Below are 144,179 nucleotides of genomic sequence, written 5' to 3'. Positions count from 1 at the left end.
TTATTACTCAAAAAGCGGTTGACAGCCTAATCTTTTGCTATGCGCTTTAAGCTATATAAAAACCATTTTGAAATGTAAGGCCTACAAACTGAAACGTAACTTTATCTTATTTCTGTACTATTCATTAGAGTTATATACATTCCCATCAATAGATACTGAATGTCGAAATATTCTGGTTACCCAAATCAGTTCTTTTTTTCCTCTCTTCTTTTTCTTAATTTTAATTAGTCCGGAAAGTAAAGCTATAGAGAATTTCACTTCTTCATTAGAAATCTGATTTGGAATTTTGTTTACCGAGATAAAAGTTTGAATTCTTTATCCCTTTTCTCAACAGAAAGATTGAAAAACGTAACATCGAAATTTTGAAAACATTTATACACTAATAGAAGGGAAAATACAGAATATAATGTTTCAGCAAGCATGTAAATATCTCTATCACTTAAGTTTCAGCTATGTTTGTTATAGTATATTCACGCATATAAGGCGCACTTTTAAAAGAAAATGCAAGATGGAAATTTATAGGTGCACGCTGTACGCCAGCTATAAAAATGTTATGTTTAGAAATATGGAAAAAGTGAGCATATGAAAATTACATTTCTGCGTGTAATTAAATGCTTTTTATTTAAGAGAAATAACATAGTTTATGTACTTAAAAATTTTCGTTATCGGATTCAGTTTCATTTTCAACTTCACCTCTGATCCATACTTGCAGAGATAGATCCAAGTTCCTCATATACGTCTCAAGCTATAACTTCAAGCACATCATCGAATTCTGTTTAATTTTTGCCGTTATTTTTACTCTGATCGACAGATAAATAATCATCTTTCGTTGCATCTAGACCGTCAGATATACCACATAAATTAAACGGGTTTAATTTTATTCCGTGGATTTTATTATCTACTGACACACTATTTATGGACTGGCATGACGTATTTGGTCTCCATTTGTAATTGTTTTTTTCACCTTCACTTTTGTTCGAGTATTAAGCTAACGTTTAAAATATTCTATCGATGATTTATTGACATATATGTCTAATATCTGAACTAATGGCAATAATCCGCCTGGATAAACTGTCATATCTGTATAACACTCTTTCAACAACATATTTGTATTATCTGTTAGATGGAGGCTGAACATGTCCCAAAGTATTAGACTTTCTTGATTATCTGAGACAAAAGGAAGCTTTTGCCAAATATTTCTTATCCACAGTTTCACAACATTTTTCCCCTCCGATCATTTCTCATGAATACGGATGAAAACACTTTCGGGAAACTGCACTTCAGCAAAGTCTTTCTATTAAAGATATCGATGAGCTTTTAATTTCGTACGGACGGCTAATCAGGAGATCAGTACGGTGAGGTGAGATTTCTCGTTGGCCTATTGATTTTATGTTAACCGTTATTTTTTTTCATATAATTGTTTCTTTCTCTCCTACTATATCAAAACTACAGGAATGACATCCATATTTGCAACACGTGATAGTAAATAAATTTTTACATATTTTTAAAAACTCATCAAAATTTTATCTCTATATTTTCGAAGCCTTTGAAAAAATTTCTCCCTTTTTCTCGGAGAACTGAATTATTCCGTGAAGTAAATCGAATACACAAACTCAGTTTGCTTTAGAGTTTTCACTTCCATTTGCACTTATTTTTTCTATTTTTAAGGCAAAGAAACGTACGCTGTTTCTTGTCACAATCTATTCTAGTGAAGATGGGGATTTTCTACAATGCAGTTTCCAACACTTTCGCCGAAGGTAAGCTATTTCATTACTTCTTTATGCAATGCACATTTATTCTTTGGCGCAAAAATCATTGTAAATTTTCATGCTTCTTCCACTCGTGTACGAAGCATTCACGAAAACCAAACTGCATGATTTCCATTTTCTTTCGCAAACTGAATGACTTGGCATTTGAAACTTGCATCGTGTTTGTTTCGTTCGGCGAAAGCCATAACTACTGCTGAAGAAAGCACTGGATGAACTGCACTTCACTAAAATCAAATGTGATATCGTTAAATCTTTGATGTTCACATAAGAACCCCGGCTTCAATTGACTACAGAAAGAAGAAACATATGACTCCTAATTCCGCAAATTCACTTTGGTCGAAAGTGCACTCTTATCCAAATTATGTTCCTTATTTCTCGAAGTCCTAGAATAACATTCTCTTCCACATCCAGAATGAATACAAATCACCTCTTACCTTGCAGAAATATTTTCCCCGATAATCATTTCTCCTGCGCACCACCTTATCGCTTGCCAAACTGCAATGTTTCCGCAATTGACATATTTGCTCGTGTTTCCTAAGGTATGAAATAATCAAGAAGAGCTGTTGCGGGATATGATATTTTTGGTATTTTCAAAGCACCATGTGTATTTTATTGCTTTTTTTATTTACTAAAGACCTGATGCATTGTAATTAAGCGATATAAGAACTTGATTTATATGCGATCACGTTTTCTTATACAAAATGTTCCAAAAATGTGCTTATGCGTTGTAATTTCATTTATTCAAAACTCAGCCTAGTTATACTTATAAAATTTTCAATAGCAAACGAATGTTTTAAGAAAACAGTTTAAACGTTTTGGGTCAAGATACTTTTCAAAAAAAGTCTAATCCAAGAATTATTTATATGAGAAATTTTTATGCAAAAACAAATGGCGCACATTTTTACGTTTGAAATTTACTGGCATATTCCATGCCAAATTTAGTAAGAGATTTCAGGTTTTTACCAGCTAAAGGAAATCAAGGATTTCTAGAATAATTTACAAAGTCAAGGAAGAGTTCTGTATATTGTTAATTGGTATTTTCATTTCAAAATAGAAAGTTAAGCATTAAATTTTGAGAGAAGTCTTTTTATTTTTTTTGGCACGCTGCATAATGAGTTCATTTCAAAAAAGCTGAAAATAAAAGTATCAGTTTCCTACATTTTAAATCATAATAAATAATTTACTAATTTGAAATTTAACCAGAAACAAGATTTTACTCCCACAAAATCCATCTTATCCATTTACGCCATTTTGAGCACTTTTCTCCTGAATATGCATTTCGTCAAATAGTACACTCTCTGTCCACAAAATATTCACACGCTCTTTATTTGTGCAACCGTGGATATACTTCAATTAATAAACTGTTTTAAATGACGCAAAGTTTTCTCTTTTCGAATATTAAACGGTTAATATTGCACAAAGTGCGAAATCTGACTAATTATTCTTTCCTCCAATACCTAGACTTCTGTTTCGGAAACTTTCGATTTGGTTATAAGAAATAAATCACAAAACAATTGACTGATGTCCATCGAAATCAGACGGAGATACTTATGTTCAAAATTATTTCATAACGAGTGCAAACTTTTTCCTCATAAAATTATGTGTCGGAGAAACATATGAAGAGCTAGACTTCGTAATTTTTACAAAACAAATGACTTTAAATTCAAAAGTACCAAAGCGCAAACATTTACGTTTTTCAAAACACTTTTGTACTTGGAAGTCAATGCCTACCACAAACGACCAAGATCCGGTCTGAACTTTTGCAGACAGTGCACAGTCATCCGTTTCGAGTACCTTTCATTTTGGTTATTTGCGTATGCCATATAACCTTCTCAAATATTCTCATGCTTGTGACTCAGAATTGAATTATCATTTTAACTGATATTTTTACGTGATGTGTAACAATAATTTTGTTTATTTTCCAGGATGAAGATTCAGGCCCCCTTTGCGCATACCGACTATAATTTGAATAGCCAGTTTACAATAACAAGCTTAATAGTAACCGACCGTCGTAGGGAGACGCCCGAGGCTTAAAGGAACGCTGTGCAATGTGCGAATATCTATCAAAGTTGCAACTTGTGTAAATACAATTTTGACTTTAAAATTCTTTTATTTTCCCTTTCTCGTGTCAAAAATGTTTTACTCCTCAATATTTAACTTTAATAACGTGAAACTTTAATTTAAATTTTTCTTTTCGCTATTTTTACTTTAAAAAGATTTTAAGTTCTTTCATTTTACAAAAGTAATACTGATTTTAAAAACTATAAATATTTCCTTTTGGTTTTTTATTTTAAAAAATTGCTTTTAAATGCTCACTTTATTTATTTTACAGAAATATTATATACTCTTATAAACTAAACATATTTCTTTTTGGTATTTCCATAAATGCCATTTTTTAAAAATATTTTACTCCTTTTTATTAAGGGGTGTTGGAAACCCTATAGCAACAATGTTAAATTGGCCATTTTTGGATTATCTTTTCTGAAAATCTGCTGTTCTTACAGGCTTGAAGGTTTTTACGTAATTAAAGTACATCTATCACCTCGCGCTCTTTCAAGCACGAGGCAGGTTCGTCTATGCACTCGCCATAGTAGGAAAATAATCTCTATCTTTGAAATTTTATCCTCTAATTTATTACACATAACGGTACACAATATACAATAAAACAAATATCACTAGTATAGTATGCATTTAATTATATACATAATATAAGGCATGCAAAACATGTTTTAAGTAATCTCAACTATATACATAATATAAGCCGCGCAAAACATGTTTTAAGTAATCTCTTTCCACACGGCATGGCTGCCGGTGCAATCGCTGAAGTACCAAGTCTCGTATTCACGCCACCAGCCTTCCTCGATCGGTTTTTCCGAGGAATCTCGAATTCTTTTAATACGGTGTCTTTAATCATAATATTGTTATTTCAATCCATTTCATCGAGAGTCGCGATCAAACTTTTAACTTTTGTTTTTAAACTCTGCAAAATAATTTTCCCTTCTTCAGAAATTTTATAGAGATTAAGAATCACTTCAGCATGATGTAAAAAGAACAGCCATTTCTCAGCTTTCGATGGTGGGTCAAACATAACTCCTTTCATTATTTTCGAATGTTTCAATAATCGTTTCCCTTGCTCTAAGAATCTCTAAGAATCTCCTATATCTTGATAAAAATAAGAACCTTAATTTCTCATTTCCATATAAAATATATTTTCTCGGTGTCTACTGGCTTTAGCACCTGACATTCGAATCATGTTATTAACAGACATAAAAACAATTTTAATTTTCTAAGTTAATATGTTTAATATATAAATTAAGAAGGACTTACCTTTGATCCCGATAGTGAATATATCGAACGAAGAGCACAACTTGACGCTGTTAACTTTAATCATGAGCACACTGCTCGTTAACGAAAAATTAAAAGTTAAAGAAAATTGGCTTGAATTCAGGTTACGCATGGGGAAAATCATAAAAACACCAAGCAGCTTACAGGACGCTGAGTTATTTTCCGTATTTCATGAGTGTGTGTGTGTATTTTATTAAGGCAAAGCACACTAGAGCTATCTGCCTAAGGGGAGGGATGCCTTCGTGGAGGACTTTCTAGGGGAAACTGGTTCGTATACACGTTACACATGGGGAAAACCACGAAAACACCCATGCAGCCAGCCCGTTCGCGGGATTCGAACCTCGGACCGAACTACCAGTGTTCAGCGACTTTACCGCTCGGCCGCTGGTGGGCCCTCCGTATTTCATGAAAACTCATTTGAATAATAAGGAACGCACATTGCACAGCAATGGTTTGGAATTGTTATGTATTATTTTTGTTGTGTACAATTATTACGTAATATTTTACAGTGAATAGGGAATTTATACTCTTCTTATTTATTAATTAATGATTTGAATTATTCATTCACTTAATGAGAGATAAGCCATCAAATGAGAAATGATGAGTAAATTTTTGAATAATACTTTGTAGGGGTAGTCTGGCCAACTATTTTAAAATATAATGTTTGGAATATTAAATAAATTTCTTATTGTTTTAATTATTGTATGTTTTATTTATGGTTTACTGTAGGTCACCCATGTGATCCTAACGGAAAGCATGGTTATTCCTTGTCTCGAACCTGGGTAATCTTGTTGCGGTAGTAGGAAAATCAGTTTTGAGTGTTTTGTGACTATACGTTCGGCTTACTTAATTTATCTGAATTGGTGATTAGACTTCTTTTGTATGAGATTTATCTTTCCCTGGTGTTTTGTAGAGTTCAGTGCTGCATTTTAAATGCATAGGGTTTATGGCTATCTCTACATTTGTATTAAAACTTATGTGTTTTCAGGTTGGAGATCTGAAGTAGTTTTATTTTAGTGAAGGATAGCAGATTGACGAAATTGTTGCGGAAACGCATTTTGACATTTTGGTTTGATAAATAATCTTTGATTCTACCAAAATACCAGGGAGGATGTTTTCTTTTCATCCTTTGACTTAAAGAGTTTGATATGTTAAACCTTATTTTTCTGTGTTGTTGATTTAAGTTAATTTTGTTTAACTTAAGATAGTTTTGATTCACTCCTACTTAATAAGTTAGGATAAGATTTTATTTTATTTTGAGATTGTTTGTTTTGTTTTTTTATATCGCGGCACCAGAGAGAGAGGTAGTTACGTAGACCAAAGTTAAGTAGTTTTATAGTTTTAAAGTAATATTAATTTAATTTTTTACGTAACAGTAACTACAGATTCGATCTTTGCCAACTGTAGAACACAAAAAGCTTTCTGTTAACTAGTTGCTTTTTGATACAAGGGCTTTCCAGCGCATGCGCGTATCAACAAACAGAACTGCTTGAGTTTTTTTTCATTTCATGTATTAATTATTAGGTTTTAAGGGATTTAAGGGATTAATTATTAAGTTTTAAGGGATTAAACAAAGTTATTAAGTTTTACGTAATAAATACTATAAAACATTAAAGCCCTTATATTCATCTAGAAACACCCTGTATAATCTATGAGTATTTTCCGTTATATGACAAAGCAAGCAAAATTATTTTCTCTTTAAAAATATATCATCAGCGCTACTTTATGGCAGTTGTTAAATTAAACACATTGTTCTTATATTCCTTACAATAATTTTCCTTTTTCAAGAAAAGTATTTTCAGTAAATTGTACTATTTACAATCTACCTTTTTTTTTTTTTTTTTTTTTTTTTACTCAAATAACCAACTTCAGATACATATTTCGTAAGTTCAGAAAGCCCCTTCGTCATCAAGCGGTAAGATCATTGAGCACCGCTAAATCCTACCGACTGCATAGGAGGCTTAGAGGTTTTCACAAGTGCATCCAGTCTGTTTCCCTCAAAAAAATCTTTTACGAAGACTTCCTTTACTTAGACAAATATCCCCTTTGTGCTTTACCATAATCAAAATCTTAATAGTAGAAACCTTTTATCATAACCGATAATATATGTATACGGCTACCGAAAACAGTTTGCCGCACGTAACCTTATAATGGAAAAAAAAGATTTCAATCGGGTTTTAGCTTAAACAGCATTTTTTTAACGTTTTAGCACATCACGCTTTCACAAATCGGATGAATTTATTCGCACACATGGCCCTAAACGCGCCATTTTATTTCGTCATAAAAATCTTCTTTCATCGTAGATCCATTCGTGAACTATCACCGAATTTCATTTTATAACTTTCAGTAACTTTTTACAACCATATTTATTTATTATTTTCACTATTTAGTGATTTCCTTTTTCACAATCTTATCCTATCGACTGCGCCGATTTGCACCTCGCGCCGTTTCAACTCCGAGGCGGGTTCGGTCATTTCTCATGCACTCGCCATAATAGGAAAATAATCTCCATCAGCTTTGAAATTTTATCCACTAATTTATTAAACAATACACAATAAAAAAAAATACCACTACTATACATTTAGCTTAAGTTATCTCTTAGCACACGGCATGACTGCCGGTCCAACCGCAAAAGTCACAAGTCTCGCATTCTTCCCACCAACTTGCCTCCACTCTGTTTTCCGGCGTAACTACGTCCCTTCCTTTAACCGTCTTTCGCCCCTCGCGGATAAAATGTTCTGGAAACGTCTTTCGCTAAGGGAAGGAACATCACAATACCTAGCTGAATATCCTGAAACGAGCTTTTTTATCATTTTAAATTTTAGAGTATTTTACAGTATATTCTGTTACGCATAGTAAAATTTAGCACTGATTATAATCAAAAGCTCATTTCGGCAAATATTTGGAAGCGTAGTAAATAAGATATAAAAATTTCAGATACCTGTGAGCAGTAGTTCTTGAGAACAGGTACTACATCGAGTATAAAAAATCACGTTCGGGGGAAAAACGCGATTTTATGTAAAAATTCTCAATTATCAAACTATTCAATGACAAATTAAAGCTAGACTTTGTACAGTCCTAATTTTTATAGAGATTAAAGAACGGTGTTTTAAGAAAGCTAAAATTGTAGAGAATTTGAAAATGCAAATATCAGAAATCCTCATTTTATGAAATGTTTTGGCTTTCAACACCCCTTCAACTATTCTATTCTTTAAAGTTCTTTCTCTTTTTTTCTATTCTGGTAAAACTTGATATATAAATTTAATTCTTTGTCTTTTAATTTTTAATTTTATATCTCTGGTCACATTTCTCTTTAACGATTAACATTTTGCATTTGGCTTATTTTTATTATATTAAAATTATGCGAAATGAACAAACAGTAAATAATGAGATGCTCATTTAAAAACAAATACAGATTTAATGATAAAAGGGAAATTTTTAATGTCATTACAAACAAGATTTCAAGGGGTTCAAGAGGCCGTTGCATAAAAAAAAAGAAAACAATTCGTCGTTTCCGGAAGAAATGAAACTTTAAAAAATATTTTCGTTGTCACAAAAACCAAACTTTTTGAAACATTACGTTATTCAAACTCTTACGTCACTTCCGAGTGTCACGTTATCTAAGATGGCATAGGTTTCGGCTACGTCCCCAAGCCTCTGGCATCTCCTGAGGGTGGTTGGTTACTACACCTGTACCAACGATAGTGAACTTCCGGTGATATCCTTCTGTCTGTACCTGAATGAAACTGGCTCTATTTAACCGCACACTAGCGAAACACTAAAAAGTCATGATTTAAACGACGATGATTTAAATAATTTAACTGGAATTTTGAGGACGACAATTTAGATTAACTGGTGATGATTTTTTCTTTAGGTGATCGTGAGTATATGGTTTAGTGATGAAGAGTATGAATAATTGAATAGGATGATAATAAAACTTTAGGTGATCGGGCTTTGTATCTAGGTGAAGTTCTTTTATTCTGACGACGACTTCAATGATGATGATGAAGATGATACATAGGATGGTTTAGAATGACTGATGTGATTTGGGTGATGGTGGTTTATCTTATTCTGACGATGATCATGGTGACGCGATATACATGATGGTTAAAATGACGATGTGTATTAAGTGATAATAAATATTTAGATGAATTTGATGGTGACATAGTTTTGACTGATGACGATTTTATACATGATGTGAGAGTGATTTATATAATAATTTAGAGGAGTTAGACAATGAAGACGATGATTAAATGAGGATGAAGAAGATGATGATTTGGTTGATATTGCTTTCTATTTAGATGATCTGGAAGATTATGATTTATCTATCTCGACGATGATAATGGTGATGATGACATATACGACGGTTTAAACTGAAGGTATGATTTCGATGATGATGATTATTTAAATGATGGTTTTGAATTATCTGGTGATAATTTTATAATTTCTTTCTTGGTTATTCAGATAACAATTTTGATGGTGATTTAGAAGGTTGAGGTGATGAAGACGATGATCAAATGAGAATCATATTGTTGATGGTGGTGATTTAGATGATACTGCTTTTTATTTAGTTGATTTGAGCTATGATGATTTATCTTAATTTGGCGATATTTTCAATGACGATGATGATAATAATATATATATATATGATGGTTTAACATGAAGATGTGTTTTGGGTAGTTATGCTTAGTTAGATGTCTTAGATTAGCAGATGAAGTTGATTGGATTTAGATGGAAATTTATATAGATGATGATTTCAATGAGTTAGATATGGATTTAGATGAAGGTATATTCATTTGATAATGATTATTTAAACAATAAGAGGGTCGTCCGAAAAATTACTTTGCCGTAAACCATAAAAAACAAAGTCTTATTACCTGGAAAAACCTATTGCAAAAGATACAGCTATATTTCTGCTACTTCTCAGCATAAGAAACATCGGAACTATACCAATTGTCATAGCGTCGGTTACCTGTTTCCATTAGAGTGTCATAGAAGTCTGTCGCCTGGGAAGAAAGGCAGCCCGTCACATTTGTCTGCAACATTTCACCTTTAGGAAAGTGTGCCCAGACAAGAACGTCTTCAGGTGCAATAACACGTGGAAGTACTTAACAGCAAGATCGGAGCCATAGAATGGATGGTCAGACATCTTCCAGCGAAACGTCTGCAACATATATTTTGTGGAATTCCCCGTATGCGTCCGATGTTGTCGTAGGACACCACAACACCAGCACTGAGCATCCCAAACCATTTGTTCTGAATGGCTCTTCAGATGTTCTCTAGTAAAGCGCAATAAAGATCAGCTTTCACCGGAGCACCATTCGCCAATACGTCAATGAGCAGAATGCCTTTACTATCCCAGAATACCGTGGACTTCAATTTCCGTGCATAGACTGAGGATCGTCCGGCGCGTGGATCCCTGTGACGCAAATCAATCGTGAGTTGCTGGTTTCTGTGGTGAAATGAGCTACCCACATCTCATCACCTGTAACGATTCTGTTAAATTGCGTTCAATAAACTGATTTATGTATCTGCTGCCTCTAGTTCTTTGTGTTTAAGTTTTGAGTATTCGAAATGGAACTCAAATGCAATCAATCATATATATAGATTACATATCAATTCATATATTTGAATTAAATACATATTTACTTACCGGCCCGGAACTTTCTTAACACGTTGAGCGCAGAGCCGGTCTCTGGGTACCGACAGTGAACTTTCCGTGTGGCTGGCGTCGTGGAATTTTCGTTTGCTTGGCGTCGTTCCACGGAACCGACAGTATAAGTTAAAAAATAAATATAGTCTCAATGAAATGTGATCAAATTTAGCTTTAATTAAATGTATTGAAACATTCTAAAGAAAAATACGGCTTAGCTTTAAGGCTTAGCTCGCTGCCGGCTGAACGGAAAGGACAGCAAATTCGGCGCCGAACTCAACGTGCTAATTAGAAAGCTACCGCTCGGCCTTAAAAACGCACAGCAGTTTGATTTAAATAACCCTTGATAACACTATTCTATAACGTTCTTTGTATGTTAAAGTACATATAGCACAAGAGTGTGCAAGGAAACTGATAATTAACAAATTTATTTAATATTTTTCATATAATAAGGATTATTTCAAACTGTATACATAATTCTAAAAATCCATGACATTATCGAATTGAGACCTGTTTCGATGTCAGATATATCTCGTAATGAAATCTGAAATTTTTTTTAATTTAACAACTAATTTTTCGAGGTATTTGACAGTCCAATCTGTATAAGTTTCATTTATTTGTTTAAATGTTTGTAAAGTGTTATCACAGATTTTCATAAAAAAAGGGTGTGAGAGATAAATGATAAAATTGATAGATAGAAATGAAGGGAATATTATGCATTTGTTCAGAAACATAAACGTAGTATTTGTGAGATTTCTCGCACAGCCAAGTTATAATTGTTTTGTTAAATTCTTTTTTTTTCATATTTAATTCTTTTAAATTAATTTCTCAAAGTTTGTCATAATTTATATGACTCAACTAGGTACGAAAAATTGATTCGGAATGTAAAAGAAATATATGTATTCTGTAACATTATTTTTTGTAAAGTTTAATTTTTTTTTAATTAACAAGGTCTGTAATCAATGTTTGCACTTATTTAATGCACGGAGTTTCAAGCAATTTCACTCATCATCATACAAGCTGCAATAAACACAAAAACACAACTCTGAAAATGAAATATCCTAACAAGGATTGTAAAGCCAAAGGCATATAATTAGTATCCTCTGTATGCTCAGATCATTCAAAATGATTTCTCTCACAGCTTATAGATTTTCAGATGAGTTACTCACGTTCGTTTTTAATGGTAATCAAAATAATGTAAAACTGCAATTAAAAAGATTAAAATTTCGACAAATTGACTAAATGAAAAATATATTCGCAGGTCGCTTAAAATTCCTTCAACGGTACGTAGTTCCAAATTGCAAGATGGGTATTCCACACACGGATAATCGAGAATATAGTATAACATTCTACAGCAAAATAATGCAAATTCCGTGCTTTTTTCATATAATGCATTCATGCTGTCAGATTTATTATGTCTAATCTTATAATATTATTGTAAAATTACTGCAGGTAGAAATCATTCCTTGAAAATGAAGGCCCCTTGCCACCTTCTTGATGCCTAATTTCAAATGGATAATTCAGACGTGGCCAAAGGAGAAATATTAAAATTTTAAAAAATTCGTGTTTACGGTTTTTTTAATACTTAGATTTACCACTGTTAACTAATATTATGATATAATAATATATTAATAATTAGTCAAATGAAATTTATGTGGCTTCGTGTCAACCACTTGGTATTTTTAACGCTGTGTTTGAGCAAAAACAGAATTGTAGTTATTGTACATTGTTTTTATCAGCACTTACGAGCTGAAGTTTCGTCTTATTAAACTATCCATATTGGTGTTTTTCATGCTCCTAAATTGTTTTTTTATATAAATAATGGAAATTACAATTGGGATGATCAGTTCCATAAAACTCTCAGTATTCTGCAATCCTAACCACATGACCAATGGTGCCCCAAACATACAAGAAACAAACAGGTATTTACAAGTAGGAATGATTTCCGAAACGTTTGCTTGAACAAAACTCAAAACAAAATAAAACAAAAGGGTCGAATCAAAATGTTAATGTTTCATAAAAATGTGCAGGATAATGTTAGATGTAAAGCCTGTTTTCGTTTCCCTGGCTGACGTACTAGGAAGTTTCATAAATGAAAGTTTTCTGTTTTGGTGGGATAGTGGCTGTGACCTATACATCGAGCATTCATTGCTGGACAGTACGTGTATAATTACAGATAGATAGAGATAAGTAATTAATAGAGATTTTGACATATATAAACTCATCATTCAGATCTTCGAAAGTGTTCAAATAGTAAAAACACGATACCGTATGCTCTTACCACTTCACTTATGATGTATACTATGCCCATATGAGGTACTTCTCCCTGTTAGAGTTAACTAAATCTTAGCTATTGAAATATAGCATTTTCAAATTATTTCCATTTGAATTTAACATGAATAATTTTACTCTGATCTCTCTCTTTCTTTTCTGTTTGTTTCTTACTTCTAGCCATCTGTATCCAGTTCTATATATTCTACTTGTGCCTCTGATATTTAATGTAACGGCATTTTGCTTTAGAGTAAATAGTTTTAAAATAATTAAAAATTATATTCCTATTTTCAAGATACTTTTATTAATATTTTAAGGTAAACATTTTGATATTCGTCAAATGGAACTCGAACCTAAAATTTAATTTTTATTAAATCTTTAATCTATTTCCAGCACTATGCACAAAAATGCCCTTTCTTGTTAAAATAACGAAACTGATTTCAGATTTACTATTAATGAATCAAATTGCAAATTGCTTAGATGACATTTTTCAGCTCTCAGAATACATTCCATTTAACTATGCAGTAACTCGAATGATTGTTTGCAGTTAACAATATGTAAAAAGCTGTTTGGGCCACGTCGAGAAACAGGTGGTTTACATCTGGAGGAAACGAGTTTGACAATGTCTATATACTATATATAAACTAATTATTGGAAACTTCCACGTAGTGCCCTTATGAAATAATTCACTGTATAATAGAAAAGTACGAGAAACAGACGCATATTTTTTCGAATGAAGAAAGTCGAAAAATTATGTGCTCACTAAAGTCAAAAATCGCAGGCGAACACAAGGTCTTATATGTTGTTCCTTATAAGTTATGTGAATTTCCTTATAAGGCCTATTAAATTATACACACTTTTTGCTGCTGATCATTTGAATTTATTTCTTCGAATTGCTCTTTCAAACTTGAATACCCGATTCCTAAAAGAAAGTTGCTGACTTTGAAATTACGTATACTGCACAATTTTGGTCGTGCGTTTATGAATTTTTTCTAATTTTATTTTTTATTAGCGGAAGTACCCGATGTCAATTAAGTTATATTGAAAGCAATGTATCTAACAACAGAGAGAACGATACCGTTGTAATCCTTCTCTAACGATGTAAAAAATACGAAGACTGAAAAGTCTGGTGCGATATGCAACCCCACATAAAAATTTTCGATAGAAAAATATAATTCTCTCTCATTGTATCAGAAGCAATGCCACTCAGCTTTTAGTGATTTTCGTCTTTCTAATCAAATGGTCATAACAGCTCAAGTTCCATCCAATATTTCACCTATATTCAACTTTAGTCGATTTAATGTCGCAAAACATTTATCATAATTGATCAGAAATCAATAACGCAAACAAACAAACAAACACACAAACAGACATTCTTCTTTATATATATATAGGTTATGTAAAATTTACAAATTTTTTTATTAACAAAATGTACGATTTGCAAGCGAGCAGTAGCAACACTTTTCGAAATAAAGCAATTCTATCTCCAACGCCCGAGACTGTTACCACTAGGAAAAATGAGTGCGAAAATTAGAACTTTCAGAATTTTTAATTAGTATATTGGCTCATGAAAGTGGTAAAGATGAGAATAGTCTAAATGGCTTCCCTCGAATTTTCGCAATCGGGAATAACGTATTTAATGTTTGGGAAAGCTATTTTTATTTAATCTTTTACCTATTTTCGTACTTTAACAAACTCTAGGATTTGAAAGAGAGCAATGGTAACAACTTTCGAAATAAAGCAGATTTTCGTCTCCAGCTTGCGAGACTGTTGCCACTCGGAAAATGAGGAAGAAAATTATGGTTTTTCCGAGTTTTTAATTTATAGGTCTGATTTTAGCTACTTTTGTTTTGGAGAAAAGTCACGTCGACCTATTCCGGGACCGATAAAAGAATTGTAGAAATTTTGGTGGTAATAGCTATAGTAGTGACCGAGGTATGAGAGGACAAACACACAAACTTTCTTCTTTATATACTATATAGATAACAAGTATGAAACTTTCCCAAATGTAAGTATACGAACCGCGAGACTGTATTAAAATTTGGATTTACTTATTTGTCAAAAAAGAATTTTTTTTAAATTTTGACATCGCCAAAACATGAATATTTTCGTGATTTAAAAACATTTCGATAACTGGAAGTATATTACTACAAGCAACGATTGCAAAAATAAAGGTCGTGTAGGGACTTTTAAGCCGGATAAAGGATGTTGGTGTACATATACGTGAGCATATACATATACGGTTGGTACAGCTAACCTGCAATATAAAAGAGAGAAGCACGCCTACTCTTTAGAAAATTTCAATATTATTCGGCTAATCGTTTTTGAGTTATACATACACACATATATTATATCTACATACATACAGAGAACACGAAAAAATCCCTTTTGAATTATAAAATATACTATGAAAAGGAAGAAGTCTTTATTCTGTCCGTATGAGATGTCGCACAAAAATCATCCAAATGGATTCAGATATGGACAAAATGGATATTTCCACTGAAATGTAATACTTGAAAATTTTCGTAATTATAATACTTCCTTTATATTGTAAAAGGCAGTAATAAAAATTTACCTGAATGGGAAATCTTAAAAAGATGAGAATTAGTACCAGAATTCCACAGCTATACTTTTAAGAAGTGGTCGTAAAAAAAGTGGTTCGCTGAGAACTTCGTTCTAAAAGTTCAAGCAATAACTAAAAAATTTTCGAATAAATTGTGTCTGATAACTGTATGTTCCGTCATTCAAAAGTAGTGGACTGTAAATTCACTTGATGTTCCCTCAGTGTAGAACCCAAGAAACCTCAGAGTCATAATGTTGAGCGAAACTACTTTATTGGCTTTCAAACATTAAGTTGGCTGAGGAACGGCGAAGAACACTTTGAAATTTCCGACTTCAGTAGCGGCTCACGAAGTAAACTCAGGAGAACCTCTGCTTAGTTGAAACTCACAGCAACTTAAAAGCTCTAAACCCGAGCTTTACGATCCTAATAAATTTGTGTCTGCGCCTCTCCTCGGTACAAAGAGAGAAATACAATTTGCGTAACATAGAACTAAAACATTTAATCCTTTGCGGCGCACTGTACGTTAAAGTCGGAATTTCAGCAAGAAACGTTGTATTCAGTCTATTTAGTCCTAAAGGAGTATACAAGTAAAATGTTGTAAAAATTGCACTTACCGTTTTAATTCTGTGGGTGTTCCATGAGGTGGAACACTGCGCCGCCAGAGCTTTTAAAAGTGCGACTAAGCGAGCATTGCAGTGAAGCACGAAAATGAGTAGAAGCGTTTGCATAAGAATGAAAAAACTCTGTATTACGGCTGTATACATGGTTTCCTGGATATACACAATATTCTTGAATATATACGGATAAATGAGATACATATCTATATACACAAGTCCTATATACAAAAATGTTTATAAATTTTCCTATTTCTTAGCTTCGTGAAATTGTTCAAAGCAAGTCACACCTTTTTGATGGAAGCACAAACCAACTAAGATTAAAATAATTAACTACGATTAATATTAACAAAAAAGAAAAATAAGCTTATAATATATAGATACATGAAAAATATCTACACAATTATTGAAAATAAACGGGAATGAGACTAAAAAGACAGCAAAATATTCGCGTAGGTCAAAGTAAAGATGAGTCAAGCTACTAATGAAATTCCCGCCTAAAAACCACCCACAAAAATTTCGAGATGCCAATATTAATGCTTTCATAACACAAAAACCACCTCGCCCCTCAATGCTCCTTTGTTTGAATTCATTCCCCCCCCCCAAAAAAATCAACGGAAACAGAAAAAGAAAACAACGGATGTTCTCTCCTAAGAGCACAGATGTTCTGATTAGTAACAGCATGAGATTGCTAAAGGCGCAGTGTTCCCGCTAATGGAACACCTGGTTTTATTCAATGATTCTGCGTATGATTTTTGTATGAAAGATTAAAAAATAATTTGGAGTACAGCCAGCAAATTTATGCCTATTTTTTCTGCAAATAAAATTTTTATATCATTAAAAAAATAGAGAAAATTACTTGAAAAAAAATGGATTTTAATAACACATAATAAATTAAAATTATGTGTCTCCTTGTGATATGCTGCTATCTACGGTTTAAAAAGAAAAGTTCAAAGTATATTATAAAAGCATTTTTATCTATTTTCGAAGCGATTCAATTTGGGTGTTCCATGTAGTGGAACACTGAGACACAAAAGTTTAACCATATTTTAAAATCATTTATAAAAATATATAAATGCGAAGTTAAATATAAAATATTCGTTTCAAAGCGATCGTTGACGATTCCATATCTCTTTAGTCTTCCGTTGATGTGGTCATCTTAGAGAGACATTGTGAAATACCTATATTTACTTATTTTCTCAGAAACATCGGTCATCTTAGGATGGTAATCGACAAGAGGATTTATTGTACCTATATTTTCTTTTTGTAAAATTCTGCGTTTACATTTTTTAGATCTAAATTTAAATTTGATCTTTCTCAAAAAAAAGTATGAAAATGAATACATTTCTGTTAATAATCTATTCCGTTAATAACTCTATCTGGCTGCAATTGTCCAGAGGTAAAGTCGTTGAACGCTGGTAGCTAGGCCCTAGCACAAGAACACGCTGCTTGAGAATTTTGTGGTTTTTCTAATGTGTAATGTGCGTACGAAACTTTTCCTGAGAAAGTCCTCCCCAAACGTTTCCCTCCCCTTAGGAAAAGAGCCCTAACGTGCTCTTCCAATAATCCAATAAATATAAATACGGCACTGAAATATTACGTAGTTCATCCTGACTTGTGTCATCACAACTAACGAATCGCAACATCCAAAGGATACTTAGTATATAAAAGGATTACTTTGTAGAAGCTGAAGGAAAAAGAACAAAATAAGTCTTAATTTTATTAAAAGAACATAATATTAGAAATTTCAGACATGCATAAACCTTTTAAATATATTTAATCTAAAGTAAATGCTCCTTTTCCCTTTTTTAATTTTTTAAAAATATATTGTTCATGAAGAACTGCCAAAACGACTTTATGAAAGGACTTAATTAAATAATAACGTTTAATAGTTAAGTAAATAAATTTAAAATTCTCTAAAAATAAAAAATAAAAAACTGCGTAGTACTCCCATACGTATAATTAATTTTCTACTTCCTTTCAACTTTTCAATGCAAGAGTTCCTTCTTGGATTTTTAGCAAAAAATTATTAATGAAAGGAAATATATGAAATATAGAGGTAAAAATATTCCTCATTCTTACTCGCACCTAGAATTCATTACTCGAATACGCACCAGCACCTTTTAAAAGTAGAAAAGATATATCTGCAGAATAATCGTCATGCGATTATTTTATTTACTCTATTTTATAGGAATATATTTTCCACGACGATATTTTTAAACTGCAAAGTTTTGGAACCGCTTTCTTTTCTTCGTAGATGTTTTGTACCACGATTGTTTTCTTCGACGATGTTTTAGACTTACGATATGTTTTCCTGCCTTCTTTTCTCCCACATGTTTTCTACAACGAAGTTTCCGTCTTACGTTGTTTTCTCCGCTACGTTTTCGTCCGCGATGTCTTCGTCGGACCTCCTAGAATTCACTCGCAAGCAAGCGAAGTAATCGTTCCATTTAGACTCTTGTCCTTCGACAAAATAATACCTGGCCCATTATGGATTTATGCAAATGTACAGAGACGTATAAGATTATGGGGTTCATTTAAAAGTTTCTTTTCAGTCCACTTTCATATTAGTTTGATTACCATTAAAAACGAACATGAGAAAGGTGTCAAAAATTTGCGTCTTAAAATTAGGAATTTTTGAATAAGATTACAATCAATTTTTTTTTCTTAGGGTTGGCACTTGCCTATGTCGGCATCGTCCTACCCTAAGGTCAGATTTGTAGTCTCTTTATCATGGAGGCTCCTAGTATGTGGGCCATCATTGCCTCCTATGAAGGGACAGACAATTTTACATCCATGCCTTCTCCGGGATTCGAACCCGAGCCCTTCGTTGTCGCACTCAGTTTTCCATAACCACCATAACGCTAAAAAAGGCTTGCAGCTACAGATTTGATTCTATTAATGACTTATCATTATAGTCGTTAGAATATTTTATTCTCACAATTAAATATTGTTTTTTTTTTTTTTTTTAGCTTGTACTACAATGATTCAAATTTTAGTGTTTTTCCAGCATCAAAGCGGTGCGCACATTGATTACCGACATGTTGTTTAAAAAAATAAAATTTACGAAAAAAAAATGCAGATCAATTTTTGAACAGTGGGAATCAAATTTTCGTAACTATTTCAGTAGTGTCAGTTAGGTCAGACTTGTAGAGATTAATATTAAAATATTAAAACTGAGACTCGGTCTTTCAGAAAGCCTCACAAGTACTTTCTCTCTTTCCATAACAATGTATGTTATTGTCGTTATCATTGATCAATACCAGTATTGATCACCGATAATTTTTAAGAAAATCTGTGATAACTCTTTACCGACTTTTAAACAAAGGAATGAAGCTTATACAGGGTGAGCTATCAAGTACTTCAGAAACTGTGTTCTTAAGCGTTTAAAAATATTTCATATCTTTTAATGAAATACATCTGACACTGAAGCATGTCTCCATTCGATGATGCCACCGATGCTTGAAATTATATTCACAGTTTCAGCATGTTTATAATAAAAATTGTAACCAATGTGCTACTCACTAGTTTTCTCATATACACCTGCGCTTTATGTACTTTAAAATTACAAATGGTTACAACTGTGTTTCTGGTCACCTTGTTTATTTAATCAAACCACTTTGTCAAACTACTTTACTGACAGAGTGGTGGCTTTATAATAATATATACTTCTCACACTTCTGCTGCTTTGTTTTGTGTTTAAAATGTTTCTTCAGTTTTATTTGGACCGTAAACGCTTTCAAGAAAGTAATTCAGAAATCTGATTTAGAATGTGCGTGTTGATGACTGACTGATTCAGATGCTTGAATATTTTCTGATTAGATCTTATTTGCGTCTGCAAGAAGTACCAATAATTAGGTAATAAATATATGCAGACTTTTCGTCAGAACTCGTTGGTATGCAAGGAAATAAAATGCTTGCACAAATGAATAAAATTCTCCTCATATTACCATTTCGACGTTTCATATACAGATAATTTGACTAAAACCTGATAATAATTTATATTTTCTCTCTCATCGTAATGTTTCTTTATACTTTTATAAACGTTCTTTCAAATAAATGTTTCCGCAAAATTATTACAATAGGTTCAGACCTATTGTAATAATAGGCCTTCAGACCGGCACGATCCGAAACAGTTTTGCCCCCTCTTTGACATTTTCCTAATGAGAAAAGTCGTTAGTTCCCCTCCATGGATGAAGTAAAATTTACATGTTTGTCGGACGCTTACGTCCCATAGTAGAGGAGTTGCTAGATTTGCAATTTTTTCGATGATTATTTTGCTTTCATTTAAATGAAGTTCTAAATAAATAGTGCATAAATAAATATGCAGTACTGGATGCATATCCAGTGCACACTTTAGTTAGAACAAAATGTTTGCAATGTTTATGTTTCATTCATTATTTCTAACCAATCTCGTAAATAATTTGTGAATTTTTTAACTTTGTTTTCACTCTTCATTTATATTCGCGTATTTTCGTATTAGAAATTAGAAAGCGAGAACAAAATTTAACAAAATATAGTAAATACAGACTAGATCTGTAAGTCTGCAGGCCGGAATGCGATTTTTAATAACCCATTTTCATTAATAAAATAATGGTAATGACTAATTTAATGAAATAATAATAATAATATTTATTACCATTAGATGATTAGAATGAGATTCAATACAATTAGATTTTGAGATGAACTTACAGCAATAATAAAGCTTCCCATAACAATAACAGAGATTTAAATCTGCTTTTTTCGATAATTTTGTTATTATAATATAAAAATCAAAATCCGAGATACATTGGTTGCGTTTAATAATTAATTTTAACAAATATTACATTGGACTATCAGGCAAAGAAGGTATATCTTTAACGAGAATTTTTCTTTGTAAAATTGGCTTTTGTTTATGTTAGCCGAGAAAAAAATTCGTGACTTATACATACAATCATCAAAAGAATTTTGAGAACAGTTTTAAATGTTCATAAAGAATTGTCTATTTCATTTTCAACTTATATTCTATTTGCACATAATATATTTTCTAATTTATTTTAGAAAGAGTAATCTTTCACGTTTTCAAAAGAATAAGGAAATATTGGGTGTTGACACCATGTAGCAAATTTGTTTTTTTTATATTTCTTCCAGTAATGAAAACGATTACCCTGCAATATTTTCAAAGCAAAATTAAGAAAACCGTTTACGCCAAATTTTGCATAAAGTATCTTCTCGTGTATATTTTTATTTATAGTATGGAATTTTCTCTGAAAATATCTTTCTCTGAAATTTATTTATTTAATCTAATTTCTCTGAAAAAAAAATGAAATAGTGGAGAAAAGTGCAATACAGTTTATTTATTCACAAATAATCCCCCTCATATGCGTAATTTATGTACTGTCGATTGAGAAATATAGGTTAGTAAATTAAACCGGTTATTTCAATACTTTTCCTTTATCAATATTTTTACGAGCTCTTCAGTAGAGCGGCAAAGGTGGCTGAACACTTGTAGCTCGCTTGGATTTGAATCCCGGATAAATAGTTGGATTCATGGTTTTTGTGTAACGTAAATGCAAGGCAGCTTCTCTTAGAAAGTCCTCCGCGAAGACATAACTCCCCTTATACAGGTAATCGTTTGGTGCTTTTAATGTAATTCAGTAAGCGAACAAATTAATCCAATCAATACCGAAGAACGGGTTGATTACATGTGGAGTTTTCCACAAGGAATGTAAATGCGAGCAATTTTCTCTTAAAAAGGTTTACACGAAAGCATCCATTCCCTTAAGCAGATAGCGTTCGCGTGCTTTTCCGTAATCCAATCCTAATTTTCATACATTTAATAGTAAGTTGACATACACCTTATTACAGACAAAATAACAACTTTTTTTAAGATATTTTTTATCAACTTGTCTGAATTCTCTCTATCTCTTGAGGAGTATAAGAATTTCAGCAAATAAAACTGGCCGAAATTTTATAAAATGTAACTGATGTCTTGATTCAGTTTAGAAGTAACGTGAGCTTTACTGATATTTAAATATCCTTTGGCAGATCTCATCCTAAAAGAGGGTTTAAAGATAAATTGATTTTATTTAATTTACAATCAATGAAAATTATTGAAAGCAATCACTGAATGAATGAAAATCAGAAAAACTATTATGCATACAATTGTCTCTTATTTATCTCCTGATAAATCAGACAAAATTGCCTGCATAATAGAAGCACTTTGAAAGAGTTGACAGTTCTTAAGGGTTTTATGCACTCCACAAAACAATGTCAAAATAAAATTTTATTATTCATAAGTATCAGAAGGAAGTAAACGAGTAAACGATAAAAACGGTTTTACCTATTTTCTAGAAGGGCATTAAATCTAAAATATTAATCTATTCTTATTTGTTATGATTAAAAAAACATTAAATATGGTAAGCTTAAAGAGCGGGCAAAATCGCTGACGTTTTAATCATAGCAAAAGTCAGTACTAAAAAAAATAGCATTAAAATTATGAGACAGATTGAGAAAGCGATGGCCTCTATTTAATTTTCAAGTATATTGGCGCGAGACGAAACCTGCGGTTTTTGCCAAAATGTAGCCAAACTGATAAGAAGAGGGAAATAACGCGTAGCCAGCGGCTACTCTGAGCAGCCACAATGGACCACCCAAAGATCTACAGATAGGCGATTCTCTAAAATGGGGAGGGCATGGATGGTACGACAGTTGTACCAATGCCGGCGTCTGAGAAAGTCATTCTCCTTGTACAACTGCTGTACCAGCCGGCTTCGAGAGGTTAATCGCATTTACGTTTACTTGGCTGGAGAACTCAGTAAAGGACTTCTTACCGCAATGCCCACAGATGGATAATCTTCGGTTTCTGGCAGGTACTATCTTAGCTGGTAAAAGGCAGCAGACCAACAATAAAGTGCTATTCACATTCAATGTTCCCATGTTTAGCTATTGTCTATTTTGCCTTTCTGCTCACTTTTCGAATATTTGATTTTGAGTGAAACGATCGTTAAGATAGTAGGTGCTTTGAAATTTATAATCATTCATCCTTTGGTATTTAATTAGGAAAATTCTCATCGGAAGACTCAGTGTGAAAGTAATTCAGCTAACAGGGAAGTACTGCTATATGCGGTAGAATTACATTTGCAGAAAGGTATGAAACCGGCCCTTTAAAAGAGCTTCAACGTTTTCATATGAACGTGTATTTCTGTTGAAATTCAACTAGTTGCAAAAGCACAAATCTTCATAATTTATTTTGAGATAGTGGAAAAACAGTGCTGATGTGTTATCAAGCTAAATGTACACTGCTCAAAAAAAAAAAAAAAAAAAAAAAAAAAAAAAAAAAAAAGGGGACTGTGCTATATCTCCCGTTCTACTGGGCCGATTAACAAAGTTCATACTGCGTTTTTGATGTCTCGAAAGCGCGACTTAGGAATATATTAGATTTATACATAGCACTATACTAACATAGGCATTTTGACACAAAATCGGACTTTTTCTGAAATAACATATCAATATTTTTCCATATTTCTATTCTACGACTCAAATTATCTCAGAATACCAAGTTTTGTAAAAATCGTACAAGTAGTTTTTAAAATATTAGCTCTCAAAATTTTAGCTCCTCAATGTTAATTGAATTTGGTAAATATTTTTTAATATCTCTTTTTTTATTAAACTTTTATTATATTTCTTTCACATTTCGAAATTTAGGTTCATTCCAAATAAAATTTACCCATTATTTGTGGTTTTTTTTAAATTTCTATTTTTAAAGAATTTTTATAAATTTTTCGAAATTTTTTTTAATTATAACCTATAAAATTTTTACCATCACCTTAAAGTAGGTGTGTTTTTAAGCATATCTGCAAAAAATTAGACTTTTTTATTAAAAATTTTCTAAGTTATACCGAATCCCTTCTTGTTGCCACACCGTAAAATGCAAGTTCTTATCCTATTATCTATATTTCACGTCACGATCTATATTTCACGTCACGATTTTAAGTCACGATCTTTACAAGTCATGATCTTTACAAGTCATGATCTTTACAAGTCACGATCTTTACAAGTCTCCCCCCACAAGAAGCACATTCGTCACCGTAGAGACAATGCTGCTCAGAGTTCATTGAGAGAGAAGGAGTTAACTGCTAACCTTGACAAAGCATCAGCATTCCCATGTGAACTTCCTTTGCGGTATGTCACAGTCTGCCCATTTTAGAGAATCGCCTATCTGTAGATCACTGGGTGGTCCATTGTCGCTGCTCCAGAGTAGCCGCTGGCTACGCATTATTTCCCTCTTCTTATCAGTTTGGCTACATTTTGGCAAAAACCGCAGGTTTCGTCTCGCGCCAGTATACTTAAAAGGCAAATAGAAGCCATCTCTTTCTCAATCTGTCTCATAATTTTAATGCTAATTTTTTTAGTACTGACTTTTGCTGTGATTAAAATGTCAGCGATTTTGAACGCTCTTTAAGCTTACCATATTTAAGGTTTTTTACTCTCTCTCTTTCTTAGTTTTCTCGAATACAGAACAGTTAATAATGATTTATCTACCTGTATATAGTTATTATTTATATAAATTAAATATTACAATTAGTAATATTGAGAATTTATTTATAATTTTCAAGTGAATGCCAGTTTTAGGAGGATTAAAATTTGTTTCACCTATTGAATTTTGTGAGCTAGAAAAACGTTACTTTCTAATTAATGAGAACCTGTTATTTGGAGGATTAAATTTTGTTACACCTACTTAATTTAGAGAAAAAATGTGAACTTTTAATTGTTAAAAGCTGTATTTTTGTGTAACAGATGCGATATTTTCATAGTAAAAATATGTGGTAGGAGATACTGATCAGTTACCCAAGTATTTACTTATAATACACTGGTGTGCAAAAATTAAGGACGAGACGGTTTTTTCAATATAACTTTGTACAAAAGCTTTCCAAATCAACACATTTAATACCGTAAGATCCCCAATACGTAAGGACATGAGTAATGTAAGCAACACTTACTAAAAGAGAAATCAGAGGGATAAAAAGAAGCTTTATTGAAAAGGTAGCATGGAGCGCAATGCGACTGAAGGCCGAAACATCCCTGTAATGGGTGTCCAGCAAGAAACATCTGGTCCTTAATAGGGGATATGATCTTCCCTGACTACTAGGCAGGTTTCACAGCGTCTGCCCATGCTGAGAATGAGGGTGTCAATGAGTTGTTGAGGTATTGCTGCCTATTCGTCTTGCAGCGCCAATCGAAGCTCCAGAATCGTTACTGGTGGTAAGGTACGAGCTGCCAAGCGTCTGCCTAGAAAGTCCCATACATGCTCGATGGGATTGAGATCCGGAGATCGTACCGGCCAATCCCTACGTTCAATATCCTCACTCCCTAAGAGCTGTTCGGCAGCTACTGTGCGATGACATGGTGCATTGTCGTCCATGAAAAGGAACTGCGGACCCATAGCGCCTCTAAAAAGACGCACATATGGAAAAAGAATCTCGTTACAATAACGGGTCCCGTTGACTGAACCTGCGTCGAAGATGTGAAGGTCTGCACGACTACCAAGCATGATGCCTCCCCAAACGAGAACACCGCCACCTCCGTACCTGTCCCTTTCAATGATGTTCGAGGGATGATTGCGGCTTCCCTGCTCTCTCCAGATGAGTATGCGATGAGAATCGCTACTCAGACTGAATATGCTCTCATCCGTAAAGAGTACTCGTTCCCATTCATTGTCTCTCCAATTCCGGTGAGGCCCACCAGCGGCCGAGCGGTATCGTCGCTGAACACTGGTAGTTCGGTCCGAGGTTCGAATCCCGCGAACGGGCTGGCTGCATGGGTGTTTTCGAGGTTTTTCCCATGTGTAACGTGTATACGAGCCAGTTTCCCTTAAAAAGTCCTCCACGAAGGCATCCCTCCCTTAAGGTAGATAGCCCTCGAGTGCTTTGCCGCAATCTAATAAACCAAACCAATTCCGGTGTTCCCGGCACCACAGAGAACGCCTTCTCCGATGGGCAGGCGTTAGAGGTACACACCGTACAGGGCGTCGTGCAAACAGACCACCACCGTGCAGTCTTCTGGCCACGGTAAATCGCGATATCGGTCGTCCAGTCGCCTGCGTCGTGTGTCTAGCAATTTCTCCCGCTGTCTACCGCCTGTTTCTTCTGGCCTGTAAGGCAATATACCGGTCATCTGCGGGTGTGGTTCCTCGTGGACGACCACTACTAAACCCCCGGATAGCTGTTCCTGTAGTTTGAAATTGTGTCCAAAGTCTTGAAACGATGCTGTGAGCAATTCCGAACTCTGCAGCCACACTTGTCAAACTGCGGCCTTCCTCCAACTTCCCAATGATTCGACCTCGGGTAAATGCATCCAGATGTCGTCTAACAGATTGATTATTCGCCATTTCTCGCTGAGGCAGCAACTCGGTGTGATTTTAACTGCTATAGGTTGTGCAATCTCTTATACGAATGTTTATAGAATGTCGAAATGATATATGAATATTATGAATTAGATTTTGAATGTGAATTATTTAATATTTGATTTTTTTTTTGTTAATTTTGTCCTGCACCATGAATCAAAGTTATTAAAAACAAAAATTATCAGATATAACAACTAGTAGGTGACGAGTTTTCTTCATAATGAATGTAGTTTCAGTTTCTAAATTAATTTTAGCCCTTAAATATGCAAATATTTCAGAGAAGCGCACCAAAGATCCAAATTTTTTTTGCGGTTAAATTTTGTTCTTTACATCAACATACTAGTTCAAAAAAGATTATTTAATAAGGTTAGCAATTTCCAAAATCTCTCGCCAGATGGCGTCATAATATGAAAAGATATTCAAAGCATTTGTAATAATAAAAACGAGAGATGAAGAATGTAACCATGGCAACAGGCGATATTAATTACTCGTGCACTTTTTTAAACAGACGAGTAGAATAAAGTATTTTGATGTTGGTTGTAAATTTCTGTATTGATAAATAACGTAAAAACAAAACGATACACATAGCGGATGCAAGAAAAAATCCTGACTCCCAATCAGTAAAAAGAAAAACAATAAATGCAATAATTTATATATTTTCTACTTAGACATATAAAGATATACACATAAAAACGTAATGGATTACAGACACTGTTATTGAATTATAGCAAGTTAAGTAAAATTTTAGAGGTAAATACAATGCAAACCAATATTATTATAAATTATCATTTTGAATATTCAAATTTCACAAATCTTTTACAGTATTATGTATGCCGAAAGACGGTACTGCAGACACGCGCATATTGCACTCTGTGCAAACAAGCTCGTGTCTCACGATGTATCCTCTTCCCTCTTTCATCAGATTTATGATGGCATGAAATACACTCTCTCGCTGGAGTAAATTTTTTTTCCGTTGGTGAAATGTGGGAAAAGTTTCGATATGTTGGCCGGAGCAAACTGTCACAAGGACGTCCTAGTAACTGAACATTTGGTTTACTTTGTTCAATAGTTAGTTCCACATTTCCTTTTATGTAGTTCCTATTATTAACGCTCGTCCTGCTGAATTATACATAAAGAAGGAATTCCACCAGGTTTAGGAGATGGAAAAATATCGTTTGGTAACGCTTTTTACCCATCGTTTGGTAACATTTTTGTGCAACTGAGTTATCTGTAACAAGTTGATCGACTTTACAACACATCTCATAATGTTGCTTGCAGCTCATATATTTACACATCTCATAATGTTGCTTGCAGCTTATATATCAGAAAACAGCTCATAATATTTATTCAGTTTATTGTATAAATTTGAGATATAAATTGTTGTACCTACTTGTATTGGCCGAAATGGAAGCCTTGAGGGTGTAGGAAGAACTTTTCTAAACATAACGGCTTTAATTTTCTGTAGCAAGAAATATCACTATCATCATTACTTTACGTATATTCTTCTGTAGAAATATCAGTATCCAATTCCGAAGAAGCTAAACTACATTCCTTACCGACGTCTGAATCTGACTTTGCAAAAAAGAAAACTTTTTGTTATCATCAAATTAACTGTAAAACAACTGAAACTAAATTTTTAAAATCGAAAATATCATTCCCAACATGTTTCGGTGCTCATGGACCTCATAAGTTCCTTATAAGTTTTCCTATAAGGTCCATGTCTGTTTAGCGGAGCAAATGAATAAGCTCACGTCTTCTCCCGAGAGAAATGAGTGAAGACATAGAGCAAATAGCGTCATCTATTATGCAAATAAGTGATTTAAATCTTAAATGAATATTCTAAAAGTGAATACTAATTCGGGCTTAACGAAATAGAAACATTAAATTTTCTATTGATTTCTTTTTCTATCTAACTCGATTAGGCATCACAAATCCTGAACATAGTAGTTGCTAGAATTGTACTCCGAACCAAGGACCAAGGTGTTGGCTTACGGAGTACATTTGCCTTATTAAGCGAAACCCTGTTCGTACCTCTTCCAAGCTGCTTATGATAATGTAAAACTAAGGAAATTTATTCTCTAAAAATCTCTTCAGATTTTCTTGCATCACTTTGAACTCGAGTAATATAGTACTATAGTAATCTCTTCAGAAGTTTAGACAATAAATAGCCATAAACGCAAATAAAGAAAATTAGCCGGTTAGTAGTTATCATGTCAAAGAGACTTTCTCTCGGTGTCCTTTTTATTCTTCAGTAGTGACAGACGAAGTGCATGGAGTAAAGATGAAATAAACAAATTAACAGCATTAAAATGAATAATTGAACACAGGTAAATGACTGCTCACGAAAGTTTTCCTGGAAGACTTTGTCCCCTTTCGAGAAGACTGTATAATGTTGCCTGCGTAGCACCAGCTTCGAAACATTCCACCACGGGCTACATTACGTGTGCACTTCTAACACAGAAGTTATGGTGGAAATATAAATTTAAAATTTGTTATTAATATTAAATTTTAAATTAAGCAAAACACATATTTTGCCTCAAATCTTGAGTGTTGTTCTTGAAGAAAAATATCCCTTATCCTTACTACCCTCGAAATTCACTGCGCGTTATTCACAGTTTTTTTCCTCCTCCAAAATGCTGTTTTGTCTACACGTTTTTAACAAAGGCGCGGCTAAAACGCCCTGGATTACTGATTAATATCGGATTGTGTTTGCATTTTAGTTCGTTACAGATGGGTGATATTGATGATAAATGTATAGACTGATCGATTCTAATTATTCAAGATTACTTCAGAAAACGGAAAAGTATGATTCTTTACAACAACACTGAAATTGTGCGTAATCAAGTCCGAGGATGTCCTCAGAGGTCTTGCATGAGTGCAGATCGCTGGAATATCAGCTTCAACAACATCATTGCCTATCCATGGCCAGATTACTCAAAAAGTGTAGCTTTTGCAGATGATGTAGCTTTTATTACAAGTGGCCATACAAGAGACATTTACAGAATAATTACAACGAAACATTCCAGTTATTTAACCAACTTTGCAAAATTCAAAAGCTACAAAGTTCACATAGTAAGTCCCAAGTCTTAGTGATCCATAAACCAGGAGAAAATATAACTAAAGCTTTAGCTCTAAAAATTGACAATCAAAAGATCAAATCTGTGAATACAATCAAGTACCTCGGTTTAACAATCGAAAAGAAATTGTCCTGGATTCCTCATCTACAAAATATTAAACTTCGTACAACATCAATAGCTAACTGCCTACGACTTATGCATGGATATAACTGGGGCTTAAATCCCCATGTAACACGTATTCTTCTAAAAACAGTCATCTCAAAAATGGTAAATTACGGAGCAGGAATTTGGGCACAACCAATGACAGTGAGAAAGATCAAATGTTTAAATTCAATTCAAAGGCCTTTTACTCTTTGCATTACTCGGGCGTATCGCACAACTTCAAATATAGCACTTGATACTTTAGCTGGTACTCTTCCATTATCAATCAGTGCAGAAATGGAAAGCACCTATATGAAAGTCCTTCAACTTAACCAAGCTGCAGAATTCAACAACCAAACCTTTTGGCCATCCAACTATGAAAAGAAAATGAACCCCAATCTTATCCATCCAGCGCTTCGCTTCCTCACGTCTGAAGAAAATTCACGTTCATCTCCAATTGCTTATACTGATGGATAAAAAATTGAAGGAAAAGTTGGTTCCACAGTCATTTTTCAAATTACCCCCTCAAATATCGTCAAATGAAAAGGTCATCTCTATAACAATAATGTGTTTTCCAAGCGGAATTGTCAGCTATAAAAGCAGCGACTGAAATAGCCATTCTCAGAATTCTCAACGGATTCAGCATAAAATCTGACTCCCAAGCAGCTATTCTAGCTATTAAAAATCCCTTACCTTCCTCTCCATTAATATCCGACATTAACTCTCTTCTTGGCGAAATTCCAAACTACAAAATTCAAATTTCATGGACATAGTGGCCATTTTGGTAATGATCAGGCAGATGAACTAGCCAAAGAAGCAGCTATTAATCAAGATGGTTCCGAAATCATCATTCCGTGGCCTCGCTCAAATTTCAAGTACCAATTAAAACAACTTGCTTCAAAATCTTGGCAAGATTTGTGGAACAATGCTCCACAGGGAAGACGCACATATAACTTAATCCCCAATGTAAGCTTCGCATCTCTGAACTCGAATCCTTCACTAAATTACTTTATAACAGGACATGAACCCTTCCCCACATATTTCTACGCAAGAAATTTGGCACATTCTGATATCTGTATATGTGGGGAACAGGGAACTCCTGATCATTACACTTTCTCATGCCCCATAACTGAGGATATTCACATAAAATCCCCAAGAACTGACCTCCTGGCATTCCAAAGGTTTTTAATCAAAAATAAACATCAATATTCAAAGTTTCAGAAAATTATGCAACAACTCTCTTCCTAAGGCATAGATCTCTGTCAAGTGTAAGTCCACATACAGTTTAAACTTAGTGAACTTTTACATGCTATGATAATGGACAAAATGGCTCCGCTCGTGAACTTTACAAACTGCAATAAACAAATATATCTGAAATAACCCATGGACACCCACCTCTTTAGCATTATTATAACAATTCATTTTAACATTCTGTTGCCAGTACTAATTATAATTATCTCATTATGTTTATTTGTTTGTTAATTATGTTTATCTCCTATTTTTGTTGCACCAAATCTGATGTTCAATTTATCTTGTGACTCTCAAATTGTATTCCGACTATTTTGTAATCTACTTATTCCCTACACCATTATTTTTAATAAATACTGGATGCGGGGCGTACTGTGGAATTGCACGATGTACCATAATAGGCAAACTCTAGACCTTTTGAAAAGCTTCAGTCTATGCAAATTCTTATAAAACTTGCAATTACCCACCACCCTTTTTTTAAAAAAGTTAGAATAGGAAGGCCTTACAAGTTGACTTATGGTACATCGCTGGTGTCCCCCATACTTTTACCTTTACCTTTACCTTACCTTTTTCATTTTCGTGTAAAAAATGAAAACGACAGGCTGCATATTTCTTCCCATTTTTACAGTTACGTTTGTCAAACGTGTTGATATCTAAATAATTATATGCGTTTAATTGGGGTTGCTTTATCTAGCTATTCAGAATGCATACTTTTTAATCCATTTGGGATCGCCAAAGAGCCCGTCTCTCAAGTTAAAGGCCAGCCTTAAATGCCGAGCGCAATTGTAAAGTACGTCATCGGGAATGGGCCTTGATATTTCCTTTCCGCTTCGCTTAAGTCTCATTTATATATGCTTTGGTCCATAAATTTGGACGTCCTTGTTTTGATCCTTCGTTATTGACGCTGTTTTGGAGTGCAAACCAATGCACCTCCTATTGGACCATGTTCATATCAGGGTGATATGGCTTTATTTTAAATTCTAGCTGCCCATAATTCTAATATAATCTTTAAAATACGTTGGAATAAAGAATAATCTAACAAATAAAAGAACGATTTTATCAGAAAAAAATCTCCAAATTCAAATTAGGGAAAAGAAATTCCAAATTCTCTCCGAAGCAATTTGAAATGTCAGGAGAATTTCTAAGTTTTCGCAAATTGAAATATTTTAGCGGCTACCAAATGAATTAACGAATTTCAGATATACTTGTACTTATTTGTTAATTCCCGTTACACATGGTGCCTAATGATTCATGTTTTAATATATTTATAAGTTATATTAGCTAATTTTAGGGGATAATATATTTCACAGTCTTTCTACTCCAGTCTGAGCCATAATGTGATAAAACATTATTTAACTTTGAATCACATAAATTAAACTCTACTTACCTTAACTCTGATCAATCTTTACTTTAGTTTTGGATAACAAAAATTGTGTTGAATACTTAAACGAACTGCATAATTTTATACATACTTAGACATATGACTACGTCCATTTTGTGCGACCCATTGCTTTTTCAAAGAATTCGAGTCTAAGCAGAACATTTAGAACATTAGAAGACGTATCTGTCCGTTTGCTGACGAATAAAAGGCTAAGCATTCTTTTAGCAAATTAAAGATGTAAATCTTTTGATGTAGATAAATATTTCTTCGAAGCATATCGTTACTGTTGGAAGTTCTTGAGCTTTTTGAATAACAATAAACATTCTTTTATATCCAGTTGAAACCTTGCATTGAAACATTAAAACTAATTTTAAATTTCGGAAGCGGGATAAAAGAATTTCACATTTAGAAAGTTTGCGACAACTATTTATATGTTTCAATTACATTTGCATTTATATTTTTATGTCTGTTTGTTTCACACGACATTTACATTTTGATGTAAGCAATTCTTTGTTGACACCACAATTTTTGCTCAGATCAGAAAGTTTTAAATATTTAAACGACATGCGGCACTTAAACTACATGCATTGAAACTACACGCGGCAAAAGTTAGAATTTAACTTGGTAATGGGGTGTTCCACGCTACCTCAGTAAAAGGTATTTAATGTTAAATCCATTTGAGAGCCAAAAAAAATAGTTGCCCTGTTAACTGGTAAGCTACGCAAGAGTAGTGTAAACTTATAATATGTTAAACTTTCAGTTAAGCTTGGTGTTTATAATACTTCAAACTTAATTGTAAGCGAAAAAACCTCATCATTTGTGTTGTATTTTCGGTTATAAACCACAGGAATGGCTTAATCATTTTTATTAGGATTTTCATCAAACTTACTTTGCCATCGCAGTAAGTAGTTGTTAAATTGACTAATATTTCAAAAGGTTAGGATAATTTTCAATTTTAAGCCGTTATGTTGTGTTTTCACAGTTTTTTTTTTTTTTTTCCATTGTAAAAAAGGTTTACCCAACTCAAGTGAACATTGCTTGTAATTAGACTCCCTTACATTATCTGCTATCTGAAGTTAAAAATAGAATATCAATTCCGAGCTGATGATACAACATATTAGACTGAACTTTTCTTAAAAATTAGCATTTCATAGGATGTAAAAACTCGAAGCCTAAAAGCTAATGATGCTCTTAATCTAGAGGCCGTTGGTATAATTTTCACCAGCAGCGAATACATTTTCCATTCAGTTAATTCGCATTATTATGGCATTAATTATTATCACAATGACTTGTAGAAATATTAAGATTTAAATGGTTTTACGTCCTCTTTCACATTAGTTTGATTACCATTAAAAATGAACATGAGTAACTCCTCTGCAAAATATGCACCTTATTCAAAGATTACAAATCATGGATAAGATTGCAATTAGAGGTATAAATCTTATTTAAACATATGAAGCCACCTGTTTGATTATTGTATGACCTAGCGTTTCGTTAGCTTGTATAATGATCATTCAAGTTACAGTGTTTTTCTAGTATTAAATCGGTGCGCACATTGATTACAGACATGCAGTTTAAAAAAATGAAATTTAAAGAAAAAAAGCGTTGTAAGAAAATGCCGATCAATTTTTTTTCACAGTGTGACTCAATTTTTCATTCCTATTTGAGTCACCTAAATAATGTCTGAATTGTAGAGATTAATATTAAAATATGAAATCTAAATATCTCTGTTTCTATAAAATGTATTATATTGTCGTTCATTACTTTTGGTCAATATCAGCATTTATCTCTGATAGCATATTAAGAAAATCTGTGAAAAACCCTTTACTAGCTTTTAAACAAATGAATGCAGCTTATACAAGTTGGGCTCTCAAATGCTTCGTAAATTGTGTTCTTAAAATTAATAAATATATTCATAATTTCTTTATGAAATGCCCCTGATACGGAAACAGGTTTCCATTTGATGATGTCATAGCTATTAAAAATGTATTTACAGTTTGATATTAGAATTATTATGATAAAAATACAACCAATTCGTTACTCACTAGTTTTCTCAAATAGCCTTGCGCTTTACGTAATCTAAATTTACAGCTGTGTGCGACACATCTCTGACACCACTCGTTCCTCTTTAAAGAAACAGCTTTGCCTATTTGAGGCAGAGCGGTGGCTTTCGAATAAAATATCTTATATCTATTGCATTATTTTGTGCTCAAAATTGTTTCTTCGGTTGTTACTCCACGCAAGTACTTTCAGGAAATTAGTCTAGATATCTATTTTAGAAAGTGTGCGACAATGGTTCTGCCCTTGGTATAAATTCAAGAGAATTTTAAAGATAGTCTAAAAGTTCTTTTCTAAAGATGCATTCTCACTATTAAGCGTAAATTGACATACTTCAAGCAAAACAAAATTAAGAAATTAGCAGTTTCAATATTTTAAAATATTAAAAAAAACGCATTTAGGCTTTAGGGAAAGGGGCAGCAATTATCATAATAGGATACTCGCCTTAATACAAGCATTCAGTAGCTATATTATAGAGACTATCTGTTTGACGCTTTAATCCAGAGGAGTCTAGCCTCCTGGTCCACACCGGAAGAAGAGATATTTTGGACTACACAAGTAATTCCTAATATCAGTAACTACTTATAACCTCTCAAATAAGCAAATCACATACTATTAGCATACGTTTACTTAAAAGTTCTCAGATTTTTTTCTAGTTTGACTGCTGAAAGAAATTTTTTAAATTCCCCTATAAGCAGTAAATTTAGAGTTGACTGCATTATTTGGAATTTGCACAATATGTACTGTATAAGTAATCACATAAATAGAAAATTTAAGTGAATCAGTGATTTACATCACTTATCTGGCAAGGCAGCGCTGCCTTACTCTAAGGAAGCATGATGACAAAAGTAGCTTAAAAATATATTAAAATAATTAAAATTCTTTACTCATTTATGATTCTTTTAATGTAATGATAGGAAAATAGAATAATTTTTGACATTTTATTTTACAATGTATAAATAAAATTTAATTGACAATTTGTTTGTCCTTGCAAGAAATAAAGTTTATGTAATTTTCCCTTTAAATTTGTGAATAACTAGTTTGATTGAAGTGTTTGCATTTCTTAGGGAGTTCTCAAGAGGTTCGTTCCGTTCTCTGGTTCTGATTCCCCTCTTAGTATGCTTTACTATTGAAAATATTTTTTATAAAATGTACTAGCTTCCAAATAATGATGACGATAAATAACATATGACTATGAGGCATATTTAGTTCTCGTTAGGCATGATTTATAAAATTCCAGTCAAAAGACATCATCAGGTTTCTCTGATCTGAAAGTCACATAGCAATTCTGTGTATTCTGTTGAAAATTTGTTGGCAATATCTATATCGACTGTAAATAGAGTCGCAAATGTGCATAACATATTTTTTTCCGAAAGTATTGAAATGTATTTTCATATTTTTGTGTCAAACCAAAAAGAAATTCTGCCTATTTCTTCCCATTTTTAAGGCTATGTGCTCCCACACGGTTGAAATGCAAATAAATATGTGCATTTATTTATTTGGGCTTCCTTTAATCTTCCCATTCAGCACGCGATTTATTTCATTCCAAATCAGAGCTCCAAACAGAACTTTGTGCGTGTTGAAGGCCAATCCTGAATCTCGATCGCAAACGTAAAATATATCAACGGGGGCGGGTTCTTGTTACATCTCTGACGCTTCTTCGTTCGCTTCTTGGGTCGCACTGATGCTTGCTTTGGGCCGCGCGCTTTGGTAAAAGACGACTTATTGTTATTTACCATCAATGAAGACTTTTTAGTACTTTTATTCACTCCATGTTAACACTGGAAATTTTTGAAAGAAAAAAAAAATAATTCAGAATATGGTCGCAACCCACAGTTTCAATACCACTGTTTTAAATCATTTGCAATTTCAAATTCGACAAAAGTGAACAGATTAATAAAGTAGATTCATAATGTAGTTATTTTATCCGCATTATGATGTAAAATATAAATTAAAATTTCAGATTTACTTTTAATAAAAGTAAAAATCTGTGCGATATAGGAACTTTAGTCTCGGGTAATAAACTTAGAAATTAAATTAGGATACGAAGATCGCATTCGTATTATCAAATAAATACGATTCTTATGTTTGGCAGTTTTGAATGAAAATTTGCGAAGCTATGAATGAAAATTCATTTTTGCTTTAATGATTTTTTTAAAAAAGTCATTTATGTACATTCATAATCATCTATTCTTAGAATATTTTAATTGCACCATTGGGTTTACTTTTAAAGCAGATTAAAAAAAAAAAGATTAAAACCCATTGTAAAGCTGAACATGTTACGTCAAAGGATTTTAAAGTGTCGGTTGAATTTAAAAAGTTCAGAATTGAAAGCCTCCACTTTCTACCATTCTAAACGAATAAAACACTAATCATTTAAGCAAATATTCTAGAATAAGAGGCCGTCGAAGCAATCTTACGTGACTCGCGGATGCATTTTCCGTTCAGTTAATTAGCATGATTAGAACATTAATTTTTATGACAAGAATGTGGAAAAATTTTAAGATTTTGATGGTTTTTAGCCCAGTTTCACATTATTTTGATTACTAATAAAAACGAACATGATTAAGGCCTCTAAAAATTTGCAAACTCTGATCCAAATCAAAGGCTTGAAGATACAGATTTGATTATTGATATAAATCGGCATTACAATCGTTGTCAGAATAGTTTGTTTTCTTAATCATGTTTTACTTTAAATGCAGCTTGTATATTGATGATTGAAGTCTCAGGAAACTTCGAACATTAAATCAATGCTCATATTGATTACAGCCGTGCTGATTAAGGAAAAAAATCTTGCAACAAAACGCAGATTAATTTTTTTCACAGTCAGAATCAATTGTCCGAACTTAGTTGAATCACGTACATAATGTCAGATTTGTAGAGATTAATATAAAAGTATCAAAATTTAGACTCGTTTGTGCATTAAATATCACCTTGTTTTTTATTTATAAAGAAATGCATGATATTCTCCTTCATTGCTTTCGATCAGTATATTTTATTTATCTGTGATAACTTTTTGAGGAAATCTGTGACACTTACTTTTAAACAAATGAATGCATCTTACGCATATTGAACTGTCAAATACTTTGGAAATTTAATTTTTCGAATTTTTAAATTCTTATCTACTGTTTAAGTTGTAATTTCCAGTAACCTAGAATTATCCAACTGTGGGTATGGTGGTGAGAAAATCCGTTACTGAGTTTTCGAGCCGCGTAAACGTCAGTATGAGTAAGGTGGGATGCTTAATGTTGTGTTGTAAGAATTTTGTGGAAACATTTGTGTGGGACAAAACACACGTCATTCTGAGAGATCAACTCTAAAATATTAGGTCTCAGTCAAAATGTCTGTATGTGAAACGCCGAAGAAATATTTTATTCATTTGTTGAAGCATTTACTTACTTGTACACCAGCGAATTTCTGTCTAAAATTCTCCACAGGTTTAATATTTAATTATTGGCACTTCTCGCAAACGTAAATAAGATTTAATCAGAGAATAACGCACAATCTAAATCAGATTTCAAAATTACCTTCACGAAAGCTTACGGTGAACGCAAACTGAAAACACAATTTAAACACAAAAAAATGCGATATAGCATTAGTGTATTTTATTCCCAAGCCACCGCTCTAACACAAATAGGCAAAGCACTTTCTTAAAAAAAATTGCACACAATCCTTAATACTTAAGAAGAAACAGTCAAGATAAAATTCATAAAGCGCAAGAGTGTATGAGAAAACTAGTGAGTAACAAATTGTTTATAATTTTTATCATAATAATCTCGAACTATGAAATATTATTTTAAATATCGATGGCATCATCGAATCGAAACCTCTTTCCACGTGAGACTAATTTCATTAAGAAATATGACTTTTTTTAAGTTTTAAGAACAGAATTTCCGAAGTATTTGACAGCTCAACGTGTATAAGCTTCCTTCATTTGTTTAAAAGTTAGTGAAGTGTTATCACATATTTTTTAGAAAAGTTATCAAAGATAAATGCTGATATTGCTCAATGAACGAGAATATCATACAATTTTTTGGACGAAGAATTTGTGAAATTTTCTGCACGACCAATTCTCAGTTTTAATATTTTAATATTAATCTCTACAAGTGTGACATTATTTACGTGACTCAAATAGGTACGGAAAATTGATTCACGTTGTAAAAACAAATTGATCTTAATATTCTTACAAGGTATTGTTTTGCTAGTTTTTCTGTATCATAGTATATGTATAGTGAGTAGGAATAAATTGTCTTGTACTGAATGGCGGTGTTGATATTTTAATGAGTGTGGAGTCCAATTTCCGCTCCTCTTCACAAAAAGAGGTGAACATTTTTTTTTTTTTTTTTTTTTTTTTTTTTTTTTTTTTTTTTTTTTGGTATCAGGAAGTGGAGTTAGGTGAGAATTTGGTGGTAATAATGCGTATCATCAAATTTTGTGTGTAAAAATATTGTGGTGATATGGGAATAGGTGTTGCGCGGAAATCAAAAGGGAAGATGGTTCTACTGTGTAGATTATGGTGAGTAGTTATTTCGGTTTATTGAAATGATGCTCCGTTTGGATACACTTTGAGATGGCGTTCTTCTTTTCTAATTACCTATGAGTCCGTAAAGTGAGGCTGATTTGACCTCTTATTCATGATCTCCTATAATAAGAATAGTATCGGCTTAATCTATTAAAACGCTACCCACACTTTCTTTCCGCTTACATTTCTTAGCTTTAAAGCAATGGCTGTCAGATGGCATATTTATCGGTTTTGGAAAATTTCAAGATGCCCCATAATTTCACTCATTTTTATCTCTATTTTCACATCAAGAAAGCATCTCTGCCCGAAATGCTGTTGCTCTGCACTTATGAGGAACAACAATTCAGTTGACTTGATAATATCGTATGAAATTTCAGTATCCCTTTCTGCAATGACAGCTGAACTTCGACAATGAAATTCAAGCACAACTTTAAGTACAGAATTTGCATTTCGTGTGAACCTTTGGTCAGCAGATTATGAACCTTTGGTCAGCAAGAAAACAAATGTATACTTATTTATATTTCGCCCTTTGGAGAGAACACTTTATTTACAGTGTATGGATTATACACTATGGCTGCAAGTAAGCAATTAATCTATTTGTTGAACTCATATCTTTAAGACAAATATATACCCATTGGCATGGAAATGTTTTCACTGTGGATATGTTTTCATGGGAAATTTGTTAGTATATTATTTAAACAGAGTACATATCATAAAAACGCTCACGCAATCAACCCGTCTCCCGTCTGTCCAGAATCGAACTCAGGTCGAGGTACCAATGTTCGACAATCTCATTCCTCTGCCGTTCATAGGTCCACGTGGCTTCCAAAACACATCAATACTGTTTTCACATCATCTCAATATAAATTTGGGAGTTTTATTCTTTTGCAGCTAGATGAATTTCAACTGCAATCAACGTTCACATGAAAACTTTGTAAGAGCGATTAAGGAGCCGGATCCATACCTTGATGCAGATGAAATTCTACCGCATATAGCAACACTTCCCTGTAACCTGAAATACTACCATACTGGGTCTTTTCTTGAGAATTTTTGTAATTAAATACGAAAGGATCAAGGATTACAAATTTCGAAGCACCTGCTGTCTTAAAGATCATTCCACTCCACATCAATTATTCAAAAATTGAAGAGAATGGGCAAAATAGACAATAGCGTAACATGGGAAATTTAATGTGAATATAGCACTTTATTGTTGGTCTGCTGAGCTTTACCAGCTAAGACAGTTCTTGTAAGTAGTACTTGCCAGTAACCTAAGATTATCCAACTGTGGCCGTTGTGATAAGAAGTCCTTTACAGAGTCCTCGAGCTGAGTGAACGTGAATACGAGTAAGGGGGAATGCTTGAGAATGTATTGTAATAATTTTGTGGAAGCATTTATATGGCAAAAAGTTTATAAAAGTATAAACAATCATTACACTAATAGCGAAAATCTAAATTATTATCAGGTTTTAGCCAAAATATTTGTATATGAAACCTTGAAAAATAATATAAGGAGTATTTTATTCATTTGTGCAAGCATTTTATGTTCTTGCATACCAACGAGTTCTGACGAAAAGTCTGCATAGATTTATTAGCACTTCTTGCAGACGTAAAAAAGATCTAATCAGAAAATAATCAAACATCAGTCATCAACACATTCTAATACCGATTTCTGAATGAATTTACGGTGCAAAGCAAACAGAAGAAACAATTTGAATACAATACAGAGCATCAGATATATAAGAGTTAGATTTTAGTCCAAAGCCACCACTATGCCAGATGAAGACAAAACAGTTTGATTAAATAAAATGCCTGATACATTCAGATATTCTGTAAGCAGTTCTAATTCTAAAATCTATAAAGCGCAGGAGTATGTGACAAAATTAGTGAGTAACACTTTGGTTATAATTCTTATTTTAACCCATTAACCGCTGATGTCGCTTCGACGCAACGGTCAAAATAAATGCGTATATAAATATAATTACGTCGTGAGTGTACACAAAACGCGTGATGTCGGCGAGCGCAACTCAACAGTAGAATAAAAAGAAGGACGGAGACGCAATTCAACATATTCGCTGCAAGTGCCAGTGAGTCAGTTCGTTAAATATAACTAGAAGAAATCACCTGGACGACTTCACACATGGAAGAATGATTGGAAAGCTGGAGGAGTGATGTACTGTCACCTGTGTAGCTGCAGAGTTCACAGGTGACAGTACACCACTCCTCCGGAAATCAACAAAAGTGTGGTTTCGCGCGATTGGAAAGCGTTTCAAACTACAGGTACAGCTGTTAGAAAGGTTGGTGGTGGCCGCGTGAGGACGACAACTGGAGGGGAGGGCCGATATATCGTCCTGCAGACGAAAAGAGGCCAACAGCAGTCAGCAAGCGCCACTGCTCAGCAACTCTGTACAGCAACAGGACGACAAGTGTCGCGGTTTGCTGTGGCCAGACGCCTCCACAAAGGGGGCCTATTCGCCCGCCGTCCTGAACGCTACCTCCCGTTGAAAGTTTGCCACCGAAACCACCGTTTGCAGTGATGCAGAGAGCACAAAAACTGGGCAACTGATCAATAGAGTCGTGTCGTCTTTACGGATGAGAGACGGTTTAGTACCGGAAGCGATTCTCAACGCATTTTGATTTGGAAAGGGGTCAATACCCGGTTTTATCCCAGTAACATCAAGAAAAGACACCGTAACGGTGGTCCTGAAGTTCTTGTTTGGGGAGGCATTATGCTGAACGGACGAACTGAGCTCCACGTTCTCCACAGAGGGTCTGTAACCGGGCATCGCTATTGTGAGGAGGTACTCCTTCTCCATGTGCATCTGTTCCGAGGTGCCATTGGCCCAGACTTAATTTTTATGTATCACAATGCACGGCCACATTGGACTCTTGCTGTTGAGGAGCTACTGGAAAGTGAAGATATTAATCGAATGGATTGGCCAGTGTACTCCCCGGATTTAAATCCCGTCGAACATGTGGGGGATGCTTTGGGAAGACGCATTGCAGCACGCTTATATCCTCCGGAGAACACGCAACAACTCAGACAGATGCTGATTGAGGAATGAGCACTCCTACCGCAAGAAATGTTGCACTAGCTGGTTCTGAGTATGCGGAGACGGTGCGAAGCAGACATTGCAGGGAGGGGAGAGCATATCCCATATTAAGGATGCTTGTTGTTCTTCCTCTTGGATAGACAATCATGAGTCACGATACTATGCGTTCAATAAAGCTTGTTTTTGATTGATTCCATACCGTATGCATTGTATTCCTTTTTCAGCTCCAATGCTTTCGTCATTCTTTACGTACATAACACTCTTCTTCATTTCTGCATTTTATGCCTCTCAGGTGATTTCTCGTGGAGTTATGGCAAAAAAACATGCTGTTGCTTATGTTTTGCACACCAGTGTACATACTTATGTTATATGGTAAATCTCCGGGTGAAAATGAACACTTCTATTTCAAAGCAGCAAACGTTACTATAAAGAGCAGTGGTTTCAGGGCGCGACCACCGACCCTCTAGGAATATGTGAGCATTGTAACGCAATGCTCTAGTGGGGCAGTGGTCGCGCCCTGAAACCACAAAGGAAATACCATAAATATACACAGGTTGTTTATATATGCAGTTTAATTATTGCTGTATTTTTATTGTTTATGATAGAAATAATGATGTGCGATAAAAAAAATTTTAAATTTTAAGTTATTAATATAAATAAAAGGAAGTTATTTTGTCTCACTGAAAATGAATTTTAAAAGGCATCCGATTTAAAATACTAAGACCTAAAAATGTATAGTTCTGCAGTAATTTTGCGTTATTTTAGAGGTAAAAGATCAGTAATCAATCGGTTTTCACTCAAACAGTTTGGAAACAAGAGCGGAAAAAATTTCGAAAATTGGTGGTTTCAGGGCGCGACCACCGCCCCTCAAAGGATTAAAGCATATTTCTGCATTAACTTTTGGAAAGAAAACCAAACTTAAGAAACAAGTTAAGCACAATAACAATCAGTGGATATAACACAAACGTATTTATTCAAAAGCCACCGTGATTAAAAAAAGGCATAGACACGAACTACATTATTTTTCGCTTGCTTGTTATTTTTAAAAAAGAAAGAAAATATGAGGAAACTAGTGAGTAACAAATTGATTATAATTTGTGTCATAATAATTATAATCTCGAACTGTGAATATAATTTTAAATGCCATCGGTATCATCGAATGGAAACCTGTTTCCTTGTCAGACACATTTCATTAAAAAACGTTTTCAGAACACAGTTTCCGAAAAATTTTACAGCGCAACTTGTATAAGCTCCATTCATTTGTTCAAAAGTTAGTAAAGGGTTATCAAAGACTTTTAAAAAAAGTTTTCAGAGATTATTTGGTTTGGTTTGGTTTATTTAATTACGGCAAAGCCCTATCATTCGTGGAGGACATTCTAAGGGAAGCTGGCTCGTATACACGTTACACATAGTTTTCAGAGATAAATGCTGATATTGATTCATGATGAATAAGAATATCATGCATTGTTTAGGTAAGAGAGACGGCGTATTTGTGGAATATTCTGCAAAAACATTCCACTAACTTTGAAGCTGATTTGTTAACTAGAAGTCCCATTTGTTTACTTCTAAGTTTCGAGTTAATTTACTATTTTAGTATTAATCTCTACAAGTCTGACACAACAAACGTGACTCAAATAGGTATGGAAAATTGGCTGACACTGCGTAAAAATTGATCCGCATTTTCTTACACAGTTTTCCCCTTAAATTTTATTTTTTTAAACAACATGTCTGTAATCAGTGTGCACATTGATTTAATGCTGGAAAAACATTAAAACTTCAATGATACATCATTACAGAAGCTAAATACAATTGTGAAAATAAAATATTCTAACAACGACTATAATGATAAGTCATAAAAATACTCAAATCTTCAAATGTTTAAATAATATTTATAGATCTGATTGTTATCTTATTTAAAGATTAGTAATCTTTAAATTTTGAATCGCTTTACTCATATTCGTTCTTAATTGTATTCAAACTTATGTAAAAGTGAACTGAAAGGAATTAAATGCACTCCAAAATCTTACATTTGTATACGCTCATGTTGTGCGAGTCATTTTTTTTTTTTTTTTTTTTTTTTTTTTGTCGAAGAACATGAGTCTACGTAGAACGATTACTTTGATTACTTGCTATTAAAGTCTTTACAAGGGTATCTGTTCATTTGTTCAATACAATGTAAGCATTCTTTTTGAAAAGAATGAAAGGAAAATTGAAAAAAAAAAAAAAAAAAAAACTTTTCTTCGTCAGCAATGGGCAAATCCCCCTTCCGCAATGCTTCGCTCGCTGCAATGGAAGTTATTATCTACTTAGACTCAAGTTCGTCGAGAAAATGTATTCCAAACCCTAGTTTGGCCCACCAGCAGCCGAGCGGTAGCCGCTGAACATTGGTAGTTCGGTCCGGGTTCGTATCCCGGCGAACGGGCTGGCTGCATGGACGTTTTCGTGGTTTTTCATATCTGTAACGTGGATACGAGCCAGTTTCCCTTGAAAAGACCTCCACGGGGCATCCCTCCCTTTCCGTGTAGTGCCTAAGGGCGAAGCATGTAATAATAATAAAAAATGCTCCGTGAGTTCATAAACGTGATGAAATAGAAACGTCCTAGAAAGAAAGAAATATGTTAAAGTAAATGATGGGATCCAAATTTGAATGCGGCTGAAAATGGTGTATGTGTGCGATTATGGCAAAGCCTCGAGGGCTATCTGCCTAAGGGAAGGGATGCCTTCGTGGAGGACTTTCTAAGGGAAACTGGCTCGTATACACGTTACACATGGGAAAAACCACGAAAACACCCATGCAGCCAGCCCGTTCGCGGGATTCGAACCTCGGACCGAACTACCAGTGTTCAGCGACTTTACAGCTCGGCCGCTGGTGGGCGTGGCTGAAAATGGAATCCCCTAACTGCAAACTTTGCTTAACTTGAAGAACGAGCGTTTACGCATATTCCTAAAAATGCGTTCCAAGATAAAGATTTCAGAATTTCTTTAAAATTCCATTAATTTACATTAGTTGCTGAATCATCGTCAATCACGCTCAAATTCCTGAATTACGTTCCCAAAAGCTTTCGCGGTGAACAAGCGGAAGAAACACTACGCATACCGAGCACACAACAGATAAATAGAACTTAATTTTTTTTTCCATAGCCACCACTCTTCCTAATAACGACAGAGTAGTTTGATTAAAATATACATTTCTTCAGGGCACTACTAAGAATGTTAGAGTTACTTTAAACTTTATATGCATACTTAGTCTAATAGAATAGATTTTCTTCATAATGCATGTAATTTCAATTTCTAACTTAATTTTAACCCTTAAATATGCATATATTTCAGAAAAGGGTACCCAAATTCCAAAATTTTTTTGCGGTTAAATTGGGTTCTTTATATCAACATATTACTTCAAAAAAATTATTTAGTAATCTTAGCAATTTCCACAATCTATCGCCAGATGGCGTCATGATATGAAAAGATATTCAAAGCATTTGTAATAATAAAAACGAGAAATGAACAATTTAACCATGGTACGATATTAAGTAGTCATGCACTTTTTTAAAAATACGTATAAAATAAAGTATTTTGATGATGGTGGTTGTGAATTTCTGTATTGATAAATAACGTAAAAACAAAACGATACACATAGTGGATGTAAGAAAAAAATTTTGACGCCAACAGTAAAAAGAAAAAAGAATTAAATGCAATAATTAATATATTTTCTACTTAGACATACACATAAAAACGTAAAGGATTACAGACACCTATTATTGAATTATAACAAGTTAATCAAAATTTTAAAGGTAAATACAATGTAAACCAATATTATTAAAAAATATCATTTTGAATATTCAATTTTCACAAATCTTTTACAGTGTCATATACGCCGAAACACGGTACGGCAGACAAGCTCATATTGCACTCTTTGCAATAAGTTCAAGTCTCATGTTGTGTCCTCCTCCGTCTTTACTTTTCACCGACGTCATTTCACCATCGTTTCGCCGTCAAGACATATTTTTCTTAACATGACTGTATTTTATCTTGCCGTATTATACTCATATTAGATTTATTTAGTTTAATTCTACTTACCTTTTGCATACTTAATAAAGGTTGCTTTTAATATATATAGTTATTCGCAAGTATGAGATTGTAAAGAAATTACACATAGTTATCTATGTAAAGAAATTACACACAGTTAGTTTTAAAACTTTGTCAGTATCAAAGAAAACTGACGCGAAAATTCTGACACAACAAAAGTTATATCATCGATTTAAAAATTCATTAATTATTGTCTTCACTTATTCTCGGAAGCTAAATTTGGGGAAAATGAATTCAGTTTTTTATTGCTTTTATATATTTGGGAGGATTTATAAAATTTTGGAATTTAAAGTAAAACTAGGTAATTAAAATAATGTCCTCATCCTGACTTCATCATTATGATTTTAATAAGCATTTCCAAATTCGATAAGAAAAATAAGATGTATGAATAAACAATGAGAAATGCTACGGACTAATTAAAAAAACACATTTAATATATCAACAATCAATCATGAATTCTAAATTCATCCTTTCTGAAAGTCTTAGGAGTAACTCTGATCTCATAATGCAGATCAGTTTTACTAAATGATGTATTGTATCATTAAAATTTATTTTTATGTAACTAAAGATGGCCTCCACCGATTAAATGCTGATTTATTTATAAACAATTAATAATATAAAATGACTTGTCTTCAGTGTTTCTTTCAAGTTTGTCCTTCTGTATTTATTTACGTTTTCAAAACCTAATCTATCTATGCATTAGATATCACAATTTCTGCTTAAAATAATGTTTTACGCTAGGCTACCTAAAACAAACGAAATTTAATTGAACAGAAATGCAAATAACATATTAAATTTTAGGATAAAAGTTTATTATTATTATTACTATCACTATTATCATTGATTGATAATTAATTTAAAAGAGAATTCCTCCTCCCTTTCAAAACAAGAAGGATAAAGATCATATCCAAGATGCATTTTATGTTCCGTCGAATGGCATTTAAATTCTATTATTAAGAGCTTTTGCTATACATATTAGTATTTCTAAATTATTTAGTCGTTGTCAGTAGTGATTTTAAATTGGCTGTTCACTTAACATGAGATACATAAAACCAAACTATGAAAGACTGCCATAGATGCAAGGGTAAACAATGAGCATGCTATACGACATGAATTACCGTGCAATTGTTTTTTTCAGCGGGCGAAACATTTAAGGGGACTCATACACCTTAAAACCCATAAAATGTTCGAATAGGTGACTGTTGCAAGAATTGGGATAACTTATTTATTTTACAAGCAATTACTACCAACTTTTTACAACTGAGTACATAATATAGCTGCTTTCTGAAACAGTAATCAGAAAGTTTGCGTTGCCACAAATATTTTTATAATTTAATCCACTTTGTGACAAAATTTTTCGTCATGTTTCCAACTTGCGCGCACGGTTTAAAACATTCCGTTTCATAATTTAATTCCATATTTAATATATAGCTTTTATAACATTTGGAAACTACTGTGAACCTAAAATTCTAAACATTTCACGTTAAATTTTTATTTTATTCGGAGTTGAGTTTATAAAATGTATTTTATTAAAAATTTTTTTAATTTTTTCGCCCATAAAATTTTTTAGTATTAAAATATTCATCAGATTGTTGGTTCAGTTAGAAAATAGTGCCGATATAAAGAATTCCATCAACATTCAAGTACCATTAGCCATTTTTAAAATATCATGCGAGCAAGGTGGAAACACGGCGAAATATTTTGTCACAAAGAAGATTAAATTACAAAAATATTTGTGGCAACACAAACTTTCTGGTTACTAGTTTCCAAAGCAGCTATACTATGTAGTCAGCTCTAAAAAGTTGGAAGTAATTGCTTTTAAAATAAATAAAATATCCCAATTCTTGCAACAGTCACATATTCGAAGATCATGAGGGGTTTAAGGTGTATGAGTCCCCTTAAAATATTAAAGCATCACCTTAACAAACGTACTTTTAAAATCACTTCGGAAAAAATAAAATGTTTGAAAAGTTTCAATATAGCTTGAAAACTTTAGTAACTAACTCTAACACATTCTACAAAACCACCGCTTTCCCTGTAAGCGGCAATGCAGTCTTATTTAATAGATAGAACCTTATGAAATACCATACGTTGTGCTTTTGTATATTTTTATATCAGAAGAAAGGAATAAAATACTGGTGGTCAGTTATTTAGCAATTATTCATATTAAGTATTACAGTGGATTATTTTGACTTTAAAATCCATTACTTCTTTGAATCAAGGCTTCTATCGATATATTCTATTTCCCGCTGAAATCATCCAAACTGGAAGAGTATATATTAGCTTAAACACAAAGAATAAGTTTGCCCAGTTTTACATTACCACACAATGTAACTTTGTTTCTCTTTCGTTAAATACTAATAATTAAAACATACATATTACAACTTTTAGCTATATATAAAAACTAAAATTTAAAAGTAGAAGGAAAAAAGAATATAAAATCGTAGGAAAAAATTCGAAAAGAGTTTAAATATAAAACTCATGCCACTGTTAAATTTTAGAACGAAGTAAATTGTAAATTGAAATGTTAAAATATGTTGATGTTTCTTAATTTTATTTAAAATAAATAATAAATGAATAACGTCAAACTAACCAAAACTAAATAAACACACTATGAAAATGCAAATTAATTATTCGTTTTTAATGCTTCAAATCGACTCGTAAAGGGCAAATAATTTAAAACATTAAAATTCAAACTAAACTAGAGTACTGAAGTTCGGTTCCACTTGATTTTTTGAACAACAATAAATTTTAAAATAAATATAAAAATAATAATATTAATAATAAATTATAAAAATCAGGGTATACATACAAGATAGGTAGACAGATAGATATAAAGACGACAATGCAGGCGTTAACCTGGAATACATGCAAGAATAATTACAAGTGAAAATATTGTGCACATGGAATCACTATAAATTTTAGGAATTAAAGTCCGAATATTATGCATTGAACTAAAAGGCTCAGTATCTAAAACAGCAACAAATTTTAGAATTTTAAAAACCTCTTCTCCTTTTGGATAAGTAAGCAAAGAAGAGACTTCGTTAAGCATGTTTCCCACGCGTACTAAAGACGTCGCAAAGTAATCCGACGTGGTGGTAACTTTTATGAAGTCTATTTTCGCTAATGATAACTTCGTTCCTAAATTAAACAAGAAATGGTTCTTTTAATCTACCAAAAAGTGTCACTTTTCGGATACTCGATCTATGATGGCTCATTCCCGGATTCGGTGGGCATCCGCCCAGGAAAAAAATGTGTGAACATACCAGTGAATTTTGGATCTAAAGAAGCGAGTCCTTCAAATGAAAAAAATGTCCTAGAAAAAGCGCGTTCTATAGGGAACGTAAATATTGAGCATTGAGTAAATATTGAGCAATATTGAGCATGCAAACCGCATTTCTTATGGTCACATCAAAAAACTTTAATTAGATATTACCGGGTTTTGATTCCGTAATCGTAATTAGCACATATTTGTAAGAAAACAAATAATTCTTAACAAAAACATTCTTTTTAACCAATTCTTTACAGGCAAAATGTTTACAACATAAGATTAATCTTCGAAACTATGTATTATATAATGCACCTTGTAACTTTCAGATTAGACGGAAATATTCCCTATACATTTGTAGAGATCGCTTTTCTAGCCGTTTAATGTTTTGTAATAGTGTATATGCACCTTTTAGAAATAAAACAAAATCTTGGAAATAAAGGCTTTATATTACACAAGAAGTTAATTGTAAGAAAATTTATAACTTGCTGTATGGGAATTAGGAAAAACAAACAACCTAATAAGGAACTCCATCTTCAGTTTATGTATTTATTTCAATATGAGCCATCTGTAATGACTTAAAAAGTAAACACAATCAGATACAGATTAGTAATCCAGAGGTTTTCGCGGCGCCTTTGTTAAAAAGTTTAGACTAAGCAGCATTTTAAAGGAAAAGAAAGCTGTGAATAAAGCGCAGTCTAGTAAGGGAAGGAAAACTTTTCTTCAGGAACATCACTCAAGATTTGACCCAAAGTATGTGTTTTGTTTAATTTAAAATTTAATATTCAATTAATAGCAAATTTAAAATCTATATTTCCATCATAACTTCTATGATCGGAGCGCACACGTGGTGGAATATTCCGACGCCGGTGCTACCCAGGCAACATTATACAGTCTTCTCCAAAGGGGGACAATGTTTTCTAGGAAAACTTTCGTGCGCAGTAAATTAGCGTGTGTTCAACTATTTTCAGAGCCGTATTCAGACTTGATATATGGGACCCTTTATAAGTCTGTTATACGATATTTATACTATATTGAATTTTTTGGGAGGTGTCCCCGAGAATGTGGAGAGACCTAAACTATAGCTTGTGTAGCTTATTCGGAAATCCTGCACTGATTATTTTGTTGTTCACTTGGTGAATTTGTTTATTTTATCTTTACTCCAAGCAGTTGTTCTACCACTACTGAAAAATAAAAACGACACCGAGAGAATGTTGTTCCTTTGGACATGATAATCTACTAACCTGCTAATTTTCTTTATTTGCGTAGGCTGCTTCAGATTTTTAGAAACTAAATTTTCTTAGTTTTGCGGAACAATACATTACCATATGGAGCTCCGAAGGGGTACTATTAGAGTTTTAAATTAAATGCGTTGCGCAATACAAACCTAAAAAAAAATGCCTCTAAGGTACTAAAAAGTAGCAAGAAAATATTTTAAATTCAATGAAATACTACAAAATATTCTCCCCTTGTAGCTATGACACGATAGTATGCTAGAGAACGAAATTTTTGCAATCAACTCGCATTGTGAGGGGGGAAGGATGAGGAGTTCGCTTTGTCCGCTGTAAATATTTCGTCACCTGAATGCTCACGATCTTCAACACCCATAATCTCTATACGATGAGGAATGGATAGAAAGATATATAAGAAGTGATACCTCGCAACTAGTTTCGCTTTGAGTACCTAACTCTTAAGAGTAACTTAAAACTTATTTCAGTCTTTCTCAGTTCAGTTATTCAGTGCTCAGTTACAGATTAAAAATACTTAATAAGTATTTTATTAGTACATTTTAGTATACATATAAGTTTATTAATATATAAGTACTTATTAACACACTAACACACGTTGTGTTTGGAGGAAGTATATCTGATATTGAGAATATACATCGTGTTCGTTTGAAGTGAATGTACAAGGGTGACGAAAATTGAATAATATTTATTATTATCATAAATAAATAAAACAAAATGCTTCAGTTTCCTAAGATATTCGATAAGAGATACAAACAGAAAAGAGTCTGTATGTTGTAACTACTGAATGCCTGTATTCAAGGGAATGTCTGAGTCTGATTTCTGTTCGTTTGATTATTTGCTTGGGTAAATATGTAGTTTCGTGTATTATCTGAACATGTTCAAAATTTAGTCTTTTCTGCTTATAGAAACGAACCCACAAGCAGCAGAGGTTTAAAATCGCTCGGATCTTTGCAAAGCTCTCATGCCGCAGGTAAAATATCCATGAACAAAACATTCGAATCTTCTTTCAGTTTCCCTTCCAGTGACGATCCGGGCACTATCCCGGGTAAAATGTATAAAAATAGTATGACAAAGCTGTGGCAGTTTCTATTATAGTTCAATTGGAAATATTTATAAAGTTTAGTCCAAAAATAACTATATGGGACAATTGCACTTAAGTTAAACATTTATGTAGCTTACCAGTTGCACAGCCACTATCTAATGTTGGCCTTCAGATGCATTTGGCAGGAACTATATCTGAATGAGGCAATGGCGAACACTCCACGAACACTCTGCCTCATTGAGTTTAAATTTGTATAACCTTCTAATCTGAGCCAGAATTGTGGCATGAACAAAGAAGGATAGAACACCTGAAAATATAGGAGTTAATGCATCTTAATAGTTTTCGCTAGCTACCTAAAGGTGAAATTTTGTTTATGCTCGTCCGAAACTCGAGATTTCTTCGCCTTCATTTTTGAACACAAGGTTGCAATTGGAAAAGAATGAATATTTTTCGATATTTAAAAACTTAAAACGTTCCATTTGGCCTGATTAAGACCCTAACTGATAAACTTAGAAAATAGAATTGAATAATTTTTTTATGAAATTAATCTAACGAGAAATTCAATCAGATACAGGTTGGTTATTCACGATATACTTCGGAGAAATTTGCATCTGTATGACATGAGTTACCCTTTCATTTGTAAAAAGAATGCTTAATTTTTATTCCCAAAATGTGAACAGATCCCTCTTCCGTAAGACTTCTTTCGCAAGCAATCGAAATATTCGTTCTACTTCGACACAGGTTCTTCGATAAAGTAATGGCTCGCACAATGTGTACTAAAAATGTCTAACTGGGTAAAAGACTATGGAGTTCACTTAATAATTGAGCTTAATTCTAATTGTGGTTCATAATTAAGGTAATTATGACTCAGATTTAAGGTTCAGGGTTTGGAGTAGATAAACGCAAAAATATATTACCCCGTAAATTTTATTAATATAAGTTTTAAATTTATTTAAATAAGAAAATAAATAAATGGAAACGTACAAAATCTCAAAGGCAAGCAATTAATGCATTCTTAAAATTAATCATAGCTAAACCCTCAGCATAATTTTACCATTTTAAAAAGGAAAAATTGTTTTATATAAAATATTTTCCTACTTCTTTACGTAAACTGCATATCAATTTCCGATACCTAACTGTTCTTTAATTCTGAAATGCGATACTGTAATTTTCAGTAACAAAATTTGGTATTCAGTACGATATTTTTCGACTGGATATGTGTTGAGGTGCGGGTACCGGGGCAGTAGACCTAATCTAATGCAGTTAGTTGTACGATTTTCGATCAGATGATGATATGAAAAGAATGAATAAGTAGGGGGGGAGTTCATAGTATTTTGAAGAGAGTTCATATCATAAGCAGCAGTGGAGTAAATAGGAGACGTCAGTAGTTAGGAGACGGTAGTAACAGTGCAGAAAGCCCTGAAGTCAGGGGAATAACATAAGCGACATCATCCGAACTTTATCTGAGTCGCCTCCGCCTAGAAGCTTGCCGATAGCAATATGGTTCGAGAAGCAGTAGATGAATTGTAACTGAAACTGCTGAGCTGGTGGGGAAGCGTCCTACATGGCAGGCGGAAGGAAAGCAAATGGTTGTAATTGAGGAACGTAATGCAATGTTGAAGTAGCCTCCGCCCGTCGAAGTTAGCGATTGGTTTGTGCGAATTTAAAGCAAATGCATTTTTGTTTGCGGAACTTGTCTTTTGATGTCGATTTATCAATTGAGGAGTTAGTGCCCTTAAAATCTATTTAAGGAGAATTATATATGCATCGTGCAGAAATGATTGACACAACGACTCTCACAACGAAACTGTTGCAGTACGCGAATTGTTAGGTTAGGTTAAGCTATTTAATTACGGCAAAGTCTCGAGGGCTATCTGCCTAAGGGACGCCTTCGTGGAGGACTTTCTAAGGTAAAATGGCTCGTATACACGTTACACATGGAGAAAACCACGAAACCACCCATGCAGCCAGAACGTTCGCGGGATTGGAACCTCGGACCGAACTACCAGTGCTCAGCGACTTTACCGCTCGGCCGCTGGTAGGCCGTATGCGAAGAGAAAACAAGTGAAATAGACACAAGGGGGCGTGACCTACTCAGAATGCATAGATGGAGCGAAAGGTATAAGTCAGAGCCCGTCCCTTTCGCCGTCGTCATTGAGAACTCGGGCAGCAATGATGAAAAAGAACGGCCAGCTTCGGACGACCTGCAGCATCGCATACAGGTGACAGGTGACGGAGGACGGGGACGCCTGGTGTTAAACGGAGGTAAACAAGCATATGTCTCACGCCCTCCCCTATATAGATACAAGAACTCCCTGGGGTCCCACAAGGACGCACCGGGAGTTACTGAGCCTTCATGTAAAAGTTTACATGGCCATACAGGGGCTATTCCAGTTTGACATTGGTTCTGTACAGATTCTTATGTTAATGGTTGACCTGGGTGTTCATAGGCCATAATGCATACATGAAACATAACATTACATACATGATATATGACATGACATTAAACTTATACATAATACTTGCATGAATTAGTACATACATACTTTACACTTCACATGACATTAGACTACACATACATAATGCATGACATTAATCTACACTTATTAGAGTTATAACCTGACTGTATACTACGTTAAGCTAATTGTATTGCGAACTTGCTAAGTTACTTTATAACTGGATTACTTATAGTTTACATTATTGCTATTACTTCTTAAATGACATTATGCTATATAACAAGATAGGCACACATAATTTGCCTTATAATCATATATGCGTTACTTAAAATAATACACATGGGGCACGCGTTACACGCGCTAATGACTACATTACCGATTACGTTATATTAAAAGTACACATAGTACGACGTATTACAGGCGCAAAACGTTCAGCAAGATGCAGGAAGAGACAGGGTTTGCGCAAGGAACATTGAAGGCAATTGTGCATGCTGATTTAAAGATGACAAATGTGCGTGCAAAGTAGGTGGACCTCGGACTATGCCTTGCTTGAGAAAATGAAGGACGCGATCAATGGCCAACATGTTGAATCTTCTGCCGAATTGCATGCAAATTGTCCATATGTGGCGCACTAACAACTCACAGATTGGTTTACGAAAGCCCCTTCAGTACTTCCCGGCTCGATGGCAGAAGTTTATTGACATAAGAGGGGATTATTTCTAACTGATGTACTATTAGTTTTTTTAATAAATTGTATTCCGCTCTGCGGCAGCATTTGCACCATTCATATCTGTACGACATAAGTTTATTTGATTTAAGTATCACCGATCACCTCCACATGGAAGCAGTGACCCAGGAATACGAATTAATTATTTGCCACATAGCCACCGCTCTGTCCATTATTAGGGAAGTAGTTTCTTTTTAAAAAAAATGTATAAGATTATTTAGCATTGTAGAAGTTTACCATATTTTAAACTACATATAACGCAGATGTGTACGAAAAAACTAGTGGGCAAGTAATTAATTATAATTTTTTGATAACAAACAGTAAACATAATTTTGAAAATCCACAGTGTCATCAAATCGAAAATTGTTCCCATGACAGATGCATTTCATATAGAATTTTTATATTTTTTTTATTAATTTGAAGGTCTAAATTCCCGACGTAATTGACAGTGCAATCGTTATACGCTGTATTCATTTCTTTAAAAGTTAGTAAAGTGTTATGACAGGTTTGCTATTATATTTAGTGATCATCAGTGATAAATGCTGATGGATGCTTGATGCATAGTCACCTATTTTTTTCCATTTTTGATCCCGTTTGCAACCGGTCCGGCTATTATTATGTTATGCACCCTTGCGGCAACTATATCATTGGGCAGGATACATCACAAGATTACAGCGATTTCCAGGCAATACATGCGTGGAAGGATGAACAGCAATGGACGAGAATATCATTCATTTTTGTTCAGAAACAAAGTATTTGCGAGATTTCCTGCATGACTAAGACTCAGTGTATTACTAAAATATTATTCTCTACAATACTGAAATAATAATTGACTCGGTGTGTTAAAATTTAATCTGCATTTTGTTTTATGGTTTTGTTTTTAAACTTAATTTTTTAAGAAACAGATCTGTAATCGATGTGTACATTTACTTAATGACGGAAGTTCCCACAGACCTCAATCTTTATCACACCAACTCTTGTAAAAGTAAAATATTATTAGGAACATAAAATATTCTAACAACTGTTGCAGTGCCAAGTCATATAAATAACTAATTCTATTTATGTTATTTTTATGTTACTATATGTACTATTTATTACTAAATTTCCAAGTATTAAATTACTTTCATTAATTTACATTTACTAAAAACATTCTGAAAAAGAACTTCTCCAAGACTAGCGGCCGTCAAAGGCTGATTCAGAAACGAGCGCGATCATGGGCGCCTTTATCGCATTTTCCCGAACGGAAAGGTGACTAATGTTCTTTACAGTATGAAAGTTCCTGCAGGCAAGACTGACTTTTTCTGGAGGAAGTACGTGAGTGGGATGACTTATAAAAGAAAGAACCCAAATTAAGTTGCAGACAATGACATATTTTCGGTTTCGGTTACTTAAATTTGAATATGTATGTATGACGATTCGACTACGCAACAAACCGGATATTCGGAGATATAACGGAATGATGTTTCGCGAATGAGATCGCTTATGAAAGCTAGCGATTTTTTAAGTATAATGTGATGTCCCTCTCTTTTAGCTAACAGCTAAATGTGTAGGAACCTCGTGAACAGCTAAGCGAATAATCGCTTTAGTTCATGAAAAGAGACGTAAACTCAAGAAGGGTTAATTACTCTTTATTCTTCAAAATATGAGTGTACAGTCCGCTCCTTTCTCAGAGAGTACAACAAAGCCTCTACGTGGGCTCAAACTCAAAGTAATCAGAAATGAAACTTAACTAAAAAGATATAGCCGAAACTATTAAAATTCTAATTAGTTGGCCCCGAAATGCCTAATAAGCTGGCGAAGTACTAAAGGGCCTGCAATACGGCCGAGCTTAGTAAAGAGAGACGTAGCCAAAGAGCGAACGCTTGCAAGTCAAACTCTGGAGCTTTGTAACGAAGTCAGTGGAATTTCGACTTAAATAACACTCGTACTCATTTGCATTAAACGCAATTCTAAAAACACATTCTGGTAGGTAAGCTAAAATTATGAAAGACAGGAAATTATCTTTAACTAAAATTAACTGTTATAAACTTAGGATAAACCTTACGATAACAATTAGGAAGAGTGACAAGATAAAAGGCTTCTATAGCATACAAAAACTGGATTTTCAATTAAATGTCACATAAAACCCTTATATTAGGGCAGTGATTCTCACATTGCGCTATGAAGACAGAGTAATTTGGAAAATTAATATTTCCCTCCAGCTTCGCTTAGGTCTCCTTCATACTTGCTTTGGTCCGCCAATTTCACGCCCTTGTTTTGATTCTTCGCTGCTAACGCTGCTTTTGCATCAGGAATCTATGCAGCTCTGATTGGACCATGTCCATGTCGGGTTGATGTGGCTTTATTTTAAATTCTATCTGCATCTACTTTTAATATAAATCTTTAAAATATGTTGAACTAGAGGATAATGTAAGAAATAAAAGAACAGTTGTTATTGAGGAAAAAAATTCCAAATTCTCTGCAAAGCAATTGGGGATATCAGTAGAATTCCTGAGGTTTCGCGAATTTAACTTCGGTGGTTAGCGAGTGAATTAACAAATTTCAGATAAACTGATTTTTTAATTTCCGTTACACATGGTGCGTAATGATTCATTTTTTAATATATTTATAAGTTATATTAATTAAATGTGCGGGGATAATATATTTCAAAGTCTTTCTACTCCAGTCTGAGCTTTAAATGTGACCAAACATTACCTTAACAATGAATCAGAGCTATTAAATATTATTTATCTTTGATCAACCTATGCTTTAATTTTGGATAACAAAAATTGCGTTGAATTCTATGTCCATTTTGCGCAACCCATTTCTTTTTCAAAGAACTGGATGCTAAGTAGAACGTTTATTTGATTCCCTGCACATGAAATCCGTTAGAAGGCGGATCTGCTCATTTGTTGACGAATAAAAGCTAAGCATTCTTTTAGCAAATTAAAGATGTAAATCTTGCCGCGTACGTAAAAAACTCTTCGAATCTTAACGTGACCGATTTAAGTCCTTGAGCTTTTTTAACAACAAAAAACACTGGTTTACTTCCAGCTCAAACCTTGCGTTGGAAACTTTAAAATAATTTTGAGTTTCGGAAGCGGATAAAAGAATTTCACATTTAGGAAGTTAGTTTGCGACAACTATTTATAAGTTTCACTAACACTTACATTTTGATGTAGGCAAGTCATATAAAATTAAACTCAATGTGGCGTACATCAAAAGTACTAATTTAAAATAAAAATAATTTAGTATTATTTTTAATTTAGCTTAGTTAGTGAAGTGTCTGACACGTGTAATAGCAGACCGCACATTGAGTTGAACTGTGTTAAGTGAATTTCTCTTACTGCGCATGCTTGATGGTATACCTTTGGCAATATATTGGCGACAATATTATAGAAATATTGGCGACTAAAAGCAACCCTCCGCTAGCTTATTCGTGATCCCCATGGCTGTCGAGTGTGGTCGAGTGATGTTTACAACTGCAGTGTTGTGGAACATTGTTTATTAGTTATTTTAACGTTCATACCGATTGCCCTTGCTTATTTTTCTGATATGTGTTTCATTTTAATGTGTCTAACAGTGCATTTAATAATTGTTAACATATATTGTGCTTAATAATTCGTTACTTAGATGTAATTTGTTTACATGTTATAATTCAGTAACGTAAACTGGATTTTCCCGCTTAGTTTGTTAACGTATTTTCGCGCGTTTATTTTCTTATTTCAAAGAATTAAATAAACAGCATTAAATAATTGTAAAATTTTTTCAATGTTATTTACAAACACTTGCTATATTCTTTACGTATGTAAGTATGTCCGTGTTTCTTTACGTATGTACGAATGGAACGTATGGTAAATTCTGAATTGTTTTTATTCCTTAAAAGTATAATGAATAAATTTTCAACTAATATATCCTAAATTTCAGTCTTTTTCTGAGCGAAAATTCGTACAGTTCCAAAGGAATGTGCAGAATTTCATAAGTACAACATCTTACATTTTTAATGCAAACACTGCTTCACATTATTTCGTAATAATTATATACATCTCCTCCATCTATGCCTGTATCAATTTTTTCATCAGGTTATTTATAAATAATTCCTGGTAGGATTAGAAATATATTATTAGAAAAGGTTTTTCCTGTATCATCTGCAAGGAACAGAAATTTAAAGCGATGAATTGTTGAAATGAATTTTAATCAGTACTTGAAGTTATTTAGAATTTGGCAGTGGAAAATATGTTATTTAGATTTCTGTTGCATTAAAAATTATTTAGAAGCTGCGTAGAAATATAGAATAATAAAATTTTAAGTAGCAAAATTAAAAGTATTTAAAAGGTAGATATTGTCATTGATGATAGATTAATTGACTTGTGAAAGGAAGCAAACCAAGACTTTTTTCTTCTGGGGGTGAACGTTATTATTAATGGTGATATAATCAAATAAATAACAAAGAATCTGCAAGTGAAACGTATTTTACCATTTCTTTGAATTTAGATATTTTTCCGAATATTCCAATCATTTAAAAGAAATATATTTTACATATTTTGTAACTGTGAATGTATTCGTACTTTTTGAATATCTGCAGAAACACATATTTCGGTCTATGATTTAGCTGGCTTAGTAAGTTAAGAAATAAATTTTTCTTTAATATTAACAAATGATTTTATAATAATAAGAAATTGGTACATTTGTCATCCCCCCCCCAAAAAAAAATTCTTTAAGACTGGCAAATACTTACATAAATTTGATTCCCTCCTCAGTATATGTGACGAGTATGTTCTATTAGACTTTGTGATTATTTTGTAACAGCTCTACTTACTGCCAAAATTGGTTCTTTATGCATATATATATAATGCATACAACAATGCATGCAAAGTTATGATAGCTGTTAATATATCATAATTGACTAAACATTGCGAATACTGTTTCTCTTTCAAGATTTGTACTTTCAAATATTTTCATAACAACTTCTGTATTTATTCAGAAAAAATTCTACTGATGAAATACTACACACAGAAATATTTTTAAAATGGTGTTTAAGAATGCTGTTGATTTTTCAGAGACAGTAACAATTTAACTGGTTATAACCTTAACAAAGCAGAGATGTCAAACAGAAAAAGAAATGCCATTAGAAATGCTCAGATGCCAAATAAAATATTTGATCATAAAACAAATGTATAAAACAAACATATTTAACTGATTTTCGAACTTGAAGATTGATTATCAAGTATAATGTTTAATAAAGGAATCTCATGAAAACAACCTAAATTTGAAGTACAATGAAAATAGTAGATTTTATTTTACCAAAATAGCTTAGTACAATACTTTTGTCAATGTATTCTTTATGTTTATTTATGGGAAATTAACAGAATGTAACCTATGTTATGAATATAAAGGTAATTTTTATTTCTAAATCTCGCTAATTAAATATAAAACGTTTATAAAATTTTGAATATTTGGTGTAAAATTCGATTTTTCATTATTAAGATTAAATGCTCTTTCCACCGATTACTTTTCTTGATTTAATAAATCTCCTTTTGATCTTTCTTACACCTTATACGAGTTTTATCCACTTTGGCAATATATACTGTGTGAGAACTCTGGAAAACTTAAGCGACTTCTCGTTATGTTTTGGAAATTACAACAGAGGTTCGGAATAGGTGTTAAAAACCCTTTTATAGACTCAGACAAATTAACAGAGTGCACAGCTTGTTCATACAGAATCAGCCAGCATTTCTGGCGTAAATCAAAATTAACGAAATGAATTCAACTAAGTAAATTTTAGTTAGTCCTTCGACAAAATAATACCTGGCCCAGTATGGATTTATGCAAATATCCAGAGACGTATAAGATTATGGAGTTCATTTAAAAATGACTTTTGAGTCCCCTTTCACATTAGTTTGATTACCATTAAAAGCGAACATGAGAAAGGTGTCTAAAAATTTGCGTCTTAATATTACGAATCTTTGAATAAGATTACAATCAGAATTTTTTTTTTCTAATGGTTGACATTTGCCTATGTCGGCATCGTCCTGTCCTAAGGCCAGATCGGTAGTCTCTTTATCATGGAGGCACCTAATAGGTGGGCCACCATTTTCTCCTATGAAGGCACAGACAATTTTAAATCCATGTCTTGTCCGGGATTCGAACCCGGGCCTTTCGGTATCACACTCAGTCTTCCCTAACCACTATAACTCTGAGCGGCACAATCAGAAATATAAATCTTGTTTAAAGGTTTGCAGCTACAGATTTGATTATATTCATGACTTATCATTATAGTCGCAAGAATATTTTATTTTCACAATTACGTATTGTTTTTTGAACTTGTATAACGATGATTCAAGTTTTAATGTTTTACCAGCATGAATGCGGTGCGCACATTAAATACAGGCAAATTGTTTAAAAAAATAAAATTTAAGGAAAAAAAAAAAAAAAAAGAAAAAGAAAAAAAAAAAAAAAACCTTGTAAGATAATGCAAATCAATTTTTGAACAGTGTGAGTCAGTTTTCCGTAACTATTTCAGTCATGTCAGTTAGGTCAGACTTGTAGAGATTAATATTAAAATATTAAAACTAAGACTCGGTCGTTCAGAAAGTCTCACAAGTACTTCGTCTCTCTTTCCATAACAATGTATGTTATTGTTGTTATCATTGATCAATACCAGTATTTATCTCTGATAACCTTTTAAGAAAATCTGTGATAACCGTTTACCGACTTTTAAACAAACGAATGAAGCTTATACAGGGTGAGCTGTCAAGTACGTCAAATTGTGTTCTTAAACGTTTAAAAATATTTCATATCTTTTAAAGAAATGCGTCTGACACTGAAGAAGGTCTCCATTCGATGATGCCACCGATGCTTGAAATTATATTCACAGTTTCAGATTGTTATAATAAAAATTGTAATCAATGTGTTACTCACCAGTTTTCTCATACACTACTACGCTTTATGTACTTTAAAATTACAAACGTTTACGTACGCTGACATTATTGCTCCTATTTATTTAATCAAACTGCTTTGTCTTTTATTGGCAGAGTGGTGGCTTTATAGTAACATGTACTTCCCATACTACTGCTGCTTTGTTCTGTGTTTAAAATGTTTCCTCGGTTTCCTTTGCATCGTAAACGCTTTCAGGAGAGTAATTCAGAGATCTAATTTAGAATGTGCGTTTTCATGACTAATTGGTGATTGATTCGGATGTTTGATTATTTTCTGATTATGCAAATAAGATCTAATCAGGCAAGTGCCAATAATTAGGTAATAAATTTATGCAGAATTTTCGTCAGAACTCTTTGGTATGCAAGCAAACAAAATGCTTGCACAAATGAATAAAATGCTTCTCATATTACCATTTCGACGTTTCATATACAGATATTTTGACTAAAACCTGATAATAATTTATATTTTCTCTCTCATTGTAATGTTTCTTTATACTTTTATAAACGTTCTTCCAAATAAATGTTTCCACAAAATTATTACAATAGGTTCTCAAGCATTCCCCTCTTAATCGTATTCACGTTCACTCGGCTGGAGAACTCAGTAAAGGACTTCTTACCACTAAGCCCACAGTTGGATAATCTTCGGTTTCTGGCAAGTACTATTCTTAGCTGGTATAGCGCAGCAGACCAACAATAAAGTGCTATGTTCACATTCAATGTTCCCATTTTTAGCTATAGCCTATTTTGCCCTTTCTGCTCACTTTTCGAATATTTGATTTTGAGTGAAACGATCTTTAAGAGAGTAGGTGCTTTGAAATTTATAATCCTCGATCCTTTGGTATTTAATTAGGAAAATTCTCATCGGAAGACTCAGTGTGAAAGTAATTCAGCTTACAGGGAAGTACTGCTATATGCGGTAGAATTACATTTGCATAAAGGTATGAAACAGGCCCTTTAAAAGAGCTTGAACAGTCTCATATGAACGTGTATTTCTGTTGAAATTGAGGTAGTTGCAAAAGCATAAATCTTCATAATTTATTTTGAGATGGTGGGAAAACAGTGCTGATGTGTTATCAAACTACACGTTTCTATGAGCGGCCGAGCAATAATGTTGCCAAACAGTGGTACTTTGATGTGAAGTCGATTCTAGACAGACGGGCTGACTGCATGGACATTTTCATGATATGTCCTCCGTTTAAGGAATATATTAACTGTTTCCCTTATAATTCCTTCCAAGAAGGCATTCTCTCTTAGGCAGACAGCTCACGCGTGCTTTGCCATAATCAAATAACACGCTTATTATGCTACATAAATTGTCTTGACAGTGGGTATATACACTCTTTCGCAAAAAAATCAAAGCGCCATGAAGGAAGTGGTTGTTTTTGATGAAAATGACTATGCGTATAGCTTTTGCCAGATAAGAAAATGATTAAAAAATCAAGGTCATAGTACTTGTTCAAAGCTCACAATCACCCATTAAGTGTTGGAATTAGTAGTTGGTCGAACCGTTCTGGCGGCAATGCATGCTTAAATTCGTCGAGGCAAGGAGTGGTGGTGGTGTATTTAATTACGGCAAAGCACACTAGGGCTATCTGCCTAAGGGGAGGGGTGCCTTCGTGGAGGACTTTCTAAGGGAAACTGGCTCGTATACACGTTACACATGGGGAAAACCACGAAATCGCTCATGCAGCCAGCCCGTTCGCGGGATTCGAACCTCGGACCGAACTACCAGTGTTCAGCGACTTTACCGCTCGGCCGAGGCAATGAGTGATACACTACGCCGATGTTGTGGGGTCAAAGGCAAACGTCTAAAAGGCCTCTGTGAGCGTAATCCCCGCCTCAGACAACCGCCGTGAGATAGTGGATTATACCACGGGAGGTATAGACGTGGCTGTAGTGCGTTGAATAGTCGACAATGATACCGTTGGGGCGTTTCGGGTCTGGAGATCAATCATCCTATCTTGCCTCCCATTTGCGCTCCTTTGACTTCCAGAGCCTTCATTTCATCGGCAATTTCCTTGAAGCAACCATTGCTGCCAACATCGTTTCACAGCAGTGTCTGCACGCTGCAGGTGGCGGCCTACTGCTCGGTATGAGCACCCAGCTTCACACAACCTTCTAGTGCTATCACGTTCTTCTAGTGCTTCTAGTTCAAGTCGTTTAGTTGTCCGTAAGGTCTTCGATATCGTCGTATTGGCATCTTTAGTTGCTTTTCTACGGAATTAAATTGGGAGCAACAACAAAAACTAAATTTTCCACCTCTGTTACTGGATCTATACTTTGCAAATTGCGCGCTAGAAATGCGCGCTATGATCGCAATTTTTGTTTATTTGCATGTTCGATCATGTTGTTTTTGCATACGAAATTACGTCACGAACGCAAAGGTCCTTCTTGGTGCTTCGATTTGCTTTGCAAAAAAATGTATTTGGCTTGAAGATATAAGTTGAAAGAATAGACAAACTATTATTTGTAGCAATAACATAGAATCTATACCCTGTAAATAATGTGTTCTCTCCAAGAGACTTTGCCAATGCCAATGATTATAAGTTACGGAGTGCCTATGGTTCAAAACCATGTACCTCCACATCAGAAAAATATCTAAGTAGTGAGCAGAAATAGGAAAATTGTATAATTGGTTACCATGATGCACACTAGAGGGAGCTACATTAGCTCGAGAAAGTTTAGGGATAGGAGAAATCAAGTTTTGCTTTTTTTGGAAGTTTATGATTTTAAACTTTTTTTGTATTTTATAATTTTATATATTTTTTGGTATTTGTTTTATTAAATTTTATAACATAAGTACGACATTAAGGCAATAGGAAAGATTTTACAGATTAATAGGCTCATCGGCATATGGCACTAATCATAGCGAAGAAGTGTTAGACTTTAGCGACGAAATATCTTCAACTAAATATAATTAAGTAAATATTTGTTTATTTGTATACTGCTGATCAAAAGTTCACAGGAAATGTATATTCTGAACTTAAAACTTGTACTTTAATTTGAACTTGTACTTCATCTCAACTGGATTATTCTTCACAATTGCAGAGCAACAGCATTCCAAGCAGAATGCTAATATGCTTTCACGATTTGAAAAGATGAGTCAAATCATGGTGCATCTTCAAACTTTGCACGACAGACAAGTACGTCATCTGACAGCCCAAAATAGTATAAAATTATTGCTTAAAAACTAAGAAATGTAAACGGAACGAAAGTATGTAACGTTTTAACAGATTAAGCCAATATTTTTATAATATAAGACCATGAATAAAGGGTCATATCTGCTTCATTTAACGGTGTAATAGGTTCGGGATGGCCAACATTTTGTATATAAGATCTACTTCTCTTAAAAATGTGTCGCGATCGACTTGTTGTCATAGGTGTAATCAAAGGGGGAAGAAGGGGGGAACACTGTGTTTCACTATAAGGTGCATTGCAGCGAGATATAGGTAGATAAGTAAAATATATGTTAAAAATTATTTTTATTTTTTAAATAACTTATTAAGTTTTCGAGATATAGGTTCATGAAAGAAAATAAATTTCTAGACCCAGCTTTTAACAGAAGCATTCCGTACACGCAGTACCTGAAAAATTCGATTTTTCTGCACGTCTTCAAGAATTGATTGAAATGCTTGCACTTTGTTTTAAAATTGGTTTTGAAAGAAGTTGTTTCTTCTGTTTGCATGCCTTTTCTTCTTTAAGCATTCCTCATAGAGTTTTCTTTTTTACGCATTCCAAAGCCAGTTCTTCTCTTCGTGCTTCGAAAACTGTCATAAGTTTTTTGTAGATTTTTGGGAAGCCGATGAGAAAGAGTGCTGTAATATGGACTCTCCTTTATTTCTTCACCAATTTCTTGCAGTTCGTTCACGAGCTCGAGCCAACCGAACGCCCAGTGGGTACAGCAGTGCGGCGGAGCAATACCTGTGAAAACCACCGACGAAGTTCTGGTTGCTCCGTCCACTTTTGCCTGTTCCTGTACCGATGTGTTCTTTGAGCTTCTTTTCGTTTTCTGCCTTTAACGTATCTAGTTTTCTGAGACGGTAATGTTTATTGGAAATATTTTTTCTTTCATGAGTTTTCTTTAATTCATTCCATATCTGTTTAGCTATTGTTTTATTTCTTATGTGTACGAATTGGTTGCCTTCTATGAGTAAAAGGTATGAGGTTGTCTTTTGTTTGTTCATCTCTTTTTATCCACTCGGCGTTGATTTCTTTTAGTGTTTCATTCGCGAGTAAATCCCATGAAATTTCTTTCTTCAGATTTTTTTCCCAGCAAGTAGCCATTTCTGCTACTGTTTTTCGAATGCGTAGTACACAACTATGTTAGTTTCATTTTGCTTTTTAAGACAGGCTTGTCTTTTTGCGGATTATCCAGTGGCAAGCTATGACAGAGTATCCTTTCTGTTAATATTTTTAAGTGAGCATAAAATATTAAATTATGTTACACATAATGTATTGAGCAATAACAAACAAAAAGAAAAAAAAAGAAAAGAAGAGCATTTCACGTCACACTCTATATTTCTAGAGATACTTTAATTACCGTTACAGAGGTGAGAAACAAATTGATATTTTATCAAAATGATTAACACATGCAGAATATATATTTCATTTATTAACATTTAACGAAAAAGGTGCAACCATACGCGGTCTGTTGAAAGCAAAACGGGGCAAATTTGTTCTTTGAGTTTCAAGGCAAGATATGCATTTTCGTATTGGATGAAAAACTTGAAAACGGATTTTTACAAACAAGCTTTGACTCAAGAAAAGAATGGGAATTTTAAAATTCAAGATAATCTCACACTTAATAATTAAAATTATTCTCAAATTACTAACCACCAGTTTTTTTCGTATCTTTTTGAAGTAAAAAAATTTGAAAATTTCTTTTCTTAGAAAGCAAGTTGTTCGAAATTGTTGAGTTTTTTAACAAAGCTGCTTTGTTTGTTGAGACGAAGTGGTGGGTTTGGAGTTTAGATAATTATTCTTAGGTTGTTTAAAATTCATTTCGGTGGGAACTTTGTTTGTGAGTGACGACGATTCACTGAACTCAAAATTCAGAGAACTTTAAATAAAATTAAAAAATCCTTAGCTAGATATTTGTTCCTCCGAAAAATATATATTTAAACCAGAATTCCTTTCAACTCACGTAAACATTTAAGAATTTTGGAGGATAGTATGAAGTTAGGCTAGACATAAACCGAGTTACGCTCAATTCAGAAATTTATTTAAAACTAAATTAAAAACTGAGTGATTTATAAATTAACCCGGTTTTATAATGATAGAGATTATTACTCATATTTTCCGAAAAATAAATTGGGGTTTGTTATAGAACTTTCTACATTTACATTGGCTGGGAGCTTTGGCAATTCAATAGCCAATCTTAATTGAAATTAACATTGATAATTCCACGAATCTTCATTAGGATTCAGAATCTCAACACTAGTACTGCAAATTACGTTAAAAGCAGGCATAAATATTACCTCTCACAATCAGTTTTAACATTAAGGTAGCGCTTTATCTAATGAACATAATGTCCTATGTGCCGAAAAATAAGAACTTCCCTTTCTGAAAGCATTTCGTTTGCTGCGGAAAGACAGTGCTCTATTTTTAAGTAAATCTATTTAAGTAATCAAGTTTAATCGGTGTATTGAGGTATCTGTGCTAAAAATGGGTGTACTCGGTAATAAAATGAATTAAACTAGTGAGATTCAGCTAACTTAAGAGTAACAAAATACTAATTTAACATTTTTAGTGATGAGTTAAAAATAAACATAACCACAAAAATACTAGAACAAATACAATGAAAATCTGTACTTTCCCGAATCCAGTACCAATAAAAGAATGTCCGAAGGAACACTAATTCCCTTCAGTTAAGTGATCGGATCTCTAATGTCATATAAACAATTAATTTCTTGAGTTTTTGGATGGTTTAACTTCTTTTAATTTACAACATATTATGAACAGCAATTGACTAACAGTTATCTTCGAATATTTGAGTAAGTAATTACGAAATAAAATCTGCTTTCAGGACATTTTTTTTTTCAAAGATTGATGGTAAAGACCTTTGCATTATTTAGACACTATCAAAACGGATATTAAGTTACATTATAGCTCCACAGCGGACGAAAGAGCACTGTTCCCTTTATAATCTGAGGGACAAGAAAGTGGATTAGTGCCTTCAGGCAAAACGACAGTTTAAAATTCATCTGCTTTGTGTTCTGCTGTGGATGAACATTGAATAAATATAGAAAGACAATATTCAATGTTACTTTTTCTATAACTGGTTAGAATAGAGTATCTCATATTAGCAAAACCTATGTTACAAACGTAGCTTGAAATTTTACAAAAACTAGATTTGCGCTCATTTTATTTTAAAAAGTGACAAAGATATGAAATTGCTACACATGCATTTATTTCTATGCCCCGACTGCAAACGCACTGTTTTTAGCGCATCATGTTTTGAATAGTTAGCGGAATTTTACGGCGCATATACTCTAACTTGTAAGAGAAAAAAACATTTGCATAATTTTGCCGCTTATAAGGTTAAAAATAATGGGAAGCGCCGCCCGTTCTCTAGTACAGGCTTGAGTTCCTATGAATGTATTCTTGGAATAGGCTTCTGGGCTTAGCACCCGTGCCTCGTGGCCTGCCGTCATCTAATAAGAATTATAAATGTTTTCTCACAACACCCTTATCCATTGCTAGCAATTAAACTCACGGGCGACATCGCCACAATTGTCAGAATGCCAAAAATTTGCGAAAATTCAAGAATTAAATTACCATGTTTGAAGAATTACGTGAAAATGGCGTGATTAATCAGTGTGTATATCATCAGTGTGAATAATGAGTGCAATTCTCAGAAGATCATCAGTATGATTTAAGAAAAACAGAAAAAGAAATCGTTGTTCTGATTCTTCCAGTTGAATAGTGGTAAATTGTGAAACGTTTGGACTTTTCAGCCCGACCATGTGGATAAATTCGACTCATCGCTGGTACCGAATCAAAGCTGAGTTCCTCTGAATCTCTTGGAAAGCACAAGAAAAAAGTAAACAAAGAGAGAGCTCCCTCCTCATAATTACTATATTAAATGAGAAAATTAAAATTGCTTTGGTGTTTGTGATTTGAATGTCGAGCGTTAAAGCCAGCAGACATTGATAAAGTATATTTCTAATGCAAACGAGAGGTATGAGTATTTTTTATCAAGGATGGAGAATATACTGTATGGTAAATGGATGTTAAAATGGTTAAAAATATTAGAATCAGAGGTAATTTTGAAACCTTTAATTGTTTACTCATGTTACTGGTTAAGGTCGAAATGACTGTGAAATGTTTAGTCATTGAAGTTAATAAATTAGTTGAAACTTAATTAGTTTAATGATTCGAGAACAATAAGTTAAATGTTTGTATCATTACACGAATCTGTAAATGTGTTACGGATATTACTTTTTTGTAATTGCGTTTACCATTGTATGGTGAAATACTTGTTAATGGTTTAATATGATAAATGTACTATTCATGATTCTGTTCCCTCATGATAGTGTTTGCTAAGTGAATAAAGGTAGTATTCAGTAGTGGGGAAGTTTTTATGTTTACCTGTAAAATCAAGTGTTTTTCACGTACTGTATGTGGCAAGCGGTAAAACGAAAACATCAGAGAATAATATGGTCCTAAAAGGAAAAATATGATGTCAGAAGAATCGTATGAAATCAGGAAGAGCATGCAATCTGAAATTAAATTAAAGGAAATGGAGCTACGGATAGAAAAGTGTAAATTGGAGGCAGATGAGGCTAAAGACCGATTAAAGAAGATGGAATTTTGGAAAAGACAGTTAAGAGGATTTTGGAAAAGACAGTTAAGAGGGAGAACATCAGATAAAAATTAAAGAGCCAGAAATGTACAGTAGAAAAACAGATAAATAAGAAAGCAAATCGGACTTAGAGGATGAAGGGATATCAAAGTCTGAGAGCAAGGAAAATGATTTTTTGAAACATTTAAAAATAATGAAAAGAGTTATGATCGACCCGAACATCGAAAGCTGAGAAATGGCCGTTCTTTCCCATTATGCTGACATGATGTTTAATCCCAATAAAATTCTTGAAGAACGTAAGGAGAACATTGTTTTGCAGAGTTTAAAAACCAAAGTTAAAAGTTTGATCGCAACTTCGGGTGAAATGGATTTAGATAACTAGATTAAGATTAAAGACACGGTATTGAAATAATTCCAAATTGTATGTTCCATTAGAACAAAAGAATTAAGAAAGATGTGTTAAAAGGTATGAGAAAACGCATACTCAACACATAGCGAGGGTTGAAGCAGCACTTGATTTCTACTCAGAATCCAGAAAATTTAAGACTTTTGATAAACTAAGAGAACTTTTGATTATGGATCAGGTAAAATATCAATTACAATCAATTTTCAATATGTTAAATTGGTAAAAGATCATTTATCAATGTGTTACCTTGCGCATATTGTTAAAAGAGTTAGAAAATAATAGATAAAAGAGTTTCGATAAGAGAGAGGAAGGATATTTTCCCTCCAATCGATTGCGCTACCGCTGAAATGCCAACAGAAAGTCATTTTAAAATTCTTTTCTGCAGCTACATTTCAGAACTGCAAAATATAAATGAAATTATATGTTAAACAGAAATTAAAATGATTATTTGCAGTTAAATGCCATTGCTAAATTAGTTTTTCTTGTACTTTTAAATTAATTTATTAGTTTAAACACCATATTCAGTTATGATTTACCAATATGCTCTATTTTTAACTATAACTTTAATTATTATTGAAATTAAGGAATTAAGGAAATTATCATTGAATTAAGGAAAGCTGTAGCTATTATTGAAATTTTTCTTAGGCATATTTTCCCTTGTTGTCTGTGTTCTCAATTCGAAGTGACCGTCAGCTACATCCTTTCTGGTTTTCGTAAGTGATTTGTCGGCATTTCGCATGAAAAATCTCCAGATTAACATTAAAACACGAATAAGGATGTTGTTTTGTATATTAGATTTTTTCTCTATGTGGCCTTCATGTCAAAAGTTACTGGAAATAATAAATAAATATATAATGCTTTCCTTTCAAACGAAGTATTTTCAATATGTGTCCCATAGCAATATGCTCTTGATTAAGATTGCTAAGAGTTTTACCCTGTTTGATTCCCCGCCAACGTGCTGGCTGCAGGGTTGGCTTCTGCAGTTTCCATTATCTCAATGCATATGAGGCAATTTCCCTTATAACGTTCTCCGCAAAGCCGTCCTCGCGCCAGGCAGGTAACCATCCTTTTCTTTGCCCTTTTCAAATAACCTAACTTTTACTCAAACAAATCAGTCATGACATGAAATTTAGAAGAAATGAATTTGAATAATTTTTATAAAAATGTCTCGATTGGATATATACTGGAAGTTAAAGAATTTACAACCCCACAGATACACGAAAAACTAATATTAAACTGAAAGCTTTGAGACTTTGTATTACGCCGAAAGGGATCATTTTTTTCATTTGCGCACATAGACGTTTGAACAGAATTCGGGTTAATATCCCTCTGGATTAAAAATATTTAAAAACAGCGTATTTTATAAATTACAAAATGAAACTTTCATATATTTGAATAAATATTTATGAGGCATTATTAATAAAAACGAGAATAAAGGAAACACTATGAATAATCCTCAAACGTTTAGTCTGAAATTTAAAATTCAAATTAACTATCGCAAATCACTGAGTACAGGGGGTGTTCAGGTATTTTTTTAAGGATTTTGCAAGGATTTAAATATATAAACAAACCTTATAATCTCATTTTCTAATATATTCCGTCTGAGAGCCCTTTTGTTAAACCATCATATTACGTCTTGGTTTCCAAGAGAAAAGCCTTTTCCTGAAAACATCAAGGTTGATTTTATGCCACTTCTCCTTCACAATGTTCCACAGTCCATCCAATATTTGGGGATGATACGTATAAAGAGCTTGTTTTAAAAGTACAAATGCACATTAATCCATAGGAGACACATCAGGAGATTTCGGGGATATGCATCTAGAGGGAATAGCTTTAATTCCGGTTTCATATCTCACTTTTTTCAAACCATAAAGCAGTAGATTTAGAGCAGTGTTTCTTAACCTTTTTGCCAAAACTTTAAAAATTTTAAATATGTCACGGACCCCTCTGTGAAAAAAAATTGCTTAATCATCATTTATTACAAAATATATTCTGTTTTATTATTTAATTATTTTAATATTTTTATTTCTATAGTATAAAAAATTTGAAGAAATTTAAAAAAAATTTAATTTGAAGGTTGTGGCTGCTTTTCCTTGATTAACAGATTGAATTGAGGGACGGTTTTCGACAAAGCAACGCGCATATCCTGTTCGACATTCAGTCTATTTCGATGTTTTGTTATTATTGTGACAAGTGTGGAAAATACCGTTTCTCAAAGATATACTGTAGCAAATGGAATAATGGCTGCCATAGTTCGTTTTACAAGCAATGGGTCGGCTTCTCTTAAAGGAGACCAAAACTCTCCAAAAATTTTATAATCGAAATCCATTTTTAACAAGAACTTTGTTTTCAAATCAATTAGCTCATCTTTGGCAAGGTTCATGTCATCGATACAGTCAATATCACAAAGAAAAGGATTACGAATCCACAGCTCATCTTTTATATTTATTCCATCCGAATTGAAATATTTTTTAAATGAAACTTGAAGTACTTCCAGGTGTTCGCAGATTTCATTTTTCAAGTTATTCAATAACAAAATATCTCTCCGAGATCCATTTTCAAAAAGCACTTCGGCCAACATTTGAAAGTTTGCATATATCCCATTTTGAATTCTAATTTTCCAAAGTGACATTTTCAATAAAAATGTCTGTACTTTCTGAGTGGCATCCATAATTGTTGTATCAGGCTCTTGAATTGAAAGACATATATCGTACATGTGGTTAAAAATTTCTGCCAGGTAAGCCAATTTACATATAAAATCTTTTTCCTTGAAATATTCGAAGAGTTATCGTTTTCTTTTAAAAAAGTGATACTTCTGTCTTCAACATGAAAATTCGTTTCAAAACCTGCCCTCATGACAGTCAGTGCACTTCCGTGTGATACAGAAGTACCTCATGTTCTGCGTTCATTTCTTGAGAAAGTGTTTTAAAAGGACGATGATTAAGAGCTCTACTTCTAATAAAATTCACAGTTTTAATAACTATTGACAATACTTCTTTTAAGCTGGTTGGAAGAGTTTTTGTGGCCAGTGCATGTCTATGTAAAACACAATGTGTAACAATAACATTAGGAACCTCTCTTTTTACCAAATGGACAAAACCAGATTAATTGCCAAGCATCGCAGGTGCTCCATCCGTACAAAGTGAATGAAGTTTTTGTTTCCAGTCGAAGTCGTGTTTGGAAAAGAAAACATTTAAAATCGCTAAAACATCAGCTGCCTTTGTAGTTTGCAAAAGAGGTTCACAAAATAAGAATTCTTCTTTGATAGTATCAGCAGACACGTAACGAACAAAAACAAGAAGTTGATTACAATTCGAGATGTCTGTAGTTTCATCCAGTTGCATACTAAAGGGAAATGGCGATGCTTTGAATTCATCGATGTTCTGTTTCAAGATATTGCAAAAAATTTCAACTATTCTTGAATGTATCACATCCTTGGACAATAGAATAGCCTCAAGGTTTTTTCTCTGTTCCAGTCCACAAACTAATTCAATATTTCCAGCGCACATGGCTTAATTTATGTCTCTCCAATAATATGCGTTTTCTTACGTTTGGCAATACGATATGCAACTCTGAAAGATGCCTCAACCAAAGGTTTTTGTGAAATACCAAATCCAAGTTTGGTTAATGTTCCAGATTTCGAAAACTGGGCTTTCTTCTTTGCAAAATATTCTAGATCTTTAGATGCATTTTCAGGATGAAGAGATTTGAGATGCTCTATCAATTTTGCCGGTTTCATACTGGCGTTTGCCAAAACGTTTCCACGCAGAAAGCATTGTGGCTTTTCAACACCGTCCGATTCCTTCATGCAGCAGAATAAATATTTTACATAACTTTCATCATACTTCCTTGTTTTGGACATTTTGGGCTGCAAAAAATATCAAATAATCAAATTAAGAACAAACATTAAGACACACACACACACAAAAAAAAAAAAAAAAAACACTTGAAAGAAATACTTTAAATACAACTTCTGAAAAGTAAAACAAATACTTTGTTTAAAAATTTGCAAGAACTTTGTAGAACTGATTTTAACGTCACTTTATTTCCAAGGGAAGTAAAATTCAAAGGCTACTTTGTGTTTCTAAAAATTTCAAATTTTATATTGTTTGCGAATGTTCTTTTCCTCGTATTGTTAAGGTCTCTGTTATTGGGAAATGTCAGACAGACAGCTTACAGAGGTTGCCCGTGACGAAAAAAGTTTTTTTTTTAAATATTGATGCAAACATTTTAAAAGTTAGGAGCAGTCGGCGGAACCCCAAAGTATGACCTATGGACCCCCAAGGGGTCCATGAACCACAGGTTAAGAAACACTGTTCTAGATCAAGCATTATTGAATTACATTCAAGTGCAAAAGTTTAAGACCAGTAGCCGTTTTCCTCTGTTTTAACATATAGCACCATTTTCGCTCGTGATTGCGTTATCTCATATGTTGATTGCATCAGACGCTTTTTACTGTTATAAATATAACGTGGTCTCGTTTATCAGAAGTTCGTTATTTGAATTTGCGTACAAGTGCTGTTGTATAATTCTTACAATGGGTAAAGAAACATTCACTTATTGTTGAAAAACGGGTAAAAACAGTGGATCTGCATGAAGTTGGCTTTCCTGAACGTAAAGTAAATTTAAAGGTAAATGTCAGAAAAACAGGCGTGTATCAGTAAATTCAAAATTTCGGAAAATTATACGGTTTTAAGAGAAGCGATCACCCAAAAAAACCTTGCGCACGACGATGATCGTATGATAAGAAGGCTGGTCACTTGTTTTCGAACAACCCCCTGCAAAAGAATTAGAGCTACTCTAGCTGCCAGTTTGAGTAAGATTCCAAGACGTTTGACTAAAGATTATGGTTTATTTTCCTGTAAACCTAGAAAGATCACTTTTTTTCCTATAAACCTGCAAGGAAACCTCGAAGTATGAAAAAGGAATGACTGGACTTTCGCTAGACAATATCAGAATTGGACCGAACAAACACTGGAGTGCAGTGTTATTTTCCGATGAGTCAAGTGTATAGCAGTTTTCTGCACGTGCTAAATGTATTCGCCGCCCATTTGGAAAAAGATATAACGAATGATATACGATTCCAACAGTGAAACACCCTCCAAGCAAGATGATATGGGATGCAATGTCTGCGTCGTGTACTGCTGCTCTATATTTCCTGCCGTCTAAAACTAAGATGAACGGCAGTTGGTACCTTAATTTGTTATGTGACAAGTTGAAGCTTCACATGGATGTTAACAGATGTTCAGTTTTCATGTATGATGTGGCTCCGTGTTACAGGGCAAGGATTGTTAAGAACTATCTGAAGGCTAATGAAATCCAAGTGCTTGATTGGCCAAGTAACAGCCCAGATCTGAATCCCATAGAAAATCCGTGGTGTATTGTGAAAAATAAAGTCACGGGGAAGCTATCATCAAGTGCTACAGAACTTGTTGAAACATTAAAGCATGTGTGGTGTGCAGAGGTTTCTTAAGCTTGCTGCCAGTCTCTTGTTCATAGCATGCCTAAAAGGATTACAGCAGTGATAACACTTTCAGAACATTTCACCAACGGGAAAAAAATCTTCTGCAAACAGACAGTGATGCTACAGTAAATCTGGTGAAAGAGGGAAGAGGGATACGACGTAAAGACACGAACTTATTGCAAAGAGTGCAATATATGCTTGTTTGCAGTTCCATGTTTCGGCCTTTTTTTGGTTGACTGTAAAAGATTTGTGAAATTTGATTATTCAAATTCCCACTGTTGTAATATCGGTTTACATTAAATTTAGCTTCAAAGTTTTGTTTAATTTGCTGTAATTCAATACCATATGTCTGTAATCCATTATTTTTTATGTGTATGTCAAATTAGCAAATATAGTACTTATTGCACTTAACTCTTTTTTTTTTCACTAAGTAACCATTTTCTGATTTTTAAATTGATATAAGGAACCAAATCAATGTGTCAAAAATATTTTCCATATTTGACACATTTTTCTGACATATGACGCACAGTTAAGGTGTTAAAATTAATTTAGAAATTGAGGTCATACTTATTATAAAAAAAAATTCTAAGCAATTTGTTAGTAGTTTTTTCATATAGTCTTACGCTATATAAAATTTAGAATTTGAAAAAAGATAAAATTTAATTTTGAATTAAAATTTAGAATTGTTTTAAAATCAGATGATTGTTAATGCAAACAAATGTTCACCTTTGCCCTGATACGTGCAATTTGCTTTCAGGTGAAAATTCAGTTTAAAATACAATGTCGGAATAAAATTGGGTAAACCTACCTGATGAGATGTACTACGCACAACTCGTTAGTCGGTTTCGTCTCCTTTAATTTTTCAACGTTTGCAAATTTCTAGGTAATTCATATGTAAATATAGCGAAATGCATAATAAGCAACAATTGTATGAATTAAAAATATCTAAATGTTCTTAAATACCATGATAAATTAATTAAAACGATGATAACTGCATGTATGGTATCGGTGTATATGGACTATTTGAATGCCGTGGCAACTTCAGCTCATTGGCTAGTGCAGTTACGCAAGCAACCAGTAAACTATCGGCGACAAACAGACACTTAAGCACCGTATAATAAAGAAAATTATATTATATTACCTTTTGCATAATGTCAGAAGAAGTGCCTCAAGAGATGAAACACTGCCCTAAAAATAAGATGGCAGGGGCAAGTCCGTTTAATATTGAGGTAAATGGCTATCCCGCTAATTTGGCAAAGTTAGCGAAGCTGGAAGCTAATTTTTTCATGCGGATTCGGCGCGAAATCTCTAAAAGTTTCAACCTGAAGATCTATTTGGTTATATTTTAGTCCAGTTTACGATAAATATGGTTACTTGCTGTAAAGCTCATAGTCCCTTGTTCCCTCACTTCTGCGCTGTTGTGGGTGATATTGTAGGTCTTGGATACGATACCAAAAAGATCTGATATCACAAAGAAAGAAATGTTTATGGATGTACTTCGATATGACAACATGAAAAGAGTTTTAAAATCTGCATAAAGGAAAGACCTGGAAACCTGAGAATGCAGATATGGTTACTGTTATTTACTAGTTTTTCTCTCGGCAAGCCTTTTCCAAATTCTGGATAAAGCCACGTCACTTAATTCGCACATTAAAGCGTTTCATTGATAAGCTCTCTTCTTTAAACTTGGATTTATGTCAACCATTATGGAACTTTATTCTGCATATAAGCTCCATGCCAATCGGCATATGTGACTTTTGCACAACTATACTTCATTACCTACTATTTAAGCTGTTATAATATTCTATAGTATACTCATATGTATTTACGTATTGTATCATACAGACTTTACTACATCTTTTTTATTAATATTACTTATAAGACATTTCATACAAATGTCTATAATGTTTTGTAACAAAATATCATCAATACATATGGAATTATATTCAACATAGTATTTATATACAGTCTTGAATTGCTTCTATCCATCACTTATTCATTAATTAATGGATTTATAATGTGCATTTTAAACTATTTTAAACTGTATCATGTCATATGTACATCTATTTTAGTCTATGAATTTAGACATTTATGTATTTAAATTATTCTAAACTGTATCATGTCATATGTACATTTATTTTTAACTGGCATAATATTTTCAATGTAATTTACTGCAAACATATTAGTCTATACGTATGTATTCATCATCATTGTAATCTGCTGTAAACTACTGTCTTTTTATCATCCTATACTGCATTTTTATCATACTGTACTGTATTTTTATCAACTCATAATATCTCAACAACTATATGTTTGACTTCTCTTCAGGAGTTTACCCTCGTGCTGTATCATGTATTAAGTATAATCATATATCACTTATTAGAAGTCTTATGCAATAACATATATGACTTCGTATTTACATTGTATTATATTAAATGTATCGTAATCTGCTATTTACACAAATGCAACAATTCCTTATTGCCAAGGTATACTACAACTGAAACATATTAGTTCATACCTTTGTATTCATCATTACTGTAATCTGCTGTAAACTACTGTATTTTTGTCATCCTATACTGGATTTTTATCATACTGAACCGTATTTTTATCATATTATAATCTCTCTATAGTTATATCTTTGACTTCTCCTCAGGAGTTTATCCTCGCGCTGTGTCATGTATTAAGTATAATGATATATCAGTTGTTAGAAGTCTTATGCAATAACATATATGACTTCGTATTTACATTGTATTATATTAAATGTATCGTAACTTGTTATTTACACAAATGCAACAATTTTACTGCAAAGGTATACCACAACTGTTTGTAATCAATCATTCATTTTCAGTTATGTATCACGTATTTGCATTAGTGTTGTCTTAAGGGCTCTCTAGATTATGGTGGACGTGGTGCTATACTAATTAACCGTATGGTAGAGGCATAGTGCCCACGTCTCCCGTTCCTTATCTTTATATTTTAGTCCCTATGCAATTGTAATGGGTATTGTAATTGAGCCTTTTAGATGCGCTTTACATAGGATTTTGCTTTACGCTCTCAGTAGATTGAAGTATAATGTTTGATTGTACTCTATGATACTATGAAGAGATGTACGAGCATTTTTGTGGGTAGATCTAGATCCGTGAAGTGTAACTTTTGATAAAATAAATTTTATCAACCTATAATCGGTCCGGCATGCATTCAGCCTATTACGAACCCGTACGCACGCAACAATACTTTAATTAATCCTGTCCTCCCATACTCAAACACAGTCGCTTCCAAGCAGTAAATATAAATTTGGTGGGTGTTTAAAGGTACTAAATTTGAACGAAATAATGCAACTAAAACTATAAGGAATGAACGCAACCTACCCCCATGAAAGCCGCAAATTTCAAATTAATTTGTTTGCAAATGGCAGCAAACATTTCATTTCAAAATAAATTATTTCTGCTTTAATGAAATAATGTCTGACAATAAGATTCCTAAAGGCTGTCTACATAATGAACCGAAAAGTATCCATTTTTTCAAGCTTTCCATCAGTTTTATCCATGCCTTTTTTAAACTAATTTATGATACTTGGTTTTGCAAGGTACAGACAGAAATACCATAATATTCCGATTAAGGATTTTCCGAACAGCTGAGCACAGCGTTGTACTGTGCTCGGCTGTTCCATTCGGATGGAAAGAATTGCGTGTTAGTGTTGTCTTTTAGTGATATGACAACTTTTGATTACTAGCAAAGTTCCATCTTATAGTACGTTTCTTTGAAATAAAGCCTGAACTGTCAAACTTTTGTTTCTCCAGCACAGCAAAATTTAGAACACTGAAAAGTAATTTTTTCAAGCTCGTGTGCAAAACTGTGTTTAAGCATGGAATTAAAGAAGAAGATCGAAAATCATCTACTATTCACTGAGTTACAATAATAGGCTTAAATTGAACTTTTTACAATCACAGTAAAAATAAATTCACTCGTAATAAGAAAACACTTTTATTTTCAATAAATACCAATCCTTAAATGAAACTTCGTAATACAATGTATAAAAATTCATAATTTCTATATTTATCGAAAAATAGCATGTACAAGAGGGTTCTAAAATACCTAACAGAAACGTAAAGACGGGTCAGACCGAGATATGAAGAGTAATTGAATGTTTATGCGAAAATTGCACGTGCAGATGGCCAACACTGCAAGCGGGAATTAGCAGTTTAATGCTGCTAATCGTAATTTGCACTTATTTTCTATTTGTTAAGAGTAGTGCATAAAATATTTCAAAGGTCACCGCTTTACCAGAAAAGTGGAAAAAACAGTTTGTTTTAAAACAGCCATTTATTTATAATTTCAGCAGTGCATCGTTATTTAAAATTTTTTATATCACATTTGTGTAATATGAAACTGGTAGACAAGAATTCGATTATAATGTTTTCATATTAAACATACGATTAGATTATTTTATTTTATGGCTCGTTCAAAATACTTGTTAGCAAGAATCGCACGTCGAAGGTGTGAATTGCGTAGAGGGCGATGATGACAAAGACAACAGCGAATCGTTAATCGTTAGACCATATTCTGAAACTGTTATTACTCTTGCTGGCCACACTTTCAAATACGTACTGCTAAAACATGAGCAGTTAAAATGTTTCTTTGTTTTGAATTTGCAAGTCTTTTTTAAGTTTTATACCTTTCTTACTTGCCAGCATTTATATACGCCTTTTCTGCATATGAAATACATCACTTAAGTTCTTGATTTAGTTCATGGTGAGTACTTTTACATTGTTTATATTATTTGTTAGATATTGTTTGTATGTGCATACATGCCTTCCTTCGTTTTGCAATTACCAACAAACATTTAAAAAATAAAATAGAAAATACAATGAAATATCGATCTTCAATAGGCAACAATTTATGTGAGCACTAAAGTAATTAATGTCAATACTCATTTTTGAAGCTGCAATTCATCTAAAACATTTCCTATCAAATTATCTTAATAACAAACCATTGCAATAATACTGATATAGTAAAAAAAAGGAAAAAAAAAGAGGAAGAAGATACAGATTCATAAAATAAACTTTATCTCAAAGAACTATTATGAACTGTTATAAATTATGACTGTTAGCCTACTATTATTACACCTATTTTAACTTCTATAATTATAGATATGATATCAATCAAAATAGCGATATACTATTTATACTGTTATATTATGTGTTATATTATACTATGTATTTTTTTTTTAATATTAACTTTAAAAATAAACCGTAGTGGGATTATACCTACATTACTTATAGTAAACATTGGTTGTCCCACTACATTTCCACCTGAACCTGAACCTGTGCATACATGCGTATAAGTCTGATTTTTTTCAAAATCACTGTCATAGCAATCCTGAATTTTCTGGGTAAAAGGTAGTAAGCTATATTTATTTTAATTCTGAAGACTGCGATGAATAAATTTTCTTATCGGTTGTAAAAGACGTACTGTTTGTCTGTATGTAGATGTGACTGATCGAACTCTGAGAAATGACATTATATTTCTGAACGAAAATTAAATGTTTATATATAGATCTATTCACCATGGAAAGCCCTCAGTAATATACGTACATTCTGTGAGGAATATTCTTAAATATAATTAATGGCAAGGTTTTCAAATCTTACGTATTTTTAACATACTTGCTCCCATTATATGGTGATTTTAAAATCCTGTTCAAAATTATTTCAAGATGAGCTAAAATATTTTTCCAGGTTTCTGTATCTAAGTGCAGCTAATAAAAAAAGACACCAGTTGTTTCGCATACCCAAAATATCAAGCCTCTTTCCGTCGAACGTTTAAAATTGATAAACATAAAATATATATGGCAACGTCTAATACACTATCGGCAATTCTAAAGATATAAAAATGTCTGCTTTAACATATTTTGCGATTTTTACTGCTGAAATGAGTTTTATATGACGTTAAGTGAGAAGAAAGAAATATTTAATAAATAAAGTTAGCGCATTAAAAATAGATAATAAAAGGACAATAAAAGTTTTTGGTCATCCTACTAAGAACAATAAATATCGATATGTTGATCTGAGAAAAGCCTGAAAAACGTATAAAATTGTATACGAACACTTGACACTGCTTCATGAATTCTAATCATCTGGTGCTATGCAACTTTCAAACATTTTGAGACTGTTGTTAAACTGTATGCGGCGACAGTGGGAAGAAAACAATGCTAAAAGGGCAAAAAGAAATAGGATAGCAATAGTGTGTCCAAGAGAAGCTTCGTCGTTTGATTTGATTTTTATGGTGATGGCAGACAAATCAAGGGCTACCTGTCTAACAATGTTGTGTATTCGCGGAGCACTTTCTAAGGGGAACTCGTTGGTAAGCACGTGTCGGGAAAACCACAAGAACACCCATGCAGCCAGCCCGTTCGCCAGGATTAGAATCGCGTGCAAAATGACCAGTATTCAGCGACGTTACCGCTCGGCCACTTTTGGGCAGCAGACTAGTAGAATGCGAGCTCAGCGACAGCGTAAAGAGACCTTAACAAAACAATTTGGGCGACCATTAAAGTCTGAAGGCTTTTCAAAATATTTTTTTTTTTCGTATTTAATTTTATTTTTAAAAGTAGCACTATAATGCGACATCTCAGAAATAAATCGATGTTTAAAAACGGTTGATCGCATGCTACATCATTAAAATGTATGTTATTTTGGACAGTAGCAATATATTTTTTACATCGCTATACTTGAAATTAAATTTGAATAAGAAATATGTTTCGCTTTGGGCACAGCAACTCATTGCGAACGAAAGGCGAGAAAAAGCGAAAGGTGGGTCGGTGCAGAATGCCAGTGAAATTGAGGACACATTTCGGAGTACCTGTGGATCAAAACAACGCACTTTCACATCAGAAGAGGAATTAAAAATGTACAGCTTTGGGGGAAAACAAACAGGAAAGAATGTGGACAGAAAATAGGAAAGCCTACGTGGCTGAGCAGTAGCAGAGAGAGGAGAGACGAATCTCTGAGAAAAACAGGAGAAGTGTAAGAAAAAAATCAGAGTTAGTAAAAAATGAGTAAGGAATCATTGCAATGACGCATTTAACGTAACTTTAGCTGCGAAATGAGGGATTAGTGGGCGGAGTCTTGTGTTGAACGACCAATTGGAGAATGTTCGAGTTCAGAAAAGGATAAGATCAATTGGATAGCTTGGAGTCTTAAAACTAATTTTTCAACCTGAGATTTAGCATTTCGCAATTTTTGCACAAATGATAATATACTTTGTAGAAACTGCAGATTACTGTGATTTTTTAAAACATTAAGGTTAGAATCAAGATTTTCTTCTTTAGTTATATTTTTCTTCAGTATTTCGCTGTAGGGAATTTTTTTTTTTCAATAATTCCTACCGCTTCGTTCCCCTTGACACTTTGAGTATTAACAAATTGAAGCAAAAATAAAATAAAAATAATCTAAGCCTCTAATAATAAAAACCTTCCAGATTTTATATTACGCTAAGTGTGCATTTTCTTCATTTACACACACAAACAAGTTTCGGAAGCATTTCGGCTAATGCCCCACAGGGCAAAAATTATTTACGAACAACATATCTTTAGAAATTCCAATAGACAGGCTAGCGCTCTGGAGTTAAAAATATTCGGGGAAAGACCAGAATCAGGCACTGCTTCGCGCGTTTCTCAAAACAGCCAACTCGAAAATTACAAGTTAAAGAATTGCACAAACTCGTTATCCATGTACACGTCGACCTATTTTCACTTATACAACATCAGAGAATTGCACTACCTTCGCATTGCACACTCCCTTGACTTTGTCCATGCACACTTATATGCGCCATATAAGTGGGCGATTCTGCATCAACTTGAAAATAGCAAGTCAAAGAATTGCACAAACTCGGCATCTATGTACACATCGACCTATTTACGCTTAATAAAAGTCAGAGAATTGCACAAACTTGGCATTGTGAACTCGCTTTTTCCCTGTACACATCGATACATGGAAAAAATCCATATGAGTGTAAACACATCTATATGAGTGGGCCATTCTGCACTTTATTCAAATATTCTTTCACTTACAGTTTTACCACTGCTCACTCTGAAATCGCTGACTTTGTTAATCAAACATTTATTAAAGTTTGACAAAATATGAAATAGACAATTAAAGAAACTCCAAATCCAAATTCCCCTTTTTATCTATATCTTTAAATATAATACAGGACAATAATATTTGGTGAGATACTGAAAAGGGAAAAAATTTGAAAAGTGAAACGAACATTTATTTTGAACACACGCAAAATGCCGTTTCGAAACTAATAAGATTTCTAGAAATTTCCACAAAGATAGTCGTACAACTCTTCACAGCAACACAGAGTAGAATCAGTAGTTACACTTGACACTACTAAGAATATTAAACACAAAGCAATGCAAAGCAGATCTAAAGAGCGAAGTTAACTGGCAGGTATCATGTTGAACTAACAACAACTGACAAAAGATGCTCTCTCGGATCTCATACAGTTTTCCGACTGCCAACGAGACATTTGTAATCTTTTCTGCTAATTCTGCTTAATAATTAATTAATATTTAATAGGTGGTGTAGGTGTATGTAATTATGGCAAAGCACACTAGGGCTATCTGCCTAAGGGAAGGGATGCCTTCCTGGAGGACTTTCTAAGGGAAACTGGCTCGTATACACGTTACACATGGGGAAAACCACGAAACCACACATGCAGCAAGCCCGTTCGTGGGATTCGAACCTCGAACCGAACTACCAGTGTTCAGCGACTTTACCACTCGTCCGCTGGTGTGCCCTAATATTTAATAGTTTCATATGTTTTGTATTTCAATTCTTTTAAACTTTTTCCCAGGATACTATATTCTTTTTTCTTCTAATTTTAAATTTTAGCTTATATATATATATATATATATATATATATATATACATATATATGTAAAATATATACATGTAAAAAGGAAAATCTATAATTTAATTATTAATATTTAAGGAAAGAGAATCAAGCTTACATTTTTTTTGGTAAACGCACAACTGGGCGAAATTTTTCGTTAAGTCAAATTTTGCATTTCAAGGCTGGATAATTTCAATCTGAAATCGAATTTAATCGAAACAAGCTTTGATTTGAAACAAGCAGTGCATTTTAAAATCAAAATAAAATAATGTAATACTTAATAAAAATGATTGCTATGATCACCAGTATTTTATTCCTCTATTGTGGTATAAAAATTTGAAAAATCTGGAGATAAAGCAAGTTTGAGTTGGAAAAAGGAACTACTGAAAAACTTAAGGTTCTGCATATCGAATAAAACGGCATTGCCTTCCTTAGGCAAAGCGGTGAATTTCTCTTTAGCGTGTGGTAGAATCAGATAGGAACGTATTCACTGTATGTTGAAACGTCATTTTTTTTTTTAATTAAGTGAACTGAAAGTACGTTTGTTAAGGAAATGCTAGAAATATTCATATGATATATATGGCAGTCTAATATTTTGATTTGATGTATTTAGTTGTTTAATTAACATGAAATAAGAGGAAAGAGTACATAAATTAGAATTGGTGACAGAGTCTTTATCCTTCTTACCTTGCGAGGGCAGAAGAATTATCTTTTCAATTAATTATCATTAATCTAACGTTTAGATGGGAAGACTCATTTAATATTTTTCTCATAAAAAACACAAAGACTGCATGGTGTGTTCCACCCGGAAGATCAAAGGAGAGAGAAAAGAAAACATTCTATTGTAATACTTGTGATAGAAAACCCGGTCTTTATCCAGGAGAATGTTTTAATAAAATCATACTTTGAAAAATTATAAATAATTAAGGTAAATAAATTGGTTAAATATAGAAATTTATATTTATTTACTATCCTTCTACTTAATATAATGGAAAAAATATCTGTTACACACTCTGCAATACAACATTTTATTAAGACGCTCTTTTATTATCCATTTCAGCGGTCGTCAACCCTTAGAACTTCACGGACCACTACATATATAATTTTATATCTGACGGACCACTAATATGAATTTAAAAAAAAAACCTTAAATCACACCTTAAAAACAACATATTAATACGCAAAAAAATATTCAACTTTCCAATACATGAAATTCCAATTTTCATTTAATAATAGAATTTTCGAAACATTCGGTGTTCAACAGCATGTCTTTATGGAAATTCAAGCTACGCCCCTGATTATGAGTGGAATTGAAACACTATTATTAACATCTCACTGACACACATATTTCGTTCACATTGAGAAATTAAGTGAAAAGTACAAAAAACTTACCTTCTTATACAAAAAACTTCACATTTGCATATCACTGAAAAGGAAATTTACGAAAAGCAAGAAGAAACCGGCAAACGCAAAACAATATCAATAAACTGAAAGCGTTATGCCGCCAATTTTTAACTATTGTAAACATAATAATAATAGCTTACATAGAAATGGCGCCATGGATCAAAAGTTAAATAAAACAAAAACGAAAACTTCCATTGATGCAATTATAAACAAGAATGCATATGGTTCTCATAAAAATCCATCAAACTGTCTATTGACACGAAGAAAACTGTATATTAACGACTATTGTAGAGACATTAAGTTCATTTGAAGCAGAAAAGACGAAAAATATGCAACCGCCTTCGTCGGGAATTGAACCACGGACCTCTGGAATACCGGCCCAGTGTGCTACCGTTACACCACGAAAGCGCTCTAGAGAACTGGGAGAAATACCTTATACTGTAATAGCATATGTTTGTTATTCAAAAGGAAAGAGAATTCCAGTTCGCTCTATTATTGTGAACAGCAGCATATCCATGCATGATACACCACCAAAAGTAGCTAAAAATATGCTAAATGGAATTTCGCTAAATGTAGTAGCTACAATTTTAAAAAAAGTATAATCCATATTCCATAATAGGTTTCCTTACTCGTCATTTTTTAAGCTGAATCTTCATAAAAATATAAATAATATTCAAATTTTTCCGCGGACCATCAAAAAGTTTTCACGGACCACCAGTGGTCTACGAACGACCGGTTGGCGACCGCTGATCTATTTGGTAAATGAATCAAAGAGCTGTTGGTTAGTAAGGAAAACATCATTAAGGAGTGGAAAGCGTAAATTGTCTATTATATTCTTTTACCTATAATATAGATTAATCATCCTTGTTGCGTCTTATTAAACTTCTGTCTGGATAAACCTGATTTTGGTTAACCGTGGATTGCCTTGTTTCGTTAATTGAGAATCTACTGTATATGAATTGGTGGACTGTTAGGTATTCTAACTGGTCATAAATACTAGTCATAGTAACTGGTCATAACATGGAATATTGTTATGTATAGTTACAAAGAGTTTGTCCATGGAGTATAAAGAAGGTTCTTCCTGAAAGGGAAATTTCACCAGAAATAATCCGTGTTTTGCCTTTAAATTTACACAAGGAGTTCTAAACGTTTTCGGGGGTTATATAAAAGGCAAGGCAAAGGTATTTCTGTGATCAATATGGAGCTTTAAAATAGTTTCTAAAATAATCTTACCTGTCTTTAACTTAAAGACTAGTTTCACTTCTCGCGAAACTATCTAAAATGATCATATTACCAATTATTTAGTTGAAAAACCGTATGCTTAATTTTGTGTAAAAAAAATCCCTCAATAAGGACTTTAGATTTTTTTTAAATTCCGTTTCTTTTACAAAATATGCTAAACTGTCATAACGCATAATGTAAATCAAATTTCTAAATTTTCTGAAGTGTTTGCAGACACGGAACAATTTTGTTCTCTGACAACTGTGATTGAGCATGTCACTGGACCTGTGGAACGCAACTCCTCGACGAAGTACCGGCCAACAATAAATTACGCAGAAACTCCACATCATACCGTCATATTTGGTGAATGCAGAAGAACCTCTAAGGCGGAGCGCGGATTTTCGGATTCCCTAATTCAGCAGGTGTGAGCAATAACTGTACCGTCAAATGAATGAATATGCGCTTCATCTGCACAGCGATTATTTCAAGGCCATTTTGCATCGACCTCAAAGCGAGCAAAAAGGTGAAGTGAGAACCGCAGTAGAGTATCAAACTCATTGTGGAAGCAACGGCTGCACTAAAGTTCATAAGGATAAATATCGGATAATATTCAGCAAAAGCTTTTGGAACATTATGACCTATGACCTATGACGTGTTCTGTCCAGCGACGGTGCTCAATGTTGGACACTGCTGCTAGCCTGAAAGTTTTAAGCTGTGTACCCTACGACGTGAAGCGCAAGCTCCTGCAGTTGCTTTTGCAGAAAAGGGTTTTCTTCTTCCTCCAGGACGAACAAAACAATGATCCTGTTTCTTTAGAAATTCTAATAGGCAATCTAGGCGCGCTGAGGATAAAAATATTCTTTCCCTTACAGTGTTGCCATTGCTCATTCTGAAATCGTTCAGTTTGTTAATCAAACATCTGTTAAAGTTTGACAAAATATGAAACAAAGAATAAAATAATTCAAAATTCGGGCTTCCAGGTGCCCATATTCAGGTAGAACTCTACGTTATACAAAATCTGATGGCTCTGGGTACCGTTGATTTTTAACAGTGCGAGAACATACATAAATTCATGCAGACCTTTTCTTATTCAATTCCTTTAAATACAATACAGGGCAATAATATTTGGTGGCAACAAGTTGAAAAGTGAAGCCGACATTTATAGTGAACCGACGTAAATCCCGTTTCGAGACTAACAAGCGTTCTGGAACTTTCCACAAAGACAGCACAACTCTTATAACTCTTACAACTCTTACAACTATTCACGGCATCACACAGTAGAATCAGTAATTTACTAAGAACGTTAAACGTAACGCAATGCAAAGTGCGTTTAAAGAGCGAAGGTAACTGGCAGATTATCACGTTGAATTAACAACTCACGTTCAACTAACAACTAACAACAACTGAGAGGCAGATGCTGTCTCCGAACGTATACAGTTTTCACACTGCCGCCGAGATATTTCTAATCTTTTTTGCTAATTCTACTTAATAATGATATATTATTTAATAGTTTCATATGTTTTATGTTTAAATTACTTTTAAGTTTTTTCCTAGGATACTATATTCTCTTTTCTTCTAATTTTAAGTTTTAATTTACATACATATATATCTATATATATATATGTAATGATTTCAAAAGTGGAGATGAAAGCAGTGGACCTCCCAACAGCTTACAATACTGCGTAGATGACAGAAAAGACTGTAGTGGCTTTATTGGGAATTCAGATGAATAGTTACCTTTTTTATTTTATCCATTCGTTAAACGATGTGAGATTAGTTGAAATAAACTGCACTGAATTTCCACGCCTGTAGGGTCGAAAATCGGCTGCGCCATGTTATTGTAATGAAACTGTGGTTTGAAGGTGGCAGAGTGGAAAGCATGATGACGCAATTTAGCACAACATATCTTGAAAAATCACAATCTTTATTTTTTCCATGCATATCAAATCATCCTTCTTCAGACAAGATATTTCCTAATTATATTTGAATAGAATAACTCCCATTTTGAAGTACGACGTCATCTTAAGCAAGTAAGCAGCAGCATGGTTTAAGAGCGTCTTGCCAGCAGGAAAGCTATGCGGTAAAAAGGAAAGGTTATAGTACTTTCATAGAAAGAAGGCTGAAGTTTCAGTTTACAGTTATTTTTTAGATGTAATTTGATTGGACGAGAGGCATCTGCATTAAAACGTTACATAAGATAGAAAAGTCTGGAACCTGTGAGAAGAGATGAATTTAGGGGCAGATTACCAAATTTAGAATGTTAATTTTGAGAACGTCTAATATGTTTTTGAAACTGCTATCATATTTTGTTACATCTTACATATCCCCCCCCCTTCAAAAGAAAGGTTGTGTGAGCAGGGTGGAAGAACAAGCATTAGGAGCAGCAAAATGTGAAACATGTAATTTTGAAAATACAAACATATTAACTTTTAAACAAAAAATTATTGTCATAAAATTTTGACCTGAATGTCATAAAATTTTGAATTCAATAATAATTTTAGACACTGTACTCTTTTAAACAATTGAACATTTTAGTGTTCTGAGATAAGAATGTCCAATAAAATTATGTAATGCTGTAATGCATAGGTGTCAGCGCGGGACGACGAAGAGCATCGCATACAGTAGCAAATGTGGCAGATGGGTCGGATTTGATCATGGCGAAAAAGCACAAAACGTTCAATATACAGGAAGAGTCAAGGGTTGCGCAAGGAACATTGCAGGCAATTGTGCATGGTGATTGGGGGATTTGGGGGATGACAAATGTGCATGCAATGTGGGTAGACATCGGACTACGCCTTGCTTGACAACATGAAGAACGCGGTCAATGGCCAACATGGTTCAGTCCTCTGCCGAATTGTATACAAATTGCCCATATGTGGTGCACCAACATCTCACAAATTAGTTTACCACAGCCCCTTCGGTACCTCTCGGCCACATGGCAGAAGTGTATTGACATGGGGGGGGGATTATTTCTATGTACTAACAGTTTGTTGTTAATAAATTGTATTCCGCGCCCCGGCAGCATTTACATCATTCAGTTCTGCACGACCTAAATATATTCGCTACCACTCTCACCAATCACCTCCACATCACAGCATTGAGCTGAAATGTAAAAAAGAAAAAAGAGAAATAACAATTTATTACATATCCACCGCATTGCTTTTTATAAGCAAAGCAGTTTGTTTCAAACAGCATGCCTTCTTACGATATATATAATTCTCCGTGATTTTTACATATAGCGTTGGAGTATACGAAAAAACTAGTATATACGAAATTACAAATTTTAATGATAAGTATAAACAAATATGATTTTGAAAATCCATGGTGTTATTGAATCGAAATCTGTTTCCATGACAGATGCCTTTTCTAGTATATCGTAAACTATCGATGTGGTATATCAGAATCGGACTTAAAGCTGGCACAGCGCCAAGCATCGAAGCGCGCGCAGTAATACGAAAAGGATTATAATGCGAGTAGAAGTCGTTATGGAGAGTTGTAGATATAAGTGTGAGTGCGAGTGATGATATATCTTTATATGTTACCGTGAAAGACCGAAATTGGAGAATGTTGACTTTCACCGGAGAATGTTAACATTCACCAAATATATTGGTGAAAGATCGAATATTGCACTACATTCTTGTATATTCGGACCCTCACCAGTGTATGTCGACAATCACAGATATGCTCTGGTGTAAGTCGAAAAGAGAGGTCATAAAGTGCCATATTAGTTTAAGTTGTTGCAATAAATAAGATTTGAATCACATAATTTAGTAAGTTTTTTATGCTGTTATTTTCCTTTCTCCTTTTGAATGTATTGTGTGTTTTAGGTTCTCATGTTCTTAAGTTCTTATTTCAAGTCTCAAGTGCGTTTATTCGTGACTGAATTACGGAGAAGAAAATATAATAGTGTTATATGTTCAACCACCATTAGTACGTGGTGAATGTTGACATTGACCGGTGTAAGTCAGAAATAAGAGTATTTGGAAAATATTTCGGACATACAACAAGCGACTCATTCACCGGTGAAAGTCGACATTCTCCAGATTTCGGTGTTTCACCGTAACATATATAATAAAAGTAGCATCTAGTTTAAAAGAGTGTGTCTTGTGAAATAATTACCCACTAAAGGACACACGGTAACTGGCGACGAGGTTGTGTGATTTTAAAAAAATGTGCCTAATGCAATCTCAATAAGGATAGGTGGATTCATCAAAGACGCCTGAAGTTAAAGATTTTATAACTATTTTCTCTTTTGGAAGATCATGGAGCAACTTGTAACTCAGTTAATAGCGCAGAATAGAGCTCTAATGGAGAGACTTACTTAAGTTATTACTCTATATGTGGACAATTCGAAACGTTCGGTTCAGTTTGAAAAATATAATGAACACGAAGAACAGTTTGATTTCTTTTTGGAAAGATTCGAAAGTTATTTAGGTATACAAAATGTTTCACAGGATAAGCGTGGGAAAGTATTCATTTCTAGTTTGTCCGGAAAAATGTATAGTCTCTTAAAAAATTTGCTGGCTCCTGATAATCCTTCCGATAAAGATTACCATGTGTTAGAAACATTAAGAAATCATTTAAATCCTAAGCCACTTATAATTCCTAGCAGACATGTATTTTTAAATCGAAACCAGCACGACGGAGAAACAATCAGTGTGTATATGGCAGAGTTAAGGTCACTTGTCATACCGTTTGCTTACGATCAAAATATGTATGATATTGCGTGATGATCACGCATATGATATTGCGTGATGTATTTGTTAGTGGGCTTAAAGATAGAGCTATTCTGGATGAAAATTTTCAGCAGGATAATATCAGTTTAGATGACACTTTAGAAATAGCTTTGGCAATGGAAAGCTGTTAAAAGGCGTAAATGAAATAATTTGGAAACCAGTGGAAATTAAAAAAATTAGTGGTAAGAACAAAGGTAAATCTAAGTAAGACGTGATGAAATAACAGAACATTTTACATCTGTTTTCCGTATAGCTAAAATTCGTAAAATGGCCAAATTTTGATTTCAGAATAACTTGTACATTTTTACTTCACTTCAAATCCCAAATAGGTATATTTTAAATTCAATGGTACTCCGTAAATATGTCAATCCTATCTTCTCGAAAGATAATAATTTTTAGTTTAATAAACAAATGGTTCATGTTAAAAAAATTCTTCCAGTAATTATACTCAAATCGTCGCTTTTCTGAATTAAAATGCTAACCTAAGTTTATCATTATGTAACTGCACTTACATTTCTTTATGTAGAATAACAATAATAACAAGCGATCATTCCCTCCCCCCCAAACCACGGAAAAGATAAATGTTGCACAAATTACTCCACAATTGAACAGTAAACACAAAATAAAAAGTAAGCAATTGTCGAAAGCGTATACGGCGCCCCCTATAACCTTATACACATCGGCATCACGTATTTTTATTCACATATATTTTTACAAGTTCAGCTAAACTTATGTCGAAAACTACAAAAAGCATTAACTGATAAAAATCAAAGCGATGTAAACAGTATAGATCTTATGCATGAACTCCAGTTTTTGCAAACGTTTGGAGGCAATGAAGCATCGCTGGTTGAAACTCTAACTCATATCGTTGTCAATATCATAGCGATGCGGAGAAAAGAATTTTCGATATATAACTAGATATCAGTATTATGTAAAAACAATATAGAATTTCATACTTAATAATTCTATTGAACATCATTACTGTGAAATAACTAGTGTAAAAGTTCATACTGGATTATGAGGTAGGTAACTGTGTGTATAAGTCACATGACAGAAAATTTCAACCAGTATTGTACCAAATCAAAAAACTGTAATAAGAGTAGTTATCATAGTGTAACATAAAAACAAAATATGCAAACAATTCTAAATGAGTTGTGTATTTTCAAAACCCGTTCTATGTTTAAGGTTCAGTGTAAAAGTTAATTACGATAATTACAAACAGGATAATAGAATCAAACTAACGTTTATTTATGGTAAGAAAAATTATGATTACAAATCAGAAGAGAGTCATGACACTCACTATTTACTTTACAATTAAATCGTGGTGGCTGGATCAATTAAATTACTGAGGAAAACAACAGAAAAGGATGACATACCCTCTTTAACATATATAAATATATACTTTTCATAGTTCCGGATTTGGGATCCATCATACATTTTTTTTTTTTTTTTTTTTGTAGATTACTGGTACAGGCGAACAAATTGATCCATGAAAAACGATCTGGAAGTTAGCAATAATTATAGATGTTGAAGCCTCTCTTCGGTGCTGGTTATTTTACGTTGCTACGTCTACGATGCGGCTCCCCTCCAAGCTGCACGGCAAAGATGACATCATTTTCCTTCTGGTGTTTCGAAGATTCCCATGAAAATTTCTTTTCTCCGTCTCTCGTCTCCCCTGGAAAAACTTGCGCAGACGCTTTAGTAGCTGGCGCGTTTTTTTTTTTTTTTTTTTTTGAAAAACTTAGTGTATATGTTGATCAGCAGGAAGCCAAAACCAGCAACCCAACGCTATGAATCTTCACGGGAAGAAGTTTCCCGACTACCAGAGAAGCCGTTTTTCGCTATTCCATCGTTCAACTTCCAAGGCCACACCAATGTGTCATCAAAACTGCAGAAGGAAACAGGGGGGAAGAAACTAGCCTCGCTCCAGGGTCCCAGTCGATAATACAGATCTTCTATCTCAACGAATATTTTCTCCCACCATAAGTATGCTGTAGAACATCTTCCTGCTTGCCTGGTCCAGCAAAACAGGGTCCTCTTTTCGTGAAAAACATATGGTATAACTATCCAGCACTTCGCCCCCCACACATCGTGGACGCTTGGTAGAAGGAATTTCGCGGTGCCGTACAACTGCTGATAAGAATTTCCGCTGGAAGAAACCCAAGCCGAAGGCAAGGGGGTGAAAATCTCTGAACCAAGTTAATACAAAATGACTTTGGGAAATTAAAACAATGAAGCTACTAATTACACAACATTATAATTCATAATAAAAATGTCAGAACTGTAATAATTGTTTCCTCAGCCACAATTTAAGTCCATTCACAATTTATCCAAAATGAAATACAAATAAAATCAATATATATATATATATATATATATTTTTTTTTTTTTTTTTTTTTCTACCGCCAGTCAGAAAGTATGTATTCGTTTAACTTTAAAAGAAAGAGGGATACAAATTAAATTACTTAAGGTTAAGAAAAAGAAAATTAACACACCAAACGTGCAACAGCAAGGCTTTAAAATAAAAATTAAAGTTAAAAGTTAAACAACCTTAAGGGTCAAAACCACAAGATACAAAACCAAAAATCTTAAGTTCCTAAACTCAAATTAAAATTAAACAACTTCAACTCAAAAACGTTTAAAGCAACCTAACCAAAAATAAAAGTCTACAAAAGTTATAATTTAAACTTACAACCAACTTTAAACAAAAAAAAAAAAAAAAAAAAAAATAGAACTTTAATTACAAATAAAAACTGAAATAAGCAAAGCAACTTAAGCTTAAAGAAATAAAACGATTAATACATAACAAATGCTCCCCCGTTTTTCTTTCTTAAATTGTAAGGTCCAAGTTTTAACTGGATTTTGGTTTACCAAAATTTTTTGAAAGAATCAATAGACTCTGACTTTACAAACACTCATATTGCAAGATACAGGCTAAGTAGTGGTGACAGTGACATAATTTATAGAATTACTTGGAAACCTAAACCAGCTCTTAAACTGGGCAGAAATTACAAATCATTAGCAAAACACTTAAGTGAAAACACAATTAACTAACCTACCAATTCTAATGAGAATCAGAATCACCCAACACTCACAGCACAACAAACCACTCAAGCTAAGCACTCAAAGTATTAATCAAATAAACGGCGAAACAAGCCGAGCAAAAAAAAAAAAAAAAAAAAAAAAAAAAAAACAAGAGTTCAACTTGTACACTTTAGTACACAACTAACCTCACCGAAACAAAACGGTGAACCCGACGAAACAGCGAAATATAGTCGTCTTCCAAAATAAAACCAGTAAACTACAAAGTAAAACACAAAGTTGTTCAACTAACCTACCAAAATAGATACAAAAGTAGGCATAAGTGAAATAACCCAAAACTCAGCAACACGTAAAATAAGAAACGACAACCAACAAGTCAATACTAAGCCTAAAAGCCCTAAGTTGCCAGTTAGAAAGGAAAAGAAATGTGATAACCTTAACTTGAAGAAGAACCCAAGTAATCCAGCCACCAAAATTTAAAAAAAAAAAAAAAAAAAAAATATTGAGACTAGAAGTTTGACAATCCTGACAAAACGTGAACTGGATAAGGCCAAAACAACCCTAAAACAACTAACTAATCGCGCAGCACACACAAAAACAAATACACTAGATCCAGTAATCGTACACAAACAAAACTTGTGGTGAAGAAGAAATATCTTCCTAACCCTACCAATATGTACAAAAGTGTAAAGCTCAATTACTTCTTTACAAAACCATGAGTGTCTCTAGACCTTACATTGTAAGGCACTTGTGTAGTAGTGTCACTAAGTTGACCAGCAGACCAACGATCTTGATCAGATATTTCTAAAGTAGGAAATATAATTCTATCTGGCACCTTGGTTAAACGATCAACATGTACTACCTGACGTGTATGTGGTTTAGAAACCAACTCTATCCTGAAGTTAACCTCTGATAACTTCTCTACTACTCGATAAGGTCCCTTGTTAAATTTACATAACTTCTTAGCCGTTTCTGGCTGTACCACAGGAGTATATAAATACACTGTATCACCTAACTCAACGTTCTTGTGATAAGCTTTAGACTCTCTCGTATTTTCTTGTTTCTCAGCTGCAGTAGTTAAATTTGTCTTTACTACTTGAAATGATTTTTGCAGTCTTATGAGCAAATCCTTTGAATACGTCTTAGTATCATCATACGTCTTAAATTTTGACTGTGTCAAAATGTCAACAGGTAACGTTAAATCTCGGCCATACAAAAGAAAAGCCGGACAATCCTCCAAAGCCTGATGTTTCCCAGTTCTATGTGCTAACAAAGCAAATGGTAAATGCCTGTCCCAATCTTCCTGTGTTTAAGACACCAAGTGACTTAAAGAATTGATGAGTGTACCATTTAACCTTTCCACAACCCCATCTGATTGTGGGTGATAACTTGTAGTGGTGTGTTTACAAATTCCAAGTTTTTTGTAAACATCAGTAATAGCTTGTGAAATTAAATTTGTACCTTTGTCTGTAATTATATGCTGAGGCACTCCATGAGAAGCAATAAACATTTCCAGTTTTTCAGTTATTGTTTCAGACGAGCAATTATGTAAAGCATAAGCCTCTGGCCATCTAGTGAAATAATCAGTAATGACCAAAATATATTTATGTCCAGAAACTGTCAAAGGCATGTTTGTGGTACAACAATTCTATTTTGTTTTTGCCAACGAGCTTTAGGATTCTTAAATTTACAATACAAGATATCATTCTCAATCGTAAAAAATTGTGAAAGAGGTTTTGGAGTTTTATTGTTTAGTAATTCTTCTTTTATTTATTTACAATAAGGATCTACAGCTTGTTGTTCTGTAATGGTGTGTATAAGATCAGATGTAGTAGAAGTTTGTATTTGTTCAGCTACATTGACAGATCTGGATAAATAATCAGCAGTCCAATTCAATTTTCCTGGTTTATGAATAATTTTATAATCATACTGAGACAACCCCATTATCCACCTGGCAATCCTAGATGTTGGATCTTTTTAGTTTTACCACATGGGAAAGTGAAGCCTGATCACAATAAACAGTAAAACTTTTACCTAAGGGATATTGTCTAAAATGGGCACTCGCCCAAACTACAGCTAATGCCTCTTTCTCAACTTGTGCTATAATTAATTTCAGGCCCCTTAACTTTCTGCTAGCAAAGCAAATAGGGTGTAAAAAATCCATTCTCATCCTCTTGACCCAAAATGGCTCCCAGAGCAAAATTCGAGGCATCTGTACACAAAGCAAAAGGTTTCTTGAAGTCAGGTACAGCCAAAATAAGCTGTGTTAAAAGTTCAGTCTTTAAAGTATCAAAAGCCTGTTGAGTTTCATCAGTCCAACTAAAAGTTACTTTATCTTTAGTTAATTCAGTTAGTGGTAATGCTTTGTGTGCAAAATTTTGAATAAATCTACGATAAAATCCTACAAGACCTAAAAATCTTCTCACTTCCTTCCTATTGTTAGGCACTTGAAAGCTATTAATAACCATAAGGTTTTTATCATCAGGTTTAACTTTACCTTCAGAAACTTTAAAGCCTAAATAAGTGATCTCATTTCTCAGAAAATTGCATTTAGAAGGTTTTAATTTGAGATTATGTGCATCAAGTCTAACAAATACAATTTTCATTTTTGTAAGTGTTCTTCAAATGTATTCGAAGCTATAACTATATCATCAATATACACTCATGTCCATAAATTAAAGATAATTCGGAGTCACGCGGAAAACAGACTCTAAAATAAATATATCACCTGTAAAATCACTACACACATCTTCAAGAATCATATGCAAATTTCAGGAAGTAACCAGATGACACCGATGGTACGTCACAATGACGAGAGTGTAAGAGAGTAATATATAAGGAATACAGGCAAAGAAGTCAATTGTTCGCAGGCGCTTTATAAGCACTGCAGTGCAATAACCGAATAGTTACCACGCAAAGGACGCATTTGGATGATTTTTTACGTGGTAGAACTATCAGCTGTCTGGAATGTGGGCGTACGCAACTGGAAGTATCAGACGAACTTGGAATTGCCCAGAATGTCATATCCAGGCTTTGGCAACGATTCCAAGGTGATGGTAATGTGAGTAGACGTTACAGCACAGGTCGCCCTAGAGCTACAACGCCGAATGAGGACCGATATTTTGCACTTACTGCCAAAAGAAACAGGCGGAGCATGCCTCAGACCTGTCTCGTCAGCTCTCTTTAGCCACTGGTACGACAATTTCATGGTAGAACGTGTACAGACGCTTAGGGCAGATGCGTTCCACTTACTGCAACTCACTGCCGCCTGCGGTTAGCCCTGAGTAGAGAGCATGCATTGAGGACACCGCAACAGTGGGCTTGTGTGATGTTTTCTGACGAGTCTAGGTTTAGCTTGCAGTCTGATTCTCGCCCGACTTTCATATGGAGAGCTCCAGGTACCCGTTACCACCAAGAAAACATCATTGAACGTCACTGTTACGGTGGTGCAGGAGTGCTCGTTTGTGGTTGAATTATTCTGGGTTCCTGAACTGACCTGCATGTTCAACTTGGAACCATGACAAGCCAAATCTATCGGGACGTTATTCTGGAACAACATGCACGTTTTTTACGGGGTGCCATGGGCCCACAATTTGTGTTTATGGATGACAACGCCCGGCCTCGCCGTGCAAACATCGTAAGCGAATGCCTTCAATCGGAGGATATCACCCATTTGGGCTGGCCAGCATTCTCACCGGACTTGAATCCAGTAGAGTACGTGTGGGACATGCTTGGCCGACGAGTTGCAGCCCTTCAACCTCCTCCTACATGTCTACCGGAACTTCGGAGAGCATTGCTTATTGAGTGGTGTAATATTCCCCAAGATCAGATAGATAATTTGATACTCAGCATGCCTAGGCGTTGTACGGACTGTATTGCTTCGTCTGGGAGACATACAATGTATTAACAATCATACCAACCATGTAATATTGGTTTTTTGTAAATAGGTTTTTTTTTGGTAATTTGCTCCAAGGAGAAAAAATCGCTAATTTTTTTAATAATATCAAACATATAGCATCTCTTTTTGCTTTTTATCTTTTGTTTAATAAATAAGCTTTACAAATAAGTCAAATTTGTTTTGCTTCTAACTCTTCCTTTGCCTGATTTTGCATTATCCTTAATTTATGGACATGAGTGTAAATACCTATCTGTAATGGCGAAAGATTTGCCTACACAATTGACATAAGTCTCTGAAAGGAACTAGGAGCGTTTCTCAATCCAATAGGAAAACGTGTCCAATGATAATGACCACAAGGTGTAAAGAAACCACTTTTATATGTGTCTTCAGGGTGTATTTTCATTTGGAAGAAACATGAGGTTAAATCCAAAGTAGAAGAATAAGTATCATTCCCTAAACCCTCAATAAGTTCAAACATGTTTGGCAGAGGAAACGAGTCTTCAACAGTCTTTTCATTCAATTTTCTAAAATCTGTAACCAAACGATAACTACCACCTTGCTTCCTAACCAAAATAACAGGTGCAGAATAAGCACTATCACTTTCCTCTATAATTTTTGCCTCTAACAACTCAGCACTTTGTTTATCTAACTCTTGTCTTAAATGATAAGGAACTCTGTAAGGTTTCTGTCTGACAGGAATATTGTCCTTTAAATTGATATTATGCAAAATAGTATCACAACCAGTAAGTTCAGTAACTGAAGAAGCAGAAATATGCTTATACTTCTCTATGAGACTCATAAGTTCATGTTTCTGTTGTTCAGGTAAATGACTTAAGTCAAACTGACCTCCCCAGGGTTCAAACTGATCACCAGTCTCAAGACTCGTTGAAAATACTGGCTGAATATCAGGTGTACTGGCAATAACAGGAGCCAAAGTGGCTAATTTCATACCTTTGTTGATGTGTATGAAGTCAGGAGAAAAATTTGCAAACTTGATGAACAATTCATTACTATCAAGTTTACTATTGACTGAGCGTGCTACACATAATTTAGAGTGCTGATGGTGAGTGAGAGGTTCAATAAGAACAGAAGACTGAGAAAAGGGTAAAAGAGGAGATGAGACTTCGAGAATATTCTCAGAGAAACGAGGAAGTTTATGTTTTGTCACAGAGTAGCAAAAGATATCATTAGTAGGGTTACTAGGAGATGAAATACAATTATTAGAAACATCAGCATTTGACGTAGACTTGTGAAGATGCAAAGGCACTAAAATGTGTTGACCTAGCAAATTAGATGTATTAAAATCAATACACAGTTTGTTTAAACTTAAAAATGTAGTTCCTAACAGTGCAGCATATGATCAGACAAACTATCAATAATTTGAGAAATTCAGTTTCATATATCTGATCTTGAAATTTAACAGGCAAAGTGGCCTTCTTGTTAACTAACACCTTGTTGCTTGAAATCCCTTTTAAATAAACTTCACAAGGTTGAACTTTTAGTTTCTTTCCAAAACACTGACAGTATTTAGCATTTAATAAGTTAACAGTAGCTCCTGAATCTAAAAGAAATTTGAGTTTATTACCCAAAATTGAGCCATTCACTATTGGAAGAGGTGCTTCACCTAAAGAAACTGAATACACTGAAGGTACCTTCAAAAGGGCTTACTTTTTTTTTTACTTTTACACTGCTAAGGAGGACTACTGACCGGGAACAAGCCCTTGCAGTATGATGTCGGCCCTGCAGACATTTATTAAGTCTAAATTAAAAAAAAAAAAAAAAAAAAGAGTACAGAGTCACATCTAGATAGGGAATACAAAGGACTACCTTGAATACATATGACATTCCTGATAGTATAGGTTACAAAAAAAAAATAATAAATAAAAAAAAAAAAAAAAAAAAACTTAGAAGTACAAAGCTGCATTGATACAAAACTGGTAAAGGTAAAACAAAAACAGTAAAATTTAAGACTAACATTGGAATTTCAAGCCTGCAGTTATACATCACACTGACTTACTATTATACACTTACTATAATTCCGCACATTACAACATATTATGCAATATATTACTATAAGACTGAAAAACACACTAACATAGTAAAACTGATACTACAAATAAAACACACTATATACACTGTTCGTATCAGAAAAGTACACACTGACATAGTAAAGCTGATATTACAAATAAAACACAACATATACACTGCTCGTATCAGAAAAGTAGACAATTCTGTACATGATGCTGTACTGTAACGCTAAAACTAAAGAACACTAGACAATAACCTTTGGAAACAGTCACAGTGAAATTAGGAATATAATATATTCTAGCAGAGTTAGAATACGAGTCATGTCATTTCAAAACATTAAATCCAGCAAAATATTTCAATACATATTTACAAAGTTCTACAACCAAGAAAGTCTGATTCAATACTACTATTATACATCACACTTACTTATCATTATACGACCCTAAACTATTATACTCCACATTAATAGAAAAAATTATTCAAGATACTTAATGGAATACTGTACATACATTGAAAAAAAATGGCGAATACTACAAAATAACAATCAATATACAATGTGCTTATCAGAAAGTTGGTTCTGCGGCCACGAATATTTGTTATAAACTGTTGCATTTTGCACAGTACTAGAAACTGTTACAAAACATTTGCACACAATATTTCATGGTACTAGCCGAGAGCTCTATATATGTATTTACTATTATACCGCAAACTTAATTGAAAACATAACACAACGCACTTACTACTTAACAGGTCAATACACTAAGACAATATGTAAATTGAAATACACAGAATACAATACAAAAATTAAGTAAACACAATAAAATTTAAAGATTAATAATGGATAGAAGCGACACTGAGGTACAAATAGACAGACATTGATTGTGGTAATCTGCATCTAGGAGGTAACATGTTCCAGCAAAGTTATTCATGTACTGCACTAAACATGGCTGTCGTGCATGTACGTAACATAGGTACAATGGCATGCCATTAGTCTCTGAAATTGTCCTAATTTCAGTAGTTGAATATTATCGTATATAATAAGATACCAAATTTGTAAGGTAAGAATTATGAAAGTTGTTGGTATAGAATTGCCTACTGTAGCTGCTGTTGACACCGCTTCTGTTCAACAGAATTCACGAGCACAAATGTCCATTACTCGATGAATCTGATTAAATGCGAGCTTATTTCTCTTGAGGGTGTCTGACCACCCGGACCAGTGTGCTTCAGAGGGTTTTTTTTAAATGAAATGGTATCGTGAGAGAGCATTCGAAAGCAAAGTGATCCGGATCACCTAGTGTTCCACATCTAGGACTGTCTGAAGTAGCTAATCTGAAGCGCCGTAAATAGCTTGGAAATGGTCCATGTCCAGTAAAGAAATGTGTAAGATGAGCACTACTAGTGACCAGATTCAGACCAACTTTGGGGAAGAAACGAAAGGTTCTGCGGCCTGTGGTGGAGTTGTTCCATCTCTGTTGCCAAATTTCTAACATTTTAAGTTCGGTAATCTTTTTTAAATAGGAAACTGGTGCTTTTAGGGGTGTTACAGGCATATTCAAGTCGTTAGCTGCTAGCTTAGCAAGCCTATCGGCCTCTTCGTTTCCAGCAATGCCTACATGCGCTGGAACCCAGCTCAAGTACGGTCGTTGGGACTCGGGAATCTGAAGTAGAGCATCCCTAATAATGTGGACAGAATCCGCTTTGCTGTTGAGTTCTTTAATGGCCAGTAGGCTCGATGCTGAATCACTCAGTATTCTGACTGGTCCTGTTAGATTTTGCTTAATATAATCTAATGCTGCCTTTATTGCTACAAGTTCCGCCTGATGTACACTATTGTAATCTGACAGCCTCTGTGACCAAGTGTAGCAGATAGTATTGCCTCGCATGACGCAGAAGCCGCTACCTGTGCCAAGCTCCGTTTTGGAACCATCCCTATAAAGACAAATTTCGTGCCTAGCCGGAATTAAGGGCTCATATGGTGACTTTGTCATCATAATTTATGTCCGCCGGATGTCCTAGAGAACGAGGGGAATGATCCTCGTAATCACGAGCGCGGTAATTGGTACCCCACAAGATAAAATCTTCCTTTATGCGTAGGATCCGTGCTTGTCCAGCCTCCCTCTCCACGACAAGATCCAATGGTGGTAACCCAGCGAGCACCTGCAATGAATCTGTAGAAGTGGTCCTATAAGCTTTAGTAATCATGAGGAGTTGGAGACGCTGAATAGAATTGAGTTTCCTTCTCAGGTTTCCATTGAGATGAATACCCCATGCTGAAGACCCGTACAAAATCACCCTCGCTGTTATTGTACGATACCAGATCTTCAACATGTCTGGTCTAATGCCCCAATACATGTCAGTAGTTCGTCTCATGTTATTGGTAAGAGATACTACTTTCTGGTGAATATGATGCAAATGTGGAATCCAGTTGAGGCGGTTGTCTATGATGACACCTAGATATTTCAACTGGAAAACAGTCCTAACTGGATGACCTAATGATCTTAAGGTTGGATTCCGCCTCAGTGGACCTTTACGCCCACTAATATTGTAATTTAGTTTTGAATAAATGTAACAGTAAAATGTTAGTTTTGGACAGTAAAATGTCAGTTTTGTACAGTAAAATGTTAGTTTTGGACGCTGAAATTTCCAGTTTGTGATCGGCTGCCCATTGTGCAAAGAGGTTCAGTGCTCGCTGTACATTCTCCTGCAGTCTGTGTCTTCCAGTGACCAAAAGCAGAAAGTCGTCGGCAAATGCCTGGACTTTGACAGTCTCATCACCATTGTAATAATCAAATATCGTGTTGGCAACCAGGTTCCATAAGACTGGGCCCAGGCATGAACCCTGGGGACAGCCACGCACCAGTCGTCGTTGAAGTTGGCCATTTGGCATTGTTATCTGTATTTACCGATCAGACAAATAGCTGCGAATAATCCTGAGGATTTCAATCGGGCACTGAATTCGGTCTAGACATTCGATCACATCTGGCCACCAGAGTGAATCGAATGCCCCTTGGATGTCCACTGACACGACTGCTGTGTGCAGATCGTTATTTCGGTTATCCTTGATTGTGTCCAACAGACTGGTCAGAGCATGCTCTGTTGAAGTACCCTGTTTAAAACCAAACTGAGCTTGGTGTATTATATTTCTTTTGCTTAAGAAATGATTGAGTCTGCTCAGTATTACTCGTTCAACTACTTTACTAATGGCTGGTAGCAGACTGACAGGCCTGTAGGATCTTGGATCATCGGGGCCCCTCCCGACCTTCAGAAAGAGAACTATCTCGGCTATTTTTATAGTTGTTGGGAAATGACCCAGTCTCCAACATGTGCCGCATAATTTAACCAAGAGCTTTGGGCATGCTTGATGCACAACCTTGATTAAGATGTTTTCAAGGCCGTCTGGGCCCGGTGCCTTGTTATTGACTAGGGCCATGACTATTCTGTGCAATTCGTTTGGCGCTGGCAGCTTCGAGTCACTTTCAGTGGTAGTCCAATTACAGTTATCATAGTGTTTTCTGATGTCCGCCTGTCGTGCTGCGTCTGTATCCTGTGTGTCATTGCGAAAGATAGCTTCAAGTATGTTGCCCAAAATTTCTTCTCTAGTAGTGCCAAGTTGCGAAGCTGCTAACTGTAGTGGACGAAATACTTTCGCACAGGCTACTTTCTGTACCTTGCCATAATGCTCTATGACTCTGCTGCAATGGTTTTGCCACGCTTCCAGTTTGCTATTAATGATTAGTTTTTTGTAACTGGCGTGTTCCATTCTGTAAAGTTGCATTCTACTTTGCCTGGCGGCAGGGTCTATTTCCGCCTGCGCTCTTCTGCGTAAAGCCCTAACTCTACTCCTCTGCTCCGTAAGTTTGCCGTTCCACCAGGATAAAGAGTCAGATATTTTCAATCTCTTCCTTTTGTATGACATCCGAGCAACTGCCATTAGATCATGTATTAATTTATCGTAGGTCCTGTCCAAATCGATACCAGATGTACAGTTGTCTAGTCCTTTGAGGTACTGGGGCAAAATCAGCCTGCACTGTTGCATGAACTTGGAATGTCCGCCATATTTCGTCTTACTGGAATGAACTGAGGGTTTTGTTCTCCCTACCCCTAGCTAGTTTAAATTCTGGCTAAAAACAGGAGCCTGATGATTTAACTGAGTCGTGTTGCTTGTATTAGCCTGACCTGGAACCTGTTGTGTGTTAGGTGTCACTCTAGCATTACCTTGCTGGCTAGCAATGTTACGTGAAAACTGTCTCGCTCTGACATTGTAGTTAGGAACCTGACATAAATTCACCATACAATTTCTAGCTATGTGACCTAACCTAATACATCTGTAACAACAAGGACCTACTTGTTTACTATTAATTGTAGACTTAGACATCAATGACTGTACTTGTGTTTGCAAATTTCCTAACATGTTAGTCAAAGTAACGATGTTCTCTTGCTGTGCCTTGATAGCTGCAGTTAGTTCGTCTTTTGAACAATTAACCTGTGCCGCCTTAACTGTGACACGAGGAGTGGAAACTGCATTAACTTCAACAGTGTGCACATTGTTAAGCTCATCTGCATGAATCTTAGCCCAAACATCTTCTTCAGCTATAGAATGTCGTTTAGCTGCTGCATATGTTTTGTGGTTCTGAGGTAACAACAATCGCGTCAAATGTAAATGGAGACCTTCCAGAAAAACTGACAAAAGTAAATCAAGTCTCTGACTCTCCACAGTTGGATCTTCCATCTTATCTAGTGGCACAGTTTTACATGAGAGTGCCTCTATTCTAGCAGCAAACAGCCTAACTGTCTCTCTAGGCTTCTGAAAAGCCTGAATTAATGCTCTAACATGAGCATGCAAATTGTGCACTGTCGAAAATCTGTCCTTTAAGGCATCCACTACAGCAACCAAGTTGCTTTCATTCTTCAGACGAAGATTACTGCGAATAAATGCAGCCGCCTCACCCTCCAATTTTACTTTAATGGCAGTTAACTTATCAGAATCAGTCCAGCCAACATGTGCTGCAACTAAATTAACTCTGTCAATTAAATCACTAAGCTGTGTAGAACCTTCAGCTCCATTAAAAGTGGGAATAGACACAAGCGGACCAGCCCCCCAAACTGAGATTCTACTAGTAGTAGGCTGTGTAGTCTGATTCCCAGCGGAATTGTTAGTCACCGCCATTCTGGTAGGTGCTCTGGTATTCTTCCTTACTAATTTATGAATTACAGGCATTGTGAACTTTAAACTGATAAACCATATAAAAGTGTAACAAGAAAATAATATGTGTAGCCTTAATTAAACACAATTTTTCATCACAAAGCATAACAGTAATCAAAACAGTAAACAAAAGCAATTATCAAAATCAAAACTTAAACTAATTAAGCATTCAATTAAATTTACTGCTACCACTACTAGCACAGAATTTTTGTTAAGTACACTGGACCAGCATTTAAATGCACGGCACCAAAATAAAGCTATGCCATTTTAGCATAATAGAAATTCATGCGTAATATTTACTACCGAACATCATTACTGTGTAATAAATATTATCAATGTTCATACTAGATTATGAGGTAGGTAACTGTATGTATATGGGTAACATAACAAAACATTTAAACTGATATTGTATCAATCATATACCCCAGTATATGAGTAGTTATCATAGTGTAACATAAAAACAGAATATGCAAACAATTCTCAATTTCAAAATATTGCATTGTGGAAAGCTAAACCCATTCTATGTCTAAGGTCCAGTGTAAAGAATTAAATACAATAATTACAAGGCTAAGTAGGTAAAATCAATCTAACGTTTATTAATGAGCAAATTTGTATGAATAATTTATATTTTTAACAAGGGTGGCGGCAGGTCTGCCTTTATTCTGAAGAAACAAATTTAACATACCTGCTTACAAATTTAACAATTTCACCTTTCGAAGGCATCAAACATTATTTGGGTTCTTGTATGGAGCTGGAATTAACAATTTCGTCAGTAGAGGTTTCTGTAAAAGAAAAACAATCAGTATTAATAATGTGTAACACTTTCGGAGAACAGGCTCACCGCCCCACAGCCGCTTCCAACCGACAGGACTCCGGTCAAACGCTGGCCCAAACGCTGGCCATTCTGCAAGTCAGGTGCTACAACTCCGTCCTTCGGTGTAAGTTGTTTCATTTCTTAGTCTACTCAGGAACGCCGTCGGCTGGTCCCCGCTCTGCAACTTGGAAGTCATCGAAAACAAAAAAAATATCTCCTTGGTCCCTTCCTTCACTATTAAATTCCTTCACTATTATATTCAATTCTATTAAAGCGCAGCCACTTTAATAGTTGGCGAGGTTTTTTTTTTTTTTTTTTAATTTGGCGTAGATGTTGATCAGCAGGAAGCCAAAACCAGCAACCTGAACCGAGAAATCTTCACGGGAAGGTTGTTTCCCGACTACCAGAAGAGCTAGGTATCTCCATTCCTCCATGCAGCTTCCAAGGCCACACCAAATCTGTCAACAAACCCCGCAAATGAAAACAAAGGGGGGGGGGAATAAACTAGCCTCGCTCGAAGTCCTAGTCGACACTACAAAGCTTCTAACTCAACGAATATTTTCCCCTCCATAAAATATGCTGTAGAACCTCTCCATGCTCGCCTTTCCAGCAAAGCAGGGTCCTCTTTCGTGAAACACCATATGGTGTATCCATCGAGCACTTCACCCCCCCCCACATATGGTTTTTCGTTTGGGAGAAAGGAATTTTGGGGTGCAGTATAACCTCTGATAAGAGTTTCCGAGAATGAATTGCAAGCCGAGGGAAAGGGGTGAAACTTCTCTGAACCAAGTTAATACAAAAATGAATTTGGGAAATTAAAAAAAAAATGCAACTACTAATTACACAGCATTATAATTCATAATAAAAATGTCAGCGCTATAAAAATTGTTTCTTCAGCAGCAATTAAAGTATACACACATATTATCCAAATTTAATTACAATTACAATCAATTTTTCTTACCGCCAGTCAGAAAATATGTATTCGTTTAACTTTAAAAGAAAGGGGGATACAAATTAAGTTACTTAAGGTTAAGAAAAAAAAAATAAAACACCAAAAGTGCAGCAACAAGGCTTTAAAATAATTAAAGTTTAAAGTTAACAACCTTAAGGGTCAAAACAACAAGATACAAAAACCAAAAATATCTTAAGTCCCTAAACTCAAATTAAAATTAAACAACTTAAACTCAAGAAAGCTTTTAAAGCAACCTAGCCTAAATATAAAGTTTACAAAAGTTACAATTTAAACTTATAAGCAACTTTAAACAACGAAACACGAAAAAAGGAAATTAAAAATTTCAATTACAGATCAAAACTGAAATAATAAACAAAACAATTTAAGCTTGAAAATAAAAACGGTTAATACATAACAAGATTGATTATGTGAATCTGAATTTTATTTGAATGGTAAATATTTATTCTGGAGTTTAGGATAAAGATTTTATTTGTATGTTTATTGCGACTTTAATATGTTATTAGGGAACCTAAGAAAATGTATTTTAAAAAGAAAAAAGGTGAATAATTTTATAGATAGAATATGCGATTATTTAGGAATATTTTTTCTTTGTCTGCGACAGATCCAGATAATGAATTGTAAATATCATTATATTTATTGAACCTGAGTAATTTTCTAATTACTGGTGTATTTGTACTAAATTCTCAAAGTGTTAATTAGGAAGTAAGATTAAAAATTTCTAGTTTCTCAAAATTTTATATTGGATTATTTCACGAACGGCATCGCAAGAAAAGTATTGCTCAACAAACAGGTGCCTTGACCAGTCGCAATGTAAATTGCCAGTATTGTTAACTGTAACCTGGAGTGGACAGATGAAACGAATTCCTTTTTTTAAATTTAGGTTTTATAAGTATTTTTTATTACTGGTTCGTATTTAATCTCACTTATATTTATTGATGCTAATGAAAGTTAAATGCGGAACTCTTCATTCATCCATTGTTGTTATTCGTGATTTTTTAGTATTTGAACAAAGCACATAATGATCTAATCTATGTTCGTAAACCACCGCTTTGCATCAGAGACACAAAACAGTTTTATTAGAAAAAATAGACATTGGCGCTCGAATGTTGTTAAGGCTAATTTTTCAATTTTTAATACTTCAAGAATGTACTCAAAAACTGGTTTCCAGCAATTTGGCAATGTTTCATATTAAGTATTCGATTTTATTTTATAATATAATACTTTATTTCTACGAATCAGCACTTGTTCAGAAAAAATCGATTTCATAATCTTCATCCAATGTTAACTTAAAACTGAAAAAGTAAATTTTCTCAGTTTTTCATTCAGTAAATTGTGTCAGCTTGTTTCTTTTTCGTAAAGCGTTAAGAATTAAAATATGTATCTTACATCTTATGTATATTTATATACAGAGAGAAAAATTAAAATTTAAAGCACTTTAGTGCGGAAGTTTTCATGCATCACTTCACTGTCCGTAGAAGCTGGTGAAATGTGCTATGTTTTATACTTCCTTGTACGAAGTAAAAAGCAAGTATTCTAATCGCGAAAAATTTTAAGTATCATATTTCAAAGAAAATATGCATTCTGACCGCTATCGAAAGCAATTTAATGATGTTTTTGCCTGACATCTGTATGTAAGGGCAGAAAAAAGAGAACTCTTTTTTTCCCAAACGATTTATAAAATCTGATTTAAAATAGATTTGGAGGAGATTTTTTCATGGCTTCTATACGTACGTATGTATGTATCTCGCATAACTGGAAAACGAGTACCCTCAGAACGTTGAAATTGTATATATGGGATTGCTGTGATATGTAGATATGCACCTCTTAGTTTGGTTGTAATAGGTCGCACCAAAAGTATATCAATATGTATCTTTTTTCATTTTCAAATTTTAGTGAATTAAATTACCAATACCATTTAGATTCCCAGTTTTTTTAAATTTTCATGTCCAAAAATTAAGAATTTTTACTTTAAAAATTCACTGTATTGTAGGTTAGCTCCCTCTTTACTTTTATAATGGCTTGTCTCAATCACATAAATCTCCATAAATGTCATTCTAGCAAATGACTTACTTGTATAGTTAGTACAATGCCTTTTAGCACTATCCACTCACAGCCACAAAACAACTATCTTGAAAACCATATAACTGCATATATTGTATCTCATGCAGCACTTGCAACCTTAAATATGTAGGACGAACGAAAAATAGTCTTAATATTAGAATTAACAACCACAGAGCACATATTAAAAATTTGCTACTGCTAATTTTAACATGCCTAATACAGCAGAATTAGAACATTTTCAAATTCATGCTTTCAGCAAAATCAGTATTCAAATTTTGGACATTGTGCTTGAATACAGTCTAATAAAAAAAAAAGGATTATTTTTATTAAATGAAGACAATCTAAGACACTTCTAGAATAATAACGTATTTTTAATTCACTGTATACATTACTAATTAATTACACATAACACAAAGAAGAGATATTATCTGTAACATCTTCAGTTCATGCGTCCATTACTACTTCTATAAAAGTTTTGTTTGGAAGCACCGCGCATGGGTAAATCATGTGATGGAAATGACTTAAAAATCGCTTCACAGAAGTTTCACCTTTAAATTTGTTGACCAGTCACCTTTAAATTTGTTGACCAGTCACCTTTTCCACCTTTAAATTTGTTGACCAGTCAAATTTAAAATTCGTCTTTTTGTAGTTATCGATATAATCATGTCACTATTAAGATCATGAGGCGAGTCACTACGAACATCAAGATACTGTCTTATGAGAGCTGCTTGTTATATTTTGAAGTAGTCTGTTCATGTGAGGGTGATATCTCTAGAGGAAATTAAACTCTTGATTTGTTCGTCAAAATTCTCCAAGCTTGGTCTTCCCTTTAGTCTTCCCGCACATCCATTCCAAAATGCGAAAATCTTCATTACTTTTGCCAACACCCAGTCTGTACGCTTCTTGTTATCATCGGGCTCTCAAACTAAATCTTTATTTTCAGAGCTTGTGAGCCTTTTATTTGTTATAGTTTTCTCGTAATTGACCGAGATATCCGATTCGGAATCTTGTACATAGATATTACAAAAGGTTTGTCGGTAAAAATGTATTTTGTTTAAAGGGTTGCCTGCTAAAAATGTCCAATAGAAAACAGTACAACCTTTTACGGTCCCATAAAATTTTATGGGTTTCTATTGACTTTTACTGGTGGCCTCTGTGGGTTTTTCTTACTGGTTTCAAAATGCTCCATAGAAACCAGTAAAACTTTCTACTGGTATCTATAGAATTTTTGTTGGTCTCTTCTGACTTTTACTGGTTTTTATTGATCTTTGTGGGTTTTTCTTATTGGCATCAATTGACACCCATAATTGATGCCAGTTCTGACATTGACAACATGCGTGTCAGAAATTTCTACTGGTTTGTATTGCTTTATATTGACTTTTAATGGTTTTCTTACTGGTATCAAGCCCACCAGCGGCCGAGCGGTAGAGTCGCTGAACACTGGTAGTTCGGTCCGAGGTTCGAATCCCGCGAACGGGCTGTCTGCATGGGCATTTTCGTGGTTTTCCCCATGTGTAACGTGTATACGAGCCAGTTTCCCTTAGAAAGTCCTCCACGAAGGCATCCCTCCTCTTAGGCAGATAGCCCTAGTGTGCTTTGCCATAATTAAATACACACACACACCAATACTTACTGGTATCAATAAAATAATAAATCTTCTTTTGGTTTATATGGGTGTATGCTAATTTTCTATCTGACGTTAATAGACTTCTTGTAAACAATAAAATTAATAGATTGAAGATATGATCTCTTTAAGACGATCAGCGTAACATGGAAACCCAGGTGGTCGTTTTAAAGAGGGTTTATACTAAATATGCTTATTTATTTGATTTTTAAAAAACTTTTGTCGGAAACAATAACAGTAATTATATACACCACACAACGAGGTCTCTCTAAGGCGACCACCGGAAATAAAAATGCATCTTTGAAAGTGGTCGCCTTAGAGAGCTGATGCTCAATACCAATATCAGAAATACTGGTCTCTTTTACAAACGGTCATCTTAGGGCGATGGTTTTTGCCACGTGTTGGTTTCCGGAATACACACACATACGCACTTACATTTCTGAAATTACAAATAAACACCGGTATCAACCATCATCTCTTTAACGCGACCACGCTGATTCACAATCTCAAAACTGTTTTTCTCCGTGTTAACGCTAACGTGAGGAAAAAATTACCCTCCCTCCCCAACTACCTCCATGAGGAGAAATTTCCTAAACAAGCTTTTAAAAAATAGTCATCACAGAAAATAAAACAATAGCGCAGTCATTAATTTTACATTATAGTATAAGAGTATAAGAAAAGACTATTATGTAACAAATTGCTTAGAATTGTTTTTATAATAAGTATAAACTCAATTTCTAATTTAATTTTAAGACCTTAACTGTGCCACATAGGTCAGAAAACGCATCAAACATGGAAAATATTTTAGACTGTTTAATTTTGTTCTTTATTTCTATATATAATAAATGAAAGAGTCTGTCTGTGTGTGTATCTTTCGTTCGTTGCGTGGGTACGCTAATAGTCTCAGGGCTACAAAATTTGATACATAGATGCATCTAGACAAGAGCCAGTGCACAAAGAAGCGATATTTTCAAAATTCGGATCTTTTTTTTTTTTTTAATTTAATCGTTTTTGATGAAATCGCATCATTTTGAATAGTTTCATTCTTTTAGAAATGTGATTTTGGCAACAGTTTTCCATTCAATACTTTGTATACTGGACTGCTGACTGTTGAAAATATGAGCTATAATATTTATTGCTTGTTTCACTGTTACTGAAGTTATTCACTGTAAGATACTGAAAAGTTTACATAATTTAATTTTTGCAGCGTCAAGTTCGTTAATTTATTTTTTAGAATAATTAATATTTTTATTAAGGGATATTGATTTCCTGCTGCTTATTTTCTTTTGATTTTGGGACAAGCAATACGCACATCGGAATCTCTTTACTGTGACGCGCATGTGTCGCGCAGGAAACAACAGAAAGAATTTCCTTTTCTCTCTCTCTTTATTAGCTAATGGCAAAGAGGTTTGCATATTTTGAACTATGTCATCCACAAAGCACAATTTCAATTAGTTATTACCTTCTGATGATAGTTTCATTCTTTTAGAAATGTGGTTTTGGCAACAGTTTATCATTCATTGCTTTGGATACTGGAGTGCTGACAGTTTTCTTTTGAAAATATGAGATTTATTTCTAATTTCATTGTAATTGTTTTTGTTATGTTTTAATTATATATAATTTTAATTATATTCAACGTTTTGCATGATTTATTTTTAGAAAACAAATGTCTTAACCTCCTTTATACCATGTGAATTTTTAAGATTTTGCAACGGGAAATTGACTAATTTATTTATTAGGATAATTAATATTTGTAGTAAGATATATTGCTTATTTCACTAATTTTTTTAATATGTGGTACATTTTTATTGAATTGTTTTTTATAAGTTGTTCTGCAGAGAAAAAAATTCTGTGCCGGTTTTAAATTTGATTGGTTTTCCCTTTAGGCATTTTTACGGTAAATTTAAAAGCCAGACAAAGGGATAGTATCAATATAAAAGTCAGAAAATGGTTATTTAGTAAAAAAGAAAAGAGTTAAATGCAATAAGTACTATATTTGACATACACATAAAAAGTAATGGGTTACTGACATATGGTATTAAGTTGCAGCAAACTAAACAATATTTTGAAGCTAAATTTTATGTAAAACGATATTATTACGACAGTATGTATTTGATCAATCAAATTTCACAAATATTTAATAAAATGATAAAGGGCAAAACACGGTATTGCTGACAAGCGTTTATTGCATTCTTTTAAATATCCTCGAGTGTTATAATCGTATCCTCTTCCCTCTTTCATCGGATTTACGATAGCATCACTCTTTGGTTGGAGTACATTTTTTCCCGTGGATGAAATGTTCTGAAAGTGTCTATCTGTTAGCCGCAGCAAACTTACACTGGGACGCCCTGGGAACTGAACATTCGGCTTACTTTTTCGGTAATTGCTAATCTGTAGTTCATATTATTTTTCGCACTTCCTGCTGAATTATGCGCAAAGAATTAATACCCTAATGCCTGATCTAGGACATGAATAAATAACTTTTGGTAATGCTTGTTCCCCCGTTTTCTTGCAACCGACTTATCTGTTACATATTGATCAACTTTATCAACACCTCTCATAGGTTTTCTGTAGCCATGAACTACTTTTGGCTTTAATTTCTTTAACTCTTACACGTTTAAAGCGTGAAAGTCACCTTTCGTAATTTTGCTTTTGAAATCAGTTGACAACTCCTTCCTAATTGAACGTACTGTGCCGTATATAATAGTAGATTTCTTGCACCAGTACATGAACCAACTGTAGAGAATTATAATAGTTTGTCGTTGAGTCGTTATAATAGTTTGTCGTTTGTCGTAATAGTTTGCCCTTTGCCTAGCAGTGGTTGTCATCAAAGTCATAATCGCTTGAGAAGACATATCAGTATGTCCAAAATCACTATAAAGCTTTATGTCCATTCCTGTTTATATAATACTGGAAAAAATACCCAGTTTTACTCTCGCTAACATAAATGTCTTGATCCCAAAGCGACATTCTTTTAATGGCATACATTAAATCCACCCCACTCTACCTTTATCAGATTTTCATTTACAGTCACATCTAGATTTGGAATTTATAGTAAAGAAAAATCTTTCAGATGTTACAAAATCGGCGAAATATCATAACGGTTTGCATCAGGATGTGTCAATAGAGCAACATATTCACTGTTCGTAAAATGCTGAGATTTTTTTATGATCTCAAACCTATCACACGTCTTAATATTGTGGAGTTTCAACACACTCCATTTTCGACCGAAATATCTCTACAACTGTTTAGACACATCTTTAAAAACGTTCTAAAATATGCAAGGCAAAGATAAATTCTTATTTCGGTGACATTTTTTATTTCCCTGCTTTTTGATTTTAGGGTTTATTTCTGTGGTGATAAAATGCAACAAATGTTTATCAAAAACAGCTCTTAATATTTTTCAGTTATTTGTGTCAAATGTGAGGCATCAACTGTTGCACTTATTTGTGTTGGGCGAAACGGAAACCTTGGAGGAGGCAGGCGAATGGTTTTCTAAACGTAACGGCCTCCAATCCCTATACGAAGAAATATCACTATCACCATCACTTTCCGTACATTTGGTCTGTAGAAATATCGATAGTATCTGATCCCGAAGAAGCTAAACTATATTCTTGATCGACATTGCAAAAAAAAGAAACTTTTTGGTATCAAATTAACAGTAAAACAACCGAAACTAAATTGTGTGAGAGCGAAACTCTCATTCCCAGCCATGGACCTTATGAGGTCCATGCGGACATGTCGGTGACGCGCGCCCCGCCCACTGGATTAGTCTATCTCCTATAAGCTCCATGTTCCCAGCACGCGTGTATTTAGCTGAGCAGCTGAAGAAGCCACGCCTTCCTCCGACTGAAATCGGTGAGAATGCAACTTATATAAATTTATAAAAAATGAATGCAACTTATATAAATTTATAAAAAATGAATGCAACTTATACAGGTTGGATAGTGTGATACTTCTTTGGCGAAATTAAGCAACTCCAATGATGGAACACAGCAATAACTTTTATTTAACACTAAAAAAATGGCGACATACAAACAAGAAGAGAAAACATATTCTATAAACTTATTTAAAAAAAATAATTACATGCTTCGTGCGAAAAAATGCATGCAGCTCTCGAGCGTGCATTTCAATATTGCCAGTAATCTGTACATTATTTATTATTCATCTATTTCAAATGCACGAGAGATAAATAACGATATTAAAGCTGTTACAACATCTCCCCCAACGGAGAGACTTTTTCCGAAGGGAAAATTTCTGTAAAATTTGACAGTTTAATAAGCTCGGCTTGCTCATTTGCTTAAAGAGAAAAGGTAACTTCTCTGATAAATTTCCAAACTTCAGGCCAAAATTTTTAAGTTTTAAGCAAATACTTTTACACTACATTTAAAAAGAAAAAAAATGGAGAACGTTCAAATTAGTCTTTTTTTTTTTTTTTCTTGACGGCGCCTAGATCTCTTCCATGGTGGACCAGTTCCTCGGCTATAATTCACAGCAAAGCCTTTCCTCAGTTCATCTGTGCCTTTCGGATAATATTCATTTGTCATTTGCTTTCGACAATTGTTTTCTTCGTCTATTAGTAGCGGCTTTGATATTAAATCAAAAGCCGAAAGATGATGATAACGCTGCATTGCAAAATGATTCTCAATATTAATTTCTTTATCGTTTTTCAAATTTTCGTGAACATCTTCCACGTTTAATTCTGGTGATTTAACTTCTTCTACAAATACATCTCTGGATGCTTTATTTTCTTCCTTCATCGGTTCCAAGATCTTCTCTTTGGCTATTTCTCTTTTCTTTTGAGCTCTAGTAGAGACAGCATTAACCTGGTGAGGACAACTATCAGGTTCCTTTCCTTGTTTATTCAACAGTGCAAAAGTTCGATTTCCTAATAAATACCTTCCTTTGCCGAGTTCATTTCTAATAATGGCAGCCTTAGTTATTACTCGCCCAAGATCGCAATTTAGTTCGATCTCAGCCAATGGTAAACAGGTTGGATTCAAATCTAATGGCTGTTGCACCCACACATTTTCACCTGTCAGCATTTCCGGCGTGATGTATTTGCGACAAACTATATCAATACTAGCACCTGAATCCCATGATATAGGAATTTTATGACCATTTACGTAACCCATACTAGTATAAGGTAATAGAAATTTGTCCTCTGATTTTGCACTAATTCTGTTAAGATTAGCAGGAGATTCAGTACTATTCTTAAGTTTTGGACATTGGGGTCTTAAATGTTGATAGGACCCACACTGTTGTGGGTCATTGTGGCGTTTTTCGTTTTTCATATTTATCATCTGGACGTGGACTTCTAGGTCTATGAAACCAGCTTTGCGAATTAAATCCTGATGACAATTTTTTTTCAGTTTTATTTTTATTATCTGAACTCAATTTACCTTGAGTTAGTGCATTGTATCTTTCTTTCTGCCGATCCACTACAGGCGTTTTTTGAAAGTTTCCGCAAACGTTTTCATAGGCATCAAATTTTTCAGCTAATTTTTTAGATGAAGTCATCTCTACCCATTCATCAAGAAAATGATCTCGAATTTCAGGAGGAACTCGACGTTTAAGTTGGTCAAGCACCATCAAATCTAGCAACTGATCAAAAGTCTTAACTCCTAGACCAGTCACCCATTCTTTGCAATAATTTTCTATTTCATAATTGAAATCCACCCATGTAGATTCGGTACTCTTTTGATGTTTCATAAATTTCTCCCTAAACTTTTCCGGGCTTAGTTTAAACCGTCTTAACAATAAATTCTTCACGTGCTCATAGTCTTTAGCTTTATCGGAGAGTTCTCTAGCTATTAACTGGATTACTTCGTAAGGAAGTAGTCCTAGTAAATGAGATACAAATTCTTCTTTATCAATTTTAGCTCATTCTGCTTGCCTTTCAAACAATAGCAAATATAGACTGATATCTCCTTTCTTATCATGAAATTTCTGCATAAGGTGACGCAGCTCCGTTTTCGGCCGGATCTGTCCGGTATTTTGAGACTTTGTCTCTGCTTCAAGTCTAAATCTCTCTAATTCATACTGTTCGTTCCTTCTCCGCTCTTCTGCTTCTTCCTGTCTCCTACGTTCTTCTCTTTCCCTTTCCTCCATCTCTTTCCGTTCTTCTCTTTCCCTTTCCTCTTTCTCTTTCCGTTCTTCTCTTTCCTCTCTCTCTCTTTCTCTTTTCTCCCTCTCTTTCCGTTCTTCTATTATTGTATCTAAGACTCCTTTGACGAATACTTCATCATAATCTCTACTTTCAACAATTTTCTGTTTTAAATCGACTATTTTCAAATCTGCAGTGACATGAACTCCCAGTTCAGCCGCGAGATTTTGCAAATCTTCCTTACGAGCTCTTCCCAAGTAAGAGATTTCTTTTATGTTTAAAATTAACGAACACTATGTTCTTTATATTTCCTCAAAATAGCTCAATTCAATTACTTTAATTAATTAATGCAGTCGGGAATCACGAAATTAAATGCACTTTGTTAAGTACGTATACCTCAAAAATGAAATATTTAAATTATATGAAGTTCATTCTCTTTACCACATTAATTGTGATTAAAATAAGAATAATAACATAGAGCAATATATATATCTACCGTCTGGACAACTAAAATGAATATTAAAAATAATATCCAATACGATAATAAAATAAGACAATTCAATATTAAAAGGAAGTAATAATCTGTTATCGCTAATATTGCGTTCAGTGATGAACTAATAATATAAAGCAATTCAATATTAACAGGAAGTAAAAATCTGATATCACTAATATTATGTTCAGTGATGAACTAATAAAATAAAAATACACACGATTATTCGATCTGGGTCGGGGGCTGGCTGCATGGGCGTTTTCGTGGTTTTCCCCATGTGTAACGTGTACACGAGCCAGTTTCCCTTAAAAAGTCCTCCACGAAAGGCATCCCTCCCCTTAGGCAGATAGCCCTAGTGTGCTTTGCCATAATTAAATACACCAACACACCGATCTGGGTCGGTGCCTCCAAAATAATTAAGGCTGTGATACTTCTTTGGCGAAATGAAGCAACTCCAATGATGGAACACAGCAATAACTTTTATTTAACACTCAAAAAAATGGCGACATACAAACAAGAAGAGAAAACATATTCTATAAACTTATTAAAAAATAATTACATGCTTCGTGCGAGAAAATGCATGCAGCTCTCGAGCCTGCATTTCAATATTGCCAGTAATCTGTACATTATTTATTATTCATCTATTTCAAATGCACGAGAGATAAATAACGATATTAAAGCTATTACAATTGTCAAATATTTCGGAAAACTAATTCTTCGGATTCCAAAGCATTTCAAACTTTATTTGAAATATGTCTGACGTGCCATTCGATGGTACCATCCGCCTGGACTCAGCCGAAATGTATTTTCCGTTGTTTTTATGCTCTATGGAATACATCTGATGTAACCAACACAGAGAACGATTTTTTATAAACATTTTGAGAAAAATTTCTTTTGAAATACTTCTGACATGCGAATCGATGGTTCCATGAATTTTTAAAATTATAGTTAGACTATCAGGTTATAATATTTATGATAGCAAATGCAACCAATTTGTTACTCACTAGTTTTCTTGTATACTCTTGTGCTTTATGAATTTTAATTCTGCAACGATAAATAATATTCCATAATTTTTTAACAGTTATTCAATCATACTGTTCTGCGTATTTTAGGCAGAGCGGTTGTATTCGAATAAGAGTTGCCATCTTTTCTGTTTCATTTGCTTTCATGCTGCTGTTCACCGCGAAATGATTTTTGATTCATTTCGAAAATTCGTTTTAAAACGTATGTTTCGACGACTGCGCACTTAACGTAAAATTTACAGAATTTTGAAGAAATTCTAAAATATTTATCTAAGGACGCATTCCTTGATGTTTCATTTAGGAGCGCTTTTCTAAAGCCACAAAGGAAGTGTTTATTAATTATAGCATTTAAATAACAGTTTAGGCTTGTTGCTAAACTTTCAAATATAAAAAGTGTTCTAAGCCTAACATGTTAATTATCAATATATTTGTTCTAACAAATTTTCTACATTTTTTTTTTACCTTCGCGTATATCCGTTCTTTTCCATTTTGTGATTCGACGTGAATCAAACTATTACAGTTCAGCAAATTTTACCTCTGCTGTTGATAGGTCTCCCACTATAAGTAAAAATGGAGTAATATTTAATTTTCCACCTGCTCGAATAATACACGAAGCTGCATATTTACAGTGGCAAAAAATCAAAGAAACATAAATACTCAGATACTCGCTTGAATGTAGGCTTCCAACGGTTATTGTTAAGTTTAGGATTGTGTATCCATAGATCGCCAATAGATGGCGGTAGTGTTTGTTTGTAAAAAGAAACTGTGATGTCAATTATGTATATGTATCAGTTCGTTCGTCTTTGGTGTTTGTGAATAAATGTTGCGTGGAAGAACGCTCCTCTGTTTATTACTTTAACTGCGATCCAGTCTGTTTATTAGAGATTTACACATATTTTGTTTATAGTGCCTGCAAACCGGGATTATTACGAACCAGAAAATCGACAGACTGAATATTTCGAAAATGGAGGGCGTTCTTGAACATTTGAAAAAGAAACGATCGGTTGTTAGACAATTAACTACGAAACTGATAACCAAAGTCGAATCGAATTTAGCAAATAATATTCCGCTAAATGAGAAAATTGAGATAATCGAGGATTTATATGAACAGTTAATTGAGAAAATCAATGAACTGAAAAGTTTAGATTCAGAAATAGAAACGAAAGTAACTTCGGAGGAGATTGAAAATGAAGTTACCTTAAGTCAAGAATACCAGGATAAAACTGTTATATGGAGAGGAAGAATGCAACGATTTTTGAAGAAGAATTCGGAATCTTCTAGAACAGTTCATCAGAACGAAACGGCTAATGTTGCACTTCCAGTTGAAACAAAAACAGTGAAGTTACCACGTCTGCAAATCGGAACTTATTACGGAGATTCGTGTAAATGGTTGGACTTCTGGAACCAGTTCGAAAATACAATTCACAATCATAGTGGATTGAGAAAAACTGAAATATTTGCGTACCTAAAATCCTTACTTGGCGGTAATGCTTTAGCTGCCATTTCCGGTTTCGCTTTAAGTGACCAGAATTATGATTCCGCAGTAGAAATATTGAAAGAACGTTTTGGAAGACAAGATGTTGTTATCACTTCACATATGAATAAATTATTATCACTTGAACCAGTGGGAAAAATTTCAAATGTTAAAGCACTGCGTAAGCTGTACGATGAATGCGAAGTCAACATTCGAAGTTTAGAATCGTTAAACGTTACTTCTGGAAGTTATGGAAATATTCTCCGTCCTATCATTTTGCAGAAATTTCCAGAGGAATTAAATTTGGAATTTAATCGAAGTCGAAATATGGAAGCAGGATTTGATATAAAGGAACTTATAGAATTCTTAAAAAAGGAAGTTAACTGTCGAGAAGCTGCAAGTTTAATGAATTCTGCGAAAACGAGTCAGAAACCATACTTTCGTCAAAATGAATAACGCACGAAAGTTTATCCGAATTATAAACCGAAAGTTCCGACTGCTTCAGCTTTATCAACAATTGGATACAAATGTATATTTTGTGACAAAGAAGATCATACGAAATATAAATGTACTGAGGTGAACTCTGAAGAGAAACGCAACATTTTGAAACGTACAGGAAAATGTTTTCTGTGTTTTGGATGTAAACAGTTAGCTATCAACTGTAAGAACGAACAGTTTTCCTGCAAAAAGTGCCGTAGTAAACATCATGAAAGTGTGTGTGTAAATCCCACATCAGCTGTCTCCAGTGTAAAAAATAAGGAAACCGAAACATCGGCGGAAATTGTTCAAAATTCTTCTGCCAAAACTGGATCTAATATTATGCTTCAAACGGTGTATACTGTGGCTGAGGGCAGAAATAAGAACTGTATTGTGAGATGTCTTCTTGACGGCGGTAGTCAAATCTCTTCAATTCGAGAAGATTTATCAAGAAAATTACAATTACCAGTGAAAGGAAAAACTGTTTTAAATCTGCATATCTTCGTTGAAAAGAACGGGAAACATTGGCGTCGAAAGAAAGTTGAACTTACGCTCCGGAATATTAATGACCCTGAAAAATCCATAAATCTAGAAGTCATTGAAGTACCAGTCATAACAAATGCCGATATACGGGTACCAGATGTAGAAATCAAATCCAAACTCCAAGCATTCGGCATCACTTTGACAGACTGTGGTGGCGCCGATGGAATGAGTCATATTTCCGTTTTAATCGGCGCGGACATTATGTGGAAAATAGCAAGCAAAGAAATAAAAAGGATAAACAGAAATGCCGTAGCGATGAAAACCTTGTTTGGGTGGTGTATACAAGGCAGATTTTCTTCATCATATATTGAAATCCATGATGCGTGTTTAAACGTAAGTGTAGAAGAGAAACTTCTAAAAAGCGTCGAATCGTTTTGGGATATTGAATCTATAGGAATTAAAAAAATTTCTGACGAAGAACAAAATGAAATGGCCTTGGAAATATTTAACAACTCGATTACACAAAAGGGGGATAGATACGAAGTTAGACTTCCATGGAAAGATCAGAATGTGACTTTAAGAGACAATTTTAAGAATGCTGAAAGACGATTCTTAAATCTGATCGAACAATTTAAATCAAACTTGAACTTTTATGCGCAATATGAAGAAGTGATTGACTATCAGCTTAAGGAAGAAATCATAGAAAAGGTCGATCTTGGTACTCCATCTGAGAGACGAACTTACTACATACCTCACCGTGCTGTCATCCGTGAAGATCATAATTCTACAAAACTTCGCATTGTTTATGATGTTTCTTCAAAGGAAAAAAATCATGAATCTCTATATGATAATTTACTACAAGGACCAAATCTTCTTCCTGAACTTTTGAAAGTTTTAATAAATTTTCGACTTTATCGAATTGCATTTACGTCAGATATTGAGAAAGCGTTTTTGCAAATTTCTGTTGCACCTGAAGATCGAGATTCAATGCGATTTTTGTGGATTGATGAGAATTCAAGTTTGAATGATCCGAGAATTCAAGGTTATCGGATGTGTCGTGTAATTTTTGGAGCAAAATCAAGTCCATTTTTGCTGAGCGCATGCATTAAGCATCATATAAAGAAATTTGAAGACATCCATCCCAGAACTGTAGAAATGTTAGAAAACTTCATGTATGTTGACGATTTTATTTGTGGATCAAATACGGAGGAGGAAGCTATACAGATATATCATGAAGCCAATGATATAATGAAAAAGGCATTAATGACTTTGAGCAAATGGAATTCTAATTCGGATACTGTAAAAAACCAGTATAAATCAAGTGACAACTTCGTTAGTTTTAAATTGCCTGACTGTGATTCCCCCTCAAAGATTCTTGAACTTCAATCGGATACAATTAAGGATATCTTCTGTTTTAATGCTAAAGACGTTATTGATTTCATTCAGTCAAATGACCAAACAAAACGCTGTGTTTTAAAAGCTACTTCAAAAATCTTCGATCCTGTTGGGTTTCTTGCTCCATATGTTATTCAAGCAAAAGTTCTGTTTCAGGATTTATGGCTGAAAGGTGTTGATTGGGATGAAATTATCCCACCAGAATTGCAAGACAAGTGGAACAAATGGTATAGGCAACTATGTGATCTACCTAATATCCAGATACCTCGGTGGTATTTTCGTGATGTTGATGAAATACCTGAAACACTAGAACTACATTGTTTTCGTGATTCATCTCAAAGTGCTTACGGAGCAGCAGTGTACGTGAAATTCCGTAGCTTAAAATATTGTGGAACAAGTTTAGTGATAGCCAAGAGCAGAGTGGCTTCCCTGAAAAAATTATCTTTACCAAGACTCGAGCTCATAGCAGCAGTGTTAGGTGCAAGACTTGTAACTACAGTCCGTGTGCATTTTCCTCAAGCTAAGATTCATTTATGGACAGATTCTCTTATTGTGCTTCATTGGATAAAAAACTCACCACGGCGATGGAAAACATTCGTACAAAATCGAGTGTTCGAAATTCAAGACAAAACATCTCCGAGTATGTGGCATCATTGTCCTGCCTCAGATAATCCAGCCGATAAAATTACACGAGGTGTTAAAGTGAGTGATCTTGTAGTAGATCAAGTGTGGTGGCATGGACCTCCATGGCTTCATCAAGATGAAATAAATTGGCCTAAAGTGAACAGGCATTGTAACATAGTAGATAGTGTTGAAGAAAGAGTTGTGACTCAAGTTACTAGCAGTGTTCAACCTTTACAACCTGTGTTAAAAATAGAAAACTTTAGCGACTTAGGTAAACTTTTAAGAGTCACGTTATATGTATTTAGATTCATTAATAATTTAAAGTCACAGAATAGAGATTTTGGTCCTGTGACCAAAAATGAAATATGTAATGCTATGTGTTATTGGATTATCTTATCACAAGGTGAGTACTTTTTTGAAGAATTGAATGATGTTAAATGTAAAAAACCATTGTCTCATAATTCCAAATTGTTTGGGTTAAATCCAGTAATGGATGAAAAAGGTTGTTTAAGAGTTGGAAGTAGATTAGTAAAATCATCATTAGATGTCGATGAAATACAGCCTATAATATTACCAAATAATTATTTTTCTCCTTTAATTATTTTGAATTGTCATGAAAAGGTACTTCATAGTGGTGTAAATGAAACTTTAGTGCAAGTAAGAGGGAAATTTTGGATTTTAAAAGCTAGACTTTTTTTAAAATCTGTATTACATGATTGTAGATTTTGTAAAAAATATAATGCTAAAGCTGGACACGAGATATCGGCTCCTCTTCCTGCTGATCGAGTGGAGAAAGCTCAACCATTTGAGGTAAGTGGCATAGATTTGGCTGGCCCTTTGTATTTAAAGGATGGTACAAAAGTGTGTATTTCATTGTTTACCTGTGCAGTGACTCGAGAAGTCCATTTAGAATTGTTATCAAATTTAAGTGCAGAGTGTTTCATTCAAGCCTTACGTAGATTTTTTGCAGGTAGGGTTATTTGTAGAGCTATATATTCTGATAATGCTAAAACCTTTAAAACTGCTGATCGTGAATTAAAATATTTGTATAAATTATGTAAAGATGAAAAGTTTCTAAATTTCCTTGGTAAAAATGGGTTTGAATGGAAATTTATTGTAGAAGGTACTCCTTGGTGGGGCGGATTCTGGGAACGTTTGGTAAGATCTGTAAAAACTTGTTTAAAACGTATCTTAGGTAAAGCTTCTTTATATTATGAAGAACTGTATACTGTTTTAGTTGAAGTTGAAGCTGTTATTAATTCTAGACCTATAACGTATGTATACAATGAACCAAATGAACCTGATCCTCTTTCACCATCTCATTTTATAACTGGATCTAGATTGACTGTTTTACCTTCATCTGAATCTAAACTAGAATCTACAGGATCTCAGTTGATTAAAAGATGGAAGCATAGGCAATTAATATTAGAGCATTTTTGGAAAAGGTTTTATAAAGAATATTTGTTAGAATTAAGATCAGTCATGTTTTCAAAACCTCCAAAGAATTCTCCCGTGTTTAAAATTAATGATGTTGTACTTGTACGGGAAGATAATGTGAAACGCTGTAACTGGAAGATAGGTAGGATTAAGGAATTATTTCATGGAAGAGATGATAGAATTAGATCTTGTGAGATTCAGTTGGATAAGGGTGTTGTTAGAAGACCAATTGAAAGACTTTATAATCTTGAAGTTCAGTAAAATTGATGCATCCGTTTACGGATGCATGGGGGGGGGAGTGTTAAGTTTAGAATTATATGTCTTTAGATTGCCAATAGATGGCGGTAGTGTTTGTTTGTAAAAAGAAACTGTGATGTCAATTATGTATATGTATCAGTTCGTCTTTGGTGTTCGTGAATAAATGTTGCGTGGAAGAACGCTCCTCTGTTTATTACTTTAACTGCGATCCAGTCTGATTTATTAGAGATTTACACATATTTTGTTTAGAGAGGTCCCGAAAGCGCTTTGGTAAACCAATCCTTCAGGTGTCCGCGCATCACATATTGGCAATTGCATGCATTTGGCAGAAGGCTGAACATGTTGACCATTGACTACGTCTTTCATGTTGGCAAGCAAAGCGTAGTCCGATGTCCACCCACTTTGCACGCACATTTGTCATCTCCAAATCACTATGCACAATTGCCTGGAATGTTCCTTGCGAAAGCCCTGTCTCTTCCTGCATCTTGCTGAACGTTTTGCGCGTGTTCGCCATGGTGAAATCCGGAAAAGGTGCCACATTTTCTGTTGTATGCGATGTTGCTGGTCGTCCCGCGAGTACACCTTCAGCTGCGATATCCACTACACTGCTGAACGTGGCGGAGAAACGGGATACGGCACGCCTTAAGGGTGCTTTGTGCCCGCACACCGACACCGTGCGACGATGGATCTCACTACCCTACGTCCCTTCCTTCCATAGGAACCAATCTGACCGTAATAATCATCTTCCATCATTACTGTCCAAGCTCTCAATGACGACGGCGAAAGGGACGGGACCCGACTTATACTGTTCGCTTGCAGCAATCTCCATCTATCCATTCTGAGTATCTCACGCCCCCTTGTGTCTATTTCATTTGTTTTCCCTGCACATAGTGTAATAGTTTCGTTGTGGGAGCCGTTGTGTCTATCATGTCTGTACGATACAAGTATAATTCTAGTTAAATATATTTTAATCAAAATAAAATTCTATTTACAAAATGTATGTACCTTTTAGTACAGCTATAATTCTGCTTAAATCCAATCATTTCAAATGTGCATTTATTTTCCTTTTATTTGTTACCTAGTTTTTCTTTCTGCCAAATAATAGCATTCATAATATTTTAAGTAGTATATTTATGCCTGAATAATTAAATGAATATGGATTAAATCCTATTTCTTCACGCAGATGAAAAATATAGATATAATAATTATATGCAATTGCATAATTTTAATGAGAGCTTCTAAATTACTCTCAATTTATGCAATTGTATTTAAAGACTGTAAGACAATTTTTGTTCCAAATGTATAGAAATATATGTTTTTAGATCTGAAATGAAACAAATTTTAAGTAATAATTACAGTTAGCATTTTGCAGTCAATTACTCTTAAATACAAAACATTACAAAACTTATCAATTTAAGAGCATACCTTTACTTTACGACATAAAGAATGCGGTTTGTTCCTTGAAAACGGAAATCGATATTGATCAGTCGAAGTTTTGTGGAGTATCCAAGATGTATTTGTATTTCTTTCAAATTCATTCAACCAGGTAGTGAAATCTTCACAATTGCTTGCATTTGATCTAACTTCCAATGAAAATTTTCAGAAGAAATCGATTATGCTTGGATTATTACAGGATAACTGATTGGCAAAATGTTTTCAACCATCTTGCTTAAAGCGCGTAAAGGTATTTGACATGATAGAAATACAAGGTGCCTGAATCAAATGTCACAGTCAATTAAAAACAAAGTTTTAGCGCTACGAAGGCGATATTGGCCACATGTGGGAGCTGAATTCGTAGTTTGGTGCAATATTTGTTTCTCGCATCTAACGCACCTGCGCTTTTGCTGAGCCGACAAACGGAAAAATGGCGTGCTCGCAAGAGAAGGCATAAATTGTTCTCTTGCATGCAGAACACAAATCCCTACTAAAAGTGCAAAGAATGTTTTAAGCAGTTTATAAAAAAAAAATCTACCCCAAGCGAAGAGCATAATAAAGTGGCACAAAACGTTTCTCGAAACGGTAAATGTCCGGAAAAGATCCGGAGGTGATCGGTTTTCACATTCTGATTCACGTGTGGAAGATGCTCGACAAGTTTTCGTTCGGAGCCCTTGTCAGTCGATCAGGCATGCAGCTTCGAATTATCTGTACCCCGATCAACTACTCGTGATATGCTGCAACGAAAACTGAGGTTGCATGCATATAAAATGCATTTTGTGCAAAAACTGCAACCAAATGATGGGCCGCAGCGTGTAGCATTTGATGTGGAGATGCTATCTCGCATCGAGAATAACCGCAATTTTTTAAACCGCATCTTTTTTCAGATAAAGCTACATTTCATGTTAGTAACAACGTTAATAAGCACAACTGCAGAATTTGGGGCTCAGAAAATTCCCATTCACTGCACGAATTCGGACGAAGTAGCCCAAAAATCAATATCGGGTGTGTGCTATCATATGATGCAGTCATAGGACCATTTTTCTGTGCTGAGACGTCTGTGATGGCAAACATGTACCTGAACATGTTACACACTATCCCAAATGCAGCACTTACAACCCACTGTTACCTTTCAACAATATGGGACCCCTACTCACTGCGGTAAACATTTTTAAGCATTTTTAGATGCAAATTTATCTAACCGATGGATAGGACGTGGTGGCACAACTACCTGGCCACCAACATCTCCCGACGTGACACCTCTCGGTTTCTTCTTTTGGAGCTACGTGAAAAACAGTCTACTCAGGGAACATCCGTGATTTGAAGACCTTCGTGCCTCCATAACACCGGCTATTGCTACTGCGACTCCGAAGATTCTATACCGGAAATGACTGGAACTGGAGTACCGACTGGACATTCTCAGGGCTACTAAGGGAGCTCACATGAAGTTGTACTGATTGTTTAATAAAAACTTTGCGAGTATTGGTATCTAGTTTTGCAGTTTTCTTATGCTTTTAAACTTTGTTTTATGTATAGCGATCTCTCGAAATTAGGTTCATTTGATTCGGATACGCTGTATAACTGGAAGCTCATTGGTCCATCCTAGAACCCGCTCCCTCGGTGGCTACAGAGATGTTCACTTGTGAAATATATACATCAGGGTTTCCATTCAGGTTCTATGGGTGAGTCTTTATCAATGGAGAACTGTTGGACACGCAGTAGCTAATGGGTATCTCGCTAAATTGGCGAAACGTAGAATAAAAATCAGTACAATAAATAAACAATAAAATCAGTGCAACTTGTTTTAACAGTATAAAAGTTTAAAATAAAAACGTTTCGGTATACGCACCAGTGTGCGCTTTGGTGCAAAATATAATTTTCCCTATCAATGTAACGCCAGTGCTTAATCTTCGTGCACATGTGTTATGACGTGATGACCACGCATGCGTAGTTTAACCGAACGGCCTGCAACACCTGTCTCTCATGTGACTTACTAGAGAAGAGTAGTTAGTTAGTAGTTAGTAGCGAAGTAACGAAGGTAACCCTCTGTATGCCAGTGTGATGATAAACGTGGTTTTATTTTTGTGTTAATCGTTTGTTCTTATTTTGTTCGTGTGTTAATAAAGGTTTTGCGCAGTTACAATGGCTGGTTTATGTAATGCCCACATTTAGTGCACGTTAAGGAAACACACATCTAGAACCTACGCAAGAAGCAGAACTTGACAGTGGTGTCAGAAAAGGAGGATATGTTATTCTTCAAAGTTCACGAGTAAAAGCGTAAGTGATTCTTCAGAATGGTAAGAAGTACTTTGTTTAATTTATTTTGTGGTGAAGTAAAATTAAAGGTTATAAAAATGGCTGAAGAGCTAACGAAATCTAAGAAAGAACGGAAAGTTATTCGTTCAGGCATTACTAAAGTAACAAATTCTATTGAATCATTAAGTGCAGCCGGTAACTTTAAAGACCTAGGAGATTCACTGGAAATTTTAAAAATAAAATCTATTGCTTTGAGAGCGTTAGATGAAAAAACTAAAACTTTGACTGATGTTTAATGACATTGAAACCGAAGTCGAACGTGCCTTGGAATACTAAGAAAAGGTTGCAAAATGGAGTTTTAGAGGCACAAAATTATTGAAAGAAAAAAGAAATAGCAATAACTCGCTAGTTTCTAATGGTTCTTCTAATGATAGTAACAATTTATCTATTTCTGATGTCGAAAAATATTCTGATTATAATGTTAAATTGCCAAAGATTATGACTGATGAATCTTATCGAAACGCTGAAGTGTGGCAAATATTTTACAATTCTTTTGACACGGCAATAAATCAAAACGAAAAACTATCTAAAGTGGATAAGTTTAATTACTTGCTTAGCCTGTTAGGCGGTGCAGTTTTAAAAACGATAGAAGGTTTTTCTTTATCGCCAGAAACCACGACGGAGCTTTTAAAATTCTTAAAGACAGATATGCTCGAAAAAATCTCCTTATTAATTCTTACATGCATAAACTCTTAAATTTACGACCTGTCCGAAGTTCTAATGATATTAATGCTTTGAGAGAATTATATGACACCAGCAACGTACAAGTAAGGTCATTAAATTCGATAGGAATCAAAACCGAATCGTATGGAAATTTACTGTACCATGTATACCTCAGGATCTAACGCTTGATTTTGCTCTCCAGAAAGCAGATGAGGAAAATTTTAATGTCGATGACCTCATGAAATTTCTAAAACGGGAAATTGAAAGACGCGAACTAACGTCATTAAATTAATTTTATTCTAAGAGTTAGTGTAATTCTCTCGAAAGGCATTCTCAACGCAATGAAAAGCGAAAGAACTTCCGCACTCGGAATTCATACAAAGCCAACAAATTTAGTTCCAGCTATTCCCCTAATATAAGCAAAATTGCGGTTGTTCCACCTTTTCCTTGCGTATTTTGTGAAAGCGGAAACCATGTTCCGGAAAAACGCGTTATGTCCCCGGAAGAAAGAAAAAAGAGTTTAAAAGCTTTCTTTGTTTTGAAAGGAACTGTAGAACAAAAAATTGTCCTTCTCAATTAAAATGTTCAAAATGTAATTCTAAGTATCATAATATATTGTTGCATGAAGATAAGGAAAAGGGGCTTAAGAAAGAAATTAAATATAATTCTGACGTCGTAACAGCAATATATATATATATTGCTGTTACGACAATATATATATATTGCTGTATATATATGTATTGCTGTTATATATATATATTGTTCTAAATATTTTACTTTGAATCACAGGCCCACCAGCGGCCGAGCGGTAACGTCGCTGAACACTGGTAGTTCGGTCCGAGGTTCGAATCCCGCGAACGGGCTGGCTGCATGGGTGTTTTCGTGGTTTTCCCCATGTGTAACGTGTATACGAGCCAGTTTCCCTTAAAAAGTCCTCCACGAAGGCATCCCTCCCTTAAGGCAGATAGACCTCGAGTGCTTTGCCGTAATCCAATAAACCTAACCAAAATACTTTGAATCAAGAAGTTAAGTAATTAATAGATGACTTGCCAACTGTTAAACTTACATGTGATGGTAAATTTATTAATGCAGTAGCAGATACAGTCACACAATTAACCGTTTTCAAGGCTGACATTGTACCAGAAAAGTACCGTACGTCACATGGAAGTGTTATCCTCACGTCAGCTTGAACAATCTTCAAAAGCTCCTCTCATTAACCTACCTTTCGTAATGCATTCTGAAGATGATAAATTTGTGTCACCTATTTTTATAACATGTGCAATGGTGGATAAAGTATGTAATCATTTACTCTTGTCGTTAAGTGCTTTTAATGAGTTAAGTGGAGATGATAAACGGAAGTTTAATTTTGAATGCAAAAATATAAACAATACTAATGTTAGTTTCGTTGAAATGCCTTTTCATGAAATCCTTGAATCAGAAAGTAAATATGTGCATCCAGTAGTTTGTGTGTCAACAAAATGGAACGGTAACATGTGTAGAACAAAAGCCTATGCTGAGTTTATTGATGACGTGACTTAATTGATATGATTATATTTTCCAGTGAGTGACAAATGACTGACGTTATGAATTATGAACTATAAGACCTTTAGTGTGAACATTTTTTTAGCTAAAATGCTAATCATTTGTTTTTTTTCCCTAACGTTATGTAATATGTTTAAAGATTTAGCCAGGGTTTGCGAGAGTATTATGTTTAATTTTAATTATTATGTTTCATTTGTATTGTCTTGTTTATATGATAACTGCTTATATGATTATGATTATGTGAAGGATTTAAGTTTGAAAAATTAATTGAATGTTAAATCTTTTAAATGAATAAGATTACAGTATTTATGTTGAAGTAACTTTAATTAAAATGGTATGGTTAATTAAGTTCAAAAATTTCTTGAATGTTATTTTATTTTGCTTCAAGAAATGTTTATATGTGTGGATTTGACAGCTTATTAAAAAATGCAATCAAATCTTTTAGAGGGGAGGTATCATGACATGATGCCACGCATGCTCAGTTTAACCGAACGCCCTGCAACGCTTCTTTCTCATGTGACTTACTAGAGAAGAGTAGTTAGTATTTAGTAACGAAGGTAACTCACTGTATGCCAGCGTAATGATAAACGTGGTTTTTATTTTTATGTTAATCGTTTGTTCTTATTTTGTTCGCGTGTTAATAAAGTTTTTGTGCCTTTAAAATGACTGGTTTATGTAATGCTCACATTTATTTAAATAAATACAACAGTGTACTCAATCACTGTAAAAAAGACGCAAACGTATCAGTTTATCCTCCGTTTTAAACCTATGTGCTCATAAAACGCATTAGTGTATTTTATGTCTATATATGACGACCAGAGTATACTCCGTACGTATATTAGAGTATCATCAAGATTAATGTTTAATTATTAATGTAGAATGTTTATGTAAATGCTACAGTGTAAAATATATGTTTTGTATTTGTATAGCTGACGTATCCGCGCATAACAGACACCATGGTAATTTATGCTTTTAATTGCACATCAGGATGGAATTTATATGTTTCAGAGTAAAATCAGTATGAAATATCTAAATATCAGTTTAAAATGTTTAATTATCGGTGTAAATATATCAGTGCAAAATTTCCAACAATCGGGGTGCTTCAATATAATAGCATTATAAGCGTACAATATCAGTGTAACTGCATCTTGTATCTTATATGAAGCTGTTTTTTAAACCTTGTCCTGGTATAGCTGTCTACATTAAAAAGTTCCTTTTAAACGTCCGACGCCGAGCTTCTTGGCGCCAAGGAATTCTTTCGTTGCACATTTGTGGATTTCGGAAGATGCTCGAGCAGTACTTGTAAGCCGCTCGTGTTTTCTGAGTCGCTCTCTGCTGTCACCCGTATAGTAATATCGTAAATACATTATATAAATACTGTATTCTATTTCTTTCATTTCCTGCGGACAGGCGGGTATTCGTTTGCTCGCCCCTGCTTTGGGGGTAAGTTAATACTGACAGAAATAAAATCTTACATAATATTAATTCAGGGGGAAAAAACTGACTTTAACTATTTTGCAACACATTTTTTTACAAAAACTAAGTTTGCCCTTAAAGAGGCTAGGATATGAAACTCTAGCTACACCCATTTTTTATTTCTTAACTCCGTCTATTAGGATGGATTTTAAATTGTATGGATTTCCAAATGAAATAGTGTACTAAAATCCAATACGATGAATTATTTTTACAATTCCTAACCACCCGTTTTTCCGTATCTTTTCGTTGTTGTTGTGGGCGCAGCCCCGAACCTCCTAGCCGATTCATATCAGCCATAAGGCCACAAAGGGAAAGGCCCGTCTAACACCAAACGAGGCAGCCACGGAGCCAGCCGTGCCTCAAAAAGAAACACACAATTCTTAATCTTAAAAAAACAGACAATTCTTAATTTTAAAGCCATAAAATATCAAATGCTCCCGCGAAACCAGGCCAGGCCCCGAGCAACAGAAAAGGTAGGAAAATGAAACATAACAAACTAAAAAAAAACTTGTTCAAATGGTTGCGAACCTTTTAAAATCTCTTTTAAAAACTCATAACATCCAATTTTAATTCTCCTAACTACCAATGCCCACACTACTTTTATTTTTATTTATCACAGTCATAACATCTTGTGAAAAATTCGATTCGGGTTGAGCGATAGAAAAGGAGATGTAGTTTCGTCGTGAGATGTGATTCCGGCGGGGAGCGGCAATTATGCTCCCGGCCGCGGGTTTGGCAAAAATGCGAAAGAAAAAAAAACATTAATAGAGAACTTTTGGCCCGACTTTTCGAAGGTGAGGTGTGGAATTGAAGTTTCTGGGGATGAATAAAGGAGGGTAGTTATTCCTCCAGTTGTGCCTACGACAGGGAACGGCAGTTATGCTATCCGGTCGCAGATTTGCTCTATGCCCTTATCGGAAAAACCAAGGACGATGTCTTTCGGTCTTGTATTAGAAAAAGAAATTACCTCTCTTCATAGTCTACGATTTCCTGGTGGAGCTGTGAGTCCATGCGGGCAGCCGTGCGGGGCAGCAGTTCTCTTGCCTTCCAGAGTGAAAATTCTTCGTCGTTAGAAAACCAGTTACCCGGCCGTGTGTTTCGCCAATAGTGACAGGACAGGACAATGTCGTCTGAAACTTCGACTTGTAACCGAGGGGCAGTGCCGTTCGTCGAAAGCCTGGAATCAGGATACGAGTTCTCCACTTCAAGATGTCTACCTAAGATAAGTCTTTTTTCTGTGTTTGATGTATTTCCTATGAACTTTAAGTAAAGTTCCAGAAACTTCCTTGGAATTTTAAAACAAACATTGAATCTTTTAATTCTAAAGGACTAAATTTGCCTCTCTTTTACCCCTTCTTAATTTACCGAGACAAACTGGAAGGTCTTAATAAGATAGAGTAAATGTAAAAATATAATTTGTTTGTGTAATCATCCCTAGAATAGATGTTGAATTTCAGATAATGTGTTTCTTTTAACATCTTAGAAATTACTGCAGTAGTTTATGTTAAATTAAATGAGTCACATAGTAGATTTTCAAATCATTGATTTAAATGTAAAAAAAAAAAAAAAAAAAAAAAAAAAAAAAAAAAAAAAATTGATAAATTGAAGAATTCACTTATGTCTAAAATAAGAAAATTGAACTGTAACTAGAATAAGAAAAATTGAACTGTAACTAAAATAAGAAAATTGACTCTCTGATTAGGATAATATTTAATTTTAATTATTGAGGAATTTGAATAAACTTGTATTTTAATCTGGAAACCTATTTCTTATGTTTTCTTAATATCTTTTATGTGTTTTCTTATATGTATATTGATTTTACATCTTGTTTATACGATCCTCTCACGGTACGGTCCCGGATGCATTTACACAACGCAATGCACTTTAAATTTCACTTATACGATCACTAAAAGTGTGGAAATTAGCTAACTCTTAAGAGTTTAGTTCTCAGTTGATATTTAGTTAGTTACGGTTTCACCTGTCTGTTTCTACATTAGTTTCCTCCCTAAGAGGAGGTAGAAACAGAACATTCTTTGCAGAAATATTATGCTGTTTGAAATAGGTCATCAGAAGAAATTTCGCATATTTTTAATTATTTATAGAACTACTTATAGTTCGTGCATTTTGCAGCAATTATTTCATTTAAAACATTTTTTTTTGCCTCTCCCACACTTAATGATCTTATCACCATTCTAATGAATCTCGAAGGCTCTGAAAAACCAAACTTTGAGTAGGTTCTCATAAATTTAACTTGATAAATACTATAAAAATACAACTGTTCTTATATGAGTAGAATTTATCGCCCAATGGAAAGGTTTTGCAAGATTGCTTTAGTAATCGGTAGAGTTTTATACTGATTTTAGGTTCTTTTTTCTTAATTTTCAGTTGTTGTTACCACAACCTTTCGAGAGGACTTTCGGCTCGCTGCATATTTAGTGTGCCCATGCTGCACGGACACTATACATTTACAAACATTCATCCTTCTTCGGGATTCGAGCCAGACCCTTCGATACGGCAGTCGCAAATTTCATATTTACATGTTTTTACCTTAATATTTCTGTACAAAGATAGAATGATAGCTGCCAATACAGACGGGTTTAATGTGTTTGGATTACGGCGAAGCACGCAATTGTTTATCTGCTCAAGAGGAAGGAAACTTCCTAAGAGGATCTGACTTATATTATCGTTGCACTTGTAAAAAAGCCAAGAAAACTTCCATGCAACCAGCTCGTTGACCAGGATTTGAAACCGTGTCGAGCTAGCTGTGCTTAGCGATTTTAGATGCTCTGCCAGTGGGGATCCCGAGTCTTATTTAAAATCTTGTTTCCAAATCTTCTACCCTAATTTAGTGTGATAGTTTTCGTAATATGAGGGTTAGGGTTATTTAAATATAACAAAACATACGAGAGCTATGGGCTTTCGTGGAGCACTTTCAGTGGGAAACTGGGTTACACATGTAGAAAACCACGAAAAACAAACAGGCAGGAATCCCGTCTGAAATCTAAAACAAATAAGATAGAAAACAGCACTTTTAGGGGGAGCTGTATTCAGTATACGAAATTTATTTAAAATAAGCTGTAAGCTTTAAGTACAGTTTTTTGTACAAGCAAATAGTAGTTTGCCTATGCTAACTGCCCCAGTGGATTAGCTGCCTCGATGTCGGTGGGAAAAAAGAAAGTAGTTTAACTTTCTTAACTAACATGCTGACTAGCAGCTCATCCTGTATCATTCGCTATTAATTCATTAAATGAAGACTGGATCATCAGATAAATTTTGCTTCTTCCAGTGCCAGTTACAAATCGTACAGCTGTTCAATAACATTTGAATTATATCATTAACGTTGCATATTACTAAAATGTACTTGTTCTTTAAAGTCCTTGATCTGTTCTAAAAATAGTACCGCAGAAGTTTCAGAAATAAAGTACAATTTAAAGCTACTTAACATTTCTATGCATATGAAAAAGTAAAACTCTTTAAAATGCGTATCGTTTAACGCTTCCTGTTTTATTTGGAATAATATTTCAAAAATAAAACTCGTGTTGGTTACGATCCAAGCAATACTTAACGGGATAAAGAGCCGTACTTTGATAATGCAAGGATCATGCATTCAGTTTTCGTCGTTTTAATAAAATCCATTATGATACTTATGCTGGTAATTATAAACTGCATTTACGTATACAGAAGTATGATTAATACACTAATATCACAGAATATACGCTTTTTATGCTCTGACAAGATATCAATTTTTAGTTCATGTACAAGTCGTATATTCCCTAGCCAGATTCCATTTTTATATAAATAGATGCATAAAGGACAAAATGGAACAGTTAATTATATTTTTTATTCTTTTACAAAATTTAATTCTTTTAGATATAATTTTTAACGGTAAACGATGTTCTGCTAAGATATAATATAAAAATTATTACTAATAATAATTTATATCCTAATCTAATAATATTTATATCACTCAAAACAGAAAACTCATTCAAATCACATTTAATCAAAACATTTTACGCAGTTTTGGGAAAAAGGAATTTTTCGGGTTTATTTGATTTTTAACGGTGAAATCATTACAACATTTTGACCGTGTTTCCTCATTCATATAAAATTAGCAAAATAATTTACTAAATAATTTTTAAATGTGTAGTACTCCAACTCCAACTTGCTTTATTTGCCGCGATTAACCTTGCAGGTAAGGAAATGCTGAACGTAGTTCTCATGGAGACAGGATAGCAGATGCAGGGGGTGTGACCAATGTCACGTGATGAGCGATAAGACATCTGGTTGGCGATGAGGTATCCAGGCATCGTAGCGCTGTAAATCTGAAGGTTTACAATAGTTATACATAAAATAGTACTAAATCAGTAGTTCTTAAAAGGTGTGTGTTGCAGTCATAAATGCAGAAAATAAAATACAATTCCAAATGTACAATAGTATATACAGGAAAAATATAAGTAATATCTCGTGGGCGTGGCTGTGTGTGTCACATGATCATCCGGCTAAGATTTCTAAACATCATTATTTACAAGTCAAATAAGTTTTCAGAGTACTACATACTTAAAAACACAAATTATGTTGGAAAATCCTGGTTTGTACTGAGTAGAAAAGCGGCATATGGACGGAGGTGCCTGTCCTCGTGTAAAATTTCATAGTGAAATAGGTTGAAAATGTCCATATGTTGGCACTCCTTAGCGGCGTCATAAAATGCCGTGTTAGTTCTTAAATATTCCACTATTGTATCCATTTTTAAATCTTCATGGAGACGTTTGTTCTTCACATACGGGTGTGCATTTGTGATAATTCTTAAAAATCGGTTTTGCACAACTTGTAATTTTTGGATTTCACCCTTCGTGGCGGTTCCATGCTGGCGAAGCGTACGTCGTAATGGGTCGGATTGTGGCTAGATAAATAAGTCGTTTCTTGTCCAAGGAAATTTTTGAATATTTCTCTATCATGGGATATAAACATTTCATGACTTTATCCGTGATGAATCGCTTTATCCCTGATTTGTTGGATATGATGCTGCCATGTGAGCTTGTCGTTGATGGTGATGCCCAGATATTTGGTTTGTTTCACGATAGGCACAGCCTCGTTAAAAAGATAAACACTGCCTGATCGGAACATTTTTCTTCCTTTTCCTTATGAGTAGGAGGCCCACCAGCGGCCGAGCGGTAAAGTCGTTAAACACTGGTAGTTCGGTCCGAGGTTCGAATCCCGCGAAAAGACTGGCTGCATGAGTGTTTTCGTGGTTTTCCCCATGTCTAACGTGTATACGAGCCAGTTTCCCTTAGAAAGTCCTCCACGAAGGGATCCCTCCCCTTAGGCAGATAGCCCTAGTGTGCTTTGCCATAATTAAATACACCAACACCTTATGAGTAGGAGCTGCGATTTTTGAGCGTTAATTCGTATCTTCCAATATCCACACCATTGTTCTATGGAGGGAATAGTGTCTTGGAGTTTCCGAATAGCATGATTGATGTTAGTAGACTTAACTGCCAAGGCAATGTCGTCTGCATAACAGGCTAACATAGAATTATGATTTAAATGTAATCTCGGAAAGTCTGAAACGTAGAATAGATAGAGTATGGGGCCAGTCACAGAACACTGTGTAACACCGCTAGTCATTATTTTAGTGCTGGATAATTCATTTTTTACTGAGACTCTGAATGCCCGATCCCTGATAAAAAAACGGATTAGCAGAATGAGTTCTCTGTCCAGTTGAAGGTCAATTAATTTAGCTATTAACCCTCATGCCAGACGCGGTCGAATGCTTTCGCCACGTCTAGTATGAGTATAGCAACATTAAGTTTGCAGTGCAGAGCTTCACCAGCGAATTCGGTTATTCAGACAAGTTGCTTCGTTGTTGAGAGGTGAGCACGGAACCCAAATTGTTCCGGCGGAAGATGCTGAAAATAGGGTTTCAGTCTATTCAGGATAATTCTCTCAAAATTTTTGCCTAAGAACGGCAGTAGACTAATAGGACAATATCAGTCTGGTCGGGTGTGAACTTTCGCCGGTTTAGGTAGTAAAATAATTTTAGCAATTTTCCAAGGTGTTGGAAAGTAAGAAAGAGCAAGACAAGCATTAAAAATACTTGTCAGGCTGCAGATGATGTTAGGTGGCAAAATTTTAATTGCTGTATTGCTGATTTCATCAATTCCTGGATATTTCTTTTGTCTCAGGTGTCTGATAATATTAGTCGTTTCAGTAGGAGTGGCATATTTAACCGGAAGTCTGACTGATGGGGCGTTGAGCCAATCGCTCACTCGTAGGAAGATCTTTAATTCGAAATCAGAGTCATTTGGCCAATCATTTGGCGAGAACTGTTCTTGGAGGTGTGACGCGAAGATTTCTGCCTTTTCCTGATTGGAGATGGCAATATTACCTTTGTCATAGAGGGTTCGACATGGACCTTATAAGAAATAGACAAACCCAAACGGGTTTTCTCCCTTGTCTGAGGCGTTGCCGGCTGTCACCTTGATCACATCCGGAGGAGTAGGGACGACTTGCAGAAATTTAACATTGGTTGCCTATTGCAGTGTGTATAATTGTCAAGAAAAAGCCGGTTGTAGCGCCTCATTTCACAAATTAGAATTTCTACATATTTTTATTTTTGAAATTCAGATTGATTTTTAAAAATTTAGCATATTTATCAGGCATAATTAACATTCCAGATAATTATAAAGCTATTGCATGCTTTCAGGACTGGATATTTTGTTACCTTTTCCTATGCTGTAAGAAAATTTGTAACTACTTCTTTTAGAAAATAATATTTTAAATCTGAACTAATAGAAAATTTCAAACAAGCAATTTTCTCTTGCAATTTTTATGATTTTTATTGGTATAAATTAGTAAAAATACTAAAATATTTCAAAACGAATTTTTAGAAGTTTTGTTTAAAATTCTAAATTGTGCTGCCTTTTTAAAATGAGTATTATAGCACAATTTCTATAAAAGAATTTCATTTCAATTATATTTCATAATACATCATAGTGATAAACACTTTTGACTCCTTAAAAATGTTTATACATTTAATTCTAATATTAAAATTGTATTTAACCGTAATAATAAATTTTGCTTGTATTTTATAGTGATTATTTTTTTAAAATTTATTTTTAGTTCTATCTAAGATTTTTTTTTTATTTACTGTTCATTTAATTTATTAGCCCAAATGGGCGGTAGCCTAGAAAGGCTGTTAGTTTCGAAGCGGCATTTTGCGCTGTTTTACTATAAATGTCCGTGTCTCCTTGCAAATTGTTGTTACCAAATATTATCGCCCTGTATTATATAAATGAAGAATCTGCATGAATACATGTATGTTTCTCGCACTGTGACAAAAACGACAGTATCTAGAGCCAACCAATTTTAAATAATGTAATTCTCCACCCGAACATGGGCATGTGGACGGCCGAATTTCGAACTTGTTTTAATCTGTTTCATATTTAGTAAAACTTTAACGAATTTTTGATTAACAAACTCAACGAGTTCAAAGCGAGCACTGTACAGAAAATAACAGTTTTATCTCCAGTGCGGATTTTCTAAAGATATGCTGTTTTCAAATGTATGTGGTTTACGGGCGCAGAACATGATATTCAATAAATATAGGTAACACAAAAACTCTAAAAAACGAGTGCTTCTAGATTTTATTTTATAATTTATTTTTCTTCATTACGCTCAGAAAATTTTATGTTTATGAATTTTATGAATTATTAAAATAACTAATTCACTTTAATGTTAATAATTTAATGAGCATATAATCAAATAAATATGATCGTTTTGTAATGTTATTATGGTTTAGAAAATCACTGCCTGAAAATTTTCATTAAATTAAAAAAAAAAACCTATCAGATCATGTTTAATATTACCTTATTTATTTCAAAGCGTCGCGTACTATCAATCTTATTTAATTTTACTTTATTTTTACGCAAAATTAAGTTCATAAATTTTGTGCTTAGAGTTTTTACCGGTTTACCAAAGTAAAGATGTTTGTACAAGAATTAAGCGTGAAAAAAATGGGTGAAATGTAGTAAAAAGTGCTTTAATGAGATATATTAAATCCTATTTGAAAAAAAATGTGGCTTTTATAATCGCATCACTATACAACGTATCACATATAATAATTAAAAAGAGTTATGTGATACAAACGCCATTGGTTTCAGTGTTAAAATAAACCAGATCGTCCCTACTCTTTCTTGCCGACATGTCGGTGATGCGAGCCCCGCCCACTGGGTTAGTCTATCTCTTATAAGGTCCATGGGGGTCGATTACTTGTGAAGGTAGTTTTAAAATTTTTGATTAAAGACCGGAACGTACCTTCTCTAAAATCCAGATTTAACATTTTATCATCCTATAGTTCTTTGAAGGTTTTAATGGCCTTCTGAATTTGCTTATTTTTGCGATTTATTTCACGTTTAAGTGCCGGGTCCCACGTTAAATGATAACATTTCCTGATTCTATTTCGCTCTCTGATAAGCTGTCGTGTTTTAAGGGGCAGTCTGAAAGCCTTATCACGATTAGTAAGTTCAGTACTGGCTTCCTTAATTGCACCTTGAATGCTTTCACTTAAGGCATTAATTACGGTGTTTATGCCTTGTTTGGTATTGAGATTTTGCAGTCGAGGAGGTGAAATTTTCATGATATTGCTGAAGAGATTCCAATTCGTAATCCGCTTAGTAGAGAACTAGAGTTTTTGTCACTCCTAATGTTGAGATTACGGGGTGGTGGTCAGAGGACAATTCATGAAATACTTCCATTGCAACGTGGATAGTCGTTGTAGTGACTGCAATGTCTAGTATATCAGAAAATTCAATTCTATTATGAAGCCGCGTGTATTCTGGTGGGGCATGTAGCGCCACCGGATGCTGTACAATATATTCATGGAGAATTTTACCATTTAGGTTTGTCCGACGACAGTTCCAGTCCATATGCTTAGCATTAAAGTCCCCGGCAGCAAGGGTAGGTATGTCATCCGGTAGAATGCTATTAAGAAAATTATCACATAGTCTATTCGTTGGAGGGTTATACACAGCACAAAAATTGATGTTATTAAACACAGGAAGAGTGACACACACAGTAGTTTGCTCACAATTAAAATTTCTTGAATCAGATATAAGACAAGATGCATAATTACGTTTCACATATATTGCCACACCACCACCTCTGTGTGAAAGTCTATCACAGCGGTACGAATAATAATTTGCAACTCTCAGGCGTTGGCATGGTTTAGTACGAGTCTCTGATATGATTGCAATGTCAATATCATGCTCACTTAAAAATGTAGTATTCTTATTTATCTTTTGTTATATGACTAAAAATAAATAAAAAAGCGGCTGGTATTCAATATTTATTTTTATTTAATTATTTAATTACAAATACTTGGCTATTGGTACTTAAGACATAGTCTTTCCATATTATCACTTTTCTATTAGGCCTTGAAATTATGTTAAGGCCCTAATAGAATTCGGAAAATCCTATGATTGCATAAAACTGCGGGAGGTGCTAATAATGACAAATTTTAAATGAAAATAGAAATTTATTTAAATAGACTACAATAGAATATAAATTTATTTAAATTAACTATAATTATTCTTATATTCTTTGTTATTTCAGTACTAAAATTTCAGTTATTAGCTTAAATACTGCAATTTAGTCATATAATTTGTAAGTGGAAGTCCCATGATTTTAAATTTATGCATAAACGAGCAAATACATTTTCGGAAAATAGAATTCGGAAAATCCTATGATTGCATAAAACTGCGGGAGGTGCTAATAATGACAAATTTTAAATGAAAATAGAAATTTATTTAAATAGACTACAATAGAATATAAATTTATTTAACTTGACTATAATTATTCTTATATTCTATGTTATTTCAGTACTATAATTTCAGTTATTAGCTTAAATACTGCAATTTAGTCATATAATTTGTAGGTGGAAGTCCCATGATTTTAAATTTATGCATAAACGAGCAAATACATTTTGAAAGTTAATATATATATATATATATATATATATATATATATATATACCTATGTTTCTACCTATTATTTCATATATTTTCGCAGCATTATGCGCAAAAAATTTTTAAGACCAAATAGGTCTTACGTCTTTACTTGTTAGCTTTACAATTTCTGTTTCGATTATATATATATATATATATATATATTACAATTCGTTTAACTGAAACTGTAAGAATCAAAAGGGATTTTTGTGCGTGTCTGCTTTATGCATTTAATGTATAAAATACGGAAAAGTGAGAAAATCCATCCAACACAGAGAAATAATTCTTTCTAGTCTGTGGTAAGCTTGTATCAAATTCATTTAAACTTCCGTTTAAATTCGAAATGCGATCTCTCAAATCAACGAAGGAATATATTTTTGGTTTTAAGTTCCACATTAGTAGCAACTGTATAATAGCTAAACTTACCAAAATATTTCTAGAAATTCTAGAAATTGCTATAAAATTCCGAAAACCATTAGAAAGATTATTGCTTGCCAATTCCATGCTGAAAATATCAAGCGTTTACGAGGATGAGCTCGACTATTAACGAATAACTTGTGGAAAAAATTCAACGCTAAAATTTAAATACGTATGCTAAATTTTCCAAAAATTCCTGATAAATATTGTACTCTCATCGTAAATATATATATGTACTTATAATGTGATGAAAACTGCGTCCATAAAAAATGGATCACAATTTAATTTCCCAAAATAAATTGGCGTACTAAAACTAAATAAAATAAATAAGTAAATACTAAAAAAAAAAAAAAAAAAAAAAAAAAAAAAAAAAAAAAAAAAATGTAGCAAAATAAATAATGATCTTTCTTAAAATACTGCCTAATAAAACATGTCGAATAATTGAAAATTTACAAGCTTGAAAGCCAAAATTCTAAAAAGATTTCGGAAAATTCGGACGTCACATATTAAAAGAAACAAGTCTACAAGCTACAGGTTCAAAGAAAGAGAAGGAGACAAAACTAAACGCAACAAGTCGTTCTTGCCATTCAATAGCGGGGAAGCAATTTTATGGCTTATCCATCACACTAAGGGAAAACAAACATACTGCCCTATCATGAGCCATCTTAGAGAGATTTCAGAAAACGAAAGCGATTTTCTTTGGAGGAGTTGGTTAACTGACAACACGTCCATTTTCAAAGCATTTTGTTCCGAGGAGCGGTCTCGTTAATGGGTTAATGACAAAAATCAAGGAAAAAAACAAAACAAAATTAATGTATTCCAAAGCCACCGCTCTGCCTATAACAGGCAACGCAGTTTCATTTAAAATGTGGAACCACACTCAGATTCAATTTTGCATGGCTCAGTTTTAAAATTTTTATATACCGCAAGATTGTACGAAAAAACTAGCGAGTAACAAGTTGGTTATAAAATTTTGCATAATTACAATTTCAAACTGTTAATGTACTTTTAAAATCAACCATCGAATAGAAATTTGTTCCCATGTCACCTATATTTCAAGAAGAAATTTGAAGAACTAATTTTCCTAAGTGCTTAATAGTCCAATCTCTATAAGCAGCAAGCATTTGTTTTAGTAAAGCATATTCACAGACTTTTTGAAAAAGCTATCA

This window comes from Stegodyphus dumicola, chromosome 11 (genome assembly GCF_044657685.1).
Source record: "Stegodyphus dumicola isolate Sdum_Otavi_A_Nest chromosome 11, ASM4465768v1".
Classification (NCBI taxonomy): domain Eukaryota; kingdom Metazoa; phylum Arthropoda; class Arachnida; order Araneae; family Eresidae; genus Stegodyphus; species Stegodyphus dumicola.
The sequence above is the reverse complement of the archived record's forward strand: the minus strand, read 5'-3'. Positions refer to the sequence as shown.